The sequence below is a fragment of the Pagrus major genome, chromosome 17, assembly GCF_040436345.1.
Source record: "Pagrus major chromosome 17, Pma_NU_1.0".
Lineage (NCBI taxonomy): Eukaryota > Metazoa > Chordata > Actinopteri > Spariformes > Sparidae > Pagrus > Pagrus major.
In genome coordinates, this window is record NC_133231.1 from 13,179,138 (window position 1) to 13,308,389 (window position 129,252).

The window sequence follows — 129,252 nt, forward strand, 5'->3', positions numbered from 1 at the left end:
CATAAATACAGGCGCAGTATATATCGTACACAGACACAGCCATCATACCTGTATAAATAAAGTACAAGCCTAAACTCATGTAATCAGCGTGGTATTGTTTTAGGGGACTTACATACATTGTGACTGTATATTCTGAATAAATCAAAATGTTGCCTTGTTGTTGACAGGCCAAAACCGCCCAACAATTTATGGACTTATAGAGTCAGCTAGTCGCTATGTCTTTTGTTTAAATGTGTGTATGTGTGTGTGGAATAATCATGCCATAGTAGCATCTGGTTCACCTCTTAACACCCACGTTTTCCCTGCCTGTACGCTCCAGACCTCACTGCCAACACACACGTCAGGAGGGCTCGTCATGAGGGTGTGTTAATGTGTGTGTGTGTGTTGGAGAGCGTGGACGTCCAGCTTCCGTTCCACTATTGTTGTGGTATATCCCGACCTCGATGCTGAAGGACGTTTGTGTGTGTGTGTGTGTGTGTACAGCATATCATCCTGTGGTGAGCTGTGACCTCACCACTAAGACTTCCCTCACATGCTTCGGAGACTCGTAGGTGGGTCAGTGTGTGTTTTGTCTGATTACGTTGAGAACCTGTGTTTCTACGTCAACGGGCTGTGACATTTTGTCATGCCTCTGCAAAAAGACAAAAGGAAAAGTGGATTCGTCTGACCCTGACATCATACGTTGACATCACAGCGTGGGAGAGACCTTTTTGGTTTTACTGCATGAGTTGTCTGGTGTACATTCTGTTGTTTGACCTCTATACGTGGGAGTTTTATTTTTGATTGAAACTTTGATGAAGTGAGGATACTACTGTCTTCTTCTTCTGTGAAGTCAAGTTTTTGAAGCACTTTATTCAAGATATTAAAGAGGCAAGGTTTCAAATCGGATATGTCACAGTATTGGAAAATGGAAAATGTTCTTGTGATTTAATTGTTTATACCCGGAGTGCACAGACTCTTGACAGTGCGGAGCAGTAATATGAGAAACTGGCTGTAATGGAAAACGCAAACATTTCTGAAATTCATTTTCTAGGTCTCTCACTTAAACGGTCAGTCTATTCACAACAGTAACAGTTTGAGTGTGAAAGTTTATTTTTTATCAAGAAGAAAAACACTGCTTTGCTTTATTTTAAATTATGGAATAAATGTTAATCACTTCCACCAAAGACTTTACTAGTCAGCCAAGTCCATTTGTTGGTTGGTTGGTCAGCAGGATCACACAGAAACTCGAAATTTCCACAGAATTTGGATGAAAGATGGGTCTCAGCCCAGAATAGTCCCCTTTAACTTTTGGTGTATATCTGGATAAAGGAAGGATACAGGATTTTTTTTCTCACTTTCTTTAACATTGGATGATTGTGTTTTTAACATTGTTCTACATATCTCAGGGGATAATGCATGGATCTTGATGAAAACTTTGTCTACCATCTGGTATGGAATCACCCAGTAAAATGAAGGCTGACAGGTGATCCAGTCAGGCTGGCAGTCTGACAACATTTCTGTCTGCTTTTCATGTCTCCATGAATCTTTAAGTTTCTCATACGTGGGCACAAATTTTCTATTTAACCGAAATCACAATCTTTCCCTACCAGGGCCGCTGTCAGGGAAGGGGAACACCAGGTCAGTTGTCCCGTGGTGGGGGGGCCTGAGAGATTATTTTGTCCTGGCCATGGGCAAGACTATCAGCAGCCCTGTTCCCTGCACCCTCAGCCAATTCTACATATGAACCTGTGATTCAACCACCCGTCCACAACTCCTGTGCGGTTTATAAATGTAGCATTTCATTCACTCTAAGAAAGGTGGTGCAGGGATGAATACATTAGTTTGAAAGTCATGCTGAATATCATGTTCGTGTACCTAAAATCCTATGGATTAAATTACGTGATACTGCCGTGATATTGTGTGGGGTTAATAGACTCAGAATGTATTACACAGCAAATCTTTCAAAGAAACTGTAAAACTAGTAAGTGGACCTTAATTTAAGGTTGTTGTTTTTTCAAATCACATCAACCTTTATTTTTTTATTCACTGAAAGCAATAAGTTTATTTTGAAAGGAATGGATTTCCTTCCTTGTTTTGTAGTAAGATAATGTACAATCTGTTCACATCAAATGTATTTTTCCCCTCTGGATGTACAGTAATGAACAAATGTACAGTACGTTGTTTATTTAGCATATACACATTACATTAAATGTAATAAAATGTAGAGTGATGCATTCAAATGGCAGTAATGGCAAGTATTTAGAGGAAGATGCTGTTTCAGTATCAGAAGCTCCAGTCGAAGTGAATTTCACTACATGAGCCCACTGTACAACACAGCTGTGTGGGGCCTAAAGGTTGCTGGTTTAATCCCCGGACCGACAGGATAACTCTAGTTGAGCAAATTGAGAGAGCTTCCAGTGAAACTTTGTCAAATAAATAAAACATGCCAGTCAAATTAAATGTTGGGCTCTATCAATAAATCATACAGTAGGCTTTTTTGTGAAATAGGGTAAAAGCCATGGAGGCTAGGGAAAATTTTCCAACAAGTTTGCGCAACAGTCCTGATAATAAATAAGGTGTCCCTTGAAGCTCTCTGTGCCACCAGACACAGCTGTGGTGGTGGATGGTTCACAGTATTTTGGCCCTTGGTTCTTACATCTTATAGCTCGGGGCTCATAAAATGTTTTTTCTCAGCTCATGCACAGTGTCGCCCATCCTCACTGAGACGATATTTCCACCAGCATTTGTCCAAATAAGCACCAGCAGTCTGACTAAATGATTTCTGGCTGGTCCAAATAAACAGCTGTCAGTCATCGTATTTACATGCTGTCAAACCAGGACTCCAAACATTTATCCTGGAAAATGTTTCTTTATTCACGATCATTGAAGTTACTCGCTTTGACACGTTGGGTGTGAGACAGACACGGCACTCTTCTTCACACTGCATATGGGAGTAGTTATAACTTTATTGTTTCACCACAGTTTTTCTGTCAAAAATATCATGCAGAGGAGCTGTTTTCCTTCTTTCTCTCTGAAGGAAAACTCATATCCTCATATCCTCTCCACAGAAAGACACTTTTGTGCTTCAGGCTGAACTCATAACTTGTCATTGCTGTTTTATTCCCTGTCTTGGTGGGGTCATATTTTTGCTACTGAGCCTGTTCCTCTCCAAAAATTGCCATATTTATGAGGGATTTTTTGGAGGGTATTTATAGAGCTTAAGAAGTCGACACAATCTGATTGAATTCATGAATAGATCCACGTCATTTTATGATCATTGGATGCAGCTTCTTAGCTCCACTTCTTTGCGTAATCGCGAAGGATGCACGATTTATTTTTAGGATCGAGGGACGGGAGAGAGAGAGAGAGAGGGCTGTGAACTGGTGGGTGGGCCACACACGCTCCTCTCTCCCTCTCTCTCTCTCTCTCTCTCTCTCTCTCTCTCTCTCTCTCTCTCTCTCTCTGTACTGTATAAGTACAGACATGGAGATGGAGACCCCTTCACACCGCAGTTCACTTCTTTTACGCAGTGGAGATGAGCGCTCGGAAAGCGAAACCCAACCCGGCCATGAAACTGATAGTGGTGAGTAACCAGAGTTCCTGCAGCTTCTTCTCCTTCCTCCTCGCGTCTTGCCCCGATGTGATCCGCCGGAGCACAGGGCCACTTCTTACTCAGAGAATGGAGTTCGTCTCTCGCACGCTGTTGCTTTCGGAGGGGATTATTGCGGGACATGGATTATCGCTGGGCTACACGCGGTTTTCAGGAGGCAGATGTTCGTGCGCGCTCGCCTCGATCCAGATGTTTCCACACACACACACACACACAAGAAAAAGGAAAGATACTCGCTAATAAAGTGCTGTGTTCTCTGTGCAGGCAGTGTCATGATGTCAGACTCACGACAGGTTTCTGTGCGTTTTCTGTGCGTTATTGCCAGGGCTTTGAGGAGAGGCATGATCCTGTTATAGTTCACATTTCCTCACGCTGTACCTGTTCTACTCGTCCTATAGAACAACGTCTTTCCACTGTATTAGGCTTCAGTATTTGTGTAGCATATTTGCATGAGGTAAAAGGATTTGTGTGTTACTGGGATGGATTCTCTGCTGTGGAATAGCAGGCAGCAGGGAATGGAGGGCACTTACACCCAAACCCAGTTTTTTAGGGATGACATGATTATGATGCAGACAAAACAAACACCTGACAGCAGGCTATAATGAAATCCCACAATATAATCATGTCCAGGTAATGCTCACTTCTGCTGAGACTAAATAGAGAGATGTCGATTGCACTTTCTAGTGGCTTCTGAGGCTGTAATTTGGGTTGTTTTCGTAGTGGATTATATCATACTGTAGGACAGAAAAGTAGAAAATACTGAAACTGTGTGTCTGTTAGGATCATATTATGTGTTGCTTTTAAGATGGTTAACAGTAGATTATTCAGTTTCTGAGTTACGTTTATGTTGGAAGTAATGTTTTGCTCCCAAACCACAAGTTTGACCCATAAACAAGATCTACGATTTTCATCAATGAATGAAAGTGTACTTTGGCTCATGTTTCATAGCTTCACAGTATGTGGCACTTTTGAAATGAATGAATGAAACTTCACACTCCCAAACTCGAGGGGTGGCGTGCTGCCAGCAGCTGGTGTTTACTGTAAGTCTGTCGTTACACTAATTTGTTCTACATCACTTCTCAACGATTTTGAAATGTTTGCCTCCGGGCTCGTTGCAATTATTTCCTTTGGTGTGTTTTGCATGCTGTGCTGTGTTGTGTGACCTTTGCAGATTTTGCATATGTTCATATACAGATGTGTATCAGGGGCAGAAACAGATGATACACTGTAATGATAAAAACACTGGACATCTGTCCCGGATGTTTTTTTTATGTGTGTGCGTGTGTGTGTGTGTGTGTGTGTGTGTGTGTGTGTGTGTGTGTGTGTGTGTGAAGAGAGATCATATTTTTTCTGTAACTCTGTAAGATGCAAATGTGTGTGATATCATCCGTACAGAGTAGCACTCTGCAGTTGACCTAGAATAGACAAACATTTTGTTCTTCAGATTTCTGACGTAGCATTCTTGCGTTTATCCATCCGTCAGTCAGTCAGTCAGTCAGTCAGTCAGTCAGTCATCTGGGCTGGCCTAACAAGCATAAATTTAGCCAACTAATGAGTCAGTCGTCTAACCACTCCATCAGTCTCGACTGTCAGCATCCAGCCAATAAGTCAATCCGCCTCCCTCTTGATCTCTCATACCTTTCTGCCTGTTTATCCACTTGTCAACCAGCCTGACACTCAGTCTGTCTGTGCTGTAAGTAATTAAAGAGACACTCTGCAATTTTGTTTCCAACATTATTTGGATGCACAAGTTCATAAAACGCTCCTCCTGCACCTGTGTGCTCTTCCTGTTGCCTTGCATGCTTGTGACACATGTGGCTGTGTTTTGCCTGCTATAAAACACACATTTTTGTTTGGGTCTTTGCCCGGGGTGATGTCAGTGGAACAGACACAGAAATCGGTCTGTATGTTATTGTGAAGACACGTGTTTCAGGATGTAAACAGTGATCTTTGGTGGAGAGGTGAGGCTCAGGGGAGGATTTCTATCTTTTCTACTTGTCTGGTCGGATCAGCCAGCCAGTCAACCAGCTTATCCTTTCATCCCGTAATCCAACCACTCATCACATGTAGGAACATAATGCATGTCCCTCTATTATCTGCGCTCTCTTTATCTCCCTCCTCTCCTCCACTCTCTGTTGTGGCCGTTGGCATTAGCCGCACCAACTTCCCTAAACCAGACAGGCAGGAGAAGCTCTATAGAGAGGTCACTAGGCCAAACAGACTTAACATTATCCCCTTTTTTTTCTAGACAAACACAGGAAAAAAAAGTGAGGAAGTACAAGTACAGGATCAACAAACAAGCACAAACGTTTATTCAGAAATCAACGATTGCCAGTGGAAGTCGCTTCCCCACACCTAACTTCCCTTTTTTCCATCAACTGATAGCAGATGTGTGTGTGGGTGTGTCTGGCACAGTTGTGATGAACTCATTGATCCAGTGTGTGTGTGTGTGTGTCTGCGTGCGTGTGTGTGTGTGTGTCTGAGTGTGTGCAGGACTAAGGGATTAACAGGTACAAAGAGCAGAAAGAGAGATACAGCTGTTTTGTTAGTGTCCCGCTCACACACTAGCCTTCATTTTATCTCATCTTAACTGTGTGAGTCATATTAAAAACAGCATCCCTGACTGATGCAAATTTTAGTAGTGAAAGTTTATCTGAATATTACAACATGACAGGTGTTTTTATTGATTAATTTAGCTTGAAATATAAATATTGAAAGTATTCAGACAAATGCAGCCACAGTTTTTTTTATACATACATGTCTAGCTTGATATATAAACTCAAGTAAAAATCCTGTTGGAGTAAAAGTAGATAAGAATTATACATCAAAATGTACTTGATATCAAAAGTAAAACTACCTGTAATGCAGCAAAATTATTGATATAACATGAATTAAATTGTTAGATTGTTGATATTAGGTATTAGGTGCACTATGTAACTTTGGAGGAGAGTTTTTAATCAGAAAAAAAAGATCTTCATTGACTGATTTCCATGCCATACAAACTAAATAAACAAAGTCTCTTCATTTTGATTACCAAATACACTGAATAAACAAAACTAACCTTAAAGGACAACAAAATTTCCTATTGTTTTACTTTGTTTATATGTGGCAGACCCTGCCACTTATCTAGCTTCCAACAGTGATCTGGGGACCTTATTTTTCTCTGAGAACAGCTTGTTTATTCAGTTATGGAAAAAACATTACCTTATCATTACCTCATTGATACTGTAAATATTAAATTTGAGTATGAATTTATTTTCCAAAACTACAGAGTGCCCCTTTAATGTGTTAAAAGCATTTTACTGGTGTATCTGGTTGAGTTGTAGCTACTTTAACCACAGCAGTGGGTAGTTTAATCCAGTGGATTCCTACCTTGGGCTCGGGCCCCTTCCAAAGGGCCACAATGTACATTTGAGAGGTCATGAGAAGAAAAATAAGGATCAACTCTGCTACAAAAATTGAATTCATACATTGGACATTTCAATAATATTTGCTCTTGTATGACATTTTGAATAATTTGACCTCTTAGGGCCTTAAATTGTTTTTTTTTTTTTTAACAAAACCATGTGAGAAGTTTAAAGGAGAAATCTCTCACTCTTCGGAGGAACTGCTAACAACTCAGATGTCTGAAATATGACCCAAGCAGACTTTTTTTCTTTTTGTAAAATCACTGGTTTAATCTTCGGTTTATATGTGTTTTTTGTGCAGCATTTTCCTGAAAACACTTTCTGTATTTGTTTCAAATGAGTCATGGGTCTGAATTCTTGGAGTCAGGGTAGATAAATCAAAAAAATATAATTAAATAAAAATTCTGATCAACATTAGGGCTGCTACTAAGGACTATTGTCAAACTGACATATTCAGCAGCAAAACAACCGCAAATATCACATTTGAGACGCTGTAAACAATTGATTCTTTGATGATCAAAATAGATTAGAGATCCACTTTGTAAGAAAAGTAGATTTTTGAGTCTCACTCCCAACTCGTCAGTTGGGAATGAGACTCAAAAATCTACTTATCTTACAAAGTGGACCTTTAATGATTAACTCTCGATTTATCAATTTAACGTTATTTCAGCTCTAATCATGATGACATGTATCATATTGTATTATTATCACTGCAAAAGTAGGAGCATGCTGTTTAAGTTGATGGGACGAGTGTACAGCGTGAACATTGCTTCGATTACCAAAACAGTCAGATTTAGATTTGATTAAAGATTTTGAATAACTGGCAGACTGACGCAGCGCAGCAGCATGCTCCATAGTCACTCTCTGACTTCTAATGAGTGAAAAAAGACAGATTCCCTTTTTACAGGAACTTACATAGACATGTACGCACACACACCCATTCACACACGCGTGCACGCACACACACACGCACACACACACATATCCCAAAGGCTGGAATCCCCCTCAGACCACCTGCGTTCTACAGTTAACTGAAGCCATGTGCCTGGTGGATAAGCTGGTGTAGTGTGGTTTGGTCCCTTTGTGCCACAGCTCTTCTCCTCATGCCATGAATTTAAAACTGACCTCGGGCTCCCCAACTCTCATTCTCCTCTTACTTTGCATGTCAGTGTGCTCCACATTATCCTATCTGATGGAAGTTAGTTCAATACCGAGGCCAATTTGTTCTGGAATCATTTTGATATTTAATAGTTCCAGTAACAATATTGTGATTTACTGAATATGATTAAGTTGGTTTTTTTGCTTACAAATGCTCTTTTTTTTGCCGTGACTCCTGAATAATTTTATTGTTTGACTTGTGTATTTAACTTGTATCATCAGAACAAATCAGTTATTTTCATTTAACATAATTAAGCTGCCTGAGTTGCTCTTCTTTGCACCGTGATTATTTAACTAATTGTGTTTAAAATCAATAGGCCCATTATCCGTTTATTATCTGTGGATGTTGGCCTCTTTACAAGCTCACGTGGAAAGCTTGTGTGATCATTTTTCAGGCTATTTCTGTCAGGTGTCTCAACTCTCTAGTTATGCCGCTGCAGCCCGTCTGTCGTGCAGTTCATCCTGTTTCTCCGAAGCATTCTGTCATCATCACACTTCAATCAGACAGATCATAGAAAAACAAAAACCCTCATTAGTCTTATAAACCCTGTCTCGCCAGAGGACTGGCGTCGTTTCAGGAATTAATTTGTTGAATTTCAGAGATGTTACATGCGTGCCGAGTAACAACTCACTCTCTAACTTGCTCAGAACCGGTCAATATCTGAGTGGATTTTCACTGTCTTGCTTGTGTTGCCCACTTTTAGTAGTGTGGTCCATCTTCGCGATCCAGCATGGGCCTGTGTCTGGAATACACTTGTGCTGTTGTTTGTTTGGTTCAAGAGAGTAACATCTGTTAAAAAGCACATGTTCTCTGTTCATCTTTGCTCTGCATAACTTTTCTCTCAACTCACTTCAAATGGGATTTATTGGCATAGATTACATAAGCAAACTGAGTCAGATGAAGCTGATTTTAATAGTGTTTTTATAAGAAACATTATTTATCCAAAGGATGACTTGGTGAGCCTGCTTTTCCCAACAAGCAGCTTTGCATACAGCTCATATCGATTATAATCATTGACATAAGGAGCTGCTGCCCTGCTCTGCTGAAGGGCATTTTGCTTAGAGAAGAAGAACATTATCATTACCCCCCTACCTTCATTCATCCTTTCCTTTCAGCTGGCTGTGCCCCATGTAGGATATGCCACTCGTTGAGCTTCGCTCTGATGATGTTAACAGTATAATTACAGCTGTCAGTGGCCCCTAGCTGCTGTGTAATTTGGGTTTCCAGCGGTCGTCCACGATGTCGTCAGATGGCAACTTCTGAGGGGACAAGGAGGGTGAAAAGTTCAATATCTCTTTTAGCTGCTGATAGATGGACTCGCACACACTCACACACACCACAGGACATCTTCCCGATAAATTCAACATTAAAAAGTTGACAGTTTTTCTTTTCCTCAGTAGCAGAAAGCTACTGTACTGGCTGGTTTGGAAAAGTGTGGTTCTGGCTGAAGAGTATCATGACTAGACAATGACTAATTTTACTTCAGACATTGTTTTCCATCTAAAACATGTTGAATGTATGTCATTAGTTTTAAAGGAGACATGTTATTCTCATTTTAAGGTTCACAATTTTATTTTGGGTTACTAGTAGAATAGGTTTACATGCTTTAATGCTCAAAAAACACATCAGTTTTCTTTTACTGTCCGGTGCTGTATTCCCCCTCTGTCTTAAACGCTCTCTTTTAGCTCCTATCGTTGCGGCACAACGGACGAGGGGCTTCAGCCACATCAGGAGGAGTGTTTTCTATGGAAGAGAGGAGCTCTCATCGGTGCAGACTTTGGGCTTTTTTACTTTCAAGACTTTTAACACGCACAAGAACCTACAGTACATAATACACTAAAAAAATGAAAAATCATAATGGGTCTCCTTTAAGATGGAGCTGGACTTGATTTGATTAAAGTCAATTAATCCATAATGTGCTTGCCCAGTCTTAAATAACAATATTACTTTTATCCTGACTTTTAACTAATGAGAAATGTTACAGAGGTGTACAATTAAAATGAACTGATTGATTCCAGACTAAAACGGCAATCAGTGTTAGCTCACCTGCTTCACCAGTGGTGACCTCCTTTATTATTTTAATGGAGCAACACATTTGCTTTTTTTCACAGGTTTAACGATGCATTTAGTTGGTAGAGAGTAAAGAGTGAATAACAAGCAGGAAAGGTTTAAAGCTGGACATGTGATTTTGATTTTGACATTGAGCCACCACACTGTGCTTTTTAATCACTTCAAAGAGATTTTTAGATCTGATCTCAAAGATGTAACTTAAAGAAGCATGTCTCTGAGCATACATGTACTGTCATTTTAGTTTACCTAATTTTGCTGGAGTCTGGCCAAACTACTGTGCAGTAGTTTGGATATAAAGGATGTGAAAAACAATACGAACCTGACTATTCCCACATGTGCTCAGGCTCATCGGCTCCCCTGACTGAAGATCATCCAGCTCTGCTGGTTAACTCATCCAGACTCAAAGCAAAGCTTAAAGTCGGAGCAGCAAGTGTAACCGTACCCGCATGTGCAAACACCCAGGTGACCCTCGGTTCACTCCACCCTCCTGATGTCTTTAAATTGATTGGATGTGGTCTCAAGGCTTAATAGTGTGTATATACACTTCTTAATTTGAGGAGCGAGACTATGATTATGGGTTTGATTCCCGCCGGGGGCCACCCATGCTACAAACAAACACATGCGGCCACGGTACTGCTCGGCAAGTCGCTGCGGATGAAAGCTTTCCACCGAATGAGGTCGGTAGGTTTTGCCGGGAAAACCGCTGTACTCGCCACACTGTTTGAAGCGTAGGTTTCTATTATGGTGTGTAAAAAACCCATTCATCTATTTTTATTATCTTTTTCAATGACGGAGGAAAACAGAAATAGAAGGATACGAGGTTGAACTTGCACATTTTTTTCCCTGCTCTGATTTCAGGTCAATTATTCTTTAAGAATGCTCAGTTTGTCACGAAAGAACGCACATACAGCAGTATGTTCAGTAACATACGGCAGATGGGGAAGAGACGCACACAGAACCACACGTACATATAGATTTCAAATGATGAGATTTCTGTGGCCAAATATTTTATAATATGATATTGAACAAGAGATGCACACACACACTGAAAACAGCACCCTTTCTCACTCTTTTCTCACTCTTTGTTTTACGCACACATGTTAGTGTATTGTGTTTTGCGGTTGCCAAGTTAGAAGGTAAATGGGATAAGTGAAAATACACACGCAGGAAATAGATGGATGTTGTGTTGCGGGTAAACTTTAGAACAGAGTGGGTGAGTGTTTTGTATTCTGGTGGTGAATGGGGAAAGCCCAGTAACCTCCAACAGTTTTCTTTATGAGCAGCAGCCAGGAGAGGCGAAGGCAGCGCACGCAGAACAACAGTGAGGCAGACGGTAATTGGACATAAACTCCGACAAGCGTGCACACAAACACACACACGCAGCTATACGCACACATTCCTGCATGCATGAATGTTTTGCAGTTGTTTGTTGTATGAATGCGCTCATTTTTGAAGATGCACACACAAACTTGGCGGAAAGCACAAAACCGCATGAAAGCGCACACACATACACACAATGCAAGGATGGCCTATTGTTAAGTTTGTCCAAGCAGTGAGGATGTATCCCGGCCAACGGGAAAGTCCAGAGAGCCAATGGCTGAGGGACCTCAGGGTGGAAGGAGCCAGATGTGTGACATCTGGTCCGCATGTGGCCTCGACCAGCTGCATGGCTGCATGTCAAACATGCTCACCAACTGATGTCTTCGACTGTAGGTCTGGCTTTTCGGTTGCTGCTCGGGCGATGATACATGGGCTTGTTTTTGAGGTGTCCCTCTCAGAGGCTCACTAACAGCCACCCTCTGTACACTGTGTCCGTATGGATGGGTTGCTTTCAGGGGGGAATAAATGTATGGGTGTGGTGCGCACTCGCTCCAGGGCGGTATTAAACTGCTGTAGATCAGCGTTGAGTCACATCAGATGTCTATCTGACAGAGCTGCTGACACGGGTAGGAGACTGCTGGTGAGGTCAGAGAACACAGCACTGCTCAATTATTGTCATAATCCTGTGTCATACACTTTATTTTAATTTAGGAATACTGGCAAGACTGAAACATCTGAGTTCATTTAAAGGCTTTGGAAAATAGTTAACATGTTGAGAAACAATGCCAAAAGTGTAATAAAATAAATGTGAACCCTTAATCAAGACTAATAGGATCAATTCATGCTAGCAGCATTTTGAGCATCATTTGAGGCCTCGAGCGATGAGATGATATTGCCTCCTGCAACATGCAAACAATAAAAATGTTCAGTTGTTATTGTTTGAAAGGTCGCCCCTGTGCAGTAACCTAAATCCATGAAACTGCTGCTGAATTCTCTCCTCTGACTCCCTGAACTGCCATACATAAAGCAGAGGAAATCACTTTAGGACTGCGTGTCCACCAGGAGCTTCAACTTTACAGCTCTGACCTTTCTTTCAACTCCTTCTTACTGGAAGCTTTGGGTTGGCGAGCGCTCCAAAATATGAAAAAAATATTTTAAGCTCTGTGCACGAGATGGGTTTCATTAGAGATTTTGTCACTGCTGTTGACTCAGTACTAAACCTACATTCTCTCTCTTGCAGCTCTTCACAGCTTCTCTTTCCTGGGCCTTCCAGCAGCAGGACGTACCACCAAAGTACCAGTACCGCGACCCTGTGACGTCTGACCTCCTCATGTGCGACCAGTGCCCTCCTGGTACGGCAGTGAAACGACACTGCACCGCTGACACTCCCACAGAGTGCCAGGCCTGTCCTGAGAAGCATTTTGCTGAGAACTGGCACTGGGGGGATAGGTGCCAATACTGCACCTCGGTATGTATAAAGCGAATAGAGTTACACATGATCTTAATCTTAAAAGACTACAAGGCTTTTAACTGGTTATGAAACAGTCTGATGCCTCTATGTGACCTACATAAGCAGACAAGACCATTAGAGGGAAGATTTCTATTCAGTTATTGTAGTTATTCTTAATGACTGTGATTGTGACTCATCAGGGTCCGATAAGTTATAAAAGTAAAACTATTTTTCATGAGTATTTAAGAGATCTCACAGCCAGAGAAAAGAAGCTGCTCTGTAGTCGGGCACTCTGGGACTGAAACAAAGTTTACTTCATTTCACCATCTTGCAAAAAGGGCAGTGGTGCTCATACCATTTTTAGCCACAGGGGCCACCGGAATCCACACAAAATGAAAATTCAATACTGCTTTAATACTTGAGTCTCTTTAATTTTCTTCAGGCATGTTTTTCTTCCTTGTGCCTTGAGCAGTTTGATTGACAATTTTTGCATGTAAGAAATATCTACAAATCAAACAAATCTGAACGCACATCACAGTCAAGTATTGCTCTAAAGTTTTAGATTTGTCGTGCAGCTTGTCCTTCATTACACTCTTTTCTGTTTTACTAATGGCTTTTCGTTAGATGCACCATTTTTGTCACATTTTGGTGCAGCATCTGTCCTTTTCATGTACCCAGTGTTTCCACTTTTGTTTCGAAAGTTTGAATGTGCTCGTTGCGGTAGAGTGATCATCCCCAGAGTTTATAAGTTTCGCCACTCTCAGTAAATTATATGATATTATCACAGGCACACTCACACTGTGTATTACTAAAAATGTCCACTGTGAGGTGTTTTTATATTCCTGGTCTAGAATGCCTTTTATATAATCTGTCAAGATACCATATTTAAAGACAGCAGCATGACCTGTTTTGTTTTCCAAATTAGCATGTTCTCTGTCAATACATACACACAAAGCCTTTTACTGTGTGTTACTGTGTGTATATGCAGCAGGTGTGTGACCTGGTTTGTTGTGTTCAGGTGTGTAAGGAGAGGCAACTCGTCAAGCAGCAGTGTAACAGCACCCACGACCAGCTGTGTGAGTGTGCCCCAGGTTTCCACCTAGTGGTGGAGTTCTGCATCACACACAGTACCTGCCAACCTGGCTTTGGAGTGACAGCTTTAGGTAAGTTTGACATTAAGATGATCATTATTATCAGGTGATTGTACGTGCATAATGTCTTTGTTTTATATAAGGTACAAGACAGTCAGATAGTTTGTGGGTTTTCTGTTTATCTGCATGTAGACAGCATGTAAATCAGATTTAAAATAGGAAGTTAATGTATCCATAAGGTATCTCTGCTAAAACCTGAGAAAACGATGAATTCAGTCAGCACACACCCTGGGTGGAGTTCACTGAAAAAAGTCATATCAGCTCAATGCCGTTATCTAAACTTAAGGCAAGTTCATATGGGTGTGTGTGTGTGTGTGCCTGTGTGTTTGTTGCTGCTTCAGTACTTATGTGTTTATAGTATTTTGAGTAGACTCTCTTCACTATGTATTTCATCTTCTCTCTAATCTTCTCATCTAGAGATTTATTCCTCCACTGTCTCTCTTTATGTCAAATCAGTTCAACTCCTGACACGCTCGACTGGCATGTCAGGAAAGAACCATTATGCGGCCAAAGCAAAGACACACATCAGTTACAGATCAGCATTTTCACATTAAGATGTCCTGGCCTTTGTACCACTGGAAGCCCTTCTGTCTTTTCTCTCTCTTTGTCTTCCTCTGATTCTGTGAATCTGATCGGTTCCAGATGCAGACGTCTCTTTTCGCAGAACCAATTTTTTCTTTTTCTTTAACTGATTCTGACTGTTTCTTAGAATCTCTCTCTGCATCCGTCTTTCACACACAGACACGCAGAGTTCGATTTAAAGCTGCACAGATCTATGTGTCATGAATATGAATATGTCAGAATATGTCATGTCCAGTCACGTAATTATTAATTTGATCTGTTTATATATACTTATGTATGTAGTCTGTGATTTCCTCCTTATTCTGATGAATACACATGTCACAGAGAGGCATCAGGAGTTTTATTAAGATTAGTGGTTCTCTGTGTGTGTCTGAATATAAAACACACATGTATGCATGTCGGTCTTGCACTTCCACACCTGGCCTGCTCTGAGTTGGGGCAGTGTTGCCTGTGAAGTGAGTTAGGTAGACATTAACCCTAACCCCTACTGTACCTGTAGTTCACGGTTTTAAATGTTGAGGCACAGGTAAATGTCACTTCTTAATTCTGTCCTTTAAAATTAAGTTTTAGCAAGTGGTTCAACTCTCTTTTTCTAATCACCGGTAACCAAAACATTCTCTCAACACAGCTCTTGTAGCTCTTTGTCTATTGATATTTATCGGTAATCGGACACTGAACAATTGGTAGCCATTGCTTCTCAGAAAGAAATTCTGGTGGTTGGATCAGAAAAATGATTTCAGAGTACCAGACATGATTTACTGTGAGGTAAATTATGTTTTAATTGGCTTTGGTTGAAGGAGAAATAGATCACAGTGTACTGATTTTACTTTTTTTTTAAGTACGTTAAAAATAATGCTGTTTTCTGTTTGGATAAAACACAATGGTGAATACTTCTGAAGGAAACGGTGCTAATGGAAATTAAAATAGTCATTCTCACATTGTTATGTGAACATGGATCACTATATTTTCCATGAACTCACTATGTTTTCCATAAACTTCCATGAATTATTAACTACAGCCTTTCGTATGTGGAAGTGATTGTTAAACAGCATACTTAATTCCATTGAGGAACTGTCACTGTAATCAGCATGTGACCCATTTTATTTTATGCCGTCGCGGCGCCTTACACCATGACGGTGTTTCTACTAGCCTCTTTTAGAAGTTTAACATTTAAGTTTTTTCCATCCGTGTGTGTCAGATGAACAAAAATGATTTTAATAGTTGGTCATCATGTAGCTTTGACGTAGTGTCTGTGATCACAAGCCGTACTTCCTCATTACACTGTGTGTTTGTAAATTCATCCGTCAGTGTAATTTGGATTAAATCATTTATCGTTTATGGGTTTTCATCTCAGTGAAGGAAGCTGAGCCGATTCATATGTATTTTTATGAGAGCTTTAAATAGTCGTCAGTTACGTATTAGTAATGTGAGCGCCATTCACATTTTTGTGTTCCTTTCTCCTGGTTCCTCTCGACTTCATACGCAGAAATGACAGGGTGGAGGCAACGGGGAAATAACTGCCCTTGGTTGACCTCAATACCTGATTATGATAAATCATGTGGGTTCTACTAAAGATAATACTAAATTGTCGATATGTTCTGCGAAAGCACAACATCTGTTAAGTTTAAACAAACATGAAATCAATGCTCAGTTCCTTGAATATACATGTTCTTGTCTGCAAGAGTATCAGTCAGCTTGGTTAATAAGTGTTTGGTTATATTTCTTTAATTTTAAAGGGGTGGAGGAATAAAATTAGTGCTTAGATTTTTTGCCGTTCTCTTAAAAGATTATGTCTCCATGCAGAAACAAAAATCCAATTCTTGATATTATAATTGACTAACACCTTTGTAAGACCAGTCTGTGAGTTCCTTATGGCTGAACCAATTGGATCAACACATCCTCATACCAGAACGACGCAATAGATTGATTGCCAGCGACTCCCAAAATGACATATATCACCGTTCCCAAAACAACATGGCAAATGCAGCGTACCATCAACAGGCAAACCAGACCTTTATTACACAGTCGCAGATAGATTAGATTTAGCATACTTTTTTAAGTTTAGGAAAACATTGTGGTTTGGGTTAGGGTTAGGGGGTTAGGGACTCAGTTACTTCTTTAACTTCAGTTAAACATGTACGCAGTTAAGTTACGTCGTGTACACGTACTTTTCTTAAAGGGGCACTATGTAGTTTTGGAGAACTCAGAAATATGTATTTTTCCATAACTGAATAAACAAGCTGTTCTCAGAGGAAAATAAGGTCCCCAGAACACTGTTTGAAGCTAGAAAGGTGGCAGGGTCTGCCACATATAAACAAAGTAAAACAGTATGTAATTGTGTTGTCCTTTAAAGTACGTTTTTTGATTGTTTGTCTCAGTTATTTAGTTGGTTTAGCCATAAAAAATCAGTCAATGAAGATCTTTTTCTTCTGATTAAAATTTCTTCCCCATAACTACATAGTGCACCTTTAAAAGGTTTGTCAAGTCAAATGAAGTGTGTTCACCGAATGGTGATCATATACACAGGTTTGTGCCACGTAAAACATGTAAAAGTCGTAATTTAAGATCGTAGCGATATTAAATCCACAGTTTTAGGCCAGATTCAGTTGAGACATCACAAAAGATGTGTAATACAGACGGCATCCGGCCTCTCTCTCCCAGTTTTGTTGAGGATGGTTGAGCATGAGCAAAGACAATGGAAGTTAATTTATCTGTGTATTTAAGTATGGGTCATTACAAATACACACAGTAAGAAACTATAAATCATAAATCATCCGGAGATTCCCACACGTTTTTTAAACAGCATGTTATATATCTGTCAGTTATACAACGACAGAGGGATGACTTTCTGTTTAGTCATCTCTGATTGTTGAAGCTGTTACATGACATTTTCTGTGCTTTATTACTTGTTCCTCTTAATATATTACTATGATATTTACAATATCATTAAAGAGGGAACTTCAAAGACCCGAATAAATGGTTTGTTTTCTCTGAGTAAAATGGCATAACCTTTCCCCTGCATTCCTGAAGTTGCACTTCCTCTCAAAATTCATTGCAGTTTCACAGGAACAGATTGCCTGCAGTAAAGATTTCTCATTAATGCTGTGCATCATGTGAAAATACTGTTCCTTGTTCTTATGGATAAACTCTCACAAGAATGGGAAGGGTTATGCGGATAGATTTCAATGTTTTAAGCTCCTTGACACCTTGAGCCCATCACTCAAGTCCAAGCCTTTTCCTGACAATGCAGCCTCAAATTCAGTCAACTATTAAGCCAGATGCAACCAAGGGTGTCATTATCACAGTGGATGTCTGACCTGAAACCCGTTCCAGATTCTCTCCTTGGTGCGTCAGTCGTGATTGTGGGCAACTTAAAGAGGGGCTGATGCTGAATTTCAACATTCCGCTGAACAGAATCTGATATTTCGACTGTAACCGCAGCATAAACTGGCACTACACTTCTCATGACTTCATCTCAGACCTGAGACCAGAAACCAGCCGCTGTATAGATGAAACAGCATTTTCCACTGCCTCTGGTTATTATCCGACCCCTGCAGCGCTGAAAGATGAAACACACTATTTTCCGTAAATTCCTCTAACATGGATCTACAATCAGACTTGAAAGTATATTGAAGCTCTGCAGACATGAGACAGCATTTGAGGGGATTCCCCTCCCTGAAGCTGGAGGACTCATTATGTAATGCCTCAAGTTGCGGTTTGGACCGTTAAACCACAGGATGTTTGAAAACCGTCTCCCAACAACACATGCCTTTTATGACTCTATTTCCCTTGATCTCCCGATTTGTTTGTTTCTAGTTCTCTTACTATGAACACAAGATTTGAAATCTTTCTAAATGGTTTACGTGTGTTTTTGAAAACTGGTTTTATTGGTATCGACTAGGACAGACACACAGGAAAGAACCAACAAATTAATAAATGGACTGATACAAATAATGTTTTCTTTTCTATTTGGACAGCAACTAACAGTTTTTTTTTGTTGTTGCTGTTGTTGATTAATAAGGCTGTTTTTTTCTTCACTGATTATTTGTCTGCTATGAATATGTTAGAAAATACTAAAAAAACCAAAAAAAAAACCCATCAAAGTCTCCAAAACCTCGAGGTGATGTCTCGATTAATCGCTCCTTTCATGGAAGAACTTCAAAAATCTAAAGATTATGCTTTCACCCGTTTCAAGGAAGACCTGACCAATGTCAGATAACAAGACTACAACTAGATAATAAAATTAAATAAGGCCACACAAAGGCGAATAACTAGGGCTAAGTCATTTACCATAGCTTACAATAGTCTTGAGTCTGCTTTTTTATCTATGATTAAAGTATATGTTTACTATCGTAAGACAAAGAGATGCAGCAAATAATTCTCGCTTAAAGCTCTTCTTTATACATGAATGTTTTTTAATCAATGCATTTTCAGCCAATTTAGTTAATCAATATGTATCTCTTCTTATGAAATTAATTCTTATCAAATTCATGATTAAGGATTCTACATATTAAAAGAGCTTTTTTTTTTTTTTTACCTTACAAAAAAATCAAACAGCATAAACAGCAATTCACATTGTTTTATGTTTCACTAGAAACCTCTGGCATCACATCAAGCCTTATGGGCCCCACTTTGGGCCCATAAGACAGCAGAGCTCGTCCCTCAGCTTTAAATGACATCTATAGCTATTACCTTTGATGGTGAAGTGCTAACACGCTGATTTTGCATAAACACAGGAAATTCTGAGAAAAAAAAAAAAAAAGATGCCAGCGTATGTAACCATACCACACTTGTGCCGACACATTCTCATTCACATACAGGAAACATTAGCTCGTTGCTGTATGCATATCAGCGGTTTCATGTTTTCACGCTAAATGGTGAAATGTTTTCAAGAAAGAGCACACTCTGCTACGATAGCGGGAAATTAATCAAAAGGTTAAATCTGTTTCAAGCACAGCTCATCCTCCCACGCGCTTTCACTTCAATGCTGCACAGATTAGAATAATGAGGATGCGATTACGACACTAGTTCCACCACACGGACATCCGTGTATCGTCATGCGTGCTGCGGCTCATGTAGCAGTAGTCATCATGTTTTACTGTAATGATATCATGGTAGCTGGCAAATAATGCTATGAGTCGTCAGACTAAAGGAAAATGTCACTGTTTATGTAAAAATGTGTGGTACGTAATGAAATGAATGGGTTACATAGTTACATCATGGAGGAAACATTAAATGCTGATGAAATAATCACATAAATTACATGAGACATATATTTCTTTTTAAGTTTAATTCTTTTTACATGCATTATGGAGTCATAGTCATCAAAGCATGTATATATATACCTATATATGTAAATTAATTTTTAGACAGATTTGTACACATTCATATATGAGACGTCAGTACATTGTCACACGATATCAAAGCTAAAGGTCTAATAAGCATTTCAGTTGTGATCTGTTGCTTTTTTTTTTTTGACGCTGCAGCTGTAAAGTTACTGAAAAGATTTTTTTTTTCAATTAAAAGGGTTTCCTGTCAGTCAATCTGAAAAATCAGCTGACAGATCACCTTGCTCGCGGTTTGAGTGACATGTCATCATAGTAACACCGCTGTGCTCATCTTTGGCATCGACCAAGTGATGTGGTATTTCCTATACGAAAGAAAGATATAGCAAATTAAGTATAAGTCATTCTCAGAATCACACAGTCATCTGTCGTTCTGATGGGTAGTCACGTGTCGTTGTGGTCATAGTTCTTGGAATCACGTCATCTTAGTGTCTGTTTAATCACATCCAGTGTGTGCTGCAGGTCATGTTCCCACTCTGAAAATAGCTGATGTGTTTCAGATCTCAACTTTTGATTAGGAAGTTGAAAAAAAATGCAAGGTTGGGTAGTCTTTCACAGATTGAGACATATTTTCTGATAGTTTTAACTGCATAAATTCTCTCAAAATCATGTTGTCATTCATAAAATTCACATATCATCCTGTGTTTATCTCCCCCAGGTACACCGGTGAGTGACACGGTGTGTAAACGTTGTCCCGCTGGTCATTTCTCCGACAGCGACTCCTCCACCGAGCCATGTCAGCCCCACAGAAACTGCTCAGATTTGGGCCTGAAGACGCACAGATGGGGCACGTCCACCTCAGACAGCCTCTGTGGCTCTCCGGACAAGACACCAACACTGGAGTGCTCTCAGCATCACACTTTGTGCCACACTGGTAAGACAACTCTGCAGTAGGGTTAAATCACTAATAGGAACTGTATGAGGGGCTTTAGGACTTGAAACTGTTGTGTACACAGCAAACACACACACATGTGATGATGTTTTGAGTAAACCTCAATTGTCAACAGTTTAAAATCCGTCAGAGCAGAATTATTTCAGACATGTGGTCATTTTCATTCCTGAAGGCAGGGGATTTCCTCGGTCAGGTTCGTTGTCCACATTCCATTCTCTTCCAAATTCTTGCGTGTTTGAAAACCAACACTAGAGACAAAAGCCAGAGCAAAGGGGTCGAATGGGACATTTACGGCACTACTGTCATAATGAGCCATGATGGATCAATTACTCCTTTAACTCTCACGTCCTCAAACTGCAATAACAGAGGAAACTGAGTCAAGCGCAAATGAGACGCGAGACGAGCTGGTTAGTCTTTGTTAGTCAGACTTTAACTATGGCAGATGCTGACAATTAATTTAAGAGGAGAAGCCTCAAATATGACAATGGATTCCCAGAGCCTGAGAAAACCACAGTCACTGAGGAACACACACATACAGATGTGCAGACCCTGGCACACTCGTGCAGAGAGCGTACCACACTCATAAGGAATCACACAAAGCTGTTGCTCCTCAGGGAGGGTGATGCTCTCCTCAAACATTCATTCACAAATAGTCTTCCTGCAGACGACATGACCACGGATAGTCTTCAGCAGATCCTGGAACAGTTTAGCAAGTTTTTTGTTTTTTTGTTTTTTTTAACATTAAAATGTGAAATTGGAAACAGTTGGGATTCCCGAAGTTGCTACGTGATTGGGAGAAACCACCAGGATGTCAATGTCAATTACAGAGCAAGCCACACTTACATCACCAGACATCAGACAAACAAGCCTAATAACCTCCTCACATTAAAATCAATCATACTCCACCCACGTTTGTTTTACAAAAGTTTTTTTTAATTTACTGGTGTCCCTCATGTTCTGCGAGCTAATCCGAAAACATTTGCACACACGCATGAGTACAGAAATGCTTCATAATCATTTCAGAGTTGCACTATCATGTTCACACTTTCACATCATCTTCAGATATGACTGGTCTAAAGTATATAACTGGTTTCACGTTGGGATTATTGAAAGTAGGTTCATAGGATGTTCCAAAGCATTCTTATCCCTTGTCACGCGTCCCACATATTGAGACAATGTCCCGCATTTTGACTGGCTATAGTTACAAACCACCGCAGGGTAGATGCTTTCCTAAAAATCTGGCTTTTATCCAGTGGCTGTGAAGAAAGCAGGGAAGGTCATCCCAGGGATGTGTTTGATGTCAATCAAACTGCAGACACATGGGTGAACGCCTACACCCAACCTGTGGAACATCTGTGGAATATGATGGAGAGTGCCACAAAAATAGGAAAGGCAGCTACAACAAAGACTGGTAACAGCAGTTGACGATAAAGTAATAGCTGTTGAAATAATTAGCATTTGCCACACTGTGCAGCACTCCCAATCATACAGGTCAGCGCTCTGTGTTAGTAAGCTAGCCCTGGTTGTTACCGTAAAGCTGGTCACCTTTCATGTACGTGTTAGGGTTCCCTGACTAAAAGAAAAAAAGGGAAACCCAGCTCTTCGCAAGATACTTCGGCGTCATTAGGAAGTTCCAGGAGACCTTGACGTGCAGACATGTTAAGCACGTGATGATGACCTAGTATTGGTGTATGTGCGTTGCGGTGCGACATGACACAACATCATCAGTAAAGCGCAGTACAGCTCACCTAGTTGTCAGTTCAACATGCAGCTCTGTTTGACTCTGTGCTGTAAATGGGGAACAGAAAGAGAGGAAATCCTCGTTCTGCTGTGGTCACATAACAAGCCAACTGTCGCACACACACAAACATGCATAAACAAATCCAGACTTTGTAAAAGGCCGATGGGAGTCTGTGGAGACCAAACCCTGTAGACAAAATATAGTCTAAACATTACCTGTGGACCTCGGATGATTTACTCTGAAGAATACAATTTTGATAGATTTGATCAGCCTAACCAAAGGCTAAGGCAAAGGCCTAATTAAGCTTAGAATAAATAGTAAACGTTTCCCACTAACTGGCCGCCATCAAGATTTGCGTGGAACTTACGTTTTCCTGGATGAATCACTGATGATCAACGGTGACAAATGCCAGATAGAAGTGAATGTTTTAAAATATTGAAAATGCCTCACAAGTGACAACAGGTCAGTGCAATGAGTCATTAAAGTCAGTTACACAACACTATCTATTTAGGGTTTAAGAATTGCTGACATCAGCATTAAGCAGACCAAACAAGGCTGTCGCAACAAAACTCTTTGACCAAGGTCTAGTAATATTTTTCATGAATGTAACTTTTCATTTTGTAAGAGAAAGAATGTTATTTCTTCTTGCTTTAAACATAATAAATGTGACAGAACGTAACATGAACACAATTTTGAAACATTACCTTGTCATTGAAGGACAACTCCAATGCTATAATGTCTTTTGACTGCAGATATTACATACTGTGTATTTAAGCTGTCAGATGTCCAGAAACTGCACCCTGATGTGTCAGCATGTTTTTTTTTTTTTGGAATATCTATATCAGCATTATCATTTGCTTATTGTATGTTGTGACATTGTTATTTAAAGATATTTAAAGCCCACTAATTCCTCTTTGTCTTTCTCTTACAATGTATTCCAGATGTGACCCTGTGTGAGGAGGCAGTCTACCAGTCACTCTCCTCGCTGCGACTGTCCTCGGTGCCCCTGGAGCGACTGTTGGAGAGTCTTCCTGGGCGGAAGGTGGATCATAAGAGCCTGGAGAGGCTGAAGAAGGCCTGCTCTCCCCAGCAGCAGGTCCTCCAGCTGCTGCGACTGTGGCGGGAGCAGAACAAAGACCACGACAAGCTGTACGGCATCATACAAGGTACGAACACAATCTGCAATTTAGCGGTTTATTAATCAAATCCCGCGGCTGTGTATTAATGTTCGCACCATGTCCTCCCAGGTGTGAACCACTGTGAGAGGAAAGTCTCCCGCTGCAACAGCCTAGCAAACCTGACCCTAGATGACCTACTGAAGGTCACAAACAGCCTGCCAGGGGTCAAAGTTCAGCAGGAGGATGTACGGGCTGTGGTTTCTACCTGCCTGCCCAGGCAGTACCTCCTGCAGCTTCTTCACCTCTGGAAGACAGCAAACTATGACCTGGATCTAGCCAAAGGTCTGTCTCACAGTCTGAGGGTGCTGCGCAGCCAGGGGGCACCTCGCTACCTGCTGAAAGGCCTGAAGAGGATCGGCCGCATCATAGGAACCACCTCAGCGCACAAGATGTATGAGAAGATGTTTGTTAGTATGCTTCACGATGAATCGTGTTTTAAGGCTCATAAGCCATTAAATGAATAGGGAATTGGGAGGTACGAACATGAATATATGTAAAAAATAAACAGACACTAATGCATTGTCACATGTTGACATAAAAAGGGGGGATAAATCCATGTGAAAGTGTAACAGACATGGGTCACATGACAATGTCAGGTCTTTAAAGGAGACATATTATGCTCATTTTCAGGTTTATAATTTTATTTTGGGTTACTACTAGAATAGGTTTACATGCTTTAATGCTCAAAAAGACATATCAGTTGTCTCATACTGTCCAGTGCGGCAGCACTGTATTCCCTTTGTCCGAAATGCTCAGTTTTAACTCTTTTACATGCATGAGAATGTATATAAAACACTGAATGAATGGAAAAAAAGAAAAAGCATAATAGGTCTCCTTTAAGATATCATCAAATGATATCAAGCTATGCATAAAGTGCCTCAAGATATTTTGTCTAACATAAAGGCAAGATGGGAAGGTAAATTCTTTGCCTCTCTGATTTTCTATCTGAAACCTATACAAAAAAAGGACATTTCGATTTTATGAGGTAACGATGGATGTTAACAAATTCACCCTGCGTCTACGGTATCTGTCTGCAGTGAAGAATCTAATAAGCCTTAAAAGAAAGTAAAAGAAACTGTCACACATCTGTGTACTCCAGGAAAACTGAAACAAAAATTATTCTGTATATACAAAAAAAAAAAAAAAAACAGTTTCCTGAGAACTTTTTGAGCACAGTCTGTGAAAAAATGAAAACTATTTAAAATGTAAATAGCACACTATTTTATGGAAGATATGCAGGCAGATGTTGTGTTTTTTTTATTATTGCTTTCTCGCTGAATGAGAGGAAGGATTTGGTTTCATAATGAAATACATGTATTTTCTACAGTTTCCCTTTGTTTGTTGGTTTGTAATGGACTGCTGGCAAGTAAAGCTCATCTGATTTTTTTTTTTGTAATTGTCAGCTTTTTGAATGTACAAAGGAGTGCAATGTGTTTTCTATTTAAAAAAATAATAATTTTACTTTCTGAATATGTAAAGGCTTGTTTTTATTATCATATCAGAAATACTGGATTCCAAATGCTGCAACTTCATGAAGTGATATTTGTTTTATATTTTGTTTTATCACTTTTATATTATTAAATGTATGACCTTTATTGTATATATGCCTGACTGGTCCTCTTCAAGCTCGTGTAACTTTGTGAACACTAATGTCAAATGATCTGATTAAAATCAGTTTGTAAAAATCTGGTGTTTTGTCATAAATAAACCACAAGGCAGAAAAGATTACTGGTTGACTTCTGCTGCGAATGGAAAAAATAACAGTAGCCAATAAGAACCAGGCTGACTACAAACAGCAGGCCAGGAGCTAATAAATCTCTGTCCACTTTACTAAACACTTCTCTTAATTTTAGTTTAAAACATTTTTTAAAAAGTCTATGCACTGTGGTCTGGAGATGTCTACAGGAGTTAGTATGCTAACCAGCTAGCCCCAGCCTGTCCTGTCTCTTAATAACACTTTGTACCAAAAAAGGTGATAGTCTGATAGCCCTGGCAGGGCTGGGAGATGTAAAGGCATCTAATTTGCTACTTAGTAAACAAAGTAAATTCACAAAATGTAGAAAGAAAGGAAATATTTTAACACCTGTTTTCCTCACAGATCAGAAAAATACAGTTGTTCTCCCTTTAACTTAAGAGAAGCTTAATTATCTGTTTACGTCATTGTAAAACACGCGTAATTCAAATGTAATGAAACAAAACTCACCAAAATAGTCTTGGTTTGTCTTTCCACAATCACCTCTGGTTCATCAAAATAAATCCTCAATTCACGAGAATGTGAAAATATACCGTCTCTACAGTACATGCCATTTTGGCCTATTGCTGATATCTAACTCTCTCACAGTCTTCTGCCACTGCACCTCTCTCCTGTCCCGGGCTGCCTTATCTTCACGTCCCTACAGTCGAGGATGTAATGGATATTGAGTTCTTTTACAAAATATATGTATTTTTACATTGTAATATATCAATATAATGTATATCAAGATAGTATATATGGATATAAAAAGGATCATGTCATGGTGCTGACCTGTGCCCTGTAAGTAGTTGCACATTGAAAAAGGGTTTGGGAGAAAAACATCTAACTAATCTAACATCCATGTAGTAACTTTCCTGAGCATTAAATCACATCTTGCAGTGTTCTACAGCCAGCATCAGTCAGGTGCATTTGAAAGCTCCGGAAAGCTATTATGTTGTAGACCTTTACACACATACGATAATGGAAATGTCACATGAAAAAATTGTATCTAGTTTGCACATACAAGATGATTTCACCATTATGGAAAATTCACTGAGTTTCATGTAGAAGGGGAGATTCTCAAACTCATATGGACCCAAAATAAGAAAATGACATGTACTATACTCATTCTTATTCATCATAAACACACCTTATTGCATTTTCTCATATACGTAAGACGAAACATAAGAGATGATGTGAGGCATATAGATACATGTTTGACTCATCACAGTACAATTCATCTCAAATAGCTTAACCAGCATATCGTTGCACTGTATATACTGTTTCAGTGACTCACACGATCTTTCAAGGGAAAAAGCTGACTGATGAGCACACTGTCACATACGAGCGGTTTCAACAACCGGATAGCGGAAAATAACCACAAAACATTTTTATGGTTCTAAATCCCCCCATGTGATGATGATAATGACCTGTGTGCTCAGTTTCAAATACAGTCATTCAGCATTGTTGCTCATTTTAGGTACATTTAAGATTAAACATTTTAGTTTTAACCTTTCCATTCATAAAAAGCTTAATGTAGGCACAGAAAAAAAGTGAGTGCAGACTATGTATTTAGTGACAATAGAGAGTAACGTTTACTTTTACATTAACTTCACATAATTTGAATATCAAAGTGCTCTATTTGTGGAAAGGTTTATTTATTATCTTAAAGATGACCCACATAAATTGTTTGAGATGTCATGATTGTACTTACCAAAAGAAAACAAGAAACAAAATTTCAAAGACCTTATCTTTTGTAGGATTATTTTTCTCTTTTTACTTGATAATAGAGCAGGTCAGAAAGTATCAGGAGAGAGAGCAATGGATATGATATGATATATATGATATTTGAATGTCAAATTCAATTATTTTTGCATAAATTCTAGGAAATGAAAAGCTGGATTTGTAGAAAGAGAGGAGAGAAACAGAAACAGGACACATGATGACTGAATTGGCTCCAAACTTATTATAATTTAAGGTTATTATAAATTGCTTTCATTTTGGTATCTTGTCCGAAATTCAGCAGAAGATCTCTGACCTTTTTTAACCACAAACCACGCCCACGTAGTCGAAGTTCCTCCAACACCCTCTATAAAATGGACTTGATCCTGCTGTCAAACCATCTTCAACAGAAGCAACACATCATCAGCATGGTGAGTACTCTCTATAGCAACATACTATTAAGTGTAAGATGATACAGTCGAGCAAAGACAGACGCCACAATTAATGATGCTTTAGAAGATGGTGGATAAAAGATAATACGGAAATTAGTCATCAGGCAGTCGAGATTTGACACAATTTTTAACGTTTCATGTTAATTCTCAAGCAATATGGACAAACACCGATTAAAATAACAAAACAGAATCTCTCTGAGTGAATTGAGAAATGTTTGTTGCTTTTTATTTTATTGAAAATAGATCAAAAGCCAAATGGACTGAAACTTTACTACTCCAATCAGGGACTTTATCATTGCTTTACTGCTAAAGCCACACTGTAAATTTTACAAGTTTCCTCAATTTCTTTAAGTAAAATCACTTTGTCACTTTGAATTAACACTTTGCAGCACTGTCTATTTCTTTTTAACCTATAGAGACATAAAAAAAAAGAATCTTTTCAATGGAACAAGAAAAATGTAGACTCGCCTTTGGCTGTGATTTAATCAGTTAGTTCTTAAAAAGAAATATTTAGGTCTTTACTCTGTAAAATCGGACAAAGTGACTTAACTAAAATAATCTATGGTGGATAAAACATGATAAAGTGCCCTTCAGGTGTCCTTTCTGGACGCTTGTGCCTCACCGCATACAGCTGGTGCCCTTTATATTTTTCGTCCCTGCCCCTCAAACATCCTGAGTCCACCACTGTCCACTTTGCATGCTAATTCTGAGGTTATCGGTTTCCTGACTATTTTTAAAGTAAAGTCATCTTTTAAAATTTACAGTGTTTGTGGCAGAATCAATTAACAAAGACACCTGATGTCTGCTACAGTAATCAATCAATTACAGTAATCGAGATCTTGAAAATTTCCAGTAAATTTTGAAATCAAAGACACTTTCCAATTCAATTGTTCCTTGTTTGCATTCCATTGCTGTGATTCACCCAAAAATTGCCACAGATTTTTTTAAGTAAAGTAATTAAAAAATCATGGAAACTGGCTTTTAAAAAGTAAAGTTAACTTTAAAATTGTACAGTGTATGTTGAAAACTGGGGTGATGTGATCCTCTTATGTCTCCAGTTTCATTCTATCACTGTAATATTCTTGTTTTTTATCATTTGTTGTGGTATCAGTACTGTATCCTTCTAGAAAATAATAATCACTTTACAGGTGACAGTAGTACTGTAGGCTATCACAACACTGAGCTGTAGTAAAGCCAGTGGTACCAGTAATAGCAGAACAATAATCACTGTCCTCTCCTCAGCTCCTCTTACCGATGCTCGTCCTGCTCTCCGCTGTCGTCTGCGGTGCCTCAGCGCAGGTCTCCGACCGCACCTATAAGCACAAGGACCCGCTCACAGGGGCAACCCTCATCTGTGACATGTGTCCGCCCGGCAAGCACATGGCCGCGCACTGCACGGCCACCACGCCCACCATATGTGAGGCGTGCCAAGCCGAACACTACACCGAGTTGTGGAACTACCTGTCCAGGTGTCTGTACTGCAGCAACTTCTGCGTTGGCAACCAGGTGGTGGAGAAGGAGTGCACAGCGACAGCCAACAGGGTGTGCCGGTGTATGGAGGGCTTCTACGGGGCCGATGACTTCTGTATCAGACACAAAGAGTGCGCGCCCGGGCAGGGTGTTCTAACCAAAGGTATTTAACAAGGGAATGAAAGTTTCCTTTTTTAGCCTCCTTGTTTTCTTGTTTGTAAGATTTTTATCTTACTTTCAGTCTGCATCAATCAGGCAATATTTTACAAGAGTAACAGCCAAAAAAAACAACTGGATTAAAGGGTAAATTTGAGACAGCGCGATAATCTGGGCTCTAATGGTATTTAGAGAACAATATAATGACACCAAATGCATTTCTTTTTCTATAGGTTCTTCACAAATGGACACTGTTTGTGAAAATTGTCCCGAGGGCTCCTTCTCCAACTCATCTTCTGCGCTGGAGACGTGCGTAAATCACCAGGTATGCGCAAGCGGACAGATTGCGCTCCTCTCTGGCTCCATTTACCACGACACAGTGTGCGGCACCTGCCAGGATTTTGCAAATGGAGGTGTGTACTCTGTGTAGTTTATTTTAAACACTCACTTCTCACAGTTATGGCAGAATTTCAACAAAAGTTTGGATTTCAAACTCACGCGGTTCCTTTCTTCTCAGGTGAGACGTCCAGGGAATTCTACTCAGGGTTCTTCAGTATGCACAGGATGCGCGTGACGAAAATTAAGAAATTTGTCAGCAGGTGAGCACACAAGCTGTGATCCCCTCAGTAGATCACTTTATCTCTCTCTTTACTTCTTCCTCGCACCTCTCCAACACATAGATGCTAATAAACCATCATCTCCCTCCATCAGGTACATTCATAAGTCAGGGGAGAGGCACGACATGCACACACCTGTCTCCAGACAGAGAGGTCCTCTCATGGATGAAATCAGAGCTTGGCTGGCCGGGGCTTCACAGGAGCAGCTGAAGAGACTGCCAGAGATGCTGAGGGCCACACAGCTCACCGCCATGGCAGAAAAACTAGAGAAGAGGCTAGAAGAGATTAAGCAGAGTCCAAACTGTATTTCAGTTTAACGCTGATGTTCTCAAATGACTGACAGAGTCTCATATGTAGTTTAGAATAACACATTGGCCTACCTCTTTCTCTCATTTGGCATTTTTGCCCATTTGAAAACAAGTAGTTTAACCTTTTTTTACCTGTTAACTGAGAGTGTCTGTAAGGTTGAAGTATTTATGTTGCTGATCTGGATACTAAATGAAGGCTGTCTTCAACAATATGTTGGATACCATACTGCCTTCAGTCTTGTTTGTGTATTTTAAGTCAGACCATTTTTTGTTTATAAGAAAGGAAACATAACAAACTGTACAAATTTGGGAGAAATTTCACAAATAACTGTAAAATATGGAATTACAAGAATGACAGTATCACATAGAAACTCAGGTTTGGTAAGCTATGACTCAATTGAATGTTATCATATAAATGTATGATGTTCTGTGAAATTGTGTGATGTCGAGCTGAAAACTTTTACATGTCACTCAGGCAGCTAAATAAAGTATTTGTTGCATTTTTACAATGGTTGTAACCTGCTCAATCAAGAAAACCACTGTGGCAGCCTGCAGGGTGTAATTTAACCAAATCACCACTAGGTGTCACCATCTTTCCTCTGCTGCTCTGCCTAAACAAGAAGACTGTAGCTGCAGCCTGTCTCTCATTGACTTACTGTAATAACTATTACAACAAGACCATGGTCAGTGTTATAGTGACCTAAAATAATTATGTCACTTTATTCAAAAGTTTGTTTGTTTTTTTAAAGTTCAGAATAGACAAGATGTAAAAAGTTGTCAAATGTGCGTGTATTTCTCAGGGAATAATCCATGGATTTTGATGAAAAGAATCAGGCGTATTTAGGTGGCTGGTATCTATGAGTGAGTAGAATTTGACGCAGAGCTTAATAAAATCCGTACTTAAGTTTTATTTTATATTGGTTTCGGTTTGACTGAATTCAAGGAGGTGTGCGCTCTACTGGGTGCCATTCTAGTGTTAGTTATGGTCAGGCTGTACACTGTCATACTTTCACCGTGATGATAACACTTACTCTGGAAATTATTGGATTTGAAATTTCCTTAACTGAATTCAAATAATTAATTTCTTTTGTGACGACATTTCCTGTCTCATTGATAAAATGCATATATAGACTATTCCCACTACAGGTGCAGCTGTACAGTTTCTGGTATTTCCAATTATTTTGTATTATATTTTTAACATAAAAAGGGAATAGGCCTCTCTGCAGGGGTATCACTCCTGTTCCCACAGGGATTTAGACTCTAGCTGCACATGTAGGAGTGATTTCAGAGCCCTTCCTATGGGCTACTTATAGTAGGTCAGTATTAATCTCCTACATTATGACTATTATCCATTGGGAGTAATAGGAGTTCAGCCTAGGGGATTGGGATCCCGTGAAAACCTTCCAAGGACCGCTAGAGGTCCCTGGTTCCCAGCTTGGGCACCGCCTGTGCAGCCTGCTCATTAATATCAGTCTGACACCACCACCACCACCACCACCACCACCCACGCCCCCTCCTGCCACGCCACACCGCGCCGGCATCGCATCGGCTCCCTGGCTGTCGCATCACCGAGCGGGGAGGGGCCCGGGTCTCCTCCATTGGCTGCCGCTGCTGTATTACCGACAGCTTTACGGTAGGGCCCCGGCCGGAGAGGATGTGCTTGTGCGTGAGCGGTGCTCTGTTCATCTCCCCCGAGGCGCAGAATCTGCGGGATTTCAACATGATTTTAAGAAGCCTCTAGCGGTGTTTTGTGTCGTACCTTCCCCTCAGCGCACAACCTCTGAACCCGCTTCAACCCGAAGAGAGATGCGCTCGGATAAACGCGGGTACATTGTCCGGACACCGCGAGAGGAGAGGAGCATGTAACCGGGAGAAACGCACCGGCGGCGGCGGCGGACTCCACCTGACACCCCCCCTCACAATCCTAGCCTTCTCTGACTGAACTCTTCTGGCTGTGTTTCTTTGTTATTTTTTTATTTTTGTGGATATTGTCTTCAGCAAAATGAGCGAAGAAGTGTCAGAGGTCCCCAAAGAGCTTCTGGGTAAGAACAGACACGGATCATTTGTAGCCATGTGTCCGGACTGGAACAATCACAGATGCTGTCTCCAGCCCACAGTGTGCATGGCTCCACAGTCAGGACTGTACTGACCTTAATGAACTGCTACAGTCAGATAAATCCCATACATGCATACACTTTACAGGCATGCTGAGACACAATAGTCAAGCTATCACCTCCCATAGTGGTGATCATACCCAACCCATCCCCAGTTCTGTTTATATTAAATTCTAGTGAAGGGTTAGTAAAATATGCTGTGTGTATATAAGCTGTGTACACACAGAGCACTGCTGCTGTTGTTGATCAAGGTGCTTGTACTGGTGATGTACTGTGGACTACACCATAGTCTATATTTGGAAGAAAATCCAAATAGTTTAGATGTGAGTGGCCAGCCTGTCATTCCCTCTGCTCATAACTTACAGGCTTATTTTCCACACTTAAGCCTCCTTCTGTCTGCCAGCTTTCTTCTGATTTATTTGTCCTGGTTGTGGACATACCTTTAGAGTCCTCGCAGGCTGTTTGGCTCCAGCTCAGGGTGTCTTTGTTTGGCAAAGTGGCTCAGTTTTTGACACCTCACTGCAATGTTGGATTAGCTTTCTCTCCATCCCAAGTGGACGCACACACTCGAGCCCACGGTGTTCCTCTCTGGCTCTGTTTAGATCTTAAAGAGACTTAAAGTGCATGCTGGAGTGTAGATGAGGCTCAAAGGAAAATGCTTGGTCATGCAGTCACTTGGTCAGGCATGCATTCATTCACTGAGTCACTGAGTTTCTCAGGCAGTCAGGCGCTTTTTTTACTCTGTCAACGTATCTGTGGTCTCATAACGAGACTGGTGCCCTCACGAGGCTGTCGGTTTCTGTGTTATTTGGCCTGTTTTGGCTCTCATAAGGAAGAAGGGGCAGAAGCTTTTTCAGTTTGATGTGGGAATTTCAACCCGGTGATGTTAAAGTATTCTTAGCATAGCGTCTTACTAAATGTGTTAAGTATAAACCTTAAAGGAGAAGTTTGCCCCAAAAATGAAAATTCAGACATTACAAACAAAACCCCATCTTCTTCAGTTGTTGCGGAGAATGCTGTGACGCTGTTTTGCTGTGCAGCTCCAGAAATGTTTTGTGGACTACGAAACTTCACCTGATTTCCCACCAGCATGATTTAGATAATGAATGATTCATTTTTGGGTGAACTTATCCTTTAAGTTTCCCCTTAAGTAGCTTCAGAGTTGTTAAACTCATCTTGTTTCACTCCAGCTCTTCATTTAAGCTGCACAGTGTTTACACTGAGAGAAATATTCAAAGATGAGATGTGTGTTTTTGTGGCTGGATCCTTCTATCAGTTGGAAATATCCCTGAAATGTCTTGTTGGTTTGTTATATACACATTTCCCCAAAATTCAGCCAGACATATTTGGTATCATTGGATGCAGGTGAGTCCTCTGAAAGTGCTTTGGATGTGCACATCTTCCCGTTTTTACAGCTTTGCACTGACCATTCAGGTGATCCTGAGCTCCAGAGAACTTAATGAAATGCTTTCAGTTTCTAAAATAGACATTCCTACGAGATGTTAAGCCTGCTGACAGGCTGATAACCTGTTTAAATGGGTAATTATGTGTTTCTCTGACTGTAAATTAAGGTCGTTTCCAGATTTTTTTTTTCATACTTGAGTCCGCAAGTTCTCCATTTTTATCACCTCTCTTCAACAATTTTCCCTGTCCAAGCTGACTAATTTGCCCAACAATGCACACTTAACATGAGCAATTTCTGTTTGTCATGAGATCCTATTGTCATGACGTGTTGTCTGGAAGAGTATATAACCAGCCATTGTTGGAAACATTCACTGGTGCGGGTGATTCAGCATTACACATGATCCCTCTTGGCATCCAGCACATAGAAGGAATATCAGCTACCTGGTCTCGGAGGATTAGCTGAAGATGCAAAAACTAAAAACACAACTGCTTTCAAGGAACTAACATGGATTACTTGAGGTGCACACATTTAGAAACTGTGTACTCAAACAATTACCATGTCTGGGAAACATTTTTCTGTCCGTGTGAAAGGACTCGGTTCCCCAATTCAACAGAGTTCAAGAACTTGAAAAGATAATTTTTTTGGCGAAGCTTTAAAATTCATTCTTGATTTCTTTGAATGCACACAAAGAAATGCTGGTAGATGAGGTCACATCAAACAACTTCCTAATTTATTCATGTTTCATACTGAATAAATTAATTTCTGTCTTACAATTACCCTTTTTTGTTCAAATTTGTTTGACTCATTCAATAGTCTACAACCAGTCCATCGCATGTTATTTCGATGATCTTAAACACCTCCAGTAGGGTTGTACCGATCCGATCACGTGACTCGGAAATCGGGGCCGATCACGCCACTGAAGACTCGATCGGGACTCGGACGTTACGACCCGATCAGAGATCGGTTTTATATATATTTATTTAGTCATTATTTGTATTAGATTGTTGATATATGGGCTATTGGTGATTCAAAATAAAAAAAATAAAATGAGTATTTACTACCACCGTTTACGACATGCGCATGCGCAGAAGACCAGCACGCCAGTTTGTTTTGAAGCGGAGTGGCGAGTTGTGGCGCACCATGTCTGCTGTGTGGAAGTATTTTAAAGTGAGTGACGAGAACGATGCAGTTGCAAACTGTCAGATGTGTAAATTTGGGATATCGAGGGGTGGTAAAATATAATAAAAAATAAGGGACACCTTGGATAGTTTTCTTCGATCTTTTTAATTTTTTAAATGTATTATAAGAGTATCGGATCGGGACTCGGTATCGGCAGATACTCAAAAATCAAAGGACTCGGACTCGTATCGGGGGCAAAAAACCCTGATCGGAGCATCCCTAACCTCCAGCTGTTTGCTCTTTGGAGTGACAGCTAAAACACCACAGGTTTGATCTGTGACACCATCAACACACACATCTGGATTGGTTGAGGGTCATTGAATGAGACTTTAGGAGCTTGTGAATTGTTTGTTTGAGCTTTTACAAGGCCATAGGTCCCCCATTTCCCCACCTCCCACACAAGTCCCCCACTCATGTCCTAATATGAACCACCGGGCAGCTGGTTACTAATATATCCAGTCCTGTCACAATTTTAATGAATGAGCAGAAATACTGAATTAAAAATGATATATGAGGGACTGTCAGGAGCTTTTCCTGTCTGGGGCCAAAAACTGCTTGGGCTCATTAAAACATAGAAGGTTTCATTTTGTGTAGAGACCCACTGGAGACATCTCTGTGACTTATTGGATGTCTGAGACTTAGTTTTAGAGAAGCTGCAGCAGGAAATAGTGCAGATTCTCAGGCTGGCAGATGAACCACTTTGCACTTTTCCTAATTATTAGTTTCACTTTGATCTGATGATGGTTTGAGGATGCCTGTAGGCGAGGATATACACATGCCAGCACAGATGTACACACGCAGAATCACTCTCTGTCTCAGACACATGTGCACAGGCTGTCAGCCGCTGTGTGGTGGGTGAAGGAGGAGTGCGGAGAGGCGGCTGACCCAGTTCTGCTTTCTTAGCCAGGTCCCTGGCAGTGGTGACTCATGCCGGGTGTGAACAATAAAGCTAAACAACACACTCAGCATATTAAGGAATGATTATTTTCATCACTGATTAATGACAAATGGTAAATCACAAACTCCCAAGTCCAAGCTGATGTTTACAAATGACTTGTTCTGTCCAACCAACAGTGCAAACTGTGTTTGATTTATAAGTATAAAAGAAAAAAATAGAAACACAGCCTCACAGAAGCTAATTGGCATTGTTAGATATGCTAGAATGGATGCCACTATTGACCTGTCAGTCTTTCAGTCTGTCAACCACTTAAGACTACATAATATCAACAGCTGACTGATGATTGTCATGAAACTTTTATTTATCTATTTATTTTTTGTTTCGCGCCATTAAGAGAAGCTGTTAAGATTGATGTCTCGGAGTATTGGATGGATTGCCATGAAATTATAATAAGTTTTGTAACATTTCTTGCACCAACTTGCTAGTGTAAACATAACCATGTTAGCACTGTTGTTTTGAACACGTTAGCGTGCCTAAAAAATTACCATTTAGCTCAAAACATCACGACTTCAGAAAGCACCCTACAGCCTCATAGCTGCAAGTACGGCTGTAGACCCTTAAAAGAGCAGTTTGTAAGATACAGCCAGAATTGCAGTTTATAACATTCAAAATATAATCATTATCAACAGTGTGAAGAAACAACAGTGTTGATGTTATGTTAAAGATGTCTATGTTCTTTGTTGCAGAGATGTCTACTGAAGTTAGCATGCTAACCAGCTAGCCCCAGACCGTCCTGTCTAATAATAGGCTACCACTTTGTACCAGCAAGAGGCGATAGTCCGATAGATGTATGGTTTATCTTTCCACCATCACCATAGGGTTATAAAATTGAAACGACCGCTGTGGTCGCGATTCACGTTCATCATCATAGCCTTCACTAAGCATGATTTTTAATTAATTCTGTCTTATCTACTGTTTTAGCTTGGTATGTATGAGGACAAGTACACAGTTGAGTAGTTTGACTGAATGTGTATGTGTGCATTCTCAACATTTTCAGTTTCACGTTCACCACAGACGATAAGAAAAGAGATCAAATCAGACTTTAAAAGAGCTTAAGACCGGAAAAGTGGAAGCAAGATCATTCCTCCTTTGGTGTGTTGGCACATTGCTCCCCTTGTGTCAGAAATATACTGATCTGTGCTCTGTGTTAAGCCTCTGTGTGGAAGAGCCTATGGAATACAGAGATACTTTTTGTCATGCATGATAAACCACTTGACAGCAACTTTCTCTTCCCGCACCGATATTTCCAAATTGGAGTATCTCCATATTTTATCTCTTCTCTCCTCTTCTCTGTGCAGAGAGTGTGAGGGATGCAGTGGGGAGGAAGGTGAAGCTGTCGCTGAGGAAGAGAGTCAAGCTGGAGATCAAAGGAGACAAGACAGAGAACAGAGTCTTGGTGAGTCGACTCCTGCTGCTACTTTCAAGCTACTTCTTTATTAAGAGCAACACAATCTTTGTCTGTCTTTATATGTCACATTTCACTGCTCTTGAAATGCACAGTTCTCATTAAAGAACATCAAAACCCTCTATGCTTTATGCTCTCTTAAGCACTTGAAAGGCCTTCATTATTTCACAGAGAGCATCACTTCACTGCATTGTTACTCCGTCCACTTCAAGTTCATACTTTGATTTTAGTGTCATTTTCTGTGGATCAAAGATGTGAGAGATTGTGAGAAACATTCAGGGTGATGTTCGTACCATCTCCTGTCTCAGTTAGTCTGAGGACTGTTTGAGTTGGGTCAGCTGAAACGGGGAGGGCAGCATTGTAGTAATGTTGTAATGGGAAAATGTCAAAACTATTTCCAAAAGACATCATTATCTTTCAGTCCCGCTGCTCACATTCACTGTAAGTGGAACCAGTGTTATCTTAGATGCAGATGGGCTTCTTCCAGCACTAATCATCTATAAGCAGGTTTTTATAAATGATTGCCAGTATGCTTTCCAGTTTCTGGGTCGTGTGATTTCCTCTGTAGGGCATGTGTGTGCCAGCAAGACAGAAAGTGTTGCACAAGATCTGACTGACTAATGATTTATGGCAGTTCGATGAAGCGAAGCCATGGATTCAGTAAGTTACATTGCTGGCTATGACTTCGGTAATTGGCACCATTGAAGGAGACCTATTATGCTTTTTCATTTTTGTCCTTTCCTTCAGCGTGTCATATCGGTTCTTGTGCAAGGAAAAGGTCTTGAAAGGTCAAAAGGTCAAAGTACTCACCAACAGAAGCTCTTCTCTCCCACAGAGAAAAGCTCCTGAAACGCCTCGTCACTAGTCCCAGAGTAGCAGATTTATGGACTTTTAATCACGATGAACATTGGAGATGATGATATCCTTGGAAAGTGTTCTATTGTGTTATGGCTCCAAGAAGGAGTCTGATTTTGATGCAATGTGTGGCAATCGGTTGCTAAGGGTTTTGCTGTTGGTGCTGCTGTCGCTTCTACTGCTGGCTGTCCTGATCAGTGGGCCATCACTAACTTACTGTTGTTTTCAGAACACCTACGTACACACAGTATCGACTTCCCAGCATTTAAAATGTTCAGGTTTGGACTGTTTTCAGAGGTCTTTATTAAGCCTCAATAAAAAGTCATGCTGAAACAATAAAAACAGCAGCTACAGTTAAACACATTGTACCAATAGTGAGGTAATTCTTTCATCCAGTCACACCTCTGACTGCAAATCCATGTCAGCCCTTATTGCGTCTGTTGGTGGAAATAGCAGCTCAGACCATTAACTACTGGCCACGGAGCAGTAAATCCACTGAATGCTAAATAATTAATACCTGATAGATCATTAAAAATGCATATTGGCTCTTTTCTGGGCTTAAAGTGGATAAGAAGCTGAAGATAGTTGAGACAGAATAGTTTCTTGGATAAATCAGTGTCTGAGCAGGGTTCATAAAGTTTGATGCTTTAATCGGAAAGCTTTCAGTTACTGTCAATGAATCGGCACAGCATTTAATATGTGTGGCTCTGGGTGGAAATGGCAGGAGCCTTTTAGTCGTACAACTCTCAGTGGAACGAAAAGATTTTGGTTATACAGCTCTGTGTGGAATAGACAGGAGAATTAAGGTAGAAGAGGAAGTTTGAAAAGCTTTGTGAATAGCTTTGCAAAGCCAAGTTGTCTGCTTTAAGACGTGATGAAGTGTGACATTAACAGAACTATCAGTCAGACCCTCGGGCGTGTTTAACTTCAGTACATTTGTAGTTCCTGCAGGTACTTGAATGTGTCATCTAGGGACACAAGCAGAGAGAGAGAGAGAGGTGAGAGACAGAAATGATGAGCTTCACCTTCACATCTCCTGTACTCGCTAAATGAGCTGGGAGCACGCTGAGGTGGGACACAGCAGGAGAGAGCGAGTCTCCCTGCAAATTGCACTTGTCAGTTTATATAATGTAGTTATTAATTGGAGATGCATCATCACTGCAGGAATCTGGAGCCATCAGTGATATATGCGAGGGATATGGAGGTCTATAGCAATACTCATTTATAGCTCCATGTGATGAGTTTTTATCGTGACATATCGTGTAGAGTAGTGTGAGCCTTTCCAAATAAACTCGTGTGAATGTGTGGAGATAAAAAAGGAAAAATATAGTTTCCTGAGAAGTTAGTCAAGTGCTCAGTGTGAGGCAAACTCTCTCGACGCCATTATGACAACAATGTCACCGTGTGGGAGCCGGACACAGGCTCGTAGTGCGCAGATACACACAAAACAATGCAAAGAAGTGGGAGTCAGTACTGGGAAGGGAGGAATTCCAGTGGAGTGGTTCTGGTATTTCATCCAGACGCAGAGCATGAGAATGACTCGGTGAGTTTGTATCAACGCTCTGCTTGACCGGACTGAACAAATAAACCACTGTTTGTTGTTCTGCGGAAAAACAGGGTTCGAGAAAGCGATTATGCAGGAAGTGGCTCGGAGGGAACACAAACATGTCGTGGACTTGCAGCCTGTGAGTGTTGTAGTATCTAATGTTCGACATGATGGAAGAACAATATACTATCAGATTATTATGGGAACAGATGTTGTAATTAGATAAATGTTGTAAAGTGAAACACATTCTCGAGTGTGTCTGAGAAGTATGATACAGCAAAATGTTAAAGGACCAATCTGCTGATTTTACACATGAATATCACTTTACTGTCAACATGGTGGTATAATCTCTTGTGTGGCTCTTAGGTCTGCAACTATATTCATTATCAACCAAACTTAATTATCATATTCATTTATTTATTTATTTATCAAGCTAATGAGCTCGCTAGCTAAGGTGCCCGTTAATATACATTGCTATAAATGTGCCAGAATCAGCCAAAAGGCTATTTTTTTCATATGTAGTCCCTGGATAGCTGTTACATACCCTTATAAAACAATAAAAAATAAAAATGACATGCAAAGTATATTGCTTTTATTTTTAATTTTGTGCCCTTGCATTGACTTGGCTATGAATGTGCAAAACTAATAAAAAAAATGGCTTTTATATATTTACAGTAAATATATCACAGGCATGGGAAGCAACAAGAAAAAAATTACAGGGTAAATGAAAACAATAACATTACAAAAGTGTGGTCAGAAATGGAAATGAAATTGCAGTTGAGTGTGGGAATGAGTCAGAGGGTGTAATAAAGGTATCAAAACTTAACACATAACAACAACATCAAACGTGTGCTTGTACACGTTTCAGAAGAGGAAACGACGAGCAGGGAAGGCAAACTGTGTCTGATCTCTATTAACAGATGAAGATGTCAAGCAACTTACAGCGGCAATGTTGTCTGTTGGAGAATAATGGAGTTACACTGTGTGACTAATAGGAGTCAGAAAGTGACTAATTAAATTGCCTGACTAATTCTGCGGCCTGCTTCCTGTAGCTGAGAGTGTAACACACACCTATGGGTGTGACATCTAATCTCTCAACTTCAGACATTATATATTTTTGTATGAACAAAGTCGAGCTCTTTGTTCAAACCATACAGCAGCCGTAACCAGTTTCATTTTAAATGTCTACACCTACGAAATGTTGATTAAAGAATATATTGGGGTTGTGTTTGTCAGCTGAACAGCTCGGGCTGAACACATAGATGGTCTTGAATAAGTTATCTTCAATTTCCAGTTTGACATTAGTTGTATTCTTTAAGAATATATTATATGTAAACCACTATACAATGAATATTCGGCCTGATACATAACCTTTCCCGTATGGAATTTATAAAGAAGTATAAATCACCTCAAATGTCACAACAATGACAACATATCTGCCTCCCTCTGTGATGTACTTCCCAGATTTGATGTTTTTGGGCGACATTTATTAAACTTCCCTCGTCAGCTTACTGCAGCCACATACAGCCAGGAGCCTGATTTACTTCCGACAATGCTGGGCATCCATCTACAGTGTAAACTACACACATAATGAAGGGAGGAATATGGTTATTTCCACTATCAATTTGCCTGTCTGTCAAATGCACGCAAGTCTCTCCTCCTGTTTCCCGCCTAGCTCTTCTCAGACTGGGAGTGGAGCACTACAGTGCCCGAGGCGTCTCTTAAGCACACTAAAGCTTGATAGATACAGTCATCTCCCTGCTTTGAAGACGGAGGGATGAAGGAGGTAGAGATAATAACATCAGTCCATCAAACACACCCCGGGGAAGAAGAGGGGGAAAGGGGGGAGGATGGGAGAAGGAGGGAGAGAAAAGAGGGCACTGAGATGTACTGTGTAGGGCAGAGGTGATGGAGAAGATTCATGAAGAAGAAAAAACAGCTGTTCTGTAAAACTCTTAAAGCGTGACAGACAGATATAATCAGTGACATCAGTGACATTGTGTAAAGCTGGCAAGAACTGAGACAGCAGACGTTTTGAAAATAACTCGATGTAGTGTCGATCAAAGTGTATACAGATGTGTAGGATTGCTAATACCTGCTTTGTAAAGCCAGGAAATGAAATGTCTTTAAAAGAGGCTTAAGCCAGGATCAAAACTTGTTTGTGATGTTTGTCCTTTTAGCCGTGTTAGTGGCATGACTGTACTGATAGCAATGATGATCCACAGACATCCACATCCACAGGCCCCAGAAGATGAATTCTACCGAGTGGCTAATCCCCTGACTTTCCCGTAGCGCCACCAAGAGGTCGACATTTTCTGCTTTATTGAAATATTGAATGGATTGGTATGAAACTTGGTGCAGATATTGTTTGTTTTCCAGAGGTTGAACCAAAATGACTTGGGGTTTATTTCCACCATCCAATCAAAATTGAACTTTGTCATATAAACCAAAAACAACACGGCAAAAATTATACCTGCTACATCACAATTTCAGCTTTGTCACTGTAAGCATGTTAGCATGCTGCCACTAGCTTTCAGCTCAGAGCACTGCTGTGTGCACTGTAGCCTCACAGACATGGCTGTAGACTCTTAGTCTTGGTACCCACCATCTTTCACACCTTATCCACGTGTCTTAGTTGCCTAATTGCCATGATCTGTCTGTAATCTTAACCATGCCATTGTAAAGATATTGTAGAAAGTGTGAATTTTCAAACATTGGCACTGGATGTAAACAAGCTTTTGCAAATTATGCAGAAAGGAGAAAAGCTCTACTACAATGATTTTGTCAGACGTTGGGATCACAGTGGTTTCCGTTGTCCTGCCATTAGTCATGTGGCAGCGTTACTCATTCACAGATCCTTGGCTCGAGGGTCGGCGTACTGTCCAACTTCCTTTTCATCTCTCGGTGTGAATAAAGGAAAGTGTATGGGTGTGTGTTTGTCCTAGCCAGAGACTGTCACCAATAGTTAACTGCTTTATTGCATTTCATTGTTTGCTTTGTACTGTACGTGGGAGTGGCACTAACACAGCACAGACGACACAGCATGAAACAAAGCTGCTGCGCATCAACACAATTAGATCTGGAGAAGCACAGATTTTAATCTTGTTTTGACAGTGCCATGACACAGCAGTTACACCAAGCAATGAGGTTACAGAATCTTCAGGGTTTATTTTACACTTTGAAGATAATGAAGCGGGTAGTTTCACACACAGTCGCTGACTGCAGGATGTTGTAAATCACCAGCTTACAGCCCGAACACATGTCCTTAAATGTTCTTTAGAGGCTGACAATAGGAAACTTTACATTTTAAAACGACACTGCAGAGAATCATCTGTCATGCAATCATTTTGTGTCGCACAAAGTTATGGCTGAGTGAATTTTTTGGATCAATGTTGCATGAATATGGTAAAATATGGTTCTGATCCTGTTTGAAACGGTGTGTAACTAAGTGGAGAAACAGCACACCAAAGCGTTGTAGTAGCTCTCCATATATTTCTGTTTCTTTGTCCTGGAGTGTGGTTTTGACTTTTAAACCACAGGAAGTTATTCTCTCCTTCAGTCCCTCCACAAGTTACAAACACAACTCCACTTCTCGCTCTCAGTTTGTCTTGATTTTGACCTCGATTCTTTAGATAAGTTTGTAAATTGCAAATTTAGTACAGTGCAGACCACACATTTACACACATTAGCCCACATCATTTTACATGTTTGCCTCTGCGAAAAATGTATGATGTGTAGGAGCTGAAGCTGCAGCGACCCTTGTGTAACTTTCTCTGACAGATTCCTCAAACTTGTGGCTTGTCCCAACATGACTCTGCTGAAGAAAATAGGGTCACAGACCATTTTGCTAAAGAAAAATTCAGTGGTATTCCAGCATAGAGCTTGGCCAATATCGAATCTAAACACAATAATGAGAACCAAGCTGTTACAAAAGAACAATAATACCTAAAAAATTGTGTTTCTTTGCAGCTTTATTGCAGCATTTGCATACATGTTTGCCAAGGACATTTATATCTGTTATTAATTATGGTCACCTCAGTGAGAATAAATGAACTGAAATGTTTTCCCAAGGTGGAAAATGTAAAAAAATCATGCTTACATCCGAGAACAGACCAAAGCCTAGAATCTCGTCCAGCTTGTCTCTCCCGCCATCCTCCTCTCCTTCTCTTTAACCCCGAGGTCTGTCATTAGGGGCAGTGAGAAAATGGAAGTGACCCAGTTCTCTACTCCCTGATGATCACCTGTAATGTCCTCTCATGGGAACTACCACTACTATCTTTTGTTAGCCGCACTAAAACCTCTTCCTCGAAGGCTGCAGAGCAAGTTTGCAGCACATTTTAAAATTCCCTTTGATTGACTAAGATATCCAGTCTTTGCTGTAGGCTGTGAATGTTTTTGTAGCGTGGCTGCAGAAAGGTTTTAAAAATAGCCGTGGTTTTATTGCCTCGTTTACACTTTAAATATTGTTAGCTCTGGTTGTTTGGTCACTATGCAACCTTTTTTCTGGAAAGAAAGCATTTTGTCTGTTCTCTGTCTTTAAAGAGTGAGGTAACTCTACGGTTCATGATTCAAAGATGTAATCTTTCTTCTCCTCCTCTTTTTTTTTTCTACAAGTCATTCATTCAGTGGGTGTTGGTATTTTGAGATTTGTGGTCAGAGCAGAGTCTGACAAAACCACAGAGCTCTTACAAGGGTCTTCCCCGTTTAGTGTTGCTTTAATGTTTTAGGTTGGGGATCACTCTAAATATACAGTATGTATTCGGGCCGTTGCTTGGTTGAGTGGACATGAACACAGAATTACTGTTCTTTGTCCTTTAACAGAAGTTCAGCCCGAGTTCAAACAGTTATAATATTGTTTGGCACATAACCATTGTGTCGATTAAATAGTTACCTCAAAGCTTCAAAGTCCTCTGTGCTCTGTACCATAATGCTGCGGTGATTATTAATGTAATTGGGGTGACATTCAGAGCTAACCGAGCAGAAAAAATGTGTCAAACAGGTCACCAACTCCCTGCTGAGTATATATAGTACAGTACTGCAGCGGCTGCAACAACTCGTAAGTGGGAGCAGAAAATGATTTAATGATTTTTTTCTTTTACTCTTGAGCTTAACGCCTCCTCATATGTTGATCAAAAAACAGGACAAAACAGTTCATACTCCAAAAAATGAAGGATGCACGTGACACTGATTATTGCAAAAGGCCAAAATGATTCATCTGGTTTTCTCTTGACATCTAAATATGAAAGTGACATGTCCCACTTTGTTGTTATATTCAATTCACCTTCGTGCTGAGAGGTGACGGTGTCAAATATAGTTCAGTCCAGCTGTGAGACGTGAATGGTGGCTTGTTTCCTCCCTCACACAGATTAAATTATGGATATAGTTCAACATTTGGTGTTCTCAGTCTGAAATAATCTCATTGGGTACACTTCTCCTTCTGTGCAAACAGAGCACCGTGTTCTCTCCTCATGCATTTAAATTGGATGAAAGCACCTAAAAAACACTCCACAGCGATTCCTCTCAACTGAGGCTGATTTGCTGTGTCACACTGTGACCAATTCAGCCAGAGCCGTTTGTCAGAATTGGCTGAACGCAGATGCTAGTTTAGGTTAGTCAGGGAGTCTAAGTTTAGCTCACTGTGCACCCACACCATGTTATCAGATGGTTAGTGTCTGCCTCTCTTACCTCTGAGTGGTTTGGTGACTGTCAAGTGCAGATCACACTCGACTGACTGAGTGAGCCAGTTAATTAGGATGAATTTTGTGTGGAGTTGATTCTCAGTTCTTGTGCGTGTAATTGTTGGGTCCAATTCTGCCTTGTGTTGTGTAGTGGACATGGATCACACTGTCTGGGTCTGCCATTTAGCGCTTTACTGCAAAGCAGCAGAAATGGCAGGAAACAGCACAACCTGTCTGAATTTGTAGAGAAACCATTGACAGGGCTGCAACTGATGAGTATTTTAATTATCCACTAATCTGCCAATTTTCATGATTAATCAACTTATAGTTTAGTCTATAAGAAATTCTGGTCATCACAATTTCTTGGAGCCAAAAGTGACGTCATCAAATAGCTTCTCTTGTCCACCTAACAGTGCTAGCAGCTGGAACCAGCAACTGTTTGCATGCTTACTGGATAGAAAGTAAATTAATGGCCAATCATTTTCATAAGGAATTAATTGTTTCAGTCGTTTTTCCAGCAAAAAATATCAAAGAAAGTAATATAAATAAGTGTTGATGTGTACCTTTCAAAATAAAACAAAATCTCCATTATTTAGCTCAACAACATAGTTTTATTTCTGTTGTACATTTATTCATACAGCGGTGTGTGTGCGCTGAATAACTTCTTGCCCATATTTTTCTTAGTGAGAGAAAAACATTCCCTGTGTGGACATTTTTTCTTTTTTTTTTTCAGAATAATGTTGAACATGCTCGTTTTGTCCTAAAGTGTGTTCACCCACTGTCACATTTTAGAGGCTGAGTATCTCTCAGTTCTCACTCTCATGCTGAACAGGGACTTTATCTTATAGCAAGGTTTAGCATGTTTCCAGCTCACAATGAATGCCCTACAAAAGCCTCCCTGGAGTGATATTAACCAGCAACATAACCTGGACCCAATGCAAGCCCCGCCCACAGTCATTCATCTTCATTATCTCATAGGTCAGGGTCATTGTCACTCAGACAGTCTCAGTAATATGATTGACCCTGCTTCAGGTCATTGGCTTGATAGGTTTGGTTTTTATAATCTCATAGCGGTGACTTCCAGTGGGTCTGGTTTCAACAAGGATCAAAAAAGGAAATGAGGTCTTGTTAGAAGCTCTTTTTGACCATTTTTCCATTTTTGATTACATAAGTAAATGTCGTAATTTGAGTTTTGTTCTGATTCTGCACATTTATCGCCTCATATGCACATGCTGAACTGATCTAACTGGTCCTGTTTGGCCTTACTGTGGGAAAAGTGGATGTGATAGTGCAATGGCCTGGTTGGTACAGTGTCAGTCTGCTCACTGGATATAATTGAATTGGGGTTTATGGGTCACAGCAACAGTCAGAATTGATTGGATGATAATGACATTTGTGTAGTGCAACTGTAGTCTCAAAGTAAAAAGCCACAAAACCAGTCCGGTCTAATCATTGTGATTGTTTTCCATCAAAACAGTGCATAATGTGCCTCCTCTACAATAACTTGCCTGTCATTTTTACGGGAATTTATCTTCAAAGCCACTTTTTAATCTTGAGGATTATTCAGACCATGTGTTAAAACCTGATCAATAAAGATTAGAAGAGAGTCGCATGTGTATGATATCAGTTTGTCTCTGCCTTGAAGGTCTTTGCTGGCACATGTGCAGGTCTTTCTCAGCAGAACCGCTGCACTGACTTTACTACCAGCGCTGTCATATGCTTTTGCTGCACAGTTGGTTTTTATGGTGTCCTTGCAGTTGATGTTGCATTACTGTTTCTGTCATCAATGCAAACTGCTAGCATTTGTCCTCCATTGTTCTGTCTGATCTGGTTTCATTTAATAGTTTAGTAGTCATATTTATGATGTTATTAGACATGATATACAGAACTGATAGAGGGTTGTAAAGGAAATATCCTCCCTGGTCTTTTTATTCTGGGTCTGTGTGTGCAGTCGTGTGTGGCAGTGTGTGGGGGTGCCCATCATGAGGGTGGATTTTGACAAATCAGTAATATGCTTAACTGGATATTGATGTTTTATGACCCTGACTCACTGAAATATAATACATTTCTCCAACACTGTTTTGCTAATATAGGAGAAGAAAGCACAAAGGTTTCACCTATGTTTTTGTTTTAAAACCTTAAAAGTTATAATGGTATTTAGTAGGGCTGCAACTAATGATTATTTTCATCGTCAATTAATTTGTTGATTATTATCCTGATCAATCAATTAGTTTTTTGGTGTATCAGTGTCTCCCAAAACCAAAGATTATTGTGCACAACCCAAAGATATTTAGTTTACTGTCATGGAGAAGTTAAGAAGCTAGAAAACATTCATACATTCAAGAAGCTGGAATCAGAGAATTTAGACTTTTTTTTTTTTTCTTTCAAAAAATGACCCGCACCAATTCATCTAATCTAACTAATCGATTAATCATTGCAGCTCTATTTTTTGGTTGTATTGCTAATTTAAAGTAGCTTCAATAATTGTCAATATTTAAGACTTCTAGTTGAAAACAACTAAAAAATGTATTACAGTTATCAATAAAATGTGAAGAAATAACAGTTTTAAGTCTTCTGTACTTTGTTGCAGAGATATCTGTTTTAGTTAGCACGCTAACCAGCTAGCCCTGGCCCTCCTCGGTCCGAAGCTCCTGTGCTAGCAGTGTAAACAGCAACACTCCCCTGGTGCTCAGTGCACTAGCTGCACAGCTAACTGAGCTAACTATCTCATGGCAGCTACAGTTAGCAGCAGTTAGCGGTTATTCCGGTGATATGCTTCCCCCTATTTGTTTTGAGTATGAGTTCAAAAGGTGGCCAGTTCTTACATATTGCACCTTTAAAGTTAATTTAGGAGAAATGTATGTTTTTTTCCTAAAACTGGCTCTTAACTACCCAATTAAAGGTATTTTCCCCGTTCACAGGTGTTCAGCTTTCTGCTTTGTTTGAAGCATGGTCCCATTAGAGTCCTTGCAGGAAACCCAGTATTAGTTTTACATCATCTCCATCTTCCTTTGATCATTTTGACTTTGATTATATGAATCTCATCCTGAGAGGACCTTTGTTTAACTTTGGAGGGAATCTCATTCATGATCTAAAGCACACTAACTGTGTTTTATCACTGAAATCAGTGTGGTTGTGTGTGTGTCATTAGTGCCGCCTGATGTTATCTAGCCACTCCAGAGAGAAACCGTGGGTAATGCCAACACCAGCCCAGAACGAAATCCCCATCCCTCCTCCCTCCACCCTCCACCCCTCTCCTCGCTCTGCCTTTGTCTCTGTCATTCCTTTCTTCTTCTTCTCTCTCTCCCTGCTGTCTGCGTCATACCTGCGTGTGTCTCTCTCTCCTCGACAAAGCGCTCTACTCCAGTCTGAGGAGGTTTTCCACTTTGGTTTTCTTTGTTACTTTAGTTGTAAAAATAAAAATCTCTCTGGTTTTCTCTGTCTCACTCTTTCATCCTCGTGGTCTGCAGTGATATCCCATTTAACCAGAACCCTTGGCTCACCATAACATAGCTACACACCCACACCCACACACACCCACACTCAGACCTCCTTCCCCATTGTGTCTGGCTGGCATGCTGATGAATGAATGAACCCTTGTGATTATTTCTTATCTCTATAACCTAAACACACACAAGGTTCTTAGGGGATGCCCTGCAGGCTGACACTGTTCTAAGAGGAACCCCCTCTATCACTCCCACCAGAGTCCAGTGTCTAAAAAGCCTGATATGTATCCAGCGTTCGGGGGAATCCTGCCAACCTGGACTATAATCTTAATCTGAAAGAACAATCATTTAATCCGTCTGATCGGCCCTTTGAACGCATGGTCAGCCTCAGTTTTGCTTTGTAAGACGCGTTCAGGAGGTTGACTAGATATTTCATGCTTGTTAGTGAGGCTATGATACACAGGCAGCGTGCAGAGATAATGTATATGTTAACATGCATTATTGATTGTACCCAATGCGATAAAAAAGACAAAAAAGACGAGACAAAGACAAATTCTCAGCTGCAGAAGGCAAATTGTATTGCCTCCTAAGTGTTTCCTTCTATTTCAATCATTTGTGTACGTCTCATTTATTATTGAACACGTTGCGCATATTCGCCAACACTTCTCACCGAAGACAAAACAAGCACCAGTGGCAATAAAAAAGAAATTGAAATAAAGCATGAAATATAGCATCATCAGACACCACATTTATTCAAGCCTCCGCTCGCTGCAGCTGTGGTCTGATGAGACCAGCCAATCAAAATCTGTTCAGGAAGTACAACAGTCAGCCGCCTTTGTTCCCCACCATGCTCATCTCCTCAGCAGTAAAACACATAATGATGAGCAGGGCAGTGATAAAATAAAATTGATGTCTCTCTTTTAATGCTCTTTTTGGCTGCTGGTGCAGTGTGGGGTGGATATGCACTGCAGAGAGTGGGTTTTCTCCAAAATTGGGATTTATATTATTTGGAGAAAAAAGTGGCATCCTGACAAACTGATTAGCAGCTCAGCTATCTGGAGACTTCAAGGAAAATGTTACATTATTAAGCAACTGTGCTACTTAAGCAATATGTTATTTTTAAGTGCTTTTTGATCCTATAAATCATATAAACCTATAAATCTCTGAGGCATGTAAGGAGGCTGCAGACAGATCGCCACACTGTCTGGTGGGTAGTGTTTGTAGAAGCGTCCAGACAATCGTATTAATATATTTGTCTCATACTTTTGTGTCTAGTACAGCAGAAAGAGGATCAGACTGTACATCAGGTTAGCTGTTCTATCACTGATGCTCACATTTTGCTGTAGTTTTGGCGCAGTGTGAGTCTGCAGACATTACACGACCAGACCTCAGCTGCACTGTCAGCAGCTTGTCTTGGCGGCAGAGAGTCGACGTATTGTAAAACAAATGATTTCTCTGCGGTTAGGAGGCGTTTTTATGTAACCAGATTAAGTTCAAGCAGATCCCACCACTGGGATCTCTCCTGTGTCAGACCCTACCGAAGGCCTTTCTCAGTTTTCCCTCTTTATCATTGCAGATAAGTGGTTATCTTTGGCTTGGGAGCCAATTTCCACTGCAGGCGTATGGCAGGAAAACAGAAGAGTGGGCTTCCTCTGCAGCTGAGGGGATTAACAGTTTAAAACTGTGTTCAGGGTCGTTCTCAGGATGTTATGACAGATTCGATGGCTGAGTGTTTTGAGACTGCTAGAGTTTATTTCAGACTGGCCTAATATAAATGTATTGATGTTAAACTAACCTGTGTCAGGAGTAGATCTGATTTTATGTATATTTTTATAATGGCTCTGGACAGGACCGCTTTAGGAAACAGCTTTGGCAGAAAAAAACAAAACAGCTGGGCCACTACGGCGCTACATGTTGCATATGCTCTGCTGCTGGTGCGCCCTGACTCTTGATTTTCCAACCAAATTAATATCTGTGAAACAAATTCCAACCAATAATTCTAATTTAATTCCATTTTTTTTCATAGGCTACTGATTTCCTAAAATATTTTCTCCAAAGATGGATTATGACAGACCATATGATCAGAATTAACACAGACTACATATTGACACAGAACAGAGACCCGGAGCAGTTAAACAAGGTCTTGCCCGAGGCGATTAGACTCGGTATAATTTGTTCTACTCAGGTTGCAGGTCAGAAGACCTCTACATTGTAAACGACACTGTACAGTATTTTACCTTGTATAATTGCTTCCGTGTTAGCCTGTTGAACAGCAGCCTGGAGAGTCTTACTCACTTCTTACACCGAGTTACATCATCCTGATTATTCAAAGATAAAAGCGGGGCGGTGTGTGTGTCTGTGTGTGTGTGTGTGTGTGTGTGTGTGTGTGTGTGTGTGTGTGTGTGTGTGTGTGTGTGTGTGTGTGTGTGTGTGTGTGTGTGTGTGTGTGTGTGTGTGTGTGTGTGTCTTCTGCTCCATCGTCTCTAGGTGTACACGTGCCTCCTCTTTCAAATACATTAACCCACACACAAACACGTGCAACACATGCATTTTCATATGTATCGTATAGAAGCAGACAATAACAGGGAGGAAACACTACAAGAGAGAAAGGAGAGAACAAATATTTCAGTTTACACTTCAGTGTATATTCGTATGTTGTATGACCTCATGTACAATATACATTTCTTCTTGCTGCAGTCCAACTGGCATCCAATTTGAGATAAGGAAGATGGAGAGAGCAAGAATACAGGCAAAGAAAGAAAACACTGAGCATTTTTCTTCTTCACAGAATGGATTTTTCTGTGCAGTGATGGATCGATTATCCAATAGTCATGTATTCCACAGCATAAAGTCTTGCATGTAGAGCGCATACGGGTTTACTTGTGTTAAATGGACATCATGGCCATTTTTTGCAGTTTGCAAATGGTGTAAAAGAGAGCTGAGGCATTAAGAGATTAGTGAAGAACGTAAGTGGGCGTGAAAAGCAAAGGATAAGAGGAGGGAGATCCACTGCATTGCATCCAGGGTGAGCTGATTGATTTCAGCATATTAAAAGCTAAGATGGGGTCATCCCCGCAGCATTGGCTCTAACGGAGATGAAACGGCTTTTAAACACTTCCCTTCATTAAATATCTTCCCTCCCTGATTGGATTTAAATCTTGGCTCCTTATCAGCCAAACAGCACTTAGAATCTATTAAGTCATTTTACTTGCTCTGACCTTCCATCTCCTCTCCTTCGCTCACCGCTCACTCTCACTCCCTGTGGTGTCCACTCTGCTTTAGTCAATCAGCTCTCTCCGTCCCTTTTTTCCTGCATAGCCCTAAAAATACTCCCGTTCTACTGTGCTGCGTTGACAGTTTCAGTTTGCAGCCAGCACATCATGACTCATTAATGTTGCTCACAGACACACATGCACATGCAGGACATGTTGGCATTAGTTATGCAATAAAGAGTCTGTGTCAGCAGCAGTGTGGGGGTGAAAGTAATCGTGGCTGGGCTTTTTTTTCCACTGTGCTGTTTGTATTACATTAGTGAAGCAACTAGTGATGATGATAGGTTTTCAGTTGAGTACACCCCTGGGACACATAGGTGGTCATTTCAGTGGGTCTTCAATAAAATTTGTGTTTATGACAAATTGTAGTGTTGAAGTTGTGTTTGATTTTATTAGAGCTGTGACAAGAACCGCATGACCGCCATACCGCAGCCGCCGTGTGATGCCTACTGCAGGGTTGAGCTCATTACTATTATCATGACATTTATTCTTTTTTTGTTTTGTTTAATATATTTTTAGCTTCTGAAAATGACACAGCTGCATTTGGTGTGTGATATGTATGTAATACACACAAAAAATATTGTTTACTTAGTCATCTTTACTGACTTTTTTCTATCCTATGTTCAAGGTATTTTGGAGAAAAAAAGAAAGTTTTCAGTGGTCCTCACTTCTGCGTCAGTCAGAGGCAGTCCAGTTTAACCGATGGGTGATTTCATGTCTCAGATTTCTATGTCTGCCCCTTGCATCGATAAAATCTCTCCCAAGTAGGACTCCATTCGTTCACTGTAGCTCCACCTCTGACACCATGCTGTGTTGGGTCCTTTATGACTACTGCACGTACATTTCGTGGCTTTGATCGAACAGCACTCGACGGCATTTAGCAGTAGGATAACTTAACTGACTGTTGCAGTAAGTTGCAATGGTTGAGACTTTTATATAAACTCATCTGTGCAAGATAGAGTTTTCAACATACAATTATGTTCACAATGTAGCATTATCAGGGAAAAGTGTGTGTCCCCTCAGCGCAATGGTGAGTTAAATAGTGAGTCCTTTTGGATTTTTAAGTCACCACTTTTAAGAAGTTAGAATTAGATTTATTTTCAAAGTCTTTATTTATTTTAACATGTCGGTTATATATTTTATTTTGTTGGCAACAGTTGTATAATCGCAGTAGGCTAAGATTTACCGTCATTATTGGCACTTGACTTTTTTATTTTGTTTGCAATTGAAATCTAAATAAATAAAAACAAATAAAAAGAATAAATACAAACACAGTACAACACAAATACACATCACAAAGACAATTTGCCAGAGATTACAGACAAAAATATATAAATATAATACAATTGCTTAGGAGATCATTGTGCCACCACCCCTTCCTGAGAAGGTTTGTATCGAACATTCAAAACAGTTTTTAAACTAAATTACATGCCTCTTGTTTGTATATTCTTTTACAAATACAGATTAAACACATTATGTGTTATTTGTGAGCTTTAGAGGTGCTGGTAGGTTTATTTGGTTATCTTTGGACAGAGCCATGCTAGCTGTTTACCTCTGTTTCGATTGGGTATGAGGGTGATACTAATATTCCCATCTAAATATCAACAAGAAAGCAAACAAGTATATTTCCCATAATACATGTTTTAATGATGACGTTTTTGGTCTCTTGACAGTTTTTAAAGACGTCATTCTCACCCAAATGAATATACTATACTGTATAATAGAGCCGAATGCACCCCAGGACATGATGGATGAATAGAAGTATTTTCAGTGGGGGTAAATTTCCCGTGGCAGAGTGCTGCTACAGCTCAATGAGTGCAGATGAAACACTGCTCTGTGCTGCCTCGGTTCCTACAGAGCTTCTACATCACTGTAGGCCAGCGTGTGTTGTTTAGAGGGCTGAAAACTCATTGACATTCTCAAGCAAGACTTGGCTCTGCAGCGTGCTACTTTCATCTGTGAGGGAGTGTCTATCTGTGTATTCACAAATCTGTGTGTGTGTGTGTGTGTGTGTGTGTGTAGTATGGGCTAGCTGTTGCCATAGTAACACAATGTGTGTGAGCGAGCACATGTGGGTTGGGTCAATTGGAGGGGGGGAGGTAGGTGGGGTTGACAGTTTGACAGAAAAAAAAGATAATCTGGGAATGGTAATGCTCTGAATGGACTGCACACACACACACACACACACACACACACACACACACACAGAAAGATACACTTCACAGATCTGTGCGTCTATTGCTGACCCTTTAATGGGATTGGAGACCTTGTCGACTTTCTCTTGTGGTGTGTGTGTGTGTGTGTGAAGAAGAAATTATGAATGGTGTGTGTTCTGCGTTTCTGCTAAATAACTAAACATGATATTTTTTAAGAACACAGACAATTGTATCAAAGCAGTTGGTGTCAGATTGTCAAAATAAAATAATTTTGGCTCAGAAATGGTTTAACGGAGCAGTCTTGTTTGTGTGAGTGTGTGTCTGTGTGTCTGTGTGTCTGTGTGTCTGTGTGTGCGGCATGTGTGGCAAGCCAAGGAGACAAATGGTGCTTTAGAGCCTGTGGCAGTTATCTTGTATGTGAGCCACCACTTTCTCGGTGTGTGTGATACAGAGAGAGAGAGTGTAATAGCAGATGCTCTCTCTGGTCTTGCAGACATGCTCCAGTGCTGCTGCCATCTGGTTGGCTGAATGGAGCTAAGGGCGGGATGCTGGTCGCTGTGAAATCATTGGCTGATGGGAAGGCTCAAGGCTTTAAGTCCACTTAAGACTGGAGACACAGAGAGAGGGAGGAGGGCAGTTCAGAGAGGAGGGGGTCATAAAACAGGGGGGTGTTATGGCTTTGTCCACTCAAAAGGGCAGATGGAGAGAGCACTGGGAGTGCAGAGGGGCAGTCATGCATTGACAGGAGGAGGATGGGAGAGAAATCCAAGAGGCTGTGGAAACATGAATCAGAGCATGTTAAAAACCATTTCAACAAGTTATAAAGTGTACTGAATCCATTCTGGCATGCAGTCATAAAATTGTCCTTGTTTCGTTTTAATGCATTGGAAGTATTGAATGATTCACTGCCCCCTCTAGTAAGACTGGACAGAAAAGATTGGTGGTCAGTCAGTGTCTCCCCTCCATTCAGCAGGTCAGCAGGTTCTCGATCGTTACTGGCTGTGATTGTAGCTGTAGCTATTGAACTCCTGGAAGCCCACTGATGTGGAGCAGTCGTTAGATGAAACCTGCTGTTTTTCACTTTAAACCATCAGACACACACATCCAGAGCTTCCCTTTATGTGAAAATAAAAAGAAAGACGTTTTCTTGTACAACACAACCAAAGACCCTTTTCTGTTACCCAACTTTGAAGTTCTGTGGCCAGACTCTTATTTCCATAAGTTTTTTTCACCCCTGGGATCATACAGACGGCAGAACTCCATCGTTTCAGAGTAACATTAAAGAGAGAAAAACAGCTTCTCAAGCTGCTTCCAGGTCTTTAAACAGCTCCCCCTTTGGAACAAATGCCAGTGTTGCACCCAATTTCTAAACTTATTTTTTACAACTAATGTTAATTTTTGTCATTACAGAGAAAGTTGGTTAATTTATGTAACGTAAGTAAGTGTAAGTACACAAATGACCTTGTGACCTGAGTAAAGTCAGCTAACTTAAGACTACGTGATTTTAACCCAAAATCTGATCTTTTCCTAAACCTAACCGAGTTGTTTTTGCGTCTAAACCTAACTAAACCATGACCGTTTGACAACGTTAATAACAATCCAAAAGTGATATTTTGACTGCGTATATACTTCACTCCATAAAGTTGAGGGAGTCACAAGAAACAAGTTGAAAAATCTGCACCAGAAGTTGAGAATTTCTGACACTCAGTCTCTGATGATAACCCTGATGACATCATCATTTTATTTTAACAATCTGGAAAGTCCCTACGAAACCACAGGAGACATTATACAGGGGTTTTCACAGGCTAAATAGTTCTTCTTGTGATGAGTAAACTGAACTTAATGTGTGAAGTCAGTGGAAGTCCCTTTAACAAACAGCCATTTCAACTAATTAATTGTTAATTTATCTCCATCAGCAGCCTACCTGCTCACAGATAGAATGTAAAGTAGAGCTGCTGTAGAGACATGAGACTAAGACAAAGAGCGAGGGGAGTGTTGAGCACAGCGGTGGTGACTGGTGCTCTTTAGGGGAGGTTATCTTTGGTCACACAGGCCTGCCTGTCCGCCTACATCACATCAAAACACCCAGACCCTGCCTGTGGAGCCGAGACACACAGGGCTGGGAGACACTGTCATCCTTTTTTTCCCCTCCGTCTCTCATCCCTCTGTTTCTTTATTCATGTCTTTCACAAAGATAGTGACAGTTAATAAGCGTATCTTTCCCTATGTGTTCTCTCCTCACCTGTTTCACTGCTTTCTCTCCCTCTTTGCTCTCCACGCCAATCATTGTTTATCTGGGACTTGTTAGTGATGCTGTGTTCTCCCTCTCCTCTTCCCTCTTTTGTACTATTTATTTACTCTTCTGCTTTCAAACCGTCTCTCAGGTTTTGTCTCGCCTCTGATCAATCTTTCTGCTGCCTCTCGTCAGTTTCTCATTTCCTCTCCTGCCCTTACACGCTTCTTTTTACATGTTCTATCTACTCTATCTGAACACAGCGTCTTTTTCTTTCATCCCTGTTTCATCCTTTGGCATTTTCTTTGCCTTTGTGGCCCTTCATTTTTATGTTGTAGCATTCAAAACCAACACGCCTGAGAGGCTTATCTTCGGAGCAGTAAGGTGGTGTATGGGGACTTTTTTAGCCTTTGTTACATAACGGTTTCATTTCGGCGTGCTGTCAGTGCAGCGTGAAAGGAAACACAAAGGAGATGGCTCGCTACAAGGGTCATGAGGTTTCAGCTATGATGAGAAAGGTTTCGTAGTATATGCCTTTACATACCAGCCAGGTTTCTTTTTCCTCAAAGGAGGTAGATGTCAGCATCCCTTTGATTGTTTTAAAGGTCAGCCATGGTTGTGCTGTGATACTATTTGACAGAAAAAAAAATCCAGGTTCGTGGCACATGAAGGTGAAAGCAGCACTCTGTACAGGCTAAAATAAAACAACGTCCTTCATGGGGTCAAACCTCTCCTTGGTGTTGACCTTCTGTTGAGTATTTAATGGTGAATTATGAATTATTTTCATTATTGACAGTGGTGGACTCGGGATGTTTGAGGGACAGGGGCGAAAAAAATAAAATGGGCACCAGCTGTATGCGGTGGGGTGCCAGCACGCAGAAAGTCATCATTGGAGGGCACTTCACCACGTTTTGTCCACTGGAAGGGCACCCTCGAGAGCACTTTATAATGTTTTATCTATCATAGGGGCATCTAAGAGGGCTCTTTTGCTGTGTGTTTTTTTAATACGGGGGCACCAGGGGGGCAGATCTCCTGGGCTCCTGGAAAGCTGCTCATCACATTTTCCCAGAACCCTTAAGTGATGCCCTCAGAGGTCTTCTTTTGTCAAACCAACAGTCCAAAACTCAGACTCTTCATTCACTATCATGAATAACAAAGAAAACCAGCACATTACAGCACTACATTTAAAGAGCTGAAACCAATAAATGTTTGCTTGAGAAATGGCAGAAAGGATTATTCGATGATCAAAGTGCGTGTTATATTGTTACCACATGATTTTATATTGTTATGCTACAACCATGTAATCGAATTAGTGTGAGCAAGTGTTGTGCAAATCTTCCCTGTAACAGTATCACATACTTTAGCAGCCATCTAGATAAAGCCGTCAAATTACCCTCAAAGGCTGCTTGTCCGAGTAGGAATGTCAAGGTTTATACATTCCTGTTATGCCTCCTCAAACCTTGACTTTTCTTTCAAAGAGCAGCAACAGTAGAGAGCTCAGTCCTCACCGTGTGCTCTAATAAACTGTGGCAGCTGGTGTTCAGTTTGTTCAGCAGGCAGAAACAAATAAGGAATCAAGAAAAACGCAATATGATGCACCTATGCAGGCCTCACTCAGACAGGAGGTGTTCCAATAAAAACGAAGGCATCTTGTAATGAGCATCTCAGTGACACCTCTCTAAATGTCACTGTCTGTCTGGCTGTGTGTTTGCTTTCAAGTGGAGAGGAATCTTTCTCCTCGTTGTCATTCCTCACTCTTTTCCATCGTTTCAAACTGAGACGTTTTAGACTCACGAGCCTTTTCATCTTGATGAGTCAACAGGCGAGCTCTCCGTCTTCTTTGTCATTCATTGTCCTTGTTGTTCAGAGTGTATATTTACAGCTACATACTCATTATTCTCTGTGTCTCTCTTTTTCTCTCAGGCCCTCGCGTCTCACCGAGCCTACCTCTTGACGGCACGCATTCCCACCAAGGTAAGGACTACAGTGAAAACCAGGAGACCGCACTAAAAAGCCAAGGTTTCACTGATTTAGCAACAATGTGATCAGAAATTTCCCCAGCTCAGCACTTTTGTCATCTCTGGATGTTGAGTCTGCATGATAAAAAACGGCAGGTGAAGGCGAAACTAGTAGCTCTGTGTGTCTGGTTATATTTCAATTATACAGCTGTGTGTTTTTAACATGGAACAGCGGTGCCATAATGCAGCGCAGATGGCTGCTGTTAGCACCATCAGCAGCAATGACACATCTGTCGTCGTCCCTACCAGCACCATTTTCACCACTACCACATAAAGACCAGCAGTGCACTAACACAATGCAGATGTTCAAGAAAACTCCCAGCACCACCAGTTTAACAACATTCACTGTCTCTACTGCCAACATTAAACTTCACATCTGATTTTAACTTCTGTACTATGACCCAATGGCTGGGTCTGACCTGCTGGCTTTTTAAAAACAGACATACAACAAATGGAAACCCAGTGTTTCCCACAGAATCAGACTTTAATTGTGGAGGGGGCTGTCCAGCTGGGGTGCCATAGGGCGTGAGCCGGCTAACTTCCGGTTTAGCGCTCAGCTAACTTGAATGGGGATAAAATGTAATCGGTCTTTTAGACTCGCCCAATCCAATTTTATTGGACTGAATTGCTCAAATTCTGACAGTAAAACGAGTCATTTTGCGGGGGTTGTGCGGCTTTTATTACCGTTTTACAGACGCGTCTTTCACAATGTTGCATCACATGACAATGTAATTACACGGCACACTTTGTGGGGCCTTGATTTTGACAATGAGGCCAGCCGTCTTCTTTGCAGAGGAAGTTACGGTCAAGCCAACTGCGTTAAATAGTCCTCCTCCTCTTCTTTGTTGGTTTTACCGGCGTATTAAAAACCACACCGCACTGTATCGGAGTATATAATATCATGCTATTCACTGACAGGTGCACTGTCTTGAGTGAGTGAGAATGGGATGCGCGGCTTCAAAAACAGAAAATCAATATGTGGCAGCCAATGTTGATATTGTGGCGGACTGCCACAAATAAATTAATGTGTGGGAAACACTGGAAATCAGTTTATAAGCTTTGATGGTGAGTTCTGATACTGCATTGGGATTGTGACCTGTGAATATAAAGTTATTAAACCATGTGTGTAAAGTTTTTAATGTTAAGCGGACAAACCATTCGGCTTCAAAGGTCCAGTGTGTAGCATTCAGTGGCATCTAGTAGTGAGGTTGTAGCTGGCAACCAACTGAACACCCCTCGTGTCACCCTACCCTGCGGTAAAATCACGTTGTTTTGAATTCTACACACACATTTCAGTTTTTAATCAAGGTTTTTAGTTGTAAAGAAAATCTCATAAAACATCCCATCAGATGTGTAGTCTGTTCCCATACAATCACACCATTTGTTTACCTCCAGTATCAGGCTGATGCTCCTCCTGATAGGAAAGACGAGCACTTCACAGTAGTCTTCCCAAGTCACGAGGTAGCATAACATCATATCTTGTACCAGGTCCAGGAAATACTTAACAGTTGCCCTTCAAATGGCTGTATGCTTTCCAGTCAATAAGACGCCTCGAGGGACAGTTTAGGTGATTGATTGTTGGCTTAAAAACATATTTATTGGTTTACTGGGGGTGGAAGAGGCCATAAAGAACATTCAAGCTGACTGTGTTTCACATGATGTCATGTGTTTCCAGTGTTATGAGCTGAAGGTTCAGGATCTGTTTATTTAACTGGCTCGCTGAGTCTTTCTCTGACCTGGAGGGATTAGACACCTGCTTTATGAAGAATAAGCCCCCTCAGCAACCCTCCTCTCTTCTACTATATGTCATAGTCCGTCTCTTTCTCTTGGTTTCCTTTTCTATACTGTGGTAAACCTCATTGTAGTACTTCCTCCTCCCTAGGAACGCCTCGCTCCAAGTTTCTGTAGTAGTTTATGGAGCTAGATCTTGTAAATTTGATTATGTGGGAGCAAGAGGCTCTTGTAGGGTTAGACATGAGGTGATGAATCATGAAGTAGGTCTGTCTGTCTGTCTGTCTCAGTCTTGTTTTTCCACACAGGAAGCCGAATCCCTCCTCTGGTAGCTTTTAGATATTTCTCTTGTAGTAAACCTCTATCCACTTCTCCTGCTGCTCTGCTCAGCTCAGATAACAACCAGAAATCACCTTTGCTCTCCTCTCCTTCTTACCTTTAAGCCATTCGTTCAGCTTTCTCACTCTCATCCTCCCATCTTTTTCAGCAATCCAGATTACAATCCCTCTCTCTTCATCCCCGTCTCTTTCCCTTTATCTATCTGTCCCCCCACCCCCCACCACCACTCCCCACTGTGCCAAAGGTCAGCAGGGATAACCTCCGGTGTATTAAATCCAGTTGAATCTAACGCATTTTATCATAAAAGTAATCAACGTTCGTTTTTTCTCTCGAGAAACAGCAAATAATTATTTTCATTGTCAATTGAAGGTGCAATATGTAAGAATTTTCGATGTTATGACATCTTTGTATTGTGTTGCACAGGTATGTATTGAAGTTAGCATGCTAACCAACTAGCGCGTCCGGGTCAAAAGCTCATGTGCTAGCGGTGTAAACCCCAAGTGAGCTAGCTAGCATTAGCAGTTGATATCAGTGATATGCTACCCCCTATTTATTTTAAGTATACATTTGACAGGTGGCCAATTCTTACATATTGCACCTTTTAAACTGTAGGTATTTCAGGCAATTAAATATCATAAAATAATGAAAAATGTCCATCACAAGTTCCCAGAGCCAAAAAGCTTTTTTTGTGCATCCAAAAGTCCCCAAAGTGAAAGATATGTATTTAACAATGATATTTAAATCCCTTATGAGAAGCTGAAACAAGTTCATCGTTCCTTGATTAATGTTTTAGGGGAAGAATCCAGTTTCCAATTTATTTTCTCATTTCATCATTTTGACACTAAATCTCTCACTATTATCTCTCACATCCAATCCTAGTTTAATATTTTCATTCCCATATTTTCAAAAATTACTGTAAGTAATAGTATAGTATAGTAAGTTTAATATATATAAGTATAATATACTTACTTCCTGTTTTATTCAAACTGTATATGACTGAAAGAGCTTTTCTGTCGTGGCGGTGCTGTGTGGGTTCTTGCTGCGTACTGTCTTTGTTAAAAGATGAAACTTGCCAACATCCTTTAGAAAAGCTGACGGTTACAGTATTTCTCCTCATATTGATTCTTTTTGATGTGAAATCTATATCACAGGGGAGATGAGTCAACTGCAAATGAAGATTAGCTTCTGCTCACTCTTCCAGCACATGAGCCACTGAGCGAGAACGTCATCCGCAGATTCAGTTTTTTCTAGTTTTCTGCTAAGATATGTTTTGGTTGAATCAAAGCTTGTTGATTTATGCTCCTGGCCTTCTGAAAGTATTGGAGGCACTGCGTTTGATCTATCATACCTCTTCCTGGAATCCCAGAGGTACATCCAAAACACACAAGAGAACAATCAGTAGGTGGGATTTTGTCAGTAATGCTTTTCTGAGGGGAGCCCAGGGCCTTAATGTTGAAGTAACCGTATTGCAGCAGCAGTAAACCCTCAGTTAAACACTTTACTATGTGGCTCTCTTCTCTCAGTTGTAGTTGAAATCCCCCTCTAGCTCTTGCATGCACTTCTCTGTGGGTTTTCTGGTTGTGCGTATGTGTGTGTGCCTCTCGGATTGATGGTTTGGCTCCTCTTGAGAAGCTGCAGGGCCTAACAGACTGTCAGGGTCTCCTCCCCAACATGAACACATGCTCTCACACACACAAACACCCTTTCATTCACCGCTCCCTAGAAGCCTTTTGTTTTGCGGTATATTTCATATACCTGTGCACTCTTTATGTATCTCTGCTTTCTGTTTTATGTCAGAAGTATGGGAGTGTATGTAAGAAAAACACACTTATCATACCTTTCAAAACATAGATAATGCAGAACATCTCAGCTAATCTACAGCAAACCATCTCATATAAACCTGAAGTAAATTTAAACATGTAGCCGTCACTGAGCTATCTCACTAACAGACAAATGTTTTTTTTAATCCAAGTAATCCCAAAATCTGAGGTACCACAGTACAAGTACAGTATAATACAAGTTGTTCAGCAGCCTACAGAACATATTGTGTTGATTTATGTGTTGCAAACTATTTGCTGTATGTTGCAATATACAGTGTCCAAACTTAACTCGAACTGGGTCAACAGTAAATGTTATGATGGCATACAAAGTTGAGCGTCAGCCAATGACAAGTGAGTCCAAAGACAAATACGAGCTGTAGCCAATGGCAGGACTTCATGCTGGGAGGTGTAGAGAGGAACCAAACGCCTGAGTAACTGCATCGTTCACTCATTCGTTCACTGGCCGTCTGTCACTTTAAACACTTTTCTTTTTGATGCGTTTCAGGTTGAATTTGTGTTTATAAAGAGGACGATTTGATGATTTGTTTTAATTGTGAACATAAGTATGCTGTTGCAGGTACTTTGTTGTGGACCGCTGTACAGCTTGTACTTGTACTGTGTTACTGTACCAGTCTGTATGCCAGATTTAAGTGTGTGTCAGTGATGGAGGAGGTATTAAGATACTTTACTGTTGCAAGTAAAAGTCCTGCATTGGAAATGTTACTTCAAGGTGCGATGTGTGATAATTTTTGTTTAAACATTCAAATGATGACAAAAATTATTAACAGAATGGTGAAAAAGACGTCTGTGTATTGCGCGCTGAGATATCTACTAGACTTAGCATGCTTACCAGCTAGCCCCAGGCCACTTTGTACCTCAAGAGGTCCGATAGTAGACTACACCCACTAACTGAGCCAACCAGCTAACAGCAGCTACAGTCAGCAGCGGTTATGGGTTATTCTGGTAATATGCAGCCCCCTATTTGAATTAAACAGGTGGACAATTCTAACATATTGCATCTTTTTAATTAAAAGTATGTGAGTATATTCAGGGAAATGTATTAAAAGTATTACAAGTAAAAGTATTAATGTAGATAAATGATCCCTGTGACAGATACATGAAGGCAGCTAAAACTGCTGACTGAGGCAAAGGTATGTTATATTGTTTGTGAAAACAGTGTTTCTTTTCTAAGAGGAAGAATGTATTAATTGGTCAGCTCTGGTCTAAAATAACAATAGGCTACAAAATCTTAGCTAGTTGCAGCTTGTCTTGCTAATAGCTAATTATGTCTGTTACTTTCTTTTATCTGAGGGATATGAGATTAACTGAGCTTTGATATCTTCTTCAAGGTGTCATTTTCTTTTAGACATAATTCCTCTTGAATAATTTATTTTTATGTGTGTGTGTGTGTGTGTGTGTGTGTGTGTGTCATAAATAGAGAAATTGTGGTTTCATTGTGGAATTATTTCTAGCTTGTAGACTGAATGAGTGAGTAACCACAGGCAGTGCTGAAATAAACACACGCACACATGGACTGCATGCTTTAGTCAGACAGTAGACAGACAGTCTGCTTATCCTCTCCCTCCTCTCATCTTCCAGCCAAGCCTCAGGAACACAGCGCCCACCTGGAACAGTCTGGCCTCGCTCCTTGGCCTGCCCTCAGGCTCTGTACTGTGCTTCTGTGTTTGAGTGTGAGAGAGGGAGTGAAGAAAACTGTGTGCTTAGTATCCAGTAGCAATATTCACAGGTTCTTCCTCTCACACAAAAGGATATCTTTTTCTGTCCTTTTTAGGCATGGAAAAGGTTGGCTACTGCTTTTCTTTGTCCTGAAATGCTCTCTTGAAACAGAAACAGAAAGTTAGGTGTAAGACTATTCTGGCTGTCTTTAGCCTGACTTGTTATGAAAAGTCTGTCATTTGGATGCAAATAGAGGAATGAGGAGGAGGCCTTTCTTCACCTTACTTTCCATTTTTTGTCACAACTGAAATCGACTCCTTCTCAATTCAAGCAGCTCAGGAGTCAAATTGTAAACAATAAAAAATGTAAAAAGCGCTCAAAAGAAGTACTTTAGTGTCTCACTTATGTGTAAATACAAGCAGTTCATAGCAAATGCTGTCCTGCAAATGGGCAACGGGCTTTGAAAAAACCATCTAAATATGTGAGTGACTGATGACGTAGTCTGCACAGGAGCTGAGAAAGAAAGAAGTAACTGACTGCGTCCCTACCTATTAATTATGGAACAGACATATTTTTACACAGCATTCCTCAGACAGACAGTCACTGTACTGCACTGTTGTTATTAGGCAGGATATCTCTCACAGATACAGTACACATACTGTATCCTCTCACACAGTCACATGAACAGCACACTTCTACATTCATTCATTCAAATATCTGCACCCACGTGTCCATTCAAATACATCGCAGCTTCTGGATGTTTTACTGCCTATTGTTCAAAGCAGGTCAGAAAGACTGTCGTAATATAATTCATGTGCTGTAATAAACAGTAGCTCAGATAAACCCCTAATTACTGCTTTCATTGTTCCGTTTTATGTCCTGTTGTGTACGACACGGTTTAAGTATTTTAATGGTGGTTTCTGTGCTCTTTCTTTTTAGGTGGAACATTCCTTTAATTATCTGGAGATCCAGGGGATTGCCTGTAACAAGCCTACACAGGTACAGACGCTAGCACCCAAATTAACAGTGTCCAACAAACTCTGAGAGCACAAATTATTAAAGAAATAGCTCCACATTTTGGAAAATACACTTGCACGCTTTCTTGCTGAGACTTGGACAAAAAGATCTCTATCACTGTTGTGTCTCTGCAGTCTCTACAAGGTACAAGATTCACCTATGTATAATTTTACAACTCTGGGTTGTATAAAGAAATGCTGGTTGTAGTCTTTTATGCCACTCATTAAACAAAATCGAAACGAGGAGTCTTGGTAGTCTTTAGTAGTCTGGTGGTCCAAGAGTGGATCTTTCTGTATCGCTTGTCAGACAGCAGCAGGATAAACAGGCTCAGGTTGGGGTGGTATTGTCTTTTAGTGTCCTGTTGGCTCTGCACAGGCACCTCACCTCACCTCACTATCACTGATGCTCAGTAGGTTTGGGTACCAACGATGTGAACAGTTTTTATCACCCGCCTCAGAGCCTTCCTTTCCTGGGTTGTGCAGCTCGCAACTCTGCCTAAAACCACAAGTTGTCATCTTGACATTTCTGTTAGTTAAATTAATTTTGAGGTCCCAGTGGGTTTTTTTTTTTTTGGTTTTAATTAAACTTTGGACGCATCCAGGTTAGTTGTTTTCCCATTATTCCTGTCTTTATGCTAAGCTAATTGCCAATTACCTATCTAATACTGAGCAAGAAAGCAGGCTAATTGTGTTTTCCAAAATGTCAATGTCAAAAGTATTCCTTTAAATTATACTTATTTAAATTGTACTGCTACTATTATAACTGTGTGGTTCAGCATAGTGGTTTTGGGGAGGCAGTGAAGCTGTGACGTTTGCAGTTAAGTGCCAGCAATGCACGTTATTTACACCGACTGAGCAGCCAGAGGAACAGCAAAAGAAAGCTCATGACAGGATTGTACTGAATGTGAAAAGAAAATAGGAGCCCCGGGAGAGAAACAGCATACAGTACACTGTAATGTGAACTACATTCACCTGATCACCTGAATCGATAAATGGTGCATAAGGTCCAAACATACTGCTGCAGGGCAGCTTCTTATATTCATCCTCTTCTCCAGTGAGGTCAAAGGTCAGGATCATCAACAGGGCGGGGATTCTGAAGAAGCTTAGACTTGCTCAGGGACACATAAGCATGATGGATGTTTATGGAAACAGGTTCTTGAACCCAACTTCTCCAGTTTAAGGTTAGCACCTGTAATCACATCAGATCCTACAGTAGGTAGAACTGAACTGAGAAGATGGGAAGCAAAATACCTTCAATGCTGGTATAATACTTAAAAAATTTGTGACATCAAAAACAGGTCTGGGCTCAGAAGTGATATCTCCGGGGGATGTTTTCCATCTGTGAAGAGCTTCCATTTGGCTTTTTGACCAGTGCTGGCTAGCTGTCAGTCAGCAGGATCTACCTGCAGAATATGATAATCCATCTCTAACCACTCTGTTGCTGAAGCTGAGCCTCTCTCCCGCTCATCTCAATAGATGTCAGCCCTCTTAGTATCCTGACTGATGGTCTCCCATGTTTAATAAGAATCAGCTAAGATTATGTTAATTCTGGCCTATAGAGGAGGCATCTATCGCCTTACATCATCATTTGCATAATTGCTGTGAGCGCTGAAATGGTTAGCCAGTCTTGGTAAATGTCATTAAATCTTTATTTTAGCCTAATACAAAGATGTGGGATGCAGATGTGGTTGAGTGGATAGATGAATGTCTCAATTATTATTACTGGGTAGATTCAATGAATAGATGGGCAAAAGAGTGGAATATGAGATGGGAAGAAAGATGAAAATGTACATATATAAAGACGAAGCACTCACGTTGAATCATTTCACTACCAACTAACTGTATCAATAGAAAACCAAACTGACTCAATGTATAGTGTATAGCGTAAGGAAAGAGAGATGACTAATTATCTAAAGAAATATAACTGTGGTGGAAGCAGGTTCAGGTGAAACTGTGCATGCTGGTCTGGATCAGTAATCACTGATGTGTCCTTTCAGCTGTTCATAGAGTATGAGCGCGGCTCCTTCTCTCTGAAGCTGCTCTCTACTGAGGAGGTCAATGATGTGGTCGCTCACATAGGAAACTGTATGCTGAGGATATGTCCGGGTCTACCACCGAGGTGAGTCCTGGTCATGTTCACAGATCTGAGTCAGTCCTCACAAAGATGTAGTTAAATGAATCTTGTATTTCTATAACCATTCTCTGTATGAGTGTGTGCGCACATGCATTTCGACTGTGCTTATAATGTATGTATTTACGTGGGGTGCAGACTTAACTTTTGATGTAAATGATTGTAAACAGGAGTAAAGGTGCAGATAAATGTTTTTCTTCATTTAAAGCACAGCACTGATGTTTAAAGTGCTCGACAAACTCCAATGAATAAATCAAACTGAAATATATTGGGGTATTTTTCGAGCCATTAATTGATAGATTGGCTTACAATCTACTCACCAGAAATTATGTTTATAGGCTAATGTTTAAAAGTAACTATCTACACAACCATTAGGTGTTTGTAAAAAAATATTTTCAGACATATTTTATCTGACCTGCTGAATATCAGACGGAAAGGTGTGACAAATAAAAATGTTAAGTTGCACTTGATATTACTTGTTATTTTGCTACCAAAATAGTCGCACCCTGGAGCCCTGTTCACTGAATTATTCTTTTAAAATAACAGTCACAGGTACAGTATACTGTATTTTATATATATATATATTCTTTTTTTATTCTAATGGGCATGTGATCTTCCTGTTGAGAACAGGAAGCATGAATTTAAATGCAGAAATGAATGCAGATGTAAAACCATAAACTTTTATAGCTTCTGAACAGGACAGACTCTTTTACTTTACCGAGAGACATAGGTTTGTGTTTTTGAGCCGCAGTCGATTTAATGCTACAGTGTGTGGTTTGGTTTAATTTAGGTAGTTTCATTTCAAATCATAGGAGTACTCCTTCCTGCTTCGTGCTTGGGAAATGTCCTTTAACAAGTAAGGCAGTGAGAAAGTAGCCTGGAGCTGTGTGTTTCAAAAGAGAGGATATGCATTTGAAAATTTCACCTGCAGCTACAGTATATGGGAAATGTTAGAATGGGAGGATTAAATTCAGTTTTAATCTTTTCTTCTCAGTAAAGTGATGAAGAAGCTCTGCATGGAGCCTCCAGACAGGCTGACCTCTCTGCAGACTCTGTGGGAGAACAACAAACCAGCTGAACCAGGACCCTGTGGTAGGAATCTGTGACGCTACAATAATTACTGTGTGCTTCTGTGTGTCATACAGTGAGTTTACATTAGCGGTATATACGGTTTTACATGGTAAATTTTAAGTAATTTGTGATTTAACTTACATGCAAATAATATGCATTTTTACCATAATCCATAGTCTTATTTTTTGTTCTTTCTCTCTGCCCAGGTGGGTTTTCTCAGATGTACAGATGTGTTTGTGACTGGTTGGGGCTGCCTTACAAAGAAGAAGTGCAGTGGGTCAGTATTATTGACAGTATTTAGCATTGTTCATGCTCTTGCTTACTCTTGTTTCAAACATGGCATCTATTTCTGCTGTATATGTTCCCTTTTTTATATGACAAACATGTTTCCTTTGTTTCCTTTCCAGGATGTGGACACCATCTATTTGACACAAGACACCAGAGAACTCAACCTGCAGGATTTCAGCCATCTGGAGAACAGGTGAGTGTTTGAAGCACAATAGAGATAAAATATGACCAGAGCACACCAATATGATGCGAACAATTGAAAACCTTTATTAAGAAAAACATAGAATTTAAAGCAAAGAGACATATTTCTGGGTGTGACATTATTTATTTTTTTCGTAGAAATTTGCTGAAGTCACCATTAACCTGATGAAGAAAAAAATGCATAGTTGCAAAATGACTTTTTCTATCTTCACTGTGTGCTTCTCCTCAGGGATCTGGTGGCGATAATAGCAGTTCTGGAGTTTAACCAGTGGTTCACCAAGCTCTCCACCAAGGACTACAAACTGGTTAATACACATTTTCTCAGTAATCATTTCTGTTTAGTTTAGGGAACTCAAAAACAAAGTTATTGTAGCCTAATGAGAGATATCCATTAAGAACCACGAACTAGAGGAGCCTCGGTAATGTTTGTTGTATTACACTAGAGGTACATCAACACTATATTTAAACTATATGTTTGTTTTGTAATGTGTAACTTTTGCTCCGTTTACACCTAGCGTCCACACTACCCCAGCATTTAGAGGTCCTAAAACAGAGACTTTATGAAATACTGCTGACCTCGTTTTAGTTTGATAATTTGGGACTGGGTTTCACTGTGGACGGGCAGAAATTGAGACTCGTGGAAACGATGATGCAGACACCCACGTTAACTTCCTGATTGGATCTTATCACCGATGATGTGTGTTTCAGCTTTGAAAAGATGGCAGGGAATCAGTTCAGGCCATATCCTCACTCAGTATTTTGTCATGTTTTTTATAGTTTTAATTTGAGCTCCATGCGTGCTGAAAGTCTTTTCTGGTCACCTTCTCATTGACATATGATGAATCATCAGTTTTTAGGCCGATCTGGCTAAACTGAATGCAGCATCACTTTACATTACAGTGGATAAACAGTGTAATGGTGTTGGTCTGATAATCCAGATTTAATCCCATCTCAGAGTAAATTGTGAGGAGAATCACTACTTTCAACAAATGGATAGATGTGTCTTGCCCTGTGTGCCGGCATGTCAGTTTATTCTTGGTTCTTTTCACAGTTTGTAAAGGTCGTGCTTCTCACTTCCGTACTGCAGCACCACTGCTGCGCTGGTGCAGTTGTTTCTGCTTATATCTGTTGGTCTTTTTCCCCAGTGCAATAAAAAGCAGGATAAGGGCTTGGACTGGGCCATGTCTCTCTGTCTCTTTGTCCATCTATCTGTCAAGTACCATATTTCAAGTGACAGGCTACCACAGACACCAGCTGATTTGGCCAAAAGATGGAGACTCACTGCATAAACAAGACAGAGACTTAAGCAATGCTAGAGGCTTTGTGAGGCTGTACTTGGGCTATATGCTACACTGAATAATAATATGCCAATAATGACAATAGTAACATGCTAATGTTTATCAGATATTGCTCATGGCTCACCATGTACTTCATCTTAGTTAAGCATATTAGCATGCGCACATTTGTAATCAGCACAGAAGAACAGCTGAGCCTGATGAGAGTGTCATTAGGTTTCCTGGTATATATTAAACCAAAGTGGACTAATTAAGATTATATGCCTGAACCAAAGGGGTTGACTCCGATGGACTGACAGCCTGTTAATCGGTTGATCGGTCTAACATTAGCATCCATCAAGCAATACAGTTAGCATTGCTATCAGTGGAATGTGACAAAATAATGAATTTATTTTTCGTGAAAGACTAAATCTTGAAATTAACATAATAGGTCCTAGGAATGTACCCTCAAACAAGTCAGACTAGATTTAAATCTAAATATAGGATCACCTCATGAAATGAGAAATATTAGTTTCTAATGTTTTTATCTTGACATACGAGTCCTTAAAAATAACTCAAATAATAACAAAGTTGCTTATCGAGACAAGGCAAGTGACATTAACTTGAATTAAGTAAAAGGAGCTTCCTTAGAAAGCACTAGATGAGCCAGCAGTGAGCATATGAGCCGCCTGCAAGTCACCTTTTAACCTAGACCGTCTCTCATACATGTAACCTATTAAATGTATAACAGTGTTTCCCACACATATACTTACTTGGGCGGGCACAAGTATATTTGGCGACCCATTTTAGCCTTTTATACTTTTTTATGCTATATCAGTCTGAGCGAACAACACCATCCGTGATCGATTTACCAGTGAACAATCTGCCCTCTCTCCACCCCTCCCATCTACTGTCAATCACACATGCTTTGCAGACAGAGGGAGAGAGAGACGCTCTCTGGTGTGACATCTCTCCTGTAAACACACTGATTGTGATATTGTGATTGGAATAAAACAATTTCTAATTCTAATTCTAACAAAATCTATTTATACTTAAAACAAGAGTATTACACTTGGTTATATCTTCAGTTTTTGCAGTGAGGCCTGATGAAATTAGTTGTATTACTGTGTTAGACCGCAGTTGTTTGTCTCCTTTTGATGAAACTTGGTTATATGATAGATTTTGTTACAAAGTAACCTTTGTTTTTTGCTAATCATCATCATGTCCCTATTATTTATGTATCTTCATATACAATATATTTACATACACTACATCCCCTTTCTGTATTTACTACAGAACATGTCTCTCACTACCTTTGCCTCGCTTTAGCTGCATCTATCTGCCTTTACAGAATTTCCCCCCCTTTGTTTCCTCCATCTTCCCCTCCTGTCTGTTGACTGAGGATCAGTCCAATGTTCTCGTGTGATAAGACTCCTAATCCTGACGAGACAAAGGGGCTCAATGTCTCAGGCTGTTGCCCCCCTGCAGCACTCCATTACCAACTCTCCGTCTCGAGGCTTCGCTCAGTCTCACCAATTACCACACGCAGCTTCCTCAGTCCAAACAATTATCTCACGCCTCCGTCACAGACAATTCTTTTTGTATTGAATTTTAGAATACTGTCCGTCACCATGCCGTGTGCATATTTAGGCTCTGATACTCACACGGGCACATGTGCACCTTGTGGCTAACGTGTGTCCTTTCTGTGCCAGATTAGTGTGTATTATAATGGACCCTCTGGCTTTTGTGTTCAGAACTTTTCTTATTCAAATAAGTTTTACAGTGTGTTACTTTGTGGTGTAAGCCAAAGATTCCAGTTTTTGGACAGTGGCTGTGTCGTGTTTGTCATGAAAAGAGGCTTTTCATTGCAATGCCAAAGAAATTCTTTTGGGTGTTTTTAAGGAAATGTCAGTCTGATTTCACGTTTTTTTTCTTGTGTGCTTGTTTATATGGTGATAATGGAGAGACGAGGAGTCTGATTTTTCATTGTTTTTAGTCCCATGCTGGTGGAAAGAATAATAAATTAGAAAGAAGAGGGTCGAAAGAGAGTGATGTCAGCAAAAAGACCAGTGAAACAGAAAGATAAAGTCCAATGGAGAGGTCATTGGAAAGAGTGTAAGGGAGTGACGCCAGCTGAATAAGGAAATGAGTCAGAAGTTATCAGGAAGGAGAGATCAGATTGAAAGAAAAGGAAAAGGAACTTGACATTTCCAGCATAGGAAACTAGTCTTGACTTTCCAGCAGTACATCAGCCGATGTTCATGCCAAACTATTGACATGCAAAAGTTCAACCAAAGGGCAGCGCTGCCCCTCAGTCTGAACTATTGTATCTGTGCAACTGTGTACAGATGCATTAGGCATATCTAAACTAAATATCTGTGGATCGTAAAGCAGGAAGAAAAAAAGGAAAGAAAAAGTGAATGAGAGGAAAAACAAGCCCCCAGGCTTAAATCAGAGTCTAACCGTCTCAGTCAAACAGATAAGAAATCTCTCAGTGCAGTGGACTGGATAATACAACACACACACATGCTCAAAAACACACACACACAGCCGGCTTTCACAGTGAGGGATTAAGCTGCTCATCCTCAGTTCAATCAGGCTGTTTGTCTTCTGCTCTAATCATGATGCTGAGCTGAAAAATGAGAGAGGAGGAGAGGACAGCAGTGATAAGCGGACTTCTGATTACCTTGTGATCGCACAGCATGCGTGTGTTTTACATGTGTGAAAGTGTGTGATATTTCAGCCGGACGTGGGGTCAGGACAGCGCAGCATGACAAGGCTCTTATTTAATGAATGGTAAATGGTGCAGCAGCGCACATGCTGACAGCGTCTCTGCGCCGTCCCCAACAGTTTTATTGTGACACTTGTAAAAAAAGAAAATACAGGCTTCTTTGTGCGCTTCGCCTCTCTCTCTGCTGCGCCCTGACCCACTCCTCTCTCCCCTCTTCCCTCTTTTTCTCCATTTCATCCCTCACTACCCTCATATCTCCCTTTGCAGCATTATGTGTCATCCCTCGCTGCCCTCCATCATTCTTATTCCTCATCTGTAATACTCACAGTTTCACAGAGTAAACATGTGAACAACAGTCCCTTTCTTTCTTTCCTTCTCTCTCTCGCCATTATCCCTCCTCTCGTTCTCTCCCCCTCACTGTAGATAACAGTGTCGGACAATGTCGCCAGTGTGTTGGCCGCACTGAGGTTGCAGGGTGAGAGAAAAAACAGGAATGTCAATTACCAAGAATAACAACAAAACAATGGTCTCAGTTCTGTTTTTGTGATGGAGAATGTTTGTGTTATGAACCAGTACAGATAATTAGTGTAGAAGAAGTAAACCGGACGTGTGTTTTTCTTCATGTTTGAAAATGACGCAGCACACCGTGAACTGGGTCAGTGAACATCTAGGTAGGGCACGGACGTCCAACTGTTGAATTTTTAATTCGGTCTAAATATGAGTGCTTTTCCTCCCCCGACTGTCTCCTGTGGTGGCGAGACCACAGAAGCAAGACAACTTCTCTCCCTCTAAAGTGTCTAAAAGTCTGCTGTCCCCAGATCCTTCCTGTCACGCATAAATGGTCTTTAAGCAAAAGAGACAGAATTCGCTACGTGCTGCAGTGCAGCTTTAATTAGCATAAATGAACAGCTTTCCCAAGCAATTTCAACGCATTTTGCACAAGAACACTTGCAGGAAGTCCCAGAAGTACATTTCTGTGTTAATCCTGTGACCTTGAGTGTTTCAGTCCAAGCTTTGGTGTTCTAGATAAAAGTGCATTTTGAGCCTTGAAGCTAGTGCAGTTAATTAGTATATTTTTTATGCTTTTAATGAGCTGATCAGTGAGCAAAGATCTACTTGTGATACTGTGAGTGGGAGAATCATAACATTCTCACATTATATTTCTTTTTCAGCTTAGTATCTACTGTTTTGTAGAGCACTATCACAAAAACTAGTACATTTATATTTCTTTTTTCCGTCTTTTTAAAATGATTCTATCTGCAAAATTATATGTAGATTTGCTGACATCTGTGTGTGTGTGCGTCTTCAGTCTGCAGATGTGTGTGAGCAGATCCTTCGTGTCGTGTCCCGCTCTAGTCGACTGGAGGAGTTGGTTCTGGACAACGCAGGACTCAAAACGTGAGAATATGCAAACCCCTCCAACAATTTAATGTGTCAAGGTCAAAAACTACTCAGCCTGTTAAAACAGTTACATTGTGTTTTCTGTGGCTGTGGCAGATACTTTACTCACGAAAATTACTCACTCACTTCGCTTGAACTTGGAGACAAGAAATTTTTAGCTTGTGTTACAGACTCTTGGTGTGGAGTTTGAGAGATTTTGATGTTTCCAAAATAGGAAGGGTCTAATGAAAGACACAACCTTATATTACGAGAAGTGTATCTCAATCTGTGTGCATCAGTGTATATCATAAGTCCAATGACTTCACCTGGGGCCACTTCAAGCCTTCAAAGCCACTTCAAAAATAAGTAAACAAACAAAAACGATGATGTAAGGTGTTTCTTGCTTGTAATAAATGAAATAAAAAATCTGAACAAGTGAAATATGTCACTAAAATGTGTTTTCTTTGTGATTGTGTCTCAAAGCATAAGCATAATGAGATGTTTTTGATGAGAAATTAGACTTTGAGCTGCTGCAGCTTTTACAAAAATGCAGTCACAAGCTTTTAAAAGAAGATATCAAACCACACTTGTGACAGATTCTTGTTTTAGTGTGTTTTATTTTATAGCTCTGGACATATTTTTAACAGAAGATGATGAGTATCAAAGCACGATGTGCCTGCATCCAAAGTTGATGTTAAAAAATTCCAACTTTGAGATCAATGTGAAGTTGAAAAGCAGAAATGTTTGATATTCCAACTGAACTGCAGCAGCTTTGCAGAGGTCTGTTGATGTTGGCTGGATGTTTGCTTTTGTCAGCTGTGTGCGGGAAATCATTCCTTATTACACTTCTGCTAATAGTGCAGTTCGGTGCTGTCTTGTTGGCTGGATTTGTTGTAACATTTCAATTCAGTCTTTTTATTGAGACATTTTGACTCGTCATTTAAGGAAAAAGCACAGGTGTTACCAATAACATTAACGTTAGCTCCTTTTTATTCCAGTGTCCCAGTAAGCCATGACAGTTTGACAGTAAGCCAGCATGCACAACAGCGGGACCCTGAAATGCTGATCATTAACATTATTATTCACATCGGTGCATTTTGTGCTGTGAAATGTCAAAATATCTTCTTTGAAAATGACTTCTATTCTGCTGTTCTTTTCTTACATGGCATTTATTTATGCCGGAAGCATTTTGATAGATGGATAGTACAGTACATTGGTCATAATGGATACACTCTTTCTTACTCTCCAGTGATTTTGCCCAGAAGCTTGCTGCTGCCCTGGCCCATAACCCCAGCTCAGGACTCATCACCATTAATCTTGCCAACAACCCACTGGAGGACAGAGGTACGATATCTGCTTTAATCTGGTCTAATGTATTCATGTCTGCTCTGTTCTACTCTCCACTGTTCTAAACATCTCTGCTCTACATCAGCTGTGAAAGGTAACTCTCCTACCACAGTGAAATATTAAATACATTAAACATTCAATAGTCATATAGCAGGAAGATTTCTCTTGCCAACTCCTCATTGTATTATACTATATATGTACCACAGCCGGTCACAGGTATAGAGTGTGGTAATATTGACAGTTTAGGTTCACTTGGTACAGGACAGTGAGTACAACAAGTTTAATATTTCATCACCTCCATCCTAAGGCCTCTCAGTCTATCCAGGACACATGAATTAAAGATACATTCCACCAAATATTCAGGCATGTTGCATGTAAACATGCAACAGATTTCTGGGGATTATTCGTTCTCATGTAAAATTTACCACAATGATCTGATGAATGTTTTCTCATTTAAATAAACCATACTTTTTTTTTTTTTTTTTACATTTTGTTATTTTATTATTATCATTTGTATGTTAAGATTTTTAACATATGTGTTCCTCATCTATTCAAATCTGAACATTGAGATTTTGTTAGAAGTACGTATGTTTTCCCCCTTGGCATCAGAGCTCAAACCTGTCTCTGCTTTCTGCTCACGGCTAACTGGGCGTTTCCATTTGAAAAATACTGAATAGAACACCGTTGGAGTCGCCCTTTTAAAATGTGAAAGTCCATTGGCAGTAACATTTCCTGAAACAAGCAGCATCATGAAAGCAAAAGGAAAAGAAGACAATCATTGACTCTCTCTCTCGCTGCAGGTATCTCCTCCCTGGGTGCTCAGTTTGCCAAACTTCGGATGGGGCTCAAGCATTTAAACTTCTCCAAAACCTCACTATCACCCAAAGGTATGTGCTGCTTCACTTTGTCTTTTGTATACACCTCCTGATGATGTGTGAAAACATTTACAGTTTTGAAATGGAGGTAGGTTGGAGTGATTCACATACAAATAAATAACACAAATATTGCGCTATGATGAGCTGGCTTTCCTGTTTGAGTTTGAGATGCAGTTCACATCTTTCATTCATGTGATCACAACTACCGCTGACAAGCTGATGACACTTAATTATTGAACTATAAACACTGAGTGAGAGCGGGAGGCCAAGAAAAAGATGTGTGTGTGCAAAGACAATCTGTAAACAGTGTGCATGTTTCTATTTGCATAAATGCTGCTCAACATGCAGTCAGTGGAGCCGTAACCTCTTGACGTAATTTAAGAATCTTTCTGAAGTAATGGCCTTTAATGAAATGAAATGAAGAGGCTGATTGTGCCGAGGCTTTTTGCAAAACAACTGCAGCCGCTTTGAAGTCGTTCTGGTTATAATTTCTGGATTAAATGTGGCCGCTGTCGGCGATCACTTGCAGGTAAAATTTCTTCTTCGTTCTCATCCAAAGTAAACTCTTCAGCACCCGCTACAGTCTTGAGGGACCCACTGTAAACATGCTCTGCTCTCAGGCAATCAATAAAGAGCTATCATATTTCACAGTGTAGGGTGAGTGAGATGGCTGCGCCGCTTAAACTGAGCCCTGCCCGTCTAGCTAAAGGCCCAATCCATAATCCAAACCCCAAAAGCCCCCGACACTCAGAGCAACATAGAGGATTGAGGACATCTTTTTTTTTTTTGCCCTGATTTCATTTGATGAAGCTTGTTTCAGCATATCTATCATTTGATCTTTTGATTTTTCATTCCAGTTGAAGGTAACTTGAATATGTTGAAACTTATTTAATTATTCTGTCTTGATCATCTACATTCATTCCGTGAATCAGACTGTTCTCATATCTTCTTCTCTCCAGCTCTGTCAAATCTTCTCTCCAGCTCTGTCAAATCAGTTTACTGACGGACAGAGTCAGGACTTGATAAAAGTGCTAGTTCAGTGTGTCAGCCATGTGATGGACGTGACACGGGTCAGTGGTTGTACGCACAGTATGTCAATATGACGCAGACACTGTGGAGTAGAAATCCATGCATGCAAAGACTTGCATACACAAACATCTGTCTCTCGAATACGTCCTAAACGATTGCATTTGAAGTGGTTGTTTTCGATGCGTGATGTTCGATAGTGCTCTTAATCAATTTATTTAGATACATTTTCTCATTACATATAAAACAGGAGAATCCTCAACATAGTGTGACACTGAGAAAGGCATACTGTAGCATTACATTTACACAACCATGAGAAAGAATCCTCGTTTCACTTTCCATGCATTCACTCTACATTCTGATCCTGTTCTTTCCTGTCTTCACCCACTGCTCATTTCCCCTGCTATTTCCTTCAATATGCTGTCAAAACATCAAATGGAGATTTGAGGGTTGTGATAACGCTGACAGTGCACGTGGATGTGTGTGTTTGTGTGTGTGTGTGTGTGTGTGTGTGTGTGTGTGTGTGTGTGTGTGTGTGTGTGTGTGTGTGTGTGTGTGTGTGTGTGTGTGTGTGTGTGTGTGTGTGTGTGTGTGTGTTTTTTAGGGGTGAACAGCCTTTGCCAGTCACTGAGTGCCAACCCGTCCATCCCCAGCAGCCTGGTCCATCTGGACCTCTCAGGGAATGTCCTCCGTGGAGACGACATGCAGGTACACACACACACACACACACACACACACACACAGTTTCTAATCCATCTTAGAGCTTGTATCAGTAACACTTAATTGATCGAAACAGGTCAGTGCTTGGTTGTGTGGGGGCCATTATAAATCGGTTAGCATGTCTCTCTGTAGGAGAACATCGAGTCGGGATATTTGGCATCTGCTCAGAGCACAGATACATCAGAGTCTAGTCCAACAAACACTATCCCATCCATCACAGTGTTCTACTGTATTCATAACTCGACAACAAACTATGATACATACATACTTTGACAAAAAGTCACTTTAAAAGGAAGTACTTGACATTTTGGGAAATATGCTTGTTCCTTTTCTTGCCAAGAGTAAGTTGATAAGATCTTTACATCTCTCATATTTGTACAGCTAATGTGAAGCTAGTGCCAGCAGCTGGCTAGCTTAGCTTAGCATAAGGACTGAGAACAAATAACTTCTATAGGAGTCTCCGCTGGTTGCCTGTAGAGCTGTTTTGTTTACTCCTCTATGACAGTAAACTGAATATCTGGAGGACGCCATCTTGGGTTTTGGGATTAACTAATTGTCATTTTTCATCATCTTCCAACATTTTATAGTCCAAACAACTAATTTATTAATCAAGAAAATTATTGACAGATTAAAGCAACATTTTGTACAAATTGTCATTTTGTGCGATTTGGCACCCCCCACAGTTTCTGAGTGTAACACCACTGTTGTCAATACAAATCCCATCTGATTGGATAGAAACAATGATGTATGAAATATGTAATTGACAGGAGGTTTGATGTTGGAAATCAGAAATGATGGAAAATAATTAATGAGACCAGGAAGGGGAGAGTAGACACTCAACGGTTGAGGAAAAAAAGGGTAAATATGAAAAAAATACCATATTGAAGTTCACAAAAGCGACATAGGAGTCAAACGCACATTGTTCTACATAAGAAGCATTTGTCACTGTGGTCACCAACACGCATATCCTCCAGAAGAGCGGTCACATTGGCGTGTTAACAAAGGTGTTATTTTTTGCTTTACATTTAGCATTTCTACCACTTCCTGGGTCAACCCAACAGCCTGGCAACCCTTGACCTCTCCAACACTGACTGCTCATTGGACCAGGTGAGTCAGGACGCACACTGAGATGATCTGGTCTGGTGTTCAGAGCAAAAAAGAGTTTGATTCAAAGGTTACTGGGCAAAGAAATACATGACAAAAAATAGCACAAGTTTCAGAGAATTACAAACAAAGACACAACATACACTCACAGTACCTCATTATCCTGCATGTAAGATGAAGTGTTAGCAATTAATATCTGTGTTGCAGGCCATGTAATCTAATTTAACACACCCACTCAATCTGTGTTGCTGCTGCTTGCCAAGCTGTGTGAATACTGTATGTGATGTATTGATGTGGGTCTGAGAGCCAAATACAGCGTATTGATTAGTCTGAGATGTAGCCAGCTGTCAGTCTGTCACTGAACATATTGATTAACTCTTAAATCATATTGTGTGTCTCTCACATGCAACCAGATAGTAATAAATGTATATACTTCTCAAAACACACATCAAGATTTATTCTCCTCTGTTTGTCTTGTTTTATGATCAAACTCACTGATTTTTTCACACTTTTCCATATAAACAGCTCAGATGTTATGGTGACATGTTCTGTGTGTTTAACAGGTTTGCTCGGCTCTGCTGCGAGGCTCGGTCCAACACCTCTCGGTTCTCAACGTCTCAAAAAGCGTCTTCCCTCACAGGTAAGAACTCATTCTGACTTTACTAACAGTCACCTTAACAGTCGGGAAAGGAAATTAATTTATTGTTGTAGCTGGTATCCTGAGAGGTTGGTTGATGGAGTACATTCGCTTCATTTGGAGGCAGACAGTTGCAGTAATAAAAAAAGTGAGACAATGAGTAACATAAGACTAAGAAATTACAGAAAATACAGTCAAAATAGGTTAAACAGATACATAAGTAAGGCTGTAATGATAAGTGTGTCATTTAAAGAAGAGTTTTTAGAAACGACAGTGCCGTCCATCCCAGTGAAAGAAAAGCAAAACCGAACAAACCAACTCATTGTGAACTTTAAAACTTCTCAAGAAAAACTAAATCTTTTACTGTTGTTTTTGCAGAAATATAATAGCATGTATCATACAGAGTTATTTCTCAACCTCTAAATCTCAATAATTAAATTTTAGAAAAATGTGCAGCAACATGTCTTTTTAAAGCTTTTTTTAAACCGAGTATATCAAATTTATGTTTTGCACCTACAGATTAGTCTGCACCACGGCTGAAAAGTTAGAAAATCACAGTTGAGATGATGTCCATAATTATACATAACTGCCACCTGACTCTGTAAAATGATGGCGCAAATACAGTATGGACATTGAGTTGCATCCCAAACCTTTTTGATATGAAACAGGTCTGGGATCTCCTGGACATTTTTATTCATCATGTGATTGCTGGAAGATAACCACACCAAGGCTTACCTGTGATCCTCCTGCCCATCTTAATATACTTAATACATTAAAGGTTCTTTTTGACCTGAAATGACTTTTTAAGGAGTTTCCTTTTAGCCAAACATGTGTCTGTATGTTGGTGTGTGACACCTGCTGGTGACAAAGTGCCATTACACACAAGATAAAATATGGACGACAGGAGTGTGTCCGCCTGGGTTTGTTAAGATGCACATTTCGAGTGTGGTTAAATTTGTGTGTGTGTGTGTGTGTTTGTTTGTGTGTGTGTGTGTGCGAGAGAGAGAGAGTAACAGATGGGTGGTGGGTGGAGTTTTCTTCCCATTATTATCTCTCTTTCCAGTGTGTCTCGAGGGAGTTGAGGGCTTCATCAACAGTAGGGTGTGTGGAGTGGGAGGATGAGTAGTGGTTAAGGGTTACACCTGTGAGTTTGACTGATTCTCCTTTGTGAAAATCCTCCTCTCAATCCTTTGTTTTGTGGAGCTTACTTGACAGTTGATGAAACCCAAAATGGGTCACAGCCTTTTAGGACATGGCAAGAGTAATAAAAGCTTAATGTTGACCTGAATCTCAGGTCGAGGAATAACATCACCGAGCCTCATGTGGTGTTGGATCAAAAGAGGTTTAGAAATATGAAAAGTTGGTGACATGTTGTATTTTAAGTTGTAAGTGTATCCTTTTGGCATTATTTCATCTCCTGCTCTCTTGTAGGAAAGGCAAAGAGGTGCCTCCGTCATTCAAGCACTTCTTCAGCAGCGCCATGTCTCTCAGCTCCATCAACGTGTCAGGAACCAAGCTGCCGCCAGAGGCCCTCAAGTGAGAGAAAGATTCATTCACTTTTAATGTGTCTGAGGAGCAGCTCCTTCTGCCCCACATTCAATGTCTGTTTTATCACCTGCAGTCCAATTTAAAGCAGTAAGACTTGTCTTTGCAGCCTATATCAGTGAGAAGCTGTGTTAAAGGACACTAACTGGGCCCTTGCAGTTAAATATTTTTTGATAAAAGTGGCATTAGATTAGTATTTGTTTGGAAATTGATGGTGGCAAAACATATGTACATGTTGTCATGAATAGAGACAAATTGAACCAGGGCTAAGAAATATATTGAAATATTATTGAATTTCTATTGTGGCCGAGGGCAATATCCAAATCGTAACGTTTAGTTACATGATGAAAAGTTAATATCTCTCACCACCTTTGAAGCTTTAAGTTCTTTGTGTCTTTGATTTAAAGCTTTAATTGTTTCTTAACCCTATATGATATCATTGTTTTAGAGCTCTCCTGCTCGGCCTGGCCAGTAACATCAATGTGAAGGACGTCTCTCTAGACCTCAGCTGCTGTGAGGTAAGACCAATAGAGACACACCGCGCCTTCATTTCCTCTCTTGAATCTGTTTATTTAAAGTTAAGATATCTTTTACACTTTTTAAAATTGGTAGTAGTGGGATAATTCCCACTTGGCTGCCCTTTTACTGGTTGGTGTGGATATATATTTATTGTAGCAAATAGGGGACAGAGAGGTCTGGGCATGGAAAACTGATACTTTTATAGCACCGACCGAATTGTCTCGATTCTATCGAGTATCAAAAAAAATTCTTGTTATTCGATACCAGATTTCAATACCTAAAAAGTTCATTTCATCTGCACCAGTGAGCCAATAAGCATGCAGCATGCTTGTTGTGCGAAGATCTAATAGTACAGATAAAACACTAGGTTACACCTAGAGGCGGCGCTCATCGCGTGTTTGAGTAATGTAACCTTGCGTTAAAACAGATTTTAAAAAATTGGTATCGCAAAAAGTATTGATCAGGAAACGTGATCAAAGTCAAGGTACCGGTATCAAAAAATAAATATTTAACAATACCTGGGACTTGGGGACAGGTGTGGTGGCAGGGTGGAATCTCCATGAATGCTGAGTTGCGCAGGAATCTTTGTACTTTTTTTCCTAATTTATACTTAATCATGTGAATATTTACTAACACACCTGGAAATCAAATGTTAATATCACAACTGTTGAGTTGGAGCTCCTAACATTCATGAGAGCTTTAGCAAACAGCTGTGCCTACAGTATACTGAATGGCAGCTCAGTTATGCTAATAGCATTGCAGGTAACTAGATCAGTTTGAACATGCAGTGATGCCTCAAATGTGGCTATCAAACACTTGTGACAAAGATATGTAACAGAGGCAGGACATTTTACAGTTTAACAATAAAGTCTACCGTCTAATATTACATCAGTGCACTGAAACAATAAACGTCACCGGGAATTTAATCATTATAAATTACCCCAAGCACCTTTTTCTGCATCATAATCTCTTTAAAAGATGAGGTTTCATATTGGCGCATATCAGACAAAATACACGACGATATCGTTATCTGGCTCCACTTGTTAGCTCAAGTTTGGTGAGTGTTTTTAATAGTTTGAAGAAATTCTTGTCCAATGCAATCAGCTTTTTAGGATCCACTCCAAAACCATTTGACAGACCAGTGATACTGTTAAGAGGCTGTATAATGGAATACTTGGCAGACAGCAGGTGGGGGCGGAGGGGGAGAGATGTACAGAGGGGTGGAGGTGGGGGTTGGGTTTAGTTTCCGTCTCTAATTGTTTCTGCACAACTCTCTCATACACACACACACACGCACACACACAGCAGCCTCCTAGCCTTCATCTCCTCCCCTGCTTGCACAGAAAAAGACAGCTTGCTGCAGATTCAATGGGATTGCTAAAGATAACGCATGAATACAAATTACACAGGAAATCCAATTCCACATTCCCATAGAAATCTTCCCAAACTGGAGCTGCGGGGGGAAATGATGCGCTCCATCCCTTTTTGAAGTCTTAATGAAGCGTTTGGCGGAGGCAGCCCAAAACTGCTCTGTGAGTGGGCTGACAGCATGCAGAATCAGGCCTGTGCATATGACTTCTGTCGAGAGTGTTTGTGCAAACGTGTGTGTCACTGGTGAGTGTGTGCTTTGAATGATCATTAAGCATCTGTGTGTTTTGTTGCTGGTAATTGTTGGCGTGGCTCTGACATGCTGTTCTCTCCCCCTAATGCTTCTGTAAGCTTGGCCATTGTGTAAGTACCAATGTGCTCCCTCTTAATAATTAACATCCTGCTCCTCCTCGTTTTATTTGCACGTCTGAATTGGCCGATATTGTAATTTTCTGCCGATCCTATTCTTCTTCTCTGCATCCATTTTTCCATCAACATGTGGAGAAAAGACTTCAGCAACATCACACTGCAATTGCTCTGAATGATCTGTGCTGGTATTTTAAATGATTTGTATTTCCATTACTGTGTATTGAAACCACAAGCTCCTCTATCCTGCATGTATCCATTATTAGTTGTCTGTGCTTAGAAGATGAATGCATGTTTCACCTCAGATTCTTATGCAGCTCGCTTTGTTGTTTTCACAGGTGCACACAGGTTTATAAGATAAATATAGGGCTTAAATCTCATATTGGCAATTTGTACAAACATCTGCAATCCTTTTTGGGAACACCGTGGCATTTATGTTAATCTATGGTAGTGCAGGATCCTCCACAAGCTGTCTTTTTCTAGCAGTAGTGCAGCAGGCAATTAAGAGGACACATCTTCCAAGTGTTCAGAGTGTCTGTAGGTAAAGTCTTACAATGTCTTAAATTCAGTTTTTTAAATATTAGGCCTTATTAAATAGTCATTTTATCAATTTTCATTTATCAGTCTTTTAATTCATTTCTTCAAAATGAGTCAAGCTCTTCTGCGGGAAACTTTTAAACCGACCACTGAAGTTTTTAATTCATATTGATTCATACTTACATAAAATCTACCTCTGCACGAGACCACACCTGCCTCCAATGCTTGAATAATTGTCCGAAAATCTCAAAACATCTTGAAAAGGTCTTGAAAAAGCAGTAAATCTAAGTGTCACCCAAGTGTTACAAGCTCTAGTTACCTGCAGTATTATTCGGTGAACAGGCCACACCCTGCATTGTATCACATTGACTGTGTGTGTGTGTGTAGCTGTGTGTAAAACTCGCCCTCTTGTCTTTCCAGTTGCGGTCAGGAGGTTCTCAGATCCTTGAAGGTTGTATCGCCGAGATCCCAAACATCTCCAGCTTAGACATCTCTGACAATGGTGAGATCACAGCTTCTATGCATATTGTACCAAATATTTATTTAACTTTTAAACACTTACCTCATCATGAAAGAGTCCTCAGAGTGCATCTTTATTATCATCTTTAACTTGTTTCTCTATGTCCAGGACTGGATGCAGACCTGTCCACTCTGCTGGTGTGGTTAGCCAAGAACCGATCCATCAGGCACCTCTCTCTGGGCAAGAACTTCAACAACATCAAGTCCAAGTAAGAATTCAGTACAGTTTGCAGAGGGTGGACAGCTCATGTGAACAGTTTGGGTCTGAGAGAGAAACATTAGTGGTTAGGCGTGGGTTTGGTTTATTTGTGGCTTCCTGTGACATAGTTTGGTCTGTCGTGGACGACAAAAGACTGCTGTCGGATTCAACTTACCGGGCCAAAACATAAACTCACATCAAAAAGACCAGGGATGTGGTTTGATCTTAAACATACCACGTTGCACTTAAGTCTTTGTTGTCCACTACACAGGGGGGTTGAGATGACCACAGATAAACAAAGTTCTGTATCCAAGATGGAATTGCACAGAATAATCTGTACACATTAGATTTCTATAGATTGTCTCTAAACTTGAGAACTTAACCTGTACAGGGTTGGTTCTGAAGAATGTTCTCAGTGTGATCATCCTGTCTTTCTTCTTCCTGACATAGAAACCTTGCCCCAGTGTTGGACAGCCTGGTCCATATGATTCAAGAAGAGGAGTCGGTGAGTTTTTCATTTCCCTCTCCGTCTGTCTGGCTTTTGTAAGGGACAGCAAATCACTGAATCTCCACCAGCTGCTCTGCAACTGACCTCTGACCTCTCCACTGAAGGCTGGTGTGAATATAATGTCCCCAAAGTGATCAATAAAGTATCAGATTCAATGGAAACTATGTGGTTTATGAGAGCTGTAGTAAAACATTCATACTGTTTTACTCAGGTGCATAAAGTTAGATCGTAAAATGTAATCTGGACATCATTTAATCCGTTTTGAAATGATAGTAGACCGACCAGTATCGTAACTTTTTATTGCCTGATGAATACTGCCTGCTGATCATCATCATCTCTGTTGAAAGCTGAGAAATTTCCCAGAGTTGAAGGCTTAGCCTCTGCACTTCTCTATCCATTAGATTTCCCCTCCCTCTTGTCTAACAATTCCCACAGGGAGAATTATTTAGATATTACAAGATGCTGACTAAGCTATAATTTTCCTCAGCTGCTCTGAAAACCTGCAGTGAAATAAAAGGATTTTCTCCTGCATAACGCTTTCTTCCTGTCCCACAATCAATCTCGCTCATTTTATCTCTCTCTCCATCATGGGAGCTGTAATACATTTTGCCCCAGTGCCTGCCGCCTGCCCTTTTTTGTGTCCCACAGAGGTGGATGTGCTAGATTGATGGTCCAATCGAGCTGCTCTGTGTTGGATTGGGCTATTGATGCTTGTAGTGTGCGTGTGAGATTATGTGTATGAGCTGGTTATCTGGCTTTGCAGGCAGGAGAGAAGAGAGAAGGAAAGGAGGGAGAAACTTAATGGATGGGTCCATAGGAAGAGGTTAAAGGTGGGGGGTCAAAGGATGTTCAGTCGGGGTGGATAGTAAGCAATAAAAAAAGATAGAAGTAGAAAGAGAAGGTGGCAGAAAAACAAGGTTTTGTAGCATAGAGAGGACAGCTGAAGGAGAAGGTCTTGTTGGTAAAAGGAGCTGTGGTCCATAGATTTGTTTGGAGCAGGGAAGAAAGTGTGCACTTTTATGTTGTGTGTGTGTGTAATCCTGTCTTGGTGTGTGTGTGTGTGTGTGTGTGTGTGTGTGTGTGTGTGTGTGTGTGTGTATGTGTATGTGTATGTGTATGTGTATGTGTATGTGTATGTGTATGTGTATGTGTGTGTGTGTGTGTGTGTGTGTGTGTGTGTGTGTGTGTTAGAGAGAGACAAGCGTGTAACCAGTCTCCTGGGTCCCTTACAGCCAGAGCTGACGTGCAAACACAGATAAGTGAAGGCCTGTGGAGATAACGAGTTTCAAATGTTATTTTTCCTGCTCTGCCTCTCTCAGATTGTGTCACAGCTCCAGGCAGCACATCTACCTGCTGTGTGTTTCTGTGTCCTGGCCTGAGTCCAGGCAGTTAGTCCTGAGGTACCTGATCGCTGCCAGAATATAAACAGAAACACAAAGTGTAAACTGTGTCTCATTGGTGAGGCGGTGCATGTCTGCTTCATTAGAAGGAATAGTTTGTAAGAGTTGGATGAAAATATCGGTATTTCTCTCACATCTGTGCAGTAAAAGCCAGCAGCAGGTAAGCTTAGCTTTGCTTGATGACTGGAAACCAGGGGAGACAGCTAGCTTGGCTCTGCCCAATGGTAATTAAAGCTGCTCACTAGTTAACCCCCCATATCGTTTTTTGTAATCCATACATAATTCGAAGTGAAAATGATTAATTTATTAATTAATTAATTAACTCCTCTGAGTCTCATCCTCACCATGAGGTTTCCAGGCAACCAGCTGAGACACCTGAAAGTTATTGCCCTTGGCTAAGAAATAGTACAGGTGTTAGCTGCAGGCAGATTGATTTGTGTTTGGACTGAGCCAGGCTAGCTGTTTTCCCTGGTTTTGTTTTAATGCTAAGCTAACCAGCTGCTGGCTGTAGTTTCATACTTGATGCACAGACATGAGACAGGGTAAACATTTTCTTATCAAAGTCTTACCCAGAAAACCAATTGGTATCTAAAATACAATACATTGAGTGAGAAAAATAAAATGGGAATCTGCGAAAACAAACAAAGAAATCTTTTACCTTGCTCTTTCTGCAATATGTTATAAATCTGTAATAAACATCTCACCAGCGGGAAGTTAGAAAAGATATAGAAGAGGTAGAGAGTATGTGAAAGAGAAAACAATGAAGAAAATGAACTGTACAACCCCAATTTCTCCTGGTGACCAATAATAATGATAACAATTCTTGAGTGTTTGAGAAAAAGTAATCAGCAAAAGATCCATCTTCCCCTCTCCCAAGCTGATTGCAGATGTAGTGGACAGACAGGATGTTATATTGCAGAACACTGCAAGATAAATGAGTTCATCAGAATATTAAACACAATTCATCATTTTACGGACGCACATTAAACAGATTAATTTGTCTCTGGTATAAGGTCACTTTTATTTGCGTGTCTTGGGTTACAATTTCTCATTTTCTTGGTTTTATTAAACATGACAAGGATGCGATCATTTCTTCATTTTAGTGATTAATAAGGGCTGAGAGTCTGAGCTGCTGCAGCTGCAGAAAGTCATCAGCCATAGTGAGGAGCAGGACGTGTGATTACTTTTGCCGGCACACTATACATATATTATAATTATAGACTATCCTTCTTCTATATTTACTGATACAATACAACCAGATGCTGTTGGTGCACTGGATTTATGTACGAGTAAGACATTTTTAATCCAGGTTTTTATTCTCATTTATCTGTTAGAAACTGTGTGAAAACACACTCAGTGTCAGGGATCTTGTTTCTACTTTACATAGCTGGAGAAAGAATTAGCTACCGTGGCTACAGGTCCATAAACTTGTACCTATTTAAATTTGCATGTTTAATGTCCGCGCCAAGAGCATATGCAGGCAATAAATAATTCTCTCTGCGTGCTCAGACAAGACATAAAAAGGTAATTTTCTGCCTGTATAACCACATTGATGCTGTTCCTCTCCACACTGATCATTTTACTTTATCAGTTCAAAGACAAAAGATTCATTAGAGAGGAAAATATGTTTAGTATCATAACTCACCCCTCATTTATCACTGCTGCTTAGTTTTTTTATGGCAAGGAGTTAGTGTTTTATTGCTGTATGGTTTTGCATCTGTGTGTACTATTTGAGCATGTGATACTGTCAGCACTGTGTTAATCCATGTAGAGGTGGAGTCATATTTAGATTTTTCCCTATTGGAGATGCTACACAGGAAGCCATTGTTTTGTTGTGACTTCCAGTTGACGCATGTACTGAACATGTATAGTCTCTTCCCTGTGTGTGCTACAGTTCATTGAGTGAATGCAATGATAAATACTGATGACAAGTACTGTACTGAAGTAGAGTTAGGAGATTCATGTGCTTTACTTAATTTTATGCTACTTTTACATCTACTCCATTATAGAAGTTTATAATTAAATGATAACTAAAACATGAAAGGTGCAGTTTTGGGGTGAAAACAATGTAGAATATTAATAGGGAAATAGTACAAACTCAGAAATAGTAATTTGATATATTTCCATGTAAACAAGTCATTCTTGAGAAGAGGAATAAGGTCCCCAGAACTCTGTTTGAAGCTAGAAAGGTGGCTACTTAGAAGGGTAAAAGTATGAAATTGTGTTGTCCTGTGAGAGCAGTTTATCTGTTCACTTTATTCGTCTGGGATAAGAACAAATCTGGCACAAATAGCCAAGATTTCAGTGCTGCAAACTTAATTTTTCCAGCCTCAAAGTGTTGGAAAGTTGCAAACTATCATTTCCAGTGTTTTTCTACTTTTTGTATTTGTTGGTGAGTTGAGATGATGAGCAGGTCTCCTCTCCTGAGCAGGTACCAGGGCTCCTCTGGACTGACTTCTTTAGGACTTCAGACCTACTGTACTTTTAGCCCTGAAATATTTTGTGATTACCTTTTAGACCAAAACATACAAGACACAAGGCCTATAATTGAGACTGACATTCCTGGCTTACAGTAACTCAACCAGTTAGGAGCTACTCTTAGCCTTAGCATGTTTTTGTGAAGACGGCCTTCAGGAGTCTCCAGCTGTGTAAATGCCATGCATCATAGAGCAGCTTAACTCTGGTGAACAGACGGGCGCTGTTGGACACTTGTAAACCTTTGTATCACTCTCACATCTCAGAGAAATCCACTTGATCCTTTGCTGAATTTTTCATTCTGCCCTGTGGAGGTTTGAATGATAATACCGTTGACATTTGAGAGAAGTCTCTTGCACGTCCACTTGATCATCTGATAAATGTTTAATTGAGGTTTGCCCTTTAGAGTCAGCGGCTGCTGCAGGAACATAGAGTTTAATCATTACTGCTATATTTGCAAAAGATGAAGTTGGAGGACAGGCCATTTTAAAATCAAAGACTAATCAAAAACTAAAATTCTAGGCAGTTATTTGTCCTAAAATCTTTCAAATGTTATAAAAATATTTACTTTTATTGTATCAAGTGATTTCAAAAAGCTCCAGAGACTTTTGTAATGGTGTCAAACTTACTGTGAGCTCTGACAGTCGTGTCCGACTGCGTGCTCGCACTTTCTCAAAGGAACTGCCAAAGATCACTGGGTGGGTGATGGAAACAAACAAAGTCAGCATTAAGCCGAATAAATTGAAAACGCAGGGAAACTAAGCATCCATGGACAGTGAATAAAATCAAGGACACTTGGGAAAACAAGCTGGCACTGTCTAAAAGAATATTAATGCTCTCAGTGACATAAATTACGATGGCTTTTGTTACACTTGGCAGTGATTTACAACACGGGCCAAGAAAGCACATTTTAAATGCTCATCGGTGATGCCAAAGCTGAATAAACACATAAAGGGGAGGGCAGCTCATCAATTATGATTCTATTGAACATCTGCAGGTGGCAGATAAACCAAAGAGTGTCCTGCTTTCCTATAAGTCTGTATTTTACCCTTTGATTTCATAATATAAACCCTCTCTCAACACCTTTTCTCCTCTTCCCTCCCCACATGTACCCTCTTCCCTCCCCTCCCCAGCCCCTGACCTCTTTGTCTCTAGCAGACTCCAGACTAAAGAGCGATCTCACCATCGTGCTGAACGCGCTCGGCAGCAACTCCTCGCTCACCAGATTAGACATCAGCGGGAACGCCATGGGGGACATGGGAGCCAAGATGCTGGCCAAGGCGCTGCAGATCAACTCCAAGCTTAGGTCAGTTTAATATGTTCAGGGGTCAAAGGCTACGTCACATGATTGTCAGTTTAAAATAGCAGTAAATAGAAAACTGTCACATTACTGTACATCACTAGTTTTCCTTCCACTGGCCTTTAGGACAAAGAGTGCTTCACATTAGATGAGGAAATGCATTATAACAATATTTAAAAACACAATGAAATGCTAAATAAAACCAAATAAAATAGAAGACAGACAAAATTAAATGGGAACGCTTCATTTTAAACCCCCATATTTAGCATTTATAAGCACTACTGTGTATAAACATTTTATATTTTTTTTATAAAGCAGTAAAATGTAATTATGCAGATATACACACGTTTTAAGTAATTCTAAATGTACAAATGTAGTCCTCGGGAAGACATCAAGACACAACTTCATGTTACTTCATTGTCATTCACGTATACATTTGTGGGTACCCACAGAAGGAAGTATATATATAAAGGCTAAATAATAAAATGTTAAGCAATTAAATGACAGAAGAACAAATACTATAAAATAACAATAGACCAGAATTACATTTATTGTGCATTTACATGTACAGTATATAGATATAAGTAGCCTATTGTGTACTAACAACAATACTAACGTCCAATTTGACTCTTCATGTTCTGAAGCCACAGCAAAAGTCTTTTTCCCAAACAAAAACCACCTTAAAAGGGAATATCGGAAGAAATTGAATTAGCTCCCGTGACTGTGAATTCAGTAGTTGCAGCTTTGCTTTTGTCACATTGCGTGCCTCTCTGTGCAGGACTGTGATCTGGGATAAGAACAACACCAGCCCTCAGGGTCTTCAGGATGTAGCAGCTGCTCTGGAGAAGTAAGTAGCTCCGTCTGTAACTGAGTGGAAATGACTGGACAGAATGGCCATGTCCCTTTGGTGTTGGGCTTTCATTATCCACCTCAATGATGCAATATGAAAGAATTTTAGTCAAAAACATTCAAAAATTAACTAAAATGTTCAACAGAATGTGAAGAAATAACAGCTGTGACATCATGACATCTATGTATTGTGTAACAGAGATAAGATAAAGCTTCTGTGTCAGTGTTGTAAACACCGACACTTCTGCCACTATAGTTAGCAGCAGTTAGCGGTGGTTACTCAAGTGATGAAGTTATTCATTCCCCCCGTTGAATTTGACAGGTGGCCAATTCTTAGATACTGCACCTTTTAATGCACACACACACTGGCTTGCCTCACCTTCCTGTTTCTCTCTGCCAGTATGTGTCTGCTCTGTTGACTTTCTTCATCAGCAGTATGTTTTTTAGAGTTGTCCAAAAAAACACCACTAAGTCGCCAAATATACGTGGGCGGTTGTTAATACACCTGGGAGGCCCGCTCAAGTAAAGTCTATGTGTGGGAAACACTGTATATGCTGATGATCCCTTTATTTAGTATACATGCACATGCACTGTGCTGAAAACTTCTGAAGGGATGGATGTGTGGTTAGCTGTTGCAGCCCAGATGTCATGTGGCTTTGTGCTGAGCGGGCGGAAAACCTTCAGGTGTGTTACAACAGGAGGAGAAGGAGAAAGGTGAGAGAGGAAGGAAGCCAGAGAGCGAGACAAACACGGGGAATACAACAACAAAGACACAATGGCGGAAGAGAAGATGCTGTGGAAGGAAAAGGAAGAGGGAGCAGAACAGAGACAAAAAGTGCAGATTTTCTTTTTTGTCTACCGTCTCTTCAGTCTGCGGCGCTGAGTGTTCAATATTCTGTGTATGAGCGTGAAATGACATGTGCATCTCACTAAATGTGCTTCTGGGACACATCTGTACATCCCCCTCTCTCCTCTCTCTCATCTTCTCTGTCTGTTTATCATCTTCTCCCAGCAGCACCATTTCCCCTCTGAGTCTCTGGGTTGCATTATTGAAATAATAGTCTTTTTTTTTTCCTGCTCCTGTTCTCTATTCTCTTCAGCAGTGCAGTAGCATGCATGTGTGTGTGTGCATTTCATTTCCCTTTGGCAATTTCCTGATGTCTCTTGTGCTCTTTTTTGTCAGAAAACGTCGTCTTCAGAGGTGTTCCAAGACTTCAATATACTCAATCATATGTGCAAGTGGGCATTTTGAAGTGAATAGAAAAAGTATACAAAGTCTCTTATATTCACCAGCATTAAAAGTTACAGTCTGAATACTTTTCAGCGATTAGACACGTGCTATTCATTTCAAGGACACATATAGGACCTCTCTCGAAGTGTAATTGTCTAAAAGATCAAATATGATGAAGGCAGAGTATGGTGAAATTTGGTTTGTATAATATTCAAAGTAGTAGAATTAAAACAAATAGTCGATTAGTTGATTTAATAGATAGAAAATAAAAATTACCAAAAAAAATTAAAAAGGTGACTCTTGCAGTTACTCATTTATCGTCTTAATAAAAATTAAATTGCCGACTATTCTTTTGTCCAAGCTCCTCTATTGTGAGAATTTGCTGCTTTTCTTTGTCTTAGAGTTTAAGATTGTTGATTGGACAAAATACATTGCTGTGAGAGTAACAACTCAAAAAACACAAAAGAGGAGTTGTTGCAGCAGTTCCGAGCATGTTTTTTTTTTTTCCAACAAATGTCTCCGTACACATAAAAGATAGCGCTTTACTCTCTCTGGCTGTCCTTGTTATTATTCTGTTTCTACTAAAATGGAAACTGAATTTTTTCTGTGGTTGTAAAATGAGAAGAATCCTCTTAAAACGGTGGCGATGGAGGCGGATGTTTGTGGGGAGATATGCCAGTCAAAGCAATGAGGGGATCTACCAGACGGGTTCATACAGAAGTCAAATCTTCATTAGTAATGGCACCACGCTGGCTGCTGTGCTGCTTGTGTGTGTGTTGTAAAGCCAGGCATATCTGAGTAAAGACCAGTCAGTTCATCTTTGAGGTTGACAGCCATCAACATCTGACTCCTACTCTCTCCTTTGCCTCGAAACGCCCTCATTCATTTCCATTCTACTGTATCATCCCTTCTTCTCCATCATTCTATGAATATTAATAATGTGTGATGACCTCTATTTCAAGATCACTAACCTCTGTGATGGTGCCACTTCATTGCTCTGTAATAGACCAGTGTGGGAGCAGCTGAGGAGCTGGGCCATATCTAATGCTGTCTACACACAAACACACGCACACACACACACATGCACAGATACAGTTTGTTTTCCCAGTGATGATTGATTCACACCCAGATATAAACATATATAAATTATTATAATTACGGAACCATGACTTACAATTACTCTGTATGTCATGGCTCAATAAACAGACTTCTTAAATTATAAATGAATGTAAAAGAAAGCCCACAAGTGGATGCATTCCACTGCACTCCTATTGTACTATTGTACGATGTAGAGTAAAATTACAAACCCTCAGCTGTGCATCATATTGCATTATACTATACAGGATGTGTTTGTTCAAATGCATCACCTTTATTCATGCTTTTTGAAATTACTCTCCATACACACCTGTCCCTTCCCTAATGTCCTCTGGCTGTGTGTCCATCAGGAACTACACCATTCGTTTCATGCCCATCCCCATCATCGATGCCTCCCAGGCTCTGAAGGCCAGCCCGGAGAAAACGGAGGACGCTTTGCTAAAGGTTTGTTGAGCCTCCAGATGTCTTGTCACAGTGTTACAGGTTTTTTTATTGTGCAGAAAACATGTTGTTTGCATCAACTTTAGGAATATTGAACATGACTTACTTATTCACGTTATTATTGTCACTTTGGTTTATTGTCATGACAATGGTTTTGTGTTTCCCTCCCCAGATTGAGAGTTATCTCTACAGGAACCATGAAACCAGAAAATACCTGCAGGAACAGGCCTATCGGCTGCAGCAAGGCATCGTCACAACAACCACACAACAGGTGTGTAAACAAAAGCCCCTTTCACACATGCAGTCTATCCCAGAAATGTTCAGGAACATTTCTGCATAGGGTCATGTGTATTTGGGAGAAGAGATACATATTCAGATAAATCTGTATGACACATTTTGAACACATAACCTGTTTACGGTAACAACAAAACATTGCTTGTCTTGCAAACTTGTTGAATATTAAATACATTACAAGAGCACTGGACAGCAACAGCTCCGGCTATGCCATGTACTTAAAAATAATAAGAGACATCTTTCCCTGCATACACACACATCCAGCCTTTTCCCTATCTGCTTCTCCCTCTGTCGAGTTTTATGATGGTGGACATCAATAAATGTTGCATAACTGCCATCTGCTGGCTCTCTCTCCCTCTCTGAAGATGCCCACCCACCTTGAGTCCAGGTCCTCTCTGAGGTTTCTGCCTGTTAAAAGGCAGTTTTTTATACCACTGTCGCCAAATGTTTGCTCATGGGCCAATGTTGGGTCTCTGAAAATTAATTAAAGAGTACGGTCTAGATATGCCCCAGTTAAAAAGGTTCATTAGATAGCCCATTGCTGGGAATTTGTGCTTTATAAATATAGCACAATCCCTCGCCCAATCAAGACCTTCATGTTTGTTTTTATCTTCCAGATGATTGACAGGATTTGCGTGAAGGTGCAGGACCACCTGAACTCTCTGAGAAACTCAGAGACAGACGTCGTCTTGGAGGACGTCAGGTCAGCAGAGAGCCTCATCAAAGATGCCCGGAACTCTAAAACGGTGAGGAGGGACACATTATACACAAGGCTCTGTGCTGCACTTAAATGAAAAACGTTTCGGAGATCACTTGTCTTGTAGTTTCCTACATCCTTTCTTTGATTCCTATACCCATCCTGTGTCCTCCTTTCTGTGTCTCCAACAGCTGCTCCCAAACCTCTACCACCTCGGATCGGCTGCCAGAGAGGAGGTGAACAGCTCGTCAGTGGGACCCATCCAGGAGAAACTGGAGTCTATGGCTGGGGAGGTGACAAATGTCATGGACCAGCAGCTACAGGTAGAGTCAGAACTTTAACTCCAGAGATGATAGGAAGTTAGTTGGTTAAAGTATGAAACATAACCACCAAAAATGATACTTAACTATCTTAGTGATACACTGTCTGGAGCTCAAAAATATTGTATGCACACATCACATCACACTCAGTACTTGTGGTTTACATAATGTTTGTGATAAATAGAAGGAAAATTAGAAAATAGGCACCACCTGCAGGCGGCGAAAGATAACCAACAAGAAAATCTAAAAAAGGACTTCAACAGTCTTATTTCTTTCATAATAATAATAATCTTTATTTATTGAGCACTTTTCAAAGTCTGAGTTACAAAGTGGTTAAAACAAAATAATAAAATAAATAAAATATTAGATTTTATAATGAAACAAGTCAGAATAATCTCGGTTATCTCCACTCCCTCCAGACTCTGTTGGAGTCGATGGTGGATGCAGCAGAGTCTCTCTGCCCCCATGTGATGAAGAAGAGTAATCTTCGTCTAGAGCTAATGAAAGCCAGCTCTTCCAAGATGGTAGTACCCAAAAGCTTTGTGACCAAAACCCTCCTGGAGCAGTCTGGGGTGGATATCATCAACAAGATGAGGTCTGTGTGTGTTTGTGGGTTGAATAGTATCATGTGTATGTGCCTGTAGATATTTCAAAAACAGTTCAATGAGATCTTTCTGTGACCTCCTGTCTCAGTCTTCTCCGTCACCTGACCGTCACGGTCTTTTTCTCTGTGTGTCAGTGAGGTGAAGCTGAGTCTCGCATCCTTCCTGTCTGATCGCATTGTTGATGAGATTTTGGAGTCTCTTTCCACTTCCCAACTCACTCTGGTAAGATTAAATTCAACACAGCTCTCTACTGGCTCATTCATTCATTCATTCATTCATTCATTCATTCATTCATTCACAATGGTTGTTAATTTGAGCCCTTTCAATCAGCTATATCAACTTTCATTTAACCTTTTTGAATTTCAGTCTTTCCACTTTTGGTAGAATAAGCATGTTCATTTAGTTTAAATCTCTTCTTTTCACCTTTTTGTATGCTCCCCCTTTTCTGCCTGCCTTCTTTCCTCCACGCTCCTTGTCCCCATCTTCTCCTTCATCCCCTCCTTGCACCCACATCTATACCCTAACTACTCTGCTCCCTGTTTGCTCTCCTCTCTCGTCCTAACAGGCAGATCATCTGGTGCGACGAGGTCGCCCCCTGGTGCAGCAGGAGTCTGTGGATCTGGACGTCCCGGAGGAAAAGATTCCTAAAAGGGCATCAACCGAGATACTGGAGGCTGAGAGGCTGGAGGATCTAGAGACATGCATGGTAGGTTTGGGTCTATCCATGACTAATTTATGAAGAATCAACACAAGCCGTCTAAACAAAACTGCAACCGAGTGTTGGGTTGAAGAGTGGTTTTATTTTATGATTCTTAATCTAGGTGTCTTATGCCTTGGTGAGATTTAAAGTAAAACTGATTAATTAAAACGCAACCTGTTCATTCTGTCTTAACACCAAGTTACATGTGGTTGTATTAAACAAATGTAAACAATTACGCCTGGAATAATGTTACCCTTTAATGGGAAAAACAGACCTTGAGGATTCGCGTTGGTATTTATTTAAAGATCTGTCTTGATGTTCAGCAAACTGAACTTTTTGTGTAAGTTTCAACTTAGTTTGTGAACATTTCATGGGTCTTGAGATGATGAATTGTTCCTTTTTACCACAGTTGTATGCAGATGTGTTGCAGAAAGGCAGCATGGATGTATGAAGGTGTATGTGACCTGTGATGTACAGTAAATGCAGGCTGTCAACAGGACGCTTCATGTTCTTCTGTCTCTGGTCCTGTCTGTCTCTCTGGTGTCTTACCCCTCTGTCCATCTTATATTCCTCTACTTTCTCCTGTTTTACATGAACTGTCTCAGCTCTCTCCTTCATGTTTGTCTTCACTAGGCTTTACTGTGTGTTGTCTTTCTTCCTCTTCAATCTTCTTTTCCTCTCTTCTTCCTTCTCTCTCCACCTTTGCTCCATGGAGACTCTGTGCTGCACCAGTGTAAGTAACTCTGGACTGTCCCTCTACACTCTCCTTCCAATTCACTCTTCTTTTCGTCTTCTTTCCCTTTTCCATGTCTCTTCACTGTGCCTGCCTGCTACACACTTCTCTGTGCTGTAGCTTTTTCTATAGCACAAAGAGTCTCCTGTATTAAAATTATTGATCCCTGTGATTTATTTTAAAGATAGTGTAGAAGAAGCTGCAGTATAGTAGGATGCATTAATCTCTCACTTCCTCACTCCACATTATATTTCACACTGTTGAATGCTGATTATTGAAAATGGTTATTTTCCTTGATGCATCCAGCCGCATTGCACTGCTCCTCTCATCACCACCTTGTCAATGTGGATCACGGTACAACATATATATATATATGCAACATGTGTTAGGCAGCTACTGTGTGTACTATCGATGTACTGTATGAAGACAGTGGAATTAGTTTTATGTTCCCTCACTGCCCTGAGTCTCTCGCTTTACATTTTAGGATACCTCAGTGCCTGTCTACATGTAGGTCAATATGTCTGTGTTATTCTAGCTTACAGAAGTGTGTGTGTGTGATAGAGAAAATCAATAAAGATGATTTCCTCTGTTGGTCGTGATTACGTTTAGACTGTTTTGATTAAATGTAGTGATGTTTGGTCTCAGAGTGGCTGATCTCTAGTGTGGTTTCAAGTAAACTGTGGACAGAATCCCGAATAAGAAATCAGGATCCAACAGCCACCGTTAGCTTGTCGTTAGCTCGATTTTTGACAATATTGCTTGTTAGTTTGTTCTCCCACGATATTTTCTCTTTGAAGAAACAACCTGGCTTATCAAACTGAAAGCTCAGCCAGTCTTGAATGATGGAAATGGCAGTTAAAATAAGGTGATAACAGTTGCTATCAATTGTATCTGATTATCTTCTCTTGTTTCAGATGACTCCCAAATCCAAGAGGAAGAGCATCCACAGCAGAATGCTTCGGCCAGTGTCTCGTGCCTTTGGTAAGTTGTTGTTTTTTGTTTTGTTTTTTGATACATTTTCCTGGTTTATATTTTATGACATTGAGCTATAGTAGAATCAAATATTACACTTGAACATTGAATGTATGCCTAATTAAAAACATACTAATGACTGTCCGACCCACAGAGATGGAGTTTGACCTGGATAAGGCCCTGGAGGACGTCCCTGTCCACGTGGAGGACGCTTCATCTCGAACTCCACCTACTCCATCTCATGCGCTGCCAAAACTGGAGCATCGTCCGTCAGGAGGGATGGTGGAGCTGCCGTCTGAGGAGGAAAAGAAGCTGCAGCACTTCACCAAACTACGACCTCGCCGGAACAAGAAACAGCATTCCAGCAAAGTACCTGTGAGTCAAACTTTGTTGGCTGGGGAAGCACAGTTTAAGACACTGGTTAGCCCCAAAAGAGGAATACTTTAATTTACTTGCAAATCGGAAATTATTGAAACAAGAATGGACTATACACCAAATACTAACTTGTAAGGAAACAGATCTACTGTTCATCAGATGTTCCAGACACGTTATCACATTCTTCAACTTCTTCTTTCAGCAAATCAACAGTGCTCCATCTCATGATGGGGAGCAGAACGGCCTCATGGGAAGGGTGGATGAGGGGGTGGACGAGTTCTTTTCCACAAAAGTCACCAAGATGGATTCAAAGTAAGAGTTACAAATTTGTTTTTATTTTTCCATGATACATTTTTTTTCTCTCACATTTCAAATACATTAAAGATGTTAAATCTCTTGTCCTCCTTGCGATTCGTCTCTCGTTCTGTCTCCTCTCAGACGTACCCTGAAGAGCTCAGAATCTCAGGATGGAGAGAAGAAAAAGAGTAAAGGAGGATTCCTCAATCTCATCAAACGTTCTTCCAAATCTGATAAATCGGACAAATCAGATAAGTCTGAGAAAAACCAGTCAACCGCATCAGCTTCATCTTCCACCTCGACGGCAGCTTCCACCATCCCTGAGGAACCTTCCTCACCGAAGCCGGGAGTAAAGAGCCCAGCCCCTGAGACAAAGTCCAGGTGTGGACAATCAAAACTGAACAATTTCAGTTTTGTGTTCTGTTCAAAAGTCAGTCCCAGTGCACCGTTCGAACGCTTATTTTCTAATATTTCCTGTCTTTACTGCAGAGATGCTTCCAGCCGCTCGCAGCCAGCAGACTACAGCAGCAGCTCAGACCGCTCAGAGGAGCTCAGGACGCCGGACTCCATCGACGAGCCCTGGGACATTTCGGACGGCAGGGGCAGTCCTCAGGGAGGCAGGCGGTACCCGGGTTTACAGATGATGGGTAGCGGCCTCCTGGCAGAGATGAAAGCCAAGCAGGAGAGGAGAGCATACAAGGTGAGGTGGTTCAGTAATCACTGAGGTTACAAGAAACAAGGGAAAGTAAGGGGCAGATGGCAGACATCAACATGTGGCAAATGTCTTGTGCCAGATTTGAAGAGATGATGCTGACTTTCCACATTAAATTAATAATTAATAATCCCTTAATTCAGTTAGATGTGAAAATATCAAGAGATGAGTGAGAAGGAGGGCGCACATCAGAGAAGCCATGGGGGAAACAGAATATTTTCACACCTATTGTCAAAATAAGGTGACAGTTAAAGATAAACTACCAAAATAAAGTTAAAGGTTTTTTGACAGTTTTATGGCAGACAGATATAGAGGGTTTAAAGAAGTAGACTAGAGGATATAGTGCTTAAATAAGATCATATTTGACTTTGTTTTGGGGACAAAGTGCTGTAGGTGTTCAGTCTCCACTTGTCAGAGCTGTTTTGTTCAACACTCACTAACTGGTGGATTCCAGCTGAGGGAGCACTCAAAATAAGAAGCATCCTAAAACACACACACAGATGCTGAGACTTGTGTATATCTTCAGGCTAGTCGTTTCACCTGTCAACATGTTGACATAAAAACACAAACAACCCTGATTTTGTGCCAGACGACAAGGTGAGAGGAGGAAGGGGAGGGAGCAAGGGAAATGCAGAGAAGAAGAAATGGAAGCATGAACGGCTAATGGACGGGAGGAAGATGAGAAAGAAAGCGGATATGCAAATATTCTGTCATGACTCACCCCGGGATATGAACATCGTGGGAATATTTCACCTACTTTGAATTCCCAAATTCACTTAGAGGCCTTAAAGTGCCCTCTGTTCCTTCACCTCCTTTGCTCTCTTTTCTACACTCACTTGTTCATTTCCTCAAAAGCAAAAGAAAAGAGTTTGTCATTTGAAATCAATCATAGTGTGATTGATGGGGAACGACAGGATGACAGGGCAATAACTGTGTGATTTGGGTACTACATCTGTGAAATGTGAGTTGATAGTAGCGTGTGTGTGCGTGCGTGTGTGTGTGTTTGCGTGTGTGTGTGTGTGTGTGTGTGTGTGTGTGCGTGTGTGTGTGTGTGGTAAGAGGTTTATGGTGTTTGCAGCGTTAGGGTTTTTTCTGACCTTGTATCAGTGGCACTAAAGCCTCTCCTGCCATCTGCTTGTTCTGGCTGGCTTCCAGGTGTGTGTGTGTGTGTGTGTGCATGTGTGTGTATGGCGGTAAAATGCAGAGAGAGATATTCACGAGGCGGGAGGTTATTAATACAAAGCTTGGGTGTATGAGCTGGGTTTTCTAACACAAAGGCGCCCCCTTCTGTTAAAATGTTGCTTCGCAGTGTAACATGTACATTCAGTATTACAGCACTGCACTTAAATAAAATAAAAGCTTGACACTGAATATATGCTGTATAAAATTGTGTAAAATAGACTGCAATGTGTAGCAAATATACCGGACGCACGCATATAATGAGCCAATATTTTGTCCTTGTGTGTCCTCTAGTCTTCCAGCCCCGACAGGCCCGACAGCAATGCAACAGGTAAGCTGCTATATCTGTTGACATAATCATGCGGAAAAAAATGAGAGGAGCAGCTATAAATTTCCCACAAAATGCAGGGATACAAGTTTAGTCATGAATTGCCATTTTTGGTTTTGATGTTTTGGGACGGGGTTCATACATGATTGTGGATGATTTTTTTGTTTTTTTTTTACTTATCAGCAGGCAAGACCCAGCCCACCATTTCAGAAAGCAGGCCTCCCACTGGCTCGATTAATAAATCAGACCCTGGTTCTCCCGAGAAGACCCCTCCTCGTTGTGAGGCCAGGCCTGATCCGGCCCCTCGGCTCAGGACTACGTCGTCATCAAGCTCCCCAGGGGGACCAGTAAGTCCAAAACCACCTGTGCCACAGGGAGCAAAGCCCGCGCTGGCTGCCCGACCCACCATCGCCCAGAAGCCAAGGACCACCAGCAGCAGCAGGAGCATAGGTACATCTGATTCAGTTTTTATCATCCTGAATGACATTTTTATTAGATATTTTATTTATTTTGCTTTTAGATTACGCAGTCAGCATTGTGATTGTTAAGTATATTTTTTGTGAGCTTTTATGACAAATAAGACAATATTTGTTTCCTGCTGATTTTACCGACAGACGAGAGCTCAGATTCCCCCAGCAGTGGCAGTGTGTCTCCGAAGGTCTCAGCTCTCACTCCCACACTAAAGAGGATGCTGTCTGAGAAAGACAAAGATGGCCTGCAGTCGGGAGGCTCTGCCAACAAAACCACTCAGGATGGTGGGTCACGAAATCTGTTTCCTTTGTGTAAATGCGAATCAATAAGCAGATTTCCCCTACACAGACTGCAGACGTTTAATGTCGCTGTCAGGATCCGACTCATATTTGCCTTGTTCCCGTGGAAGCTGTCGCCTGTGTGCATGTACAATATTGACAGACTGATAGATTCGGGTCAAACCTCTCACTCAGTCCCACTGCCTTTCATGTATTATCTATTATGTAACAGACAGCTGGCTTATCTTTTTATGCCCGTCTCCGTTCTCGTGTCTCCTTTGGTCTTCCTTCCTTCCCTCCCTCTCTCTCTTCCTTTTTTCGCTGTATGTTATCAGTGGCTCCCTCTGGTGCCCATCATATCTGATTCACGTTTGCTCTCAGGCAAATGAGAATTTATTTTGAAGCTGGCTACTTGATTTTTTTGGTTCTTTGTTTTGTTGCCCAGTAGAAGTTAAATCAAATCTGTGCTGTTTTTTTTCGTATGAATATCGAATGGTTCCAGAGAGATTACAAGCTGGCGGGGGCAGTTTCAGTCTGCAGCCAGTGCAATCTTACAACCTTGGCACCAATAGAGGGGAACTTCTTATACCTAGAAGACAACATTTTCTTCCTTTATAATTAGATTTAATGATTGTGTCACACAAAATTTAGGGTGCCATATTATCTAATTCTATGTAAATTAAGAGTATACATATGTATACATACGTGACTTTTCAATAGCCTCTACTCATAGTGAAGAACATTATCAAGAATACTCAGGTGGAAAGAGCAGGATCCCCTTCAACGACTAACTCAATCTATCCCAGCATGCATTGGGCAGAGAGTGGGTAAACGTTCTGAACAGACCAGCAGTCCATCACACTGATAACAATCTGCATATTTAAAAAAATTAACAACTTTGTGTAATTTGGTCTCAGTATTTCCTGGCTGGATAAAGTAGGGCTTAGTCTCACACAGCCAGATCTGTCTCCACAGTGCAAGTAGAGCTGACAGTAGTAGACTCCTGGGATATGCTGAAACCACAAACCTAACTTCTGAGCCAAGGATCTTTATCCTGGTAGCATCCATTGTTTCTATAAATGTGCGTTGCTTTAATCATGCTGTCGTTTGCACATTTGCTCAGCCTTTTCCGGGCCATTTTTGTCAGCAGGCTCCTCTGTACTGTAGATACATAAGTACACACAGCTGGTAGCACAAGGGAGTTGGCTGCATGAGTCTTGTCTAGGTTGCAGGATAGTTATTCAGTCTTGTGGGGCTGCTCTCTGAATCCCCAATACTGTGATTTTCTTAAAACACATAAACAAATATAAAGTGGGTGCTTGAGGTGCTTTACATCACTTCCTTTTTTAGTTTGTCATTTTCATCTTCTCCCTCTTGTTTTCAGTGAGGACGGGCTCTGTGTCAGACTCTGTTCAGCGACCCAGCCCTCTCCGTACCAACTCTGAGGATCACGGCTCCTTCAGGACCAAGGACCAATCTCCAAATCCAGACAAGGCAGCGGGAAAGAAGTCATCAGACTCTGGGGAGGAGGCAGACAAAGACTTTATTTTAATATGAGTGAGACGAATGTTGATGAGCCTCAAGTGTTTTCTTTTAGAAAAGCAACTAAGGGGGGAATCTGATGGATATATTTTGGTTAATATTAGAGGTTCTACCTGCAGGTCCTGTCTGACCACACAGTATGAATCATGTTTGGTCTGCAGGAAGACCTGCTGTAGTATCAGGTAATACACAGTGTCAAATTTTATTTAATTTGGTTGTCCATGATAAAATTATTGGTATTAACACTTGGGTGGGAATCTCTCATTACAGTTTTCAGTAACATCACTTCACCTAGTAAACCAAACTGTGCAAAGTCTCCGAAGAGCTTCCTTCTCACAAACATACTCTCTGAAAATCTCTTGTCTTAAAAAAAAAAAAAAAAAACTTTGAAGGATTTGATTATCATTGAAACCTGATTAAAGTTTGTTAACCACTAAAAAGAGACATGATGCGTTCAGGACACAGCAGACTTTTGTGCAAAAGACAGAGAGAGACTGTGAAACTACGACTGTACGTCTAAAATCTTTCTTTAATAATCCAACGTCTTGTTTCTATTTGTTGCTTGTAGCTCGTTTCCCAGGGACCAAACACATGCAACAATAACACCAGGATCACTGTACTGTACTTGAACTCAAACATACGACCACACCAGGACCCAATGGCATTTATCTCCTTCAATAATATTTGTATAGATTTTTCTAAACACTATTTTCAATAAGTTACTTTTCTCCGGACTTCAGAGGTGACTGAATCCATTATGCAATTCAGTTTTTTTTTTTATTTCCAGGAAGATACAGGTTCAGCTGAGAATCTCAGCCCACCATACATCCGAAATACAATTTTGATGTAGCTGACATTAAAAGTCACTCAGAGGAGACTCACCGGGCTCTGAGGATAGCTATTGATGATACTTTACACCCGACTGGACTCAAGTTTGTCTCTGTGTGAGAGAGTTGGAGTGACCATATGAAGTGTTGCTTAGGGAGGACTGTGGTGCTCTTAAACTTCACTGATAACCAATCAATAAGGCTTCAGCACTGTTAACTAACACTGTTCTCTGTGTTACATCGCTAACGAAAAAAAAAAAAGGTTTTATGATATCTTCAAAATGCAGTAATCATTTTAAGGTGATTTAAGGGGGAAAGGAGTGTGTCTGTTATTAAAGCGCAATACAGAGCCCCATCCTAAACACAGTCTCATATTTCTGTGATGTCAACCAAACAAATTCATGTCTAGCTCATACTCCTCAGAACAAATGAGACTATTAAGCATTAAACTAAACTGTGTGGTATGCCACTGTTGGTCATTCATACAGACTTTGAATTGCTCTTAAAGACAGATGGATCCTCACCCCTTATAATGTACTTACATTTATTAATATCACCCTGGTGTGCTGATGGTCTAATGAAAGCAAAGAACTGACTCAAAAAGAGGAATGTCATAGATGAACAGCTTGAAGGTAACACAGATGGAGAGAATGTCACTAACTGTATTTCGACAATAACCTCTTTAGTCTGATCTTTGTGTAAAAGCGGGACACTGAGGGAACTCCAGCCTTCAAACACTCAGCATCTCTTAGAGACTTGACCTTTAGGGCTTTCAAATTCAGCTCACTTTCACCTCATTCTGTGCAACACAAGACATTTCTTAAAATACAACCTGAACACATACGAATAACAGAGAATGCAGCGCCTGAAGTGAATGTGAACAGAGGGTAGCTGTATTTTAACCCCATGGATCTCTGGGATATTCTGTATGTAGCATTTCTAAGACCTGAATGCTACACAACAACAACATTATCTTTGTCTGTCATGAAATGCCCTTTTCACACTGCTACACAGTCAGCTAACGGATTCTCAAAGTTATCGTACGTTCAAAGTCATTCATCTCATCATTCATTAACGAAGGCAAATTAACTCATACCTCTATTTACAGTTTGTACCCTAAGCACTGCATTGTTTACAGTTATACTAAATTGCAATATACATCAGGACGTTGCATCACGTTTTGCTGCATTGATGTCATATTTGAGTAGTAATGCTTTATATTGAGGTCCTTGGAGGCGTTTCAGGAGCAGTGTTTTCTGTGGAAAAGAGGAGCTTCTGTTGATGCGGGCTTTGACCTTTTTTAACTTTCAAGACATTTTACATGCGCCAAAACCCATATAAAACACTGGGACAGGAAAAAACAAAAGCATGATAGGTCTCCTTTAAGACTATATAAGTGTTGATCATAACATGATAAAAGAGCTTATTATAAGACATTTATAAGCACTTGTTAACAGTTTATAGACACCTCAGAAAGTTAATAAAAGCCTAATAAAGGATTTATTGACCTTGCTCTCACTTTAGATCAGGTAGCTCCAAAAAGCAGAGTTAACTGTAAGTTACGGCATGGTTCACTACATGACAAAGTATGTATTGATCTTGATAAAGCGACGACAAAAAGCTTAGTAAAGTTTTAACAATGATATAATAGGTAAGTTAGGTAAAAATCAATTATTTTTACCTAACAGTGTTTTTAGTTGTTCTTAAGCATCTATAAAATGTTGACATGTTTCTTATAAGGGCTTATAAATGTCTTATAATCTAACAATGAACATGTGTATGATGCTATTGTTAATGCTCATGTTAATATAATATTATATAAGCTTAAGAGGGTTTTATTACCTATCAACTAACTCTTATGACAAGGACCTTAATGTAAAGCTTGACCTTGAATTCTATCTTAAATTTACTTGAAAAAGCAAACAAACACGGATGCTTCAGGTCTGTCCTTCAGTAAACCCATCCTATGTCACATGAACGCAGCATTTAACACCTGTGTATGAGATTTGACTAATATTTCATTATAAATGAATACCACTGTGGAATTATTATTTATTTTTGACTACAAAGCTGACTGAACTGTGCTCCAACATTAATTTTCAATGTGCACTAGACCTCTTTCTTTATGCGCAGTGTGAAAGGGGCTCAACTCGTATTTTATTGTACTGTACAAGAGACTAATCCAAGTCAGGGCCAAAGGTCTTACTGGTGCACCTTTTCCTATGGTGTCTATCGATGTCTTTTGTAGGATCATGATAAGATTTTGCTTCTTTGTCACTAACCATGGTTCGGAAATAACACTGTTCCTGCTGTATATAGTTAATCTGTCTCTGATGTCTGCTTTGATTCACAGTCTCAGTCCTAAAACTCATCACCTTTTCTTTAAAAGACATTCCAGGACACTAAAAAAAAAAAAGATACCACTACTTTTCAATATTTTTAAAGCAAATACACGTGGCTGTATTCTGTTGACACTTTTTTTCGCCATTTTCCTGATGCAAGGAAATTATATGGACACACTCTTCTTCTTCAACTCTTCTGTGGGGATTTCAGAAGCAGCTGGCTGTGTTTCTGTCATGATTTCCTGTCCAATCCTGAAAAATGAGCATCCACTTCATTTCTGTTGGTGCACGGAGTGATGAAAGTGAAAATAACCAGTAGCATTGAGTCTAGACTCCTGAGTCTACGTATGTGTGTGACTGCATGATGTGGCTGTGAGTTGTACTGTATGTATATATGTGCTTTCATACATGTAGGAGTGTGTGTATATATGTATGTGTAATATACGCACATGTAATATACACACTGTGATATATTCACATGCCTATGTGAACACAGCAAATCCTCTATTGTTTTAGTACTAAGTACACTACTATACTAAGGGTTTGTTTGTAACTTATTTGGAATAAAAACAGTGGCCGGTGATGTCTTGACCCTTTTTGTTGTTTTTTCCTCTCACTTGTACATTGTGTTCATAAATGTAGAAATTAATTCTTTGTATGTATTAATTTGTTATTACATGTAATAGATTTAATGTTACTTTCATCATGAGTCAAAAAAAAGCAATGATGCAAAACAATGACGGTTCTCCTCAAGCTGGAAAAAACTACATAAATGACATGTTTGCTCATTATCGGTCTTGTTTGTTCCATTTTGTCATGGATCAATATGTTTGAGTCATTCTGCTGGTGTTGGACATTTCTTCATGCAAATATTAATATTGATTAAAATAATTTTACAGACTTTGAAATCTGCATGGCTTTGTTACTTTTGTTGAGGATCTGCTTTGCAGTGTACAATACAGCCACCAGGTGGCAAATACAAAGCTACAGTATCCTCTCTGTCTCTCTCTCTCTGTCTCACTCACACACATAGGAGGTGTGGTTTTTCACAAAGTCAGAAAAGAGCATATGTCAACCAAGCAGACAACTGAATAGTGTGTCACTTCAGTCAGTCCTCTTTGTTGTATGTGTTAAAGTTGACAGCTTACTTGACCTTTCTTCATTAACATGGACAGTGCCTTTGACAACCTGGATGCAGCTGGTTTTCTGGAAATCTGGCAACACTTCGATGCAGATGGTGAGGACAGTTAATGACATGTTCATATTTTCTCTCACTAAAAACAACTAAAGCAGATAGAACATTGCTTTTTAATATATATTCTTCCCTGTACTGGATATTGGGGGGGAGGAGTATTTGTGGTAATACATTTGTGAGTCCTGTTTGTGGGAAGTATTTTGAATTCTTGTGTTAAATTCTTGTGATTGAAAAAAAACTACATTGGCTGTATCCATAAACCTTAAATATTGGGGAAAATGTCACATATACGGCATGTCTGAAAGGGGAGGGGAATGTGCACAACCCCAAGGAGCAGGAAGACTTTACGCAGGTCAAAGCTGAAAGTAAGAAAATAATTTGGCAGTGATAAAGTCACTTGTTGAATTCATTGTAAAATTCAAACTTTCTTCACAATGTGTACAACCCAAGGACTAACATAACTTGTTTTTTTTATTTATTTATTTTTTTGACAGATAATGGCTACATTGAAGGCAAAGAGCTTGATGAATTTTTCCGTCACATGATGAAGAGACTTGGTCCACAGGTAAGTCAACTTTGTTTGGATGAATTCATCCTGAGCTTGTGATGACAGCAGTTCAATACAGTTCAGCTGAATGAGAACAAAGCCACAGACTGCAACATCATTTCCCTCAGATATTGACACATGTATATGATATAGTAGTTTGTCCACCTCTTTGCCATATCAATGACGATACTAAAATAACGCAGTATAAATCATGTACATGTTTTCAAGATTCAGGCTTACAGTTGCTATATTTCTTAGCTGATCATATGTTTCTGTGCACGTTAGTACGGGCAATAATTTATTTTCAAATTTGCCACTGCAGTCAATCGTTGGCATACAATGGTAATTCATTTCCATATGTAATGATTCATTATCTAATTTAAGACACCGTTTTTCTTTCTCTACGAAGTACGTTTGGCTTTGGACAGCATTTGTGATCTGTGCTGTGTGGGCAGCTGAACCTCTACGCAGTTATCTGGTTGGGTGGGGTGACTGTAATGATGTTAAACACAACACAATTAAAGAGCTCTGGTCAGGGAGCCTTCTCCATGACCAGTGAAAATGAACATCGAGCTATTTGTTCATTTTCTAGTGTGTTTGAGTGTTCGACCGGACTCACTTGGATACCAATGGGGGTACTAAAACAAACAGACCACATGCCAGTCTGTCCATTGGATGTTTGCCCCCAGGATAACTTCTGTTTTATGTATTTATCTCAAGCTACAAAAACACAGCACAGTCGCTCATTAAATTCTAGAAGTATTAGGTGAGATTAGCCACATGGTGTTTTGTGTCCTCTTGTGCAACAGTTATGCTGATTTCTTCGACGTGACCCCCATTAACTGCAAGTTAAATATATCAGTGAAACCCAGCGCATACATGAGTTTGTTATGCAGCGTACATAGTGTCAATAGTGTACAAACTTCTGCTTAGCAACAGGAGATTGCTGGCGCCAAACGAGTATCTGGCCGAAAGGGTGATGCTGAAGATAAATGCCTGTCTCTCAGTAATGAGCAAAGCTCAGGCACCTTGTAGTCTGCAAACTGTGTGCTCTGCTCTGCATGACACCATGATTCAGACCTCATCCCCACAGATCATCAGGTTACTATAGTTACAGTACAGTGATTGAGGGTTTACAAAGAGAGGCTGAAAGATTAGCTCCTAAATGTATGAAGTCAACGGCTGGAAATATTCTGGTGCTCAGTTGCTTCAAGCTTTAGACTGAGCTCTGGTTGAGGAGGAACTTTGTCTTTACCGGAAAAGAAAATGTGATTCTGAAGTCAGATAAGCATGCACTAAACTTTTGTTCTGTTTATTAGTAACGCTATGCAAACCAGGGACATGCAGAGTGAGCTACAAACAGTTAGCCTCAGGTTGAGAAAGCAGAGCTTGAGAGAAGAAAATGGGAGTATCCATGGCGACATTTCTTAAAATAACTGTGACTCAGCCAGTAGCGTATTTGTCCTTCAAAATCAGGATCTGTTGTTTGAAGTTGTTTTTATTTCATTTTACACTACCATGTGCTGTATCATAATGATATCTGTGTCCAGTTAAACATGCAGAGTGAATTATTAATAGTGACTTTGGGGCAAGAATATCGATTAAATCCTGATGTGTTGTATCTCTCCAGGAGAAAGTGACTGAGGAGAGAGTCCAGAGACTGAAGCAAAGGTTTATGTCCGCCTATGATGTTACAGCTGATGGGAAACTACAGATTCAAGAGGTACTACATGAGTTCTATGTCTTAAATCACTCACCTATTTCCTTTACCATTATTTCCTTTAGATTAAAAGATAGGTTCTTTTTTTGGGTTTGTGTCTGCATGCATGTTTCATGTTTCACGCCAGCCAAAGAGAAGATAAACCACCTTTAAATACATAAAAGCTCAGACTCCACTTCAACCCACTCATCCCATCATCGAGTGGTGCATCTTTTTACTTTCCTCTGTCCACTCTGTCTCTCTCAGACTCATCTATCCACTCACCCTTCCATCTCCTCTTCATCTCTTATTTATCTCATGTCTCCATGACAATTATGATACAGCCCGTACCATATTCAAGTACAATGAAAGCTAATTTCCGAGACTGCTGTGGGTCAGGCTGAGCCATCCTGTAGTGAAGAGTCAGACAGAGGAGAGCAGTGCTCAAACCAGACTCAATCTCTATATACAACACCATGCACTATCAATGCAACACTATTTAGTGTAAATAAAAATTTACTCTGAATAGAATTGGGAAATAATCTAATGATCCATTTGGACTGTAAAGTAGGACTCTCAAGAAACCAAAACAAATTGGTAGTAATTAATGAAAGATTCTCAAATGGCTTTTTAATTTAGTCAGTTCATTAACAAATTAAATTACATCAAACTTGACTGATAAATTAACAGGCTGTGGCTGTTTCCCAGGGATATAAAGCACACAGTTTGATGACAGTGCCTTCCCAGTCTCCACTCTGTGTAATTGATGCAGGTCTTTGCACTGCAGCCGTGCTTCATGTGAACAATCAAGTACAAGAAACCAACCCATGATCCACTGAGTGGGTCAATCCCTTAATGTATTGCACCCACAGACCCCGAACGCTTTAGTTTTTACTCATAAAGCTGAAAAATAAATCAATACTCATCTGCCATAAGTGACCTGTCAGAGAAACAATGATTTACTGTGGCTGATGCAGGAACAGTGTGGTCAAACCTCTTTGTACAGTAGCTTCTTCAGACTGGGAATGAACCCATCAGACTGTTTCCTTTCTAATACAGTTTCCTTTACATTGACAAAAAGAAACTGAACATGCATTGTACTATACTTAAGTATTGATTGCTCATAAACACTTGATCCACCTAATAAGGGCAGTATCAGGTTCAACAAGTTGGTGCATCCCTTTCTGTGCTCCTTCCTCATTCTGCATACAATTTTCTCTGTTCTATGTATATTAGAAAGGAAGTTAGCAAGCCTATCAGAAAGCCACAGTATCCTGTTAGAAAGCTGCATGAGTGACTGTTACACCACTGGTACAGTATCATATGACTGGCCCGTTATGTGCTTTGTTCAGCAGTTACCTACTCACTATTGCACTGATGTGATATGCATCATGCAGGGTCAGCAACTGTGCAACATGTCATGCATTTATTGTATTTAACAGTAATAATCCTGTGTTGGGAAACATTCTCTCTCTAAACAACACAGCAGTCCTGGATCTGGCAGGGACTCAGTTCAGTGGGTGGATATTTCACAAAGTATGGGTTTCAATATGTCGTCCATATTTTAACTGCCATTCATTGATGTCTACACAGTCAGGACAGTTACACTATGCTGGTACTACAGGAGGTACTATGCAGGCTACTTTATGTAAACTGTATGTTCACCAATTGCACTTTCTTTTGCACTATTCCCATATTGTTGAATCACAATATTTATTTTCTTTCACCCGCAAATGCCAACTGCTCTATATGCATGACAAATCAACTTAAACTAATCTCTACAATTTGGCCACTTACCTTCCACATTGGTAAGCTGCGAATTGACCAAGTTCTGGAGATTGAAACTGCTACCTGAATGCATTTTTTATGTGGTTCTTGGAAACCTTGAAGTCTTTGTTCCTTAGTTTCTCACAAATTTAAAAAAAAAAGCTATCTTTTTAGTTGTGCTGAAAGGAATACCGACAAATAATCTTTCAAATCATTTTTCAAACAACTAATGTGAAAATTTGGTGCTCTAGCAATCTACAAAAGCCAAGACTCTATGACATTGTGATAAAAATGTTTTTCTAACTAACCAGTCACTGTGACATGTGTCTGGAAACACTGAACATTGGCAAGACTTTTTTTCCAGTGCGCTGATTGTCCTTTCTTTTGTGAAACTCCAGCTCTTCTGGAGTTGGCATCACTGTTGGTGCATTGCGCCTCTTACTGTGAGCAGAAGTTCAGTGTCATGATCCAAATGGTTGCAGTATCATCTTCTTTTTTTATTCAGATTGATTGTGGGGGCCAGTTTAATCTGCTAATGGAAGGCTGATACTATTAAAAGAAGGACAGACAAGAGAGGAGTAACATGAACTGGAGCGGAGCCAGGAAGAGCCGGAGGAGAACATAAAACATGAATTCTAATCCATCCCTCATTGTATCACTGCAGTAGTTGCACAGGTTGTGAGATATCTGCAATGGAGCACTCACTTGCCACTGCCAAGTTGTATGATGTTACTTTAAATATAACATGTACAGTGCCCCAGTTGATCCAGTTTATTAAGATAATCCACATATCCTACTGTCAGAAATTTCACTGGATCCTTTCGTAGAAAATCTAATAAAAACTGACCCCTGATCTGATCAAGATTATAAGGCCAGACCGTAAACTTGGTGGTTATTCTCTCCAACAGTAAAATAAACAAGACTTAATGAGATGGAAGGCCTCATAGAACGTTATTATCATTGACTGTGTGGTTTATAATCCAATCACTGCTTCACTTCCTGACCTCTGCTCTCTGACATGTTTTCCAGTTGGCCAATATGATCCTCCCTGAAGACGAGAACTTCCTGTTAGTTTTCCGCAGAGAAGCACCTCTGGACAACAGTGTTGACTTCATTAAGGTGAGGTCACAGACTACAAAAACATTTCTATGAGATAAAACAAGATGACATGAGACGAGCTTCCTCCACCAAACTATTCTGTCTACTACAATGTGTCAGTGAGAGGTTGTACAGCAGCAGTAAAATCACAACATCTACAGAGCCATGCTGATGGGCCAGTGTTATAAATCATACATAAAGCAACTGTGACAGTCATGATCTGACTGAGAACCATTGTTGCATGTCAATATGTCCCACATGAATTCACTTGACAGTAAAGAACCAGAGCACCAAAGATAAAGCTTAAGCCTAAAAAACAGTTTAAAGGTCCAATTCATAAGACAGTTGATTATCAAGTCTCATTCCCAACTCGACCAACCCAGCGTGTCAGTATTTGACGGGCTGGGAATGACACTCAATAACTAACCATCTAACATAATTTGATCTTTAAGAATTTAGGCAGTACAGTTTATAAATAGTACTCATTCTTATGCAAGTCACAACTAAATCTCAAGTATTTGCACTGAAGTCCCATGTCCTAAACTTTCAGTTTCTCTTCACCAAATGTAATGACATGCTCACAACAGATCCTCAACACACCATTCTTTGTGCAACTTTGAATGTCGGACAAAGTTCAGCGTCAAAGTCATGTAACACGGGTCCCCACCTCTGCCTTTAACATAAACCCGGGTCTACAGATAAATTCTAAGAAAAAATTATAGTTTCTTTCCTAATGATTAAAACCAGATTGACCAGCAACAGAGAGTGCCTTCGTGATTTGGAGTTGCAACACATGCAAGTATGAGGAAGTCTTCAAACAACCTCAAAGCTGTGAATTCTAACGGGACTTGACTAGTGCTGTCTTTTCACTGTGGTCGGGTAGTTGTCATAGCAGTCCTTTTTTAACTCCGACAACATCTTAATCTGTATTTTGCATCTAATCTGGTGTGATATTTCCACACTGAAGTCCAGTTCTCATAGTGAACGTCATATTACCAAAACACAACACAACATAGGACTACTAGCTATGATGACAGGACAACTAATTCAGATTCGTAGATAACAGCGGTACACTGCATGTTAGCATTGATCAATTTGCCCTTCCCTGCCCGCTGTAGATATGGAGGAAGTATGATGTCGACTGCAGCGGCTACATATCAGCTCAGGAGCTCAAGGTAAGGTTATCAACACAAAGAAAATGTGCATCACTTCACATAGAAGAACCTATTACACATCTCTTTTCTGCTCAAGGAGCAACCTTCCACGGTGGCATTGGCAGACAGTGACCAACCCCCCCACACACCAAGATGTTGTCCTTTCCCAGCTTCTCACAACATATATTTTTTAAGAGAGATTCCTGGTAGATAAAATAATCAGCTTCTGTTGGAATCAGCTGTTAATAAAGCATTGATTGTTTCATCATGTTATTATGTGTTAAACTTTTGTCTCTTAGGCCTTCCTGAAAGACTTGTTCCAAGAGCATCACAAGGAAGTGTCATCCGACAAGCTTGAGGAGTACACAGACACCATGGTAGTGATACTGTTCAATCACGCACACATACAAACTCACACACACACACACACTGTGGCCTTTGTCACTATTGTACTATGTCCCCTGACTTTCTCCTTTGCTTCTTAATATTGGTTGAGGACCTGCTGGAAATCGAAAGACCTTGTGAAACAGCTGTCCTCAAAACATTTTTGCCATGTTCATTTTCACAAATGTTAGCTGTAGAAGACTGAAAAGACTCAATAAACTATTCTGCCAAAAAGCTTCTATCTGAACTGTTGTTCTGTAGAAGGAAACCAGCAGTTGTTCAGAGAGACTTTTCACTTGTGATACTTTTTTCTTGAGATTTTGTGTGCTGTCACAGCTGTCAAAAGAAGCTGTGTCACTCGTGTATTTATGTACCGTCTCCCTGAGATACTTTTATGAAAACCCAGAGTCTTAGATAGCCTACTCCTTTAGATTATAGATTTCAATTTGGTAGAGATTGGTTCACGCTCAAAGTCAGAACGAGTGATGAGTTGACTCTAGAGTCACAGGTGGTCTGACGCCTGAGATATTTTCATGCATCTCACTACGTTCTGTTTTTCTTGCAGATGAAAATCTTTGACAAAAACAAGGATGGCTGTTTGGATTTGAACGACTTGGCCAGGTACTTTTCAAAGAGCAGGACAATACATTGAGTTATCTTTATGTGTCTGTTGACAGATGGTTTAACAGCCATAAAAGAGAGATTTTATCAGGTTTTGCCAAATGCCAATATCACAAAAAATAAAAAACACATGTACCAACCTAACGTGGATTTTTAAAGCAATTTACAATAAAACATGGCTGAACATTCACTGTTGCATACTGTATATTTAAAGTGTTATACTGTATCTGATAAGGAAAAGAAGTTCCAATCCCATATCAAGGAATATTTTTGTCTTTAATAACTTGAATACTTGTCAAATAAATATATCTTTCACAATTAGGATCTTGGCTTTAGAAGAGAATTTCCTGCTCCAGTTCCAAATGGATGTAAGTGCATTCTTACTCTTTATTTGACTGATGGAAAACACGAGGGTGAATCATGTTACAGTTTAATAAGTTATTTTCTGTCTTGTTTTTTTTTTGTAATATATTTTCTTTCCTTCCATGTTCTCCACTTTGTTTTTACTCCTTTCTTCTTTTCCTAAGGCCTGCAGCAAAGAGGAGCGAAAGAGAGACTTTGACAAGATCTTTGCCCATTATGACGTTGTAAGTACAATAACATAACAGGGTGGGACGCAAATGATGACTGCTATTTCTTAATTGACTGGCCTGTCCAGTAGGAAATTATGTGAAAATGTGGACTGTAGGTACTGTATTTTGGTTTAAGGAACAACCTCTGAGGCATAATCATCCTATTTCTAATGTCTGCTGCACTTAATACTGAACTATTTTACAACACTTTTGTGTTGTAATCCTTTAGTAATGTAGGTTTGAGTCATTAGCTAGCCTGAGGAGGAGGACAGACAAGAATTGCCCTCAACAACTTCCTTTAGAAACTCCCATTAGCAAAGCAGTCCCCTGATGCTAACAAAGCTGCTTAAAGGCCAAGTGCATTAGCCTATAGCATAGTACTGCCTGTGGTCCTTCTAAACAGTTGATGTCTGTTATGTTTTCATCGGATGGTGACACGATATGATCTTTAAAATATCAAAGAAATATCAATGACCAGCACTTCTCCATAGAGCAACAGATGTAATTCTTTATATTTTACCCATGATCGTGGCTCTTCAGTAAAGGCAGGAATCACAGCCACTTAACATTTTCCATTCCCAATTAGTATCACTCTCAAATTGGCATAATGTGTGCCTCTGTGCAGAGTAGGACTTGGTACAGCAACAGTGAATCCAATTAGCTCCGTCACCTCAGTAATGAAACATAATAAAGCAAAGCACCCATTACATTGTCGAGTCACTCTCTGGGATGATGAGTTAACTATGTCAGCCTAATTCACAGTACAGCCCCAGATAGGAGTCAGGAGTCACTGATAAGCTTCTCCTGTTCTGTAAAATCATGATTATGACTTAGTCTATTTTGAGTATGAACTAATGGTTCATCTGAAACCTTTTTATTCTGCCTGCACTTAATTTAATGTTCACAGAAGCTGTGTTAGAAGTGTTCCGGTCTCAAACTATTAGTCGGTGTATAAAGCAATTCTCCACAAGACAAGTAGCATTACGGTTAACAGTGTGTGGTCAACAAACAATATGGACATCATTTTAATATTTAATGTGTGGTAGGCCTGATGCACTTTTACCAGACTGAAAAATCAACATGGTTGAAACAGTGTGATCTGCAGCGTGTCAGTGTCATGTTTTACACCATGGCTGCATGTTCAAGCACTTAAATTAATTCAATTAAATTTCCTGCAGAGTGTCAAGTATCACTGGTGTAATCCTGCTTCATGTTCTACGTAATCTGGAGGTGGATATTTGCAATAAATGTATTTCTGAGCAGTGATGCCTGGCAAACACCCCAGGCTAGTAAGCATCCCTGCATTCTGGGAAGCGTTCCAGCCCCACCAATGAATACGCCCAGAAAAAGAAAACCAATGAATGACTGAATAATGTGAGTGGGATGTAAATTAGAAGTATCTGCACTCCTTTCTGTCATTTGTTGTCTCTTTCTCTCTCGACTCTTTATTATTCCTTTCTCTCTTTTTCTGTCTCTTCAGAGTAAGACAGGAGCACTGGAGGGTCCCGAGGTCGACGGTTTAATCAAAGATATGATGGGGCTAGTCAGGGTAAGACGCTGCTGTTTTTTAAAAAAAAAAAAAAAATTATAAACATGCTTTCTGACATTTAGATATTAGAGTTTTTCTAGGTGCTGTATCGTAGGCAACTGGACTTGTTTCAGTTTCACCTCTCATCCAAGAGGCTTCTTCAGTTCTAACTAACTGGAGAGGAGTTGGCAGGCTTTTAAACCCTGTGTGGGAGTGTCCTTACAGAGTTGTTAAGAACACGTGTGAGCTCTGAGTTTCAGAGTCGTTAGGGCCACTTGTGGGTCGTTGGTCCAACTGGCCTTCATGTGGGTTGCTAAGGCTAGATGAACCCAACACAAGTGGCCCTAACGACTCTGAAACTCAGCTCACACGTGTCCTTAACGACTCTGTAAGGACACTCCCACACAGGGTTTAAAAGCCTGCCAACTCCTCTCCAGTTAGTTAGAACTGAAGAAGCCTCTTGGATGAGAGGTGAAACGTCTTCAAGAAACTGAAACAAGTCCAGTTGCCTACGATACAGCAACTAGATTTACCATGACCTGGATGACTGAGAACCTTCATCAACATAAGTTTTGTTAACCAAAAATATACAGTTGTTGCAGGTACAGGTATACAGCATCTATGCATGTTCTAGAGATTTTAAGTCATTTCCACATTCGAGTAGTCGCATTAAATTATTTTCAAGTGCTCGCAAATACTAGTAATAGCTACCTTGTCTGCACTTTGCAAATAAGCCTTTGATTTCACCAGGCATTCTCCATACATCTTCTCCACTCTCGTAGTTGTTGTGTGTCACAATGGTAGTTTTCTACTCAACAAATGCCATCAACTCACACCAAGCCTCTCTTTAATAAAGCTTAACGGGAGCATGTCTCCAGTCACTATGTTCAATAGTCTCTCTGCTGTAATCTCCTTGTGCTTAATGTGCAAATGATTTATCATTTAACTAGTTTTTCTTTGACATACAGGGTTAATGTTACACAGTTTGCACTGCAAAATTCATTTTGTTAACTTTGTCAGAGAACTTCTACACATCACTCTTACACCTGCTCCCCCCTTCCTCTGTCATCTGTCCTCTCCAGCCCAACATCACTGGTCCCGAGCTGGACAAGCTGCGAGCCGTTCTGCTGCGTCACTGTGATGTCAACAAGGATGGAAAGATCCAGAGAAACGAGCTGGCTCTGTGTCTGGGAGTCAAACCTAAGCTTAGTTAGAAAAATGAAACACTGAATCTGTAATTGTTGTCAATAATGGTAGAATGTTGTTTTGACCTGTCTGATTACGGGATTACTTTAAGGTCAATGTTCATAAAGAGTTATTTGATCCTGGATATGATAGAAACAAGCTGATACTGTGTGATGAAAAACAATATGAAATTATGCATCTTGTATGACTTGAAATGACAGTGTTTCCTGTGCATGTTGTCAGACAAAAGAAAAGAGAATGAGATGTGAATGTTTTTTTGCCTAAAATGATTGATTAATTTGTGTTTTATTAATCAGTTTGTTAGTCGGTGAACATGTTCGTTTAGATATAAAGGTTTATTCTTTAATGTGGTGCTTGAATACATTGGCCCCTACTAATGTTTGGCCATTTGCATGTTTCTCTGCCACTTGTAATTTTAATATAATGTGCTGTTGAATAAATAAAATGAAGACAAGTGATGAGAATATTACATTTTCTTTTCTCTTATTCATGTAAATACTTTAATGCAAAGCTCTTTTAAATATATGTAAATAAAACTCTCTGAAACATTCAGAAAAGTTAAAAGCCACATTTTTACATTAATTAAATTAATTTAAGTACTTTTTAAGTAACATTTCGATCTGATGATGTAACAGAAATTCATAAAAGAGCATTTAGTATTCGTCTTATTCCTTAAATTCTCATTCTATATTACAAATGATTGTATGTTTTCAAATTCTTTAAAGTTTTAACTGTGATTATGAACGACTATTTGTAGCGCAAGTAAGTGAGCGTTGACAAGCTGTTAACTGGTGTTCTGTTAGAAAATGCTGTAGAGACATGTTATTGTATGCAAATGATTCAAAACTAAAAGGCTGTCTAGCCTTCACTGATGAGTCACTGGCAGCCTTTTGAATGCTTTTTTCAAAAAGTATTCATTTACTTGCCATCACACTGTACTGTACATGGTATTTAGTGGAATATACAAAAAATAATACAATAGGATTGTTCCCTGGATTTCACATTCTTAATACAGTGACTAATTAAATATACCTTTCAAACGCACTAATGCAGAACATATTTAAAAAGAGTAGTGAGTCACCAGCACTGAAGGTATTGTTTGTATGGGGGGGACATACAGTATAATGAAGTAGGATTTTGATGAAAATTACCATAGATGAGTAAAGAAATTGAAACACTGTTCTGCATTCTGCATCACATATAGTGTTTTTCTAGTCGCGCTGAGGTCTAAACATTTGTACAGTTTCATTTCTAGCAGATAAAGTGTAACGCAGGTCACTGTGAATGCTCTCCTGTGAGATGCAACGAGCTGACAGGGCGAGTCTTTATTTGTTAAATACAAGCAAACAAACAGAGTTAAGTAAATGGAAACCCCTCCGGCCACTAAAAGGAAGTTAATGGTGCGGACCTAAGAGCTTTATTTTGTCTCAGACCACCTGATTGCCCTTTGAGTCGCCACAAAGCTGCAGTGTGTGGTTTGACACAGTCTCCATCTCTGTCTGTGTGTTCATTAAACAGAGAGAAACAACTACAAACATTAAATAAGAGACTGTTCATAGTGTTTATATACATCAAATAGGTAAACTTATGTGAGTGTTTGCATGTGTGTACTGTTTGTGCTGTACAGTGAAGGTCTTATGAGTGTGTATTTGTGTGGACAGAACAGCTGCTACACAGCTGCTACAAAATAAACAGTTTTCCATTTGGGCTGAAAGCTTCACTCCCCACCACATCACCAGCCTCATATACACTGGGGAATTAACTGTTACAGGGAATTTCAGTAAAATACTATCTGATGATTCTCTGGGACTCTAATGAAACAATTATATATTTTCTTTCAATTGCAGAATAGCACTTTATTCAATTATCTGTAAGTAGAACATGACAGCAAGATGAGAGGATTTGGTTTGCCTGATTGTATTCCCTCTCTTGGAAAACATTTCCTGTTGAATTAAGCTCCGTTTTAGATGAATAACAGACTGAATTCGGCCTATGTTAAACTAATTTCCTCATATCCGCTGTTATGATTTCTTGACTGTCATCCTACCAAGATTCTTACTCTAGACACAGGATACATGGCCTCTGACTCTCTTAAAGCCCTGCTGAGCCATGTTGTTCAAGAAAAAAAACAAAAAACGTATAAATTAAATATCAGCAATATAGTCTTATTAATGTTAATAAGTATTTTATAATGTCTTATAAGAGCCTTTTTACCTATTAACTACCTATTTTACCTATTAACTAACACTTTAGGACCTTTATATAAAGTATTACTGAATTAATTTATGAAAATGTCAGCTGCATGTAACAAAAAACCTTTTAACCCATCTGTGTTTTTTCCTCTTTAAATTATTTCCTGTCTATAAAATTGTTTCCACATATTCAGTATTGATGTTACCAGCACTGCTCCAGGCTCATAAACAGGTTACCAAGCAGTTAGGTGAAGCTAAATTCTAAAGATCCATTTAACGGTGTTTCATTGCTGTCACATTAACATGTGTTTCACCTGCGGCTTTACAGCTGCGGTGCGTGATCTGTTGTAGTTGAAGCCACAAACACAACACAAATGATCCAAACCAGGAAAAATGAAGGGAGAAGCTGTGGTCAAACACAAGGGCACGGTGTGTTTAACAATATGTCTTATGCTTTTTGTCTAACATGTAAGTCTTAAGCTTGTAAAAAAAAAAAAGCAGCCACGTCTTACTATGTTTTCTTACTCAGTTTGCAATCATTCAGTAACTATCCTTGGAACCAGAAATAATCACTCATCAACTGTTTCTGGTTTATTGATGATAATGAAGATTAGCTTGTTATATTCTCTAAGAAACTGAACAAAAGTTCTGCTGCCTGTGACGCTGATGAATGTGAGTATGAATTGCCCTTTGCTTGAGACCTTGAAATATCAATAAGAGGAAAGACAAAGACACATTTCATGTGCAAACCTGTGTGTGTTTCTTCACCTGAATCTGCTGACAGTATTATACTTAAATCTATAATCACAGACAAGGTGGTACAATATAAACTGCTGAAGGGACACTGAATTTATCAATAACAAACACCTGATCTGAACAGACAATACACTGTCCGAGCAACGCCTGTTGACTTATTTCTGCTGTGTTTGCTGGAGGCCATTTTAATAGTAATGGTACAGCTGTTAAACTAATTGAGTGAGTGTGTGTGTGTGTGTGTGTGTGTGTGTGTGTGTGTGTGTGTGTGTGTGAGAGAGAGAGAGAGAGAGAGAGAGGGAGAGAGAGGGAGAGAGAGAGAGAGAGCCCCTCCCCTCCATACAGCTCACCATTTAGGTTCACATTGTTTATTGCTGCCCTCTAGTGGTGAGACTGGAGTGTTGCAGTCATTGAATGATATTTTGATTAGAATTAATAATATATTGTACTACAGGCCTATACAACCAATTTTATGGAAAGGCTGGGTTTGAAAAAGAAAGTGACACCCTGAGGAACCAGACTTTTACATTGCCTGTGTCTGACCTGAAAGCTCAGAATTTTAATGTGTTAGATGAGGCACTTTTTTTGTCTCTGCCTTGTATATTAGTCTTCACGATTGAAAAAGAGACATTATAAGTGCAGGAAAAAAAAGTATGCACCTTTGTAATCCTAGAAATAGGTTGTCAGTTTGATTTTCGTAAATTTCCCATGCTTTAACGTGCTTTTAACCCTGGGTTGCAGCCGTTTAATGAAATAAGAGTATTTTTGTGCTTAGCCACAGACACAGCTAATGAATGGATTAAAGGGCCCAATTGAGGTTGTTAGATGGCTGCATTCGGCCCATGGGACACTAGTTGAATAGGTCTGGTGTTAAACTTACAGTGAGTAGGTTCACTTTCATTCCCAAAAGATGGTACTTCACCTTCGCAAGCTAACTGCAATTAGAATCTAACTAGCTATCATGTTGTGATGTACATTAACTAAAGCAGGCAACACAAAATACCACTAGAGTCATGAGAGGTCAGCTGAAGCATTAAAATTTTAAAAAAGGCAGTGATTTTATCAACTTACCAGCAAGTGGAAACACTGAATGTGAATGGGATTCAATGCTGAAACTACTTTAAACCCCACAACACATTGCTTCTGCTGCTTACGATCACAACAGAAGTATATTGAAGCATCCAACATGTCCTAATACCGAAAAAACTACAAAAGAATATACATTAATGTTCTCACACGAAAAACTATGAAGCCACTGAAGAGTAGCAGCGACAGGCGAACCTGTGACCAGACCTTTGTCGTCACGTGGTGAATGTTGTGAAATGGTCACAGTTTGGTTAGGTTTAGGCACCAAAACTACTTGGTTATGTTCAGCTCCCATAGCTATCAAAGGTCACCACCCAACAATAAATGTAAATATTGGCCAACCTATACAGCAGTTTTTCTGGGGAGGGTGGGTGTCACAACTCGACAGGTCTGATGCTGAATAGGTGCAGGATGGCTAATCTTCTGTGTTTCTAAAACTGCTTCGTATCAACAAACACGTTCCACTCATCCTGAAACAGATATTTATGTTACCATTTTCATTGACCATGCATAGCCATTACTTTGCCAAAAAAAATATATAGCTGTCTTGCCGCATGAGACTGGTATATATGTGTCCATTCTTGGTAAAATTAAAGAGTAGTTACATTTATGAAGGCTATGGCACCAGGTTCCTCACAAAGAAGGACGACTGACCTCCAGTACCTTTGTCATGCCTTTTCCTTCTTCTTCTTTTCTTCTCTGGCTCCAGAGCATTCTCACTGAGTAAACAACAAACAAGAAAGGTGTTGTAAATTGTAACCCTTATAAGTCTCCCACTGCCCTTCTTTAAGGTTACGTTTCTGTCCCTCTCCTAGGTGAAACCTAACATTCCCATTCCCAAAATGCCAGTGAGAAATGCAGTTCATGGGACCTATAAGCTGAATTGTAAACATAATTCACAATGTATGGATCTGCCAGGTCACTGGTTGCCATGGTTTCAGCTGAGCACGTCAGCAACCTTTACGACAGAAGGTCAGTCAGAGTACTTGTTGAAATTTGTGTCTGCAAGTTCAATTACCTTCAATCCTTTATCAAGTAAAAATAACACACAGCATACCGACAGATAATGTTGCCGGAATTTCAGAGATCTTTCATTATTTCATTTTCTAAATTGCCCAAAGTTTACTTTTATTTCTGTGGATTATAAAGGATCTGATTTAAGGTAGTTGATATTGGATAACTGTCCGATAAATGAGAAGACTTCTCAAGATTGAAAACATATTTTGCATGTTTCAAATGTTGTGCAGCAGCAAAAAAATAGATAAAATGTAAGATTTACAATATTATTTTTGTAAATCTTTCCAATAAGTAAGAAGCCAAATCTTGCATGAGAAAGCAGTATTAACTACAGAGAGAACTTTGCTAAGGTTGCGAACAATTCATTTTTAACACCAACAATCATAAAGTGCAAGTACGTCACACAGCATCTCAACACTTACAACAGGTAAACTTCGTAAAAGGGACCTGCACTTAAAATGGTGTTAGGTAAATAAGGCAAAATGTTTGGTCAAGGTTTTATTGAGTGTGACGCAAGTCCCTTAACTTGCGTCACTTTCTCAACAAATTGAATGGGTCATGCGGTTGACAGACACTTTAGATTTACATCCATTGCCCCAAACACAGGTTGAATATTTTAAGACTGCTATGACAGCTGGGCAAGTATTTCAAACAAGCAATGTTGTTCAAACAAAGCACTTAGCAACAAACTTTTTAAATATGACACTTACAGAAAGTTATTCTGCAAATGCCTTTTATATGTATATAGAAATTCAGTGATAATCGTTAATCTTCAAGTTCAAGCTGTGATCTGATCCTCTTTCTAGGATGATATATCTGTGTTTCATCTTTCCTGTCAGACCTCCCTGGGTTTGTTCTGTTTTCACTGCTCTCTGCGCACTGCTAAAAATAATACCTGTAAAAATGTGGCCATAAATTCAAATATTTTTGTTTGTTTTCTTATGTGATCTCCCCCAAGTGGCAGCCATGTGTTCAGCACCAAGGAGAAGTTAAAACAAACATCACCGTGGAAAAGATTCAGTCCATCCACGGCTGCAAACTGTGACAAACTGTCAATACTCAACAGGGTGTCCTGTCAGAGCAGCTACGAGGACCTCGAGTGGCGATGAACGGGAGATTGTAATTCATTTGATACTCTTTGGCCACTGGTACCAATAACCAATACAAGTGGAGAAAACGTTCCCATATTTGACTTTGTTCGGTGTTTTTAAAAAGAATATTGCACGATTTCATGAGCAAACTGGACAATTGGAAGGAAAAAACCACAAACTATAGAGTTAAATCAACACCTCAGTCTCTCTCCCACTCACTTCCTCCTCTTCTACACAGGATGCCATTAAGTCATCCTCTTGAAATGCATCCTGAGATTTTTTCCATACTACATGTTTTATTAGTGGAGGCTCCATATTGCGTCTATCCGCCGCCACCCACCATAAGACACATCTGCCTCTGCCCCAGTGTCTCAGCTCATGTATAGTGGCGTACAGCAAATAATCCCTGAGTGAGAGATTTGCGGTGGCCTCCCAAGCTGTTAAACCCACTGCCTTACTGCTGCTTGGCGAGAAATTAAATTATGAAGAGCACTCAATTTCATATGTGAATCTGTGGGAGAAGTAATGTAAACTGATGACATGTACGTGTGAGAATTAGATGAGTTGAAGGAGAAATCTGTTAGAAAGTGATTTTTAGAAAGAGATTTTGACAATGGCGTACACGACAAACACCTCCTCTTGCCTGAACAAATTATGTTGACAAGCACCCTTCTTTTTACAGGACCTCCGAACTCTCCCTGAACCCAACAGCGCCTGAGATGAACTCCCAGTCAAATACAAACAATCCCTGCAGCAACATCTGAGATGCTTTAACTCTCTGGTTGTATAGACCATTAAGCTAACATTTCCATTTTATGTCCAACAACACGGACAGGTCAACAGTGATAAAAATTCCTTTCACTAGATGACATACGTACTGTCAGCCAGTTACAGTGTGCTGTGGAGTTACATGCATAAAGACTGGAAGCCGATGTTTAATGATCTGAAAAACAAACAATATTTGGTTTGCATGTAATGCTGTTTTAAACCTTTGGAATGATTCAAGTTATTTGTCTGGGTTTCCTTTGGAAAAGCACTGATCAAATACACTCTAATCTCTGGTGCTTAAACTCTGTGATTCAATTAAATAAATACATTTGTTCATTTTCTGGTTCTCTCCCGCTTTTGTCATGGCTCACGAGCCGGGTCATGACATGCCGTGATTCTGATATCCAAGATGATTTTCAGGTGTCGAATGTTGTTGGTTTGTACAAAGTGTTATGCCAGGATAAATTAAAGAGTGAGAGTAAGACATTAAAATGACTTTAAGGAAGAAGATTGGCAAAGGTCCCTCTAATAAACCAATTTACTAAATTACTTACTAAATACAATAACATCTAATACACTGAATACTACGTGTATCAGACTGCTGGAATCTTAATTGCCTATTTCATCCCAGTTTTGGAGATCTCAGGCTGCTGAGAGTAACTGACCTTGTGTAATGATAAATCGATACTTTAGTAATCAGAAATATGATGTTGTATCTCTTGTCGGAATATCTTTACTTCATCTGGGTTCATCTATTCCTAAAGATAAAACTGTATCTGCAAGCATGGTGAAACATTTTATGATTTGAAATGAAAGAATTGTTTAACTAAACTTTTCCCTGAAAAACCCCAAAAGGGAATTTTGTCTTTCATTCAAATTAATTGTAATGTCATTTATGCTGCATTGTCGTCAACCGGAAAAAAATGACATGGGGTTAACATGTTTTCTTTTTTGTACAAATCTATAACTATTGCTTAGCAAATGACAACCTGAACCAAACCCGAACTCATGCTAGTATTATAGTTACTATCATTGGCCTGCCACTTAGCGTGAGCCCAACAAAGGATATGAATAAATAAATCAGAACACAATAAACTCACTATTGACGGGGGACACATCCTATTTTTTCCCCTGGTAACGCTACAGGGTGAACAACAAATCTGTGTTGTATTTGGCAGGAGGAGAGCTAGTTTGCTGTTAGCAGCCAGCAGGCAGCAGAGTGCTGCAGTGTGACAACTGACAACACAAGTGAAGTTTACAGAATGAAGGCCTAAATGTACTGAAATGCTTCAGCCAAGTAGACTTTGAAGGTAAAAGTACTTTGACTGCTAATACTTTAACACAGATGATAGTATAGAAACAACATTTTGATTTACATTCACTTTAAAATTGTTTTTCAGGACAGTTCTGAGATGGAAGTCTGGAGCCTTGATGTCAACACAAAATAATGTGATGTGCTTCAATGTTTTCTCCTCGCTGTGAACACAGCACCATGTCATAAGGGAAATGTACAAAGAAGACGATGAATCCACCACCTACTGCGCCACACAGACGGTTGACCACATGTTACTGTATAATTTGCAAAAACATTAATGATGTTGGACCATCCCTGTAAACTCATGGCGAGCTCTCAGTGGCAGCATCGACTGTGTGGCCCGACCACTTGGCAAAAGGCTGGATGCCCTACAGCAAAGTCCAACAGCAACAGCAATGAGGCCGGCACAAAGACTGTTAGTTAAAGGCTTTGGCTGTGTGATCTGGCTTTGTTTGGAAAAGACTGTGTCCAACCTCAATTTAAAGTGCAACTGAAACATGTCCTACCGCTGGGGGATGAAGTGCATTTAGGGGGTAAACAAAAGACGAGTGGGACAATAACTAAAGGTGTAAAACCACAGACCCCCTCTGGACAAAGGCAACAGACAGTGAGTCAAACATCACATGCTAGCTAAGAAATACCCACTGAACATCCATGCTGCAGCTGCCTACTCCATCTTTTTCTGTTTAAAGCCAGCAGCCTGATTTCCTCTCATTCCTCCATCTCTGTCCCCCTGTCTGTCTTCTGCCATACATCCCTCTCTCCTGTATAGTGTGGGGTGGAAATATTTCACAGATACCATGAATGTGCGTATGCAGACTTTTCACATCATTCCTGGGAGATATTGCACTCTTGCCATGCTGTGCCAAGCTGTCACTTATTAAATAAACCTGAACATATTCCAGGACTTACAGTATATATTTGCATCTTAGGTTTTTCACATGTTCACAATTTAATGATCAGGTATGCAATGAGAAATACAGAGGTGAAAATGGTGGGGGCGGGGGTGAAAAGAGCATTTTTAGGTCATACTTGTTGATCTTGATGATACCAGAGAGTAACCAGGCAATACCGAGACACGGAGCCTCAGATACTGACAGTGATTGCCTACAGTGAGTTGAAAGACTACGATGGATTGGTGTTCGGGCCAATCACAACTTATTCAGAATCACTTTGATCCCTATCAGCTATAAAACCCAATCCAAATGTTGCTAAAATGCTTCGTTTATTGTGGGTACAGCAGCAGAACTGAGGCAGAATTTGCTTGTAAAAGACCAAAGTAGAAGCAGTAAAGGAGCCGAAATCCACACAAAGCCAGCAAACACAACCATCCTGTGACGTCTGACATTCTTCAACTTCCACTGGAAAACTGTTTGAACAGCACTGAATCAAGATTTTGGCAGAGCTGTCCATCGCTCCCTGGAATCACAAACCAGTCAGAAAGCAGTTTTTAAGCTCTTGTCTTTTTTCTCTTTTTCACTAACTGGGTGATGGAGTCTATAGATACTCCACATGGACAGGAAGTCCAGACCAAGGTGATTATTTTACATATTTTAGATATTTGACTTTGCTGAGAGCAAGATATTGCTGTGGCAATAGACAACGAACACTGTGATAAATAAAGCCTGTGTTACCAAATGTTACATGTCACTTATCAAGAATATAAATTATTAAACTACCTCTCTCACAGGTAATTTTTAACAATTAGATTTTCACACACCTTCTTTCATCAGTTCAAATTAGCGCTCAGAATGTCTAATATTGAATACTACAATCTTTTCATAGAAGCCCTGCAAATCCTTGCAAAATCACCCGCAAGTGTTTTAATACAAAGTCAGTCTACCACCCCTTACAAACCTAGATTCATGTATCTGACACCTGCTAGTCACACTGTTGACCTTGAAACAGACCACTGTCAGTCCTTAACAGTTTGCCATTTACCTCTGTACCATATACTGTGTAATGTAATAAGTTGCATTACATGTCGTGGAGTTGTGTTTACAGTCTCTTACTTAATAACAGAACAAATATCAGACTTTCTTCTTATAATGTAAAGTAACATAATATCATAGGTCGATGTCTTGCTAACATGAATTCATGGATAAACTCACATACATAAGACATAAATGTACCTTCACATCCAGGCAGTTTCACCCCCGAAATTCATCCACACACCTCTGCTCGGAAGAAACTAAAACACATCTCTGACCAGATGCGTGGACCACAGTGTCAGGCCCCCACTGATCCAAGCTACTGAT

The 129,252-nt window shown here is 40.1% G+C and overlaps 4 protein-coding genes across 4 annotated transcripts; all 4 read left to right on the forward strand.

The window, feature by feature from the left end:
• Positions 1 to 3,517: 3,517 nt before the first annotated feature.
• Positions 3,518 to 24,460, forward strand: LOC141012421 (tumor necrosis factor receptor superfamily member 11B-like). Its single transcript, XM_073485898.1, has 6 exons — positions 3,518 to 3,565; positions 12,789 to 13,016; positions 14,017 to 14,161; positions 20,735 to 20,950; positions 23,651 to 23,875; positions 23,957 to 24,460. The coding sequence occupies exons 1-6, from the start codon at positions 3,518 to 3,520 to the stop codon at positions 24,349 to 24,351; spliced, it is 1,257 nt and encodes a 418-aa protein (XP_073341999.1). The 3' UTR covers positions 24,352 to 24,460.
• A 4,587-nt stretch (positions 24,461 to 29,047) lies between these two features.
• LOC141012060 (tumor necrosis factor receptor superfamily member 11B-like) lies at positions 29,048 to 30,367 on the forward strand. Its single transcript, XM_073485440.1, has 4 exons — positions 29,048 to 29,426; positions 29,653 to 29,832; positions 29,937 to 30,018; positions 30,131 to 30,367. The coding sequence occupies exons 1-4, from the start codon at positions 29,048 to 29,050 to the stop codon at positions 30,351 to 30,353; spliced, it is 864 nt and encodes a 287-aa protein (XP_073341541.1). The 3' UTR covers positions 30,354 to 30,367.
• Positions 30,368 to 32,030: 1,663 nt separating this feature from the next.
• LOC141011447 (F-actin-uncapping protein LRRC16A-like) lies at positions 32,031 to 104,558 on the forward strand. The gene is made up of 38 exons (XM_073484604.1): positions 32,031 to 32,386; positions 37,299 to 37,396; positions 58,515 to 58,565; positions 65,116 to 65,175; positions 67,190 to 67,311; positions 68,318 to 68,415; positions 68,601 to 68,671; positions 68,802 to 68,875; positions 69,113 to 69,188; positions 74,198 to 74,286; positions 75,518 to 75,612; positions 76,416 to 76,502; positions 78,121 to 78,224; positions 79,266 to 79,343; positions 79,904 to 79,980; positions 81,409 to 81,513; positions 81,971 to 82,040; positions 84,733 to 84,814; positions 84,941 to 85,040; positions 85,481 to 85,535; positions 90,547 to 90,719; positions 91,492 to 91,560; positions 94,239 to 94,332; positions 94,502 to 94,600; positions 95,241 to 95,369; positions 95,512 to 95,643; positions 96,060 to 96,235; positions 96,380 to 96,467; positions 96,811 to 96,951; positions 98,593 to 98,659; positions 98,805 to 99,025; positions 99,228 to 99,337; positions 99,464 to 99,703; positions 99,812 to 100,022; positions 101,508 to 101,544; positions 101,725 to 101,991; positions 102,156 to 102,296; positions 103,675 to 104,558. The coding sequence occupies exons 1-38, from the start codon at positions 32,347 to 32,349 to the stop codon at positions 103,845 to 103,847; spliced, it is 4,200 nt and encodes a 1,399-aa protein (XP_073340705.1). The 5' UTR covers positions 32,031 to 32,346; the 3' UTR covers positions 103,848 to 104,558.
• Positions 104,559 to 108,115: 3,557 nt separating this feature from the next.
• LOC141012222 (secretagogin-like) lies at positions 108,116 to 119,230 on the forward strand. Its single transcript, XM_073485649.1, has 11 exons — positions 108,116 to 108,238; positions 108,691 to 108,761; positions 110,374 to 110,466; positions 113,239 to 113,328; positions 114,426 to 114,482; positions 114,761 to 114,838; positions 115,411 to 115,466; positions 115,789 to 115,834; positions 115,994 to 116,053; positions 117,519 to 117,587; positions 118,649 to 119,230. The coding sequence occupies exons 1-11, from the start codon at positions 108,169 to 108,171 to the stop codon at positions 118,778 to 118,780; spliced, it is 822 nt and encodes a 273-aa protein (XP_073341750.1). The 5' UTR covers positions 108,116 to 108,168; the 3' UTR covers positions 118,781 to 119,230.
• Positions 119,231 to 129,252: the final 10,022 nt, after the last annotated feature.

Bases quoted from the DNA above. Each gene is read 5' to 3' on its own strand.
- LOC141012421 (XM_073485898.1), top strand. From the start codon at position 3,518: ATGAGCGCTCGGAAAGCGAAACCCAACCCGGCCATGAAACTGATAGTG. The intron at 13,017-14,016 runs GTATGTATAAAG...TGTTGTGTTCAG, and splicing joins GGTGCCAATACTGCACCTCG to GTGTGTAAGGAGAGGCAACT. The intron at 20,951-23,650 runs GTAAGACAACTC...AATGTATTCCAG, and splicing joins TCACACTTTGTGCCACACTG to ATGTGACCCTGTGTGAGGAG.
- LOC141012060 (XM_073485440.1), top strand. From the start codon at position 29,048: ATGCTCGTCCTGCTCTCCGCTGTCGTCTGCGGTGCCTCAGCGCAGGTC. The intron at 29,427-29,652 runs GTATTTAACAAG...CTTTTTCTATAG, and splicing joins GCAGGGTGTTCTAACCAAAG to GTTCTTCACAAATGGACACT. The intron at 30,019-30,130 runs GTGAGCACACAA...TCCCTCCATCAG, and splicing joins ATTAAGAAATTTGTCAGCAG to GTACATTCATAAGTCAGGGG.
- LOC141011447 (XM_073484604.1), top strand. From the start codon at position 32,347: ATGAGCGAAGAAGTGTCAGAGGTCCCCAAAGAGCTTCTGG. The intron at 58,566-65,115 runs GTAAGGACTACA...CTTTCTTTTTAG, and splicing joins CGGCACGCATTCCCACCAAG to GTGGAACATTCCTTTAATTA. The intron at 100,023-101,507 runs GTGAGGTGGTTC...TGTGTCCTCTAG, and splicing joins AGGAGAGGAGAGCATACAAG to TCTTCCAGCCCCGACAGGCC.
- LOC141012222 (XM_073485649.1), top strand. From the start codon at position 108,169: ATGGACAGTGCCTTTGACAACCTGGATGCAGCTGGTTTTCTGGAAATC. The intron at 108,239-108,690 runs GTGAGGACAGTT...TTTTTTTGACAG, and splicing joins GCAACACTTCGATGCAGATG to ATAATGGCTACATTGAAGGC. The intron at 115,835-115,993 runs GTAAGTGCATTC...TCTTTTCCTAAG, and splicing joins TGCTCCAGTTCCAAATGGAT to GCCTGCAGCAAAGAGGAGCG.